This window comes from Myotis lucifugus, unplaced genomic scaffold (assembly GCF_000147115.1).
Source record: "Myotis lucifugus unplaced genomic scaffold, Myoluc2.0 scaffold_255, whole genome shotgun sequence".
Classification (NCBI taxonomy): Eukaryota; Metazoa; Chordata; class Mammalia; order Chiroptera; family Vespertilionidae; genus Myotis; species Myotis lucifugus.
This window is the reverse complement of record NW_005871303.1, coordinates 1,343,586-1,450,020: the sequence shown is the minus strand read 5'-3', so window position 1 is coordinate 1,450,020 and position 106,435 is coordinate 1,343,586. Positions and strand designations below refer to the sequence as shown.

The window sequence follows — 106,435 nt, the reverse complement described above, 5'->3', positions numbered from 1 at the left end:
TCCCCTGAGTCCTGACCCACCTCACCTGGAGTCCCCTGAGTCCTGACCATCTCACCTGGGGGTCCCCTGAGTCCTGACCCACCTCACCTGGAGTCCCCTGAGTCCTGGCCCATCTTACCTGGAGGCCCCCTGAGTCCTGACCCATCTCACCTGGGGGTCCCCTGAGTCCTGACCCACCTCACCTGGAGTCCCCTGAGTCCTGACCCATCTCACCTGGGGGTCCCCTGAGTCCTGACCCACCTCACCTGGAGTCCCCTGAGTCCTGACCCATCTCACCTGGATGTCCCCCTGAGTCCTGACCCACCTCACCTGGAGGCCCCCTGAGTCCTGACCCACCTCACCTGGGGGTCCTGTGAGTCCTGACCCACCTCACCTGGCCTCACCTGGAGTTGCCCTGAGTCCTGGCCCACCTGACCTGGAGGTCCCCTGGGTCCTGGCCCATCTCACCTGGAGGTCCCCTGAGTCCTGGCCCATCTCACCTCTAACTGGTGTTCTCTCAGGAGGAATCTGACCCCGACATCTGTGAGGCAGGAATTTACCTGGGCTTGGACACTGGGAGGAAGCCTGCCTCTGGGAACATGTAACTGCTCTCAATGATGGCCTGGTGGGTTCTCTCCTGGGCCCATTCCCACCCTCCTGACTAGCCCCTCTGGACGGGCCTCTCCTTCTTGGCCTGGTCAGAGCCGCCGAGCTCCTGGTCACACCAGCAACACCTGGTCTGGGGCTGGTTTTGACTCTCACTGCTGACCCTGTCCTGCTCTAGATTGCCAACCCCTCTTCTCGGACCACTGAGTTCAGGGGCCTCTGCGTCAGGACGCAGGTCACCATTCTCTCCATTCGAGCTGAGGCTGAGACATCACTCCTGACCAGTGACTCCCAATGTGACATCTGGGTGAGACCCTGTGGACACTCACAGGGAGCAGCATCGAGAGAGAGAGAGAGAGAGAGAAAGAGAAACCCCTGGGCCGGGCTGAGGAGGCCTCCTGGGGATGAATCCTCTTGCCGGAAGCGGAGTGGCCTGGTCCCAGGGTCTCGGAAACATTTGCTCTGGGAGAGCTGACCTCACAGCTCTTGGTCGAGTGGCCCTTGGGAGGGGTGGCCTATCCCTCTGTCCCGCTGTCCTGGGGACTGTCAAGTCACATGTTCTTGGTGACAGGAACTCGGTGTGAGTCATCTGCTTAGCGGTGATGGATGCCACCAAAACAAACATCTGGATTTCACTATAAGTGGTTTCCATGGCGATGCATTCATCTCAGCAGGCAGCCTCCCTTTGCTGAGAGGGCTGGGCCTCCTTGAGAGACTGGTGGTGGGGAGGGGGTCTCTGCTTGGGTCTGAAGGGCAGAGTGAATGGAGGAACTGATTGTTCTCCAAAATCGCTCCGAGGGCCAGCACTGTCCTCATGATGTGAGCCGAGCTCATCCCGCACCTTCTGGGACATGCAGAGTCCCGCTGGGGGTGCAGGCCAGGTGGGGAGGCCCTGCTCATGGGGAGGGCATGGCCCTGGGAAAAGAGACAGTAAGATGAGTGTGGTTAAGGCATGGTGGGACAGGAGCAAGACTGGGCAAAGGGCCATCCGTTCTGAAGGGGAGGAGCAGGCAGGCAGGGCTCCCTGGAGGAGGCACCTTGAAGGATAAGTAGGATCCACAGAGTAGGGAGAGTCTGTGAGGTGGCCAGACAGGGAGCAGATGGGGCTGGTGTTTGCAGAGGGACTCAGGTGTGAGCGATGACATGGCAGAGAGGCTCAGGCCAGCCCGCTGCACACCTCAAAGGCCAGTGGGAGGGAATTTCCTCAGGTGCAACGGGCAGCTGCCCACGGTCTCAGGCAGAGGAGCGGCTGGAGGGAGCGAGGCCTCAGGGACACAGGACAGGCTGGGTGAGGGTGGTGTGGGGCTCGGCCTGAGCAGGCCCGGCTTCGGCCCCTGGGGTGTCGGGCCAACAGGGAGCCTCTGAGATTCCGTCAGTCCCTGCCCCTCCCCGGAAGGAACCAGACTCCAGGCCTCTGCAGCCAGACCACCACCAGCAGCTCTCCGGCCCCCGCGGTCCTGCTGTTGGCTGACCCAAGCCCAGACGGCCCCCACCTGGCCACAGACACCCAGAGAGGTAGGTCCTCTGCTGTTTGGGCAGGCGCCGTGCAGATGGAGCCGTGTGTCCCACGAAGCCGGAAGTGTGACTGTTGGTCCTTTCCAGGTGTGTGCCCTGGCGGGATCCGTCACCCTTCCCTGCTCACTGGGCTCCGGAGCAGGCGCTGAGCGGGCTCTGCCGGAGGCCAGGACCCCAGGCCCAGGACAGGGCGTGACTTGCCCCAGGCTGCACGCCAGTGAGGGTGGGAGGGTCTAGAACTAGGGTTTCTGCCTCTGCTCCAGGACCGCACCCACAGCTGCTGGTCCTTTAACTCGTGGTCCCAAACCGACCGGGGCCGATTATCTCACTGCTGTGGGTGGTTTAAATGTCCTTTGGAAATGCAACTTACTAGTAATCAAATAAGTTCCTCACTATTCCTGGGTCAGCAAGCGTCTGTTGAGGGCACATGTGGTGGGTGGTGGGCTAGTCATGGCTCAGTGTGAATGCACCAGAGTCCCTGCTCAGACCTCCCGGGACAGGCCCCTGGCTGGCCTCCTGGCCCCCGTTCCCGGCTGCGGGCCCCAGGGGCCGAGGGACCGACCGACCGAGTGCAGCTGGCAGGAGCTGGAGCGGGTCCTAGGCCTGAGGGGTGCGGTCACGCCTTCTCCGCACAAGAACTGGCATCACCACCAATAAACAAATGCGTTTACTGGGTTTGGTTTGAAGCGGATGAGAAGGCACCAAAGGTTCTGCAGTCATTAAAAACCAGCCGTGTGGCCGCAGCTCCATCGGCGAGAAATTCCTGTTTCCGGATGCAGCCCCACCTGGCTCCAGAGGGAAGGTTGCTGCCGTAAGTTAATTAGGAGAATAAATCGCCTGGAAACCCGGAGCCTCTGAAAACAGGTAGATGGGCCCAGGCTCAGGCCCGCACGGACAGCGCCACGCGGAGGGGCCTCGCAGAGGAGCCACAAGGACAGCCACCTTGACGTCTCTCCCAGGACGGATGGGCACAAACTACAGGCACAGTCCTGCCGTGATGGAGACGGTCCGAATGACTGGGAATATCCTGCTATGCCATGGATAGGCTGGCAGTATCTCAAGGGGAAAACGATTTGGTTCCCATCCAAAGCCTGCATCTCAGGGAAGGTGTCACTCAGTTGGCCCTCAGTGCTGGAGGCAGCAACCCGAGGCCACGATTGAGTGGGAGCTGTGTCTGACCTGGTCCCGTGTCTGTGCCTCCAGGGCTCACAAGCAGAATGGATGCATCTTTCCCAGTGACATGCGAGAGAACGCGATGTCCTGTGTACCCAGAACGAGTGAGCCTGCTCCCCACCAGGGCCACGGAGCCATGGCACCCACGCCAGGGGCATTTCAGTGGAGTCTGTGGGGCCACCCTGCCCTCCCGCCACCTTCCAGGGTCGTCGGAGGACCAGCCTTTCATGGTGGGGGTCCTTGAGGGACCGGGCAGCCCTCCTCCATCCCCGCCCGACACTCTGGCCCCACCCCACAGCGACCGTCCCTACACACCCCAGTTCATCAAATCTGTTCTTCAGGGACGAAGACCAGGCTTAGACCGTCTTCCTTGTCCACCCATAAGCCACAGCCGCCTGGCGGAGACTCTCGGTCAGTAGAGATGGTGCTTTCTGAGTGGATCCTGTGCGCTGATGGGCACTGAGTGTCCAAGACGGAGGCCGTGAGCTGGGACCGCTCACTGGGCCACGCTCGCCTACCACTGGGGCCATTAGAGAGAGGCCATTCACAGCACACAGTGGGTCTCGGTCAGGAGCCTGTCCTGTCCTCCCTGCCTGGCGGAGGCTGACAAGAGGGTTTCTGCCAAGGCTCTCAGACTGCAGGAATGCACCGCTGAGTGGAGATTCTGAGACCTGAATGCTCCAGGCCAGGTGGAACCCGGGGAACTATCTCCTGGGTGGGGGACACCTGAGGGACACCCGAGGACACACAGGGGACACCTGGAGGGCGGTACCTGGAGGGGATACCTGGGGGAACACCTGGAGGGCCACCTGGAGAGGACCTGGGGGGACACATGGAGGAGATCTGGAGGGACACTCCTGGGGTGGCCTGCTGCTCCCCAAGAATTGCCCAATTCTGCCAGCAGGCTCTGGCCAGACCCTTCTGAATTGATGCCCAAAGGAGAAACCACCTCTGTGCGTTTGACACATAACATCATTGGATCTCCATGGAAACGTGTCTCCTTGGCTCAACCGCTTGGCTTCTGAGGCTGGTCTCAGGCGAACTGGGCTGGCGTTACCCATCCGTGGGCTCAGATCCTTGGTCTTGACTGCGTTGCTGCAACCCCATTAGTCTGGGTATTGAACACCAATACACAGTGAAGTTTTAAAAAAATTAGTTTCAAGTTTCCTTCCTTGATTTGGACTTAATTTGCTATAACCATTTTCATTTGATGATGCTGTTTCTTCATAAAAAAAAAAAAGAAAAAGGCAAATTTTGACATGACACATTTGTGAAGAGGCCAGTGCATCCCAGTGGTGGGAGGCAGGGCCGCTGGGGGATGCGGGCTGGCAGTGGCACCGTGCCTGCTGGGGAGACTGTCGCTCATTCGCTGTTGTGGGAGGTCTCGGCACAGTCCTGTGTGTGCATCAATGGCAAATTTAATTAGCGCACATTTAAGTAGCATTTAACTGCTCGCACGCTTCTGAAGCCGGCTCCCTGCTGGGCGATCAGCATCAGATGAAGTCAGCTCCCTCCAGGGGGTCTAGGACCACCGGGCAGAGGGCCAGGCGGTGCCAGGAACAGAGGGTCGTGGTGTTTCCCAGACGCATCCGTGAGCTCCGGGCAAACCCGTCCATCACCCTCATGAGTACATGGATGCGGTGGTGACTCAGCTTGCTGGGCACCTCTTGCCTGGATGGCAGACTGTGTCCCTGGGGAGACCACGTGTGCTGACAGGCTCAGCCTTGAGGCAGCCCTGCTTGGGGATGGGGACGCTGCCCCCTGCTCCTGCAGTTTTCCCATAAAACACGGGGCTTTTCCCCGCCTCGCCAGTGGTGGAGCCAGGGCTCTGTGATCCCAGGGAGCCAAGCCCTCCAGGCACATTCTCTGCAACACCTTCTCCCTGGATGGAGGAGAGACCCTCTGCTTGAGGGAGGGCGGCCCCTCATCACTCCCCCGCCTGCTCAGTCTGTCTCAAAGGTCCACGTCCCCTTCCCTTTGTAAGGACACTGTCATTGGGTGCAGGGCCCACCTGGACAACCCAGGTGACCCCATCTGAAGACGTTTAACATGCACCTGTCAGAGACCCTTGTCCGAAGTCCAGACTCGCAGGTTTTGGGTTAAGACATGGACATGTTGTCTTGGGGCCATGACAGTCTTCGGTCCTGGGGACCCACCACTCAGACTGTCGCAGGAGGGAGGCGGAGGCAGGGTGGGGCGAGGGAGCAGGTGATGTGAGGCAGCAGTGGGGCAGGACCACAGCCCCTAGTCCTTCGCCTGTCCAACCCGCAGGACCAGGGCCAGGCTGGGGGAAGTGACGGCATTTCTCTCCAAGTCTCTCTGGGGCCACAGCCCGGGGGACTCCGAGGAAGTGAGCGAGGTCAAGGCTGAGAGAGAGAGGCCCAGTGAGCGTGAGCTTCGCCGTCAGCGACGTGCAGGCCGTGGGCCTCCAGGAGGCAGCGGCCAGCTGTGTCCAGGGCTGACCTCCCAGGGTTTCCCGAGAGTCGCAGCTGCGGTTAAGTGAGAGGATGCTTGTTCTCCTTTCTCTGACATCCTGCTGCAGATTTTCTTTCAGGTCAATGTCATGCTATAATTAACATGGATGCTGAAAATTTAATTAAGATCCATGTTTCATGGATACAAGCAGCCTTTTCACACTCTGGGGCAGCTGATGTGCAGGGATGGCTCAGAGGAGGTTTGAGACACGGTCCGCCGGGCAGGGAAGTCCACTGAGCTTCTAAGGAAGGTCCAGACTTTCCGGGTGACCCAGATGAGGCTCAGCTCCATCTCCCGCCCTCTTGTGCCCCTGCCCAGGGCAGCTGTCACTATTGTCCCCAAGGAAGCCAGGAAGGCTGCCTGGGGTGCCGGCCTTGCCTGCCTGGCTGCTGCTGAGCTTCCCTGGGGAACCCACCCCCCCTCCCGGCACATCCGAGGCTCCAAATCCAGGGGCCAATCAGTGGCTTGGGACACCTCGCCATCACCCACCATGTCATGGGCATTTACTTCTCTCCACCCCTGAGGGGAGGAAAGCCTCTGCCAATCATGTGGCTCTGCCTTCCAGCCCCCCGGGTGGCTCTTGAACACCAGTGGCTGCAGGAAGACACTTCATCTAAATGTCGATGTGAAAACTGGGGTGACCGTGACATGGCAATGACACCCCAGCTGAGAGGGGCTCCACCTGGAACTCCAGGCACAGGGCTGCCAGACAGGGCCCCCCAGTATCATCGACGTGGTGATGTGCAGTCCTGTGGTGGGACCTGTAGCACCCCCTCTTGGTGCTCATGGCTGAGCCTGTCTGTGGGGACGGGGGGACCCACATTCCTGGTCACTGAGACAGGCAGGGAACAGGCATGGGTCCCAGCGTGGGGAACACGCAGTGTGCCTGGAACCCCAGGGCCCCGCCCCACCTCTGGAATGGCTGCGTTCAATATTTCTGGCATAATTCACTTGGTCACGTCTTCACTATTTATTTGGAATTTAACTTGAACCTGGCGATTTGAGATTTTTCTTGGGAAAAGAAAATGCTCCTTCTTAGTTCAAGTTACTTTAGGGTTTTTCTGCCGACTTTCCCAATTTTGGAGTGGGCTGTACAGATTAAAGCCTGTGACGGAACATCTTTTAACACTAAATATAACCGCAAATGGAAGGTTTATTATAAAAGGTTTTCCTAAAATACTCCGAAACTGCATTTACTTGAGACTAAATTGATTAAAAATTTATTAGCTTTTATTTGAAACTCATTTTAAATCTCTCTTAGATTGGGAGAAAGATTCTCCTTCCTCATCTACATATGTTTTAAACATTAATGTGTTTCCTCAAATAGTAAGTTTACTCTAGAAAACAAGACTGTTTAGTCTTTTAAAAAATTTATATCTTAGGTACCTTTGAAAACCTCCTTCTTGGACATTGGTTCTTCCTGCCAACCTCAGGGTTTGTTGAGTTAACATATTCTCTTTCTGCCCATTGAATGGCTGCCACTGAGCCGCCATGAATGTCTGGCCTGTGAATCTCTTACAAACGTCATCATCTCATTTGAGCTGGAAAAAACAACCCCTGGGAAGGGGCAGGCAGAGGGCAGATGTTCTCAATGGCCTCCCCGTAGGAGGGGAAAGGCGCTAGGACTGCCCAGGGCCACATCCTCTCCACCCAGGGCACCCAGACCCATGAGTGCGCCTGCAGCCCAGGACTAACTGTGGGCCGTTCTCTCGGCTTTTAGTTGGTTGTCTCATTCCATGGTATTTTTTTTTAAACAGTAAAGGCTTAATTGTTTTTTGTAAAACATGATACATGCTCCTTATTAAGAAAATTTCAAGCTATACCACCAAGAAAGTAAAAATCTTATCCAAAATCTAACCGCTCAGTGTGTGTACCTCTTTGCACATATTTATAGCTAGAAATAAATAAATCATTTTTGAGAATTGGGGTAATATAGACATAGTATTTTAATAAAATGTCCATAATTAATTTTACTTGAAATCAACTTAAGAAGAGTTGGTTGAAATGAACCTGATGGAACAGACCATCAAGTAAACGTTCCTTTCTGTGAGAGGTGTTTGCCAGGTCCCCGACCGCCGGCACCTGGGCTCCCCATGGAACCTGGGAGTGACCCCAGGGCCGCCGAGACCTGACATCAGCGGCTGCAGGTGCAGTTGGCATTGGAGGTGCTGAAAGCTCCCCAGGCTGCAGCCGGCCTGGCAGGATTCCTCTGGGGACACACTCGGGAGGAGACAGATGCTGGGAGCAGAGCACCACGTGGTGGGCACAGCTGACCGGGTCTGCTGTCATGCCCATCCGTGGGGAGGTGGCTGGGTGACCAGCTCCTGGGGCTGCATCTCTGGGCAAACCTGGGTCCAGCCTGCCTGTCCCTATCCTTGGGCCCTGGGGCTGTCGGAGGTGAGGGGAGGCAAACAGTAAAAGTGCCGAGTGGGGGTGGAGTATGAGGCTCCAGGCCACCACTGGTCAGGTTGATGGTCAGGAGGTGCTGTAACCACAGGCCTCCTGCTCTCTGCACTCCCACAGGCGTTGCTGTGGTTCTCAGGTGGACATGGCCCTTTCCTTCCCTGGCCCATGAGCGCCAGGCCCGGCCAGGGCCCATGGTAACCCCAGATCTTCTCCCACCAGAGCTGCCAGAGGCCAGACTGGCTCCTCCCCCAGCAATGACGAAGGGAAGGGTGAATGAATGAGGGCAAAGAGGAATGAGGCTGGGTAGGAAGGCCGAGGTCTGAGAGTGGACAGTCAACCGCAGGGGCTGGGCCACCGGGAGAGAGGGGGAGGCTGCTGTGCTTCCTGGGGAGCCTCTCACTGGGGAGCACCCCTCCAAGTCTTCTGCAGCCTGGGAGGCCCTCCATTCCCAGCAAACATGTGAGGAAGAAAACTCCCCTTCGTCCCTAGCCAGCCTCACCGGGCATGGTAGAGAGCAGGACGCAGGCTCCGCGGGATGAATAACGCGGCCTTTACACCAGCAGCACGTGTACACCCCGCCGGCGTCCTCACGGGAAGACTGCGTTTACCCTCCTGCACCCTCAGCAAGCAGATGCCAGGCACAGGGACAGCGTGCTCAGCCAGTGCTCAGGGGCACAGCTTGAAGGCGGGCGAGGCCAGAGGAACAAGCCTGGAGCCAGGTGACCCCACGTGGGGACACAGGCTGTTAATCTCACCCAGCTCTTCCCAACAGGCTGTAGCTGGGCCGGCCTCCCGCCTCCCTTGCACAGCCAGCGGCTGCTCTCTCTACCCACCTATGGCCATGAGATCAGGCCTCCAAGGCCCCCTACAGCAGACCGGCCTGCAGGCGGGTCCTCACAGGTGAGCCCCAGGGCTGGCTTCCCGGGAGATATCTCCGTAACTCTGAACGCCTTCAAATGCTGGAAGAACCAGTGGGCTTTGATATATGTTTCAAAAATAAGACAGCGTGGACTCTGTGAGGCATGATCAATAAAGAGCAGGCACCCTCCGGTCCTTTGCTTGTCGCACAATGACAGGACGCCCTTGGCTTCTGTTAGAAAGTGCAGGGATTTTTAACAAGCCTTGTGTTAGAGAAGCGAAACGGGTTTACCGGCCGGGCCCCAGGGCTCCTGGAGCTTCTGAGCGAGAGCGTCATGTTGCCCTGACGCCTGCTCAGCCACTGTGCTTTTAGAGTTTTATTTTTAACCGGCACATCCGGCCTATGATTGGGGCCAGGACAAGGGAGACATCTTGGTGTTGAAATGACGGGTTTCAAAGTCTGGCTGTCAGCTGCCCTCTCGAGCGTTGCCAGGACCTGCCCAGCGCTGAGAGGCGTGTCTTGTGGGCCGAGGGGCATGGCTCTCCAAGCCCAGCTTTTACAGACACGAGGGCCTGGGGTGGGGCAGTGGTGATCGGCCTCACGCTGGGCTGACCGGTGCATTGGAGGATGCTTGCCTTGAGGGCAGTGAGGCCAGGGTGACCACAACTGCCTCTTTACGTGGCTCTTCCCAAAGGTGGGATCGCTGAGAGCTGCCTGGTTCCAGGACTCGCACCCTTGGGCCAACCAGATCACGCTGGGCTGCAAGGGTCCCAGGCAAGGCTTCCAGGAGTCAGAGGGTTAGCCTAGAACCATAGAAAACCTCCCTGTCTTGTCTATCACTACCCTAAATTCTGCAGAAACGAGGAGCTGGATGTGTGAGTCCCTGTGGTCCAAGCAGGCGGGACTGTGATGGTGAAGCCCTTGTCACCCCAGAGTCCCGTGCTGGAGCCTATACCCAGCAGCCCTGATGCAGGGTGGACGGCACCAGTGGCCGAGGTCCCCCCTCCAAGTGTCGCTCTGGAATTCCTTAGACTGGGCCTCACAGCAAGAGTTCAGGTAAAAATACTGCAGACAGATAGACTGACGTCCCTATGCCCCCAATTAGGGCAGCGAGCTCTACTGGGCTGGCTTCCTTTTGGGGTCTCCCAGCTGGTTTCATCATCAAATGGAAAACACGTGAGCTACACTATTGCCAAGAACACTCTGTGGAGGCAGGAGGGAGTGGCCGACAGAAGAGACCAGGAGGGATGGGACCCTGAGCCCTGCCAGCAGCGGGTGGGGGGCCGGGCAGGTGCTGGGTGGCGTGAAGGATAAGAAGGGCGCGTCTAAGCAGAGTGGCAGCTTCCCTGTCTATTTTTAGCTCTTTCCTGCTATCTCAATGGAGTGCCTTGATTGCAGAGAATCCGGTACGATCGGCAGCCGGGCTCCTTGACCTCTCGATGATGAGATTACCATGCAAGTCAGTCGCAGGCATCTTGTCAGCAGCAAGTTGCCGGGACACGTGGCTTCTCCTGCCCAGGGCTCCTCCGGGGACCCGGCTTCTGCATGAGGCCCAGTGTCCAGTCATGGGTGGGAATGTGTTTGCTTTCAGAACCTCTCAAACCAGCCGTTCTAGAGTGTTCCCTCCAACCAGACTATGCGGCTCTGAGTCCTGGCCACTGGCCACTGCCCAGGACCCCAGGTTATCGTGGGAACCTTTGCACAACCAATTTTTAGTCTCTCATATTCTGCATGCTCTGAGAAACACTCGTGTGGACTGTGGGTACCTTCCTCCCCACCTGGGAGCCCCAGGAGCCCCTTGGTCACCTGCCCACTGTGTCCATTCCTGCCTTGGTGTGTGCAGGGGGTCACCTGCCTATATAAACTTGCACAGCCCTGCTAGTAAGATGCACTGTTTTAATTAACTAGAAAAAAGTCCTGCTTGGGTTTTCGGTAAATATTTTATTAGTGATAATATTGATAGCCCTTCGTGCCGAGGTCTCCCTTCCCCAGGGAGCATTAGTGAAGTGCCTCCATGGAGCTCGCTCATCCGGAGACAACGTCTGCACAGCTGTTACATCTGGTCTGAGGGACCTTAGGAAAAACTACATCAGCGGGAAGAAAATCTGCCAAGGACCTGCTTGCAGCCGGTCACCCTCAGTCCTTACAGACACGGAGGTGAGGTCTTGGCCACAACAGACACACCCAGACCTCCATTAGGCCCAGCTGCAGGGCATGACTTCCTCGTGCACTGAGGACCCGGGCCACGTGGGCCCCGGCCATGCAGATGCCATGAGCAGCGTCCTCACAGCAGGCGGGGCCTGGGTACGCTGTGGAGCCTGTTACTGGCTCTCCCCATCCCTGTGGGACCTGGAGGGCCAACTCAAAGAGTACGGGCTCCACTGTAGGCTCTGTCCCACTTGCCTGGACCTCTGGGTCCACCCACTACCCCCTTGCCCATTGGGGGCTGCTGCCGAGCCCCTTCAGAGGGTCAGCTCGCAGTTCTGTCCTGCTGACCCTCTACCCCAGTGACTCAGGACCAGCCAGGCCAGCTGGTGCCGCTTGAGCTCCCAGCCTCCCCTTTGGCATCCTTGTGGCCTCATACCTGGCAAACCTCGCTCCCCCCTGGACAGGCCGCCTGGCACTGTGGCCATCAGACCTCAGAGTGATGGCCTGATGATGGCCAGGAGACGGTGGCCAGGAGGGACTGGCATCCTCTGGGGTGGATGGCGGGGATCTGGCGTGTGTCCCAACGTTCACAGGCCCCCAGGTTACCTCTGCCTGCTGGGCCTCCCAGTAACAGCGATGTGGGTGGGCCTGGGGCAAATCCCGCTCACCACTGGAGGGTGCTGTGGGGCCCGGCCGGGCCCTGCCCAAGCGCACCAACCGGCTTCCCAGAGGCAGCCTGGCTCACGTCCACGCGGTGCCTGCCGTGGCCGCTTCCTCCCATTTTCCTGAACTTCCTGCACCTCTGCACTGTTTGTCCCTCCAGGAACAGAGGACGGGCGAGGTCACGACCCTTTCAGACGTCCCTGCCGCGACACTGCGCTCCCGGCACGGAGGTCAGCACCAGACCTCCCCGGGGCCCCTCTGGCCTCCGTCACCCTGGGACCCTGGCGTCGTGGGGCCCTTGAGGAGGATGCACGGAGAACCTTCTGGGCTTCCCCAAGAACCCTGGTCGGAAAAGCACCCCGGGGACGGCTCTGCCAACAGCAGCATTAAATACACGGTGTATAACCACGGCAGACGAGCTCTACAAGGTCACGTTTATGTCGCTGTCAATGCCGGCCTGGAACTTACGGCGTCTGAACCCGCTGCGGGAGCGCCTGCTTCACAGGAACCCGAGCAGCGGTGCTTGCTCCGGCCTCTCACCGGGTCCCGGGGCTGTGACGGGCCACACACTGGGACCGGGCGGCAGGTGGCCTCCTCCGCCAGGAGGACCCCTTCCCGGCCTCCTTCATACCTTTGCACTCAGTTTACACAGCATCCCCCGCACCTTCCCAGCATCCTCTGAACCTTCCCAGCACCCTCCCGACCTTCTGAGCATCTTCCGTACCCTCCCAGCATCCCCCGCACCTTCCCAGCATCCTCTGAACCTTCCCAGCACCCTCCCGACCTTCTGAGCATCTTCCGTACCCTCCCAGCATCCCCCGCACCTTCCCAGCATCCTCTGAACCTTCCCAGCATCCTCCCGACCTTCTCAGCATCTTCCGTACCCTCCCAGCATCCTCCGCACCTTCCCAGCATCCTCCCGACCTTCCCAGCATCTTCCGTACCTTCCCAGCATGCCCCGCACCTTCCCAGCATCCTCTGAACCTTCCCAGCATCCTCTCCACGTTCCCAGCATCCTCCCCACCTTCCCGGCATCCACCGCACGTCCCTAAGCTGCTGGTACCGGATTCTCTGAGAATACAACAGCTCGGTCTCACCGATGTCACGTCACCGGATACTCCGCACGTGCCGCGCCGCGGAGGAAGGTGTGGACAGCGGTGAGCACCCCGCCCCCCCCCCCCCCCCCCTTTTGGGGGTCCCCTTCCCGCCCCGAGGGAGCTGAAACCTGCCCCTGGCCGCTCCGCGTCCTTCTCTCGTTGTGCTTTCCCTGTGCACAAGGACGCGTCCTCCCCAACTCTTCTCTCGGGTCTGTGTGACCACGGTGACTGGAGTCCGGCTGGTCCGACCTCAGCGTCCATGGCTCTCGGGGAGCTCATCAGGTGGCGAGTTAGTGCTGAGGGTGCCCCGTGGGCGAGAAGCCCGTGCAGCTGGGGAGTGATGGATGTGGCCGCAGGCCAGCTGTTCCGACCCCCCCGCCCCCACCTGCCACATGCACACGCAGACATGAGGACGCAGTGATTTGCTGCCTGATCTTGGGGCCTGTGGTCTGCGCCCGGGGGGCGGGGGAGGGGAGACATGCGGGGAATGTGAGGGTGAGGTCTTCGTGTCCCAGCCATCAGAGCTCTGTGAGCGGACAGAGGTCCTCTCCACCTGGCCACAGTGTTAACCGGCCTCTGCAGGACTCTGCCCTGAGGTTCCAGAACACCAAACCCTGAGGTGACCATGGCACCTGCTGCCTTAGGTCTGTGGTTCATGGAGGTGACACCAAAGTCACGAGCGGACAGTGACAGCCACTATGTCAGCAATGGAGGGAAGACATGGGCCTTCGGAATGGAAAGTGATGGATTCTTTTCAGGAGTCTTTACACAACGTTTCCAAATCAGAGATGGCTGGGTGTTCTCTTCAAATTGTTGTAGGCAGCCCTGGCATGGGGCTGCTGGTTCCCTTTGCCTTTCAGCCCTCAGCCTGAGGGCCCAGAAAGTGAGGACCCCACCCCAGACCCACCACAGAAAGCGTGACTGGAGGAGCAGGGGTGTCATTTGGACTAAAGCCTTGAGTCCAAGCACTGGTGTCCGGGAGGCAGGCTCCCCGGACCCACATGGACATCCTAGTGTGGAGCTCACAGCAGGAGCTGCTGGTCTCAAGTGAACTTGGCCTTTGGTTAACCCACATGCTCTAAGGTCTGGTGAGTTCTGCAGGGGCCAGAGGGTGGGACGGCCACCACTCAATTTGAAACGTACAGTCATAATCGGGACACTTTATTTCTTCAAATCCGCAGGCACGCGGACCAGAGCTCCCATAGAGAATGGCACGCTGGACTGGCCAGCCTCCTCCTAAACCGTGCTCCCTGTTCACAGACGCGCAGGACGGCCGCACCCGCCTGCTGGGCTTGTTTCTTGTTTTGGAGGCAGGCGGGGGATCTGTCTCAGAGCTTTCCGAACGAAGCTCGTCTCGGCGTGTTTACACCGGAATCCCTCTAACAAAGAACCTAGAGAGGATTTCATGGGGATTTTCACTGTAACACTCCATCCTGGATGCGTGCCAGGCTGCGGTTCTCAGACGTGTGCCTTCCCGGTGTCTCTTCACGCACAGCCCAGGCACCTGTGGGGCTCCGGGTGGGCGAGGACGAGGCCCAGCTGGCTTCATCAGACGGCAGGTCCTGGGCACGGCATGCGTATGTGTGAGTGTGTACAGGCGTGTGTGTGCATGTGGGTGAGTGTGCTGTGCGGGGTGGACGCAGCTGCCTGCAAAGGTGCTGGATCAACAGACACAAGTGACATGTGAAGCCCCTTTTACTCTGTGAAGCAAAAGGCCAGGGTGTTGGGAGACATGTTTCCTGATCTCCAATTAGGTACATAAAGTCCAGGTGAGATTCATTGTTTAGGGAAGAAACGGCTAACATCGTGCCCCGGTCACTCCACACGGCCAGGACGGTGAGCATCCTGCTGGCATCAGCTCCACTGCCCGGGACAAACTCTGTCTTGGACTCAGGCTCGAGGCAGAGACATTGGACTTGTCCTAAAACCAAAGCTGCCGGCTAGTTTTGGCCCTGGTCTGGACGGAGGCAAAATGGAGGGACTTTAAGAGCTTCTGTATTTTATTTTGAGGCTGTTTGGCAAATTGAAACACTGTGTTATACAAGTCAGGGTTGCTCAGCTGTTCTTCGTGAGGACCACCCCACCGGCACTCACCCAGGGCATCTGATTATCTAGCCCTTGCTAGAGATGTCAGACACCCAGGGACCAAGCCCGGAGGCCACAGGCCACCGTGAGGCTAAAATTGTGGGCATCATAGCTGTGGACCCTGAGACCAGAGGCAGGGGTTCTGGGTGGGGGATCTGCAAGAGAACCTGGGAAGAACACGAGAGGACCTGCAGAACTAACCAGCGAGTCCCGCTGTATGGCCATGCAAAGAGCTTGAGCAACACTGAGGTCGGAGGACGACCTGATTTTGGAGCTTCCCACAAAGTGGCATCAGGACACTGGTTCTGGCAAAGGACAGATGCAAATGTCAATGGAGCAGAATTGAGAGTCCAGAAATAAACCCTCACATGGTCAACTGGTTCTCAGCAAAGGATGGTCATCTCAACACACGACGCTGGGACAATGGGACATCCATGTGCATGAAGAGGAATTTATTTATAGTTATTATTACTTTTAAACCCTCACCCAAGGCTATTGTTAGAGAGAGTGGAAGAGAGACGGAAAGACAGTGAGAAATACTGATGTGAGAGAAACACATCGATTGGTTGCCTCCTGCACGCGCCCCAACCAGGGCCCTGGCCGGGGAGGAGGCTGCAACTGAGATACATGCCCTTGACTGGAATCAAACCTGGGACCCTGTGGTCCACAGGCCAGCACTCTGTCACTGAGCCAAACCAGCTAGGGCGTATATAAAAAGATGAATTCAATGAAAATGGATCAGAGACCTAAATGAAAGAACTAAAATGATGCATAAAGATCCTTTCTCCTCCAGGCTCATTCTCTTCAAAGTAATTAACACCAAATTTAGCCCGCACATTATCATGCTTCTCCGCTTCTTCTCAAAGTGTGCTGAAGCATCAGTTCATGTTCTGCCTAAGAAACCGAGATGTACAAGCGGGACACCCGTCTGCAGAGCGCCGGGTGGTGCATCCCCACCTGATGTGTGCACCTTGGCACTGGGAGGGGAGTCATGAATGTGCCACGGGTTTGGACACGTGACGTCCACATGGGATCATGTCCCGTGTCCCACAAGGAGGGATCCAGCTGCCCCTGGCTGGTCCTCAGAGCTGTGGTCTGGGAGGGTCTGCCTGGTGGGATACTCCCTATCCCAGCAGCTCCAGCTGGGATCCTACAGGGAGGGAGCATTCCAGAATGCAGAGGGTGCCAGTTAGGGTCCCCTCTCGTGCACGCTGGGCAGGCAGCCCCATCAGGTTGAGGATTGGCCCCGACGGGCTCACAGGGAGCAGGCGGCAGCCACTGGTCCGGGGTCCTCACATCTCTCCCAGGGGGCTGAGCAGGGAGGAGCCACCTGCTGCTGTCCTGTGTGAGGCTCAGGCCAGCTGTGTCCACTAGGGTTGCTGCTCCAGGGCCTTGCTTTGGAGCAAAGGGGGTGACTTACCACTTGCTCCCCCAGAATCTGGGCCCCCAACCTGGTCTGAGGCTGAGCCTGCTGCTCTGTGATGGAGTCACTGCCTGCTCGCTTAGATGGGCTCCTCCCAGCCCTTCGCTGGGGCCCTGCGGCCCTTTCTCCTCTGAGTCACTGTGGAAGGTTCTCTCCAGAGAGAGGGAGGCATCCAGATGGTTGGCGTCCTGTGAGCTGTCCAAATGCCTCGTAGACGGTGGCCCTGACACTCAGAACAGGGTCTGGGGTTGGTGTGGCGCCGCCGTCCAGGCTGGTGGATCCTCCACACACGGTCCTGAGGATGGAGTCTTGTCAGCCTGTGGCTCCTCTAATCTGCAGCGTCTGAGGACAGACCGTGGAGTCACATGCACGAGAGAAGGCTCTCGGGTGAGAAGAGTCATGAAGCCAGAACACCTCCGAGGAAGCAGCAGAACACGTCACCGTGCGTTCAGGCCAAAAGACTTCCTTTCTAAGCCTGCTGGGTTTCCCACACTTTCCTTCTTTTTTTTTTTTTTTTCGATGACGAGTTCTAAGTTGCCATCTCTCCACAAGTCCTTATTTTGGGAAACTTAGCTACAGCTTCCCATGATTATGAATGATTCTCTATCCTGAATACAATCTGCCCAGGCTTGTTTCCTGTGAGCTCCTCACCACGCACTGACAGCGGCCAGGTGCAGCCTGCCGCTCTGCCCACCTTCTGGCTGTCGGGTCCCCCTCCTGCTCTTCTGAGAAGTAGGCCCACTGGGAAAGAAGGAGATGTCCACCCCTCGTCCCTTTTCTGAGTTCAACTCTGAGGTCACCAGGGCCCGTTGGGATCCTCCCACCTGTGCCCTGGGTCCCTGCCCTGCAGGCACTGGAGGCCCCTCTGTACTGGTTCCAGTGCCTCTAGTCTGGCCTTGATGGCAGCCCTGGGCAGCTGCCTGGACAGGCTGCCTTGGCCATGCTCACCCCTGGCCCCACCAAGGGAGAAGACCATCACCACTGCCAAGTTGGTGTTGGTGATGTCACCTAACTCGGCTGACTGTGGGCCAGGTGTGAGCAGGGGAAGGAGAGGCTCTGGTGATGTGACCTTCCCGTCTGATCAGATGCCCGGACGTGGCCCCGGTTGGGATGGAGAATCTCCTTGTGTCCTCCCCCGTAACCTGCCTGGACCCCAGACGCACAGCCCTCCAACCTACCCTACAGTTTGCTTCTTTGTCCTGTTTGCTTCTGTCTGACTCTATACCCACACACCCCCATGGCTCCAGCTCAGAACCACAAGGGCCCAGGTCTGTCTGTTCACAGGTGTATAGAACGGGCCTGGCCCTCAGGAGCTCAGCACATACCTGCTGGGGAGGAGTAAAGACTGTGCAGCTGAACAGAGACGTGCCCAGAGGAAGAGGGTCCTTTTGCAACGTTAATGAGTCTTCTTTGCAAACTGGGAAGGCAAATACATATAACCTCAAATAAAACCACACCTGTTTGCTAGCTGTTAGACTGTAAAACCTCAGTTGCTGTCAGGATAACAAAGGCTCATTAAAAATCTCGTTACAACCTTTGCTGCATGTAGTGGTCCCGCTCCTGACAGGCCATGTGGACGGAGTCACTATCATTTAACGGAGGGTTCTTTGTGCCCCCTCAGCACAGTCATTCTAACGTCTTCACACCAGTGTTTGAAGGTGGGACCTGGCCATCCCCGAACGTGTCAGAAATGCACGTCCTCAGGTGCCTACGCAGACTGACCCAGAATCTTTGGTGTGGGGCCTGGCACTCTGCTTTGACAAGGCCCCCGGAGGTTCCAGGGCTTGGTTGAGTTTGAGAACCTTGCTGCACAGTCTCCGCAGTTTAAATCATCACACTAGTTGGGATTCACAAATGAGACAGACACCCTTGGACGTGCCCAGGTTTTATGTGTGAAAATCACTAGAAATCAATCACTTAATCTTCTTTTCTTAACATGGCAGTCGCAGGATTATTTTGCAAATCCAGGAGCATTTACTGAAACTACACCAAAAAGGGTTACTTACGATGACTGCTAATGGGAAAAGGCAAGACTTCCCATTCACCTGTCTTACTCAATTATCTCTGATTGTTCCTGAACCCCAACTAAAAGGACCAAAGTGAATTAAAGGGCAAAAGTGCATAAACCCTCAGGAACCAAGAGAATGGGATGGGCGACACCCACAAAATGTAGTTAGGAAGTGAGGGGGCACTGAAGAGACAAAAGAGCGGTGACCAAGACCCACTGCGGGGGGAAGCCTGACACAGAAACATGGGAGGGGCAACCCGGAAGCCCCAGGCATGGTTCCCAGGGACAGGCCTCAGTCCTGCTGCCCAATCCCTGCCTTGTCCTTACTGTGGCAAGAGGAACAGCGCCATTGATGGCTGATACTGGCTGAGGACACAGGTCATTGTCACAGGCTCAGAGTTCCTGTGACTTACCAGGGCCGCGTGGTTACTGAATGGAGGGAGCCCAGAGGCTGACTTGCTGTGAGTTAAACTGACTCTGGAGCAAAACTGCAGACCTGCCTGTGGTCAACCAAAGAGATGCTCAGAGCATTACCAAGCAGATGTGGGGGCGCCACAAATGCTGATAACACAGCAGGGCAGACAAGAGTTCTCATTAAGTATTAGCTGTGCCCATCACCACCACCATGATCACTATGATCACCACCACCACTATCACCACTACCATCATCTTTATTACCATGATCACCACCACCATCATGACTCCCCATCACCATCACTACCACTATCACCATCATCACCGTCATTACCACCATCACCATTACCTTCATCACCACATCACCACCATCATCATCAATAGCTGGTGGCTTCCTAGATTATATAACCTGAAGGATACCTCTGTGACCTGGAAAATGCTGAGGTTAAGACTTGGCTAGAACAGGTGATTTATTTTGTGAAGGAGGAATGGAGAGACATCCTTTCAGCTCAGCGTTTGGCATCAGGTGACTTCTCCGACCATTCTAGAGCGCCCAGCATTGTGTTTAAAAGGGAGATCAGCACATGGGTGCTGAAGGGAGGCGGGTCCCCCCTGATCTTCCTGAAGCTCAGATAGCAAAGTGCACTTTGAACCAGTGGTTTTCACATTTCTCTTCTCTCTCTCTTTCTCTCTCTCTCTTTTACTCTTTTCAGTGGAAGAACCTTGATTTTCCCCAACAAAATCTCACAGGAGCCCAGATGGACAACTTCACATCAGAGCCTCCCAACTGACCAAGGTCCAAGGCTCAGAGGCCCCTGAGCAGCCGGCCCTCCTCCATCCTGAGGTCTCTTCATCCTTGTCCATCAGGGGACAAGCCTTCAGGTACTTCAGTGGTGCCACACCAGAGGGAACTTGAACCCATGGGCTGCTAGGAGGGCTTTCTGATGCTCACAGCCATTTCCTGTGCAGGGAAAATTCAAAAGAGAACCCAAAGTTAGCCTATGACCTGCAGTTTCTGAGGCATTATTCGTCATGGTGCACTATCTGTGGCTGAGACACCATGGCAGCAACAGCGTCTATACTGACTTTCACCCCCAGGGCCTCGTCCCCAAGGCACACTATCCTTTCAGCTACTGGAAAAGCTGCACTGCCCAGGGAGCGCCCCCTCCAGGCAGATGCCCAAGGACAAGGGACACGTGGAGTGTCCTGCATGTACCAGCACTTCCCATGGGATCCCAAGGGCTGATGGGATCCCACGTGAATCTCGAAACTGGATGGGGCTGCTCCTGGTAATGAAATGCATTTCATGCATCTGTGCTTCTCTCAAACTCTTGCAAAATGAAAACAAGTTTTGACAGTAAAAATTATATTTATTCCTTTTATTTCTACTGTGTTTCCAACATCAACACCATCAGTCTCTTTTCCAGAGGCACTTGCACTGTTTACCGTCGGGGAGGAGGAGCCAGGCGGTGCAGCTCAAGCCTCCTCTCTGGACACCCAGACCTGCCCAGCAGCCCACCCAGCTCTGTCTCTGGTGAAGTCGTCTGGACTCGGATATGGCTCTGTCCACGGGGTGAAGAGTCCTCTGCGACTGCCAGAGGTCTCAGCAGTGAGAGGGGCCACACCCGTCCTTTCCCTCCCCAGTCCACCCAAAGCTCTGCCCCTCCCGGAGTCAGGAGAGAGCCAGCCAGTGTGTGTAGAGTTCCCAGATCAGCCTAAAGCGGCCCTGCTCCCCGTTCATCCCCAGCAGCTCTGTGGTGCTGTGTTTCGTTGCACACAGGCTGTCTGTTCCCACCTAGCTGTCAGCACCTGGGGAATGGAGGTCTGCTAGGAGCGAGTGCCAAAGGCCTTCTTAACAGGAGGGGGAGAGCTGCTGGGTCACACAGGGGATTTCCTTCTTGTTCCCCCCACCCCTACCCCCTGAGTGGGGATGAGGGTCCTGATGACCCCAGCAGTGTCTGCAGGGAGCAGGGGACGCCCAAGAAGATGACCCAAGAGAGTCGTGCAGACCTGTGTCCCCAGGAGCAGCCCTGCATCTGCTCCGGCAGGAGGAAGAATCATGATGGTTTTACCTGGTGTTGGCCCCACCTGGACCAGACATCCCTTGCAGCTCATGGGTATAACAGCGAGGTAGCCACTCCTGCCCAGCCAGCACGCTGTGGGTGAGTCCAGGCCATCCTCAGAGCTTGGCCTCTGTGTCTTGGATCAGCCAGTCCCCAGGGATGTAGAGCTTTCATACCTCCTCTGCTCACACAGCTTCGAAATGCTGACGCGGCTGCACCGGGTGGCTCCCCAGAGAGCAGAAACGCCTGGCTCAACCCTGGGCTAACGCCCCTCAGAGGACACGCAGTGTTGTTTCTTCCCATGATCATCAGAAGACAGGCCCCAGCATGAAGTGGAGCAGGCTCAAGCCTATGACAAACGCAGGTCACGCCAAGAACAGGTGTCCTTTGTGACTGAACTGAAAACAGACCAGCACTAGCCCTGGCCTGAGGAGTCCTCGTGAGATGGCGCAGTTGACCCGCGGGCCTCTGAGAACCAGGCAGGCGTCCCGGGTCTCACGGTGGCCGGTTCTGAATTGGGAGGAAACCCCTTCCCTTGGAGAGGATGCCGGCCTCCCTCCTGCCTGCCTCTCCCACAGCGTCAGGGCCTTACCTGGGGACCCTCTGAGAGCGAGCCCAGCCCCCAGGCCCCAGCAGGGAGGAACCAGATGTCCAGGCGCCTCCTTCACAACCTGCACTCGAGAGAGGGAAATGCATGTTGAGATTTCTAGGTCACCGAGAGGGGCGCGGGGACTATTTTTAACTGAATCGCCTGGACTTTTTATAGGAGGACAGAGGTGGCTTCTTCTCATCTGGCTCCACAGCTTCTGCCACTGATGGTCAAATCTGTCTTCAGAAATCTAAGAAAAAGGCTCAATAAAACCCCGTCATAAATCAGGTATCTATACCTTTCTGAGTCGGAGTTCTTTTCAGAACTGGCCGTTGGGTTTTCACTGATCTGTACGATAACTTTTCCTAAGACGTCTTCATCATAGGAAGGGCCAGGACTGTCATGTTCCTGACACACACACAGACTGGCCTGGACACCTGCCCAGCGCCCCACCTCTCCCTATCCCCTAGGAAACGTATCCCGAGGGGCTGGGACCCACCAGGGACCCTTCACAACAGGGAAGGGCAGGAGGAAGGGGCAGCTGGAGTCATGTGTGCACAGCACAGGGGTGCACGCCTCAGTTGCAGGGTGAGATGGGGTGTGTATCTAAAGCCCCACAGGTGAGCCCACAGGTGTTCTTGACGAACAATAATGACTCACATGGGGATTGTTTCATGGATCACATCCTCTGGACCCCAACCCCCCAACATCTTATCCCCGCAGACCTCCCAGCCCCAGTGTCCTGCCAGCCCAGAGGAAATGGGGAGGAAGAAGGTGCAGGGGATTCTCAGGGGATGTGAGAATGCGGGACAGAGCCTGAAGCCAGGGTTCCTGCTTCAGTGTGAGGGTGACCCTCTGAGCACACCAGCCCAGCTGCAGGGAGGAGGGTGCCCTCCGGTGGCCACCTGCACCACCTGCACCCGGAGCCCTGGGAACAGCAGGGCAGTGCTGAAGGGCCTTGGCCGCCTCCTGCAGTTAGCTGAAAGCCTCACAGCAGCGACTTTTTAATATGTCTAATGTTTCTCTTTGTGGTATTGCAATTTAGAATAAAAATAGATGTATCTGGCCTCAAAAAGAAGGTCCACATCCCAGCCCCTGGGCCCTGTGAATGGGACTTTATCTGGAAATAAGGTCTCTACCGATGTGAATAAGAGTCTCAAAATGAGGCGGTCCTGGGTTTAGGATGGGCCCTAACTCCAGTCACTGGTGTCCTTATGGGACAAAGAAGAGGGAGGTTTGAGACAGAGACACAGGGGACAGATGGAGGCAGAGATTGGGTGATGAGGCCACACGCCAAGGACCTGGAAGAGGCAGGAGGGAGCCTCCCCTGGAGCCCCCGGAGAGATCTGAACGGGAGTTTGGACTTCTGCCTCCAGAAATGACTGAGGGGGTCGTTTCTGTTGTTTGAGCCGCTCAGTTTGGCTTATTTGTGCAGCAGCCTTAGGAAACCAACGCCAGGGGGTCACCAGCCCCATCACCTCTCCCTTCTCCTGACATGTGGCTTTGGATGCTCTCGGGAGAAGTCTGGGGGGAGCGAGCCCGCAGAGCAGGAAAGGAGCCTTGAGGCCATGCCCACCAGGGGGGTTCCTGGCTCCCCTGGAAGTCACACCCCAGCTTCTTGCACCTTCGTATGGGGGGCTGGCACAGGCTGCCCCTTCCTGAGGACTGTGGACGCCCCACTGACACGGGGAAGGTGCGAGGGAAGGTTGGACGGATAGAGAGAGGAGGGATGGTCCCTTGAGCCAGCCAGGGTGCTGCTGTGAAGTGGAGAGGAAACCTCAAGGGATTGGGGCTCAGAGGCAACTTGGGAGAGTTATTTGAACAAAGTTAATGTTCATAAAACAAATGGGGAAGCGCTCACGGTTTTCATTTTCAATCAACGTGCATTTATGAACATCTTTATTCAGTTTTCATTTGGGGTGGGAAGTTATTTAAATTTTAATTTCAATAACTCAAAATAGGGTTGTTATTCTCGCCCACGTTTTTTTCCCCCCTTGAGAAAGATCGGAAGCTCCTTGCCAAAAGAAAAATAAGTCACCAACTTAATAAATAATGAAACACAGGCAAACTGCTAATGCTTAATTTTTCATAGTTTTATGAATATTTCAGCAAATAATTGGAGGCTCCGTAGGTTGCAATAACAAGGCCACCAGGGTGCCAGTGGGGAAGGGTGGCGTCTTCGTCCCTTGACCTCTTGAAGTTATTTGTTTAAGATTGAAGAAGGAGTTAGTTTCATTTTTCAATTCAAGATGATGTAACAGTGGGGAATTGTAACCCACACCACCATTCTTTTGACATTGTTTCTGTAAGTGCAATGGAGCGGGAATTGACCCACGGGCCTCTCTGAACCAGACAGGCGTCCCGGGTCTCACATGTGGGGCTTTAGATACACACACACCCCCATCTCACCCTGGTTGGGCTGGTTCTGACTAATATGTGGTTTGCAGATGACATATTTGTATAAGAACCCTAGGAACTAATTTCAGAAGATATGAACTCCAACCTTTAGTCATCCAAGTTCCAGGAGATTTGCTAACTTTCCAATGTAGAGCCAGGATGATGAAGAACCAGGATGATGAAGACCAGGATGATGCATATCAGACCATCACTTGACCAGTTGCGAGGTCCTTATCGGAATGGACTGTGCTGGCCTGCAAGTAGAGAACTTTTCTTTGTTTTGCTTTCCCTCTCCCTCCTTATAGGAACCTCTGAGATTTGGAGATGAACTTTGAAAGAAGAGGCCTTCATCTTCTCACGTTACTAGTACTTGAATAAACCTCTTTCCTTTTTCACCAGCATTTGTCTCACCAGTTTGGTTTTTGCGGCAACAGGCAGCTGAACCTTGGCTCTGGTTACAATGACACCTCCCAGAACATGGTGTCAGGGTTCTGCTCCCAGAAGACACTCATCAGTTCAGCTGGATTCAGTTCTGACTGGTGTCCTATGGGGGAGGGGAGGGTCACCTGGTGAGGAGGGCAAGCAGGGCAGGGCTTGCCTGCCTGCTGGGGAACTCATCTCTCTCTCTCTCTCTCTCTCTCTCTCTCTCACACACACACACACACACACACACACACACACACATGCTCAGGCTCACACACACGCATGCTCACACTCACACAGGGTCCACTGTTGTCAGGGTGATGGAGAAAGGCCTCCCATGCCAACACAGGCTGCCTTCTCCCAGGGGCTCCAGGACACAGGCTTGAGGCCCGTGGTTTGCATTTGCACAGAAATGCTGACATTTCCTCTTGCCTTCTGCAACCTCCGCCCTTGTTCTGACTCCAGCCTTTAGGAGTGTAATTAAAGCCAACCTCAGTCAAAACACTTCCCGACTCCAGGCTAGCTGCTGGCATCATTGACTGGTGACAGCTCCCTTCCAGCCTCTCACAGCTTCAGCGAACCTGCCTCCCGAGGCAGGAGCAGGGGTGCTGGAAGGCCCCTTGCCCCTGCGCCCCTGGTTGGGCTTAGTTTGGTAACATGTGGATGCAGACAGAGTCCCAGGCCCACCGTGGCCCACATACCCCGAGCCTGAGCGGGACAGTCAGGCATGCTCTTCTCACAAAAGGGAAGTCTGTGGTGTCTCATAGCCGAGACTGGGGCCTTGGGGCTGTCGCATGGCACTGGCTTCAGGCTCTGTTGCAGGAGAACTGCTTGCCCGGGAGCATATTCTCTCTAAAGGAATCGGGGAGCGAAGTCTGGGGACCAGGCTGAGGTGTGAACGGCCAAATCCCCAGAGGCACTGCTATCTCCCAACCCCACGTTCTGTCCACGCCCCTGTTCACCTGCTCAGTGGCCTCTGCAGGTGGGCAGGATATGTGGTCATCTCCGCCAGTCAGACATGGATATTGGTGCTGAAGCCACTGGACAATGAGCTGGCTCAGCCCCAAGGCCAGCGCCCATCTGCAGGAGGGAGTTTGGTTTTGTTGTGGGTCTGTCTCAGTCTGCGGGTCTGAGTGTGAGCTTACTGGGAGGGTGTCTCAGGGAGCACCGTGGGGCATGGAGATGGGAGGTGGCGTGAGGACGGCAGGACAGGACTGGAGCGTTAAAGCGAGTCCCGCGAGGGCCTGGAGCTCAGTCCTGCTGGGACCCAGGCCACGTGGAGAGCCTCGGGTTCCACTGCGCCCAGTGAGAACAGAGCTCTCAGCCCTGACTCCCAGCAGCCTCATCACCAGGCGGGTGGGGCAGCCTTAGCGGCCTGATGAGGAGGGAGGGGTTGGAGTGCCTGGAAGGTTCTGGGGGAGCCCACGTGCCTGCAACATTCCAGCTCCTGAGCACAACAGAGGCGGCCCCCAGGCCCCCAGGAGCAGGGGAGGCCAAACCTTAAGAAGAGACACAAATCCAAAATGCTCCCTCTGCCGTGGAGGGCGCAGTTCTCTCTGTCCCCACAGTGGGGCTCACCCAGAGGACCCAGACCCTGCAGGGGCCCCATGGTATCCACCAAAAGGCTGCCCAGTGCAGGACCTCAGGGAACAGCAAGGACGGTGCCAGGTGCCCCTGGGGAATGCAGGCACTTGGAGGGCAGGGTCCGCGGCTCAGCACAGCTGTCACCATCTGTGTGCGAGGGTGGCGGGGTCAGAGCTGCCATCCCAATTCAGTCGCCAACTTGGATGGGTAGATGGTGAAATTTTCTATTTCTATCACATCACTGTGCAGCCCATCAGAGCCGACGGATCTTGCATTTGAACAGCTAGCTGCCTGCTGTGTGTGGTGCTGGGAGAATAATAGGAAGTGCGTTCATAGCGTTCATACCCAGGCCATTAGCAGGAGGGAGGGAGGGCCCCCTGAATAGGTGGCTAAAAATACCAGCCAGCGCCTCAGGGAGCAGAGCTGCAGGGCCAGGAGGTGGAGGCTCTTTCTTCCCCAAACGCAGGAAAGGACCGTCTCCACAGACCAGTGTGCCCTCCGCAGTCAGTAGCCTCCTTGCAGAGCCCAGGAGGTAAACTCGGAGGTTCGGGCAGTGAAATATCCTAAAGGCTCCCCGGGTACCATTCCCCAAGCACCACCACGCACCAGCCCCGTGCCCCCCACTCAGCACCGTCTCTCTGGCTCAGCCCCAGACTCAGGCGGGTCCCTGACTTACCAACATAGCCTGCAGCTGCTCAGCAAGGAATTAACATTAACGGAATGGGGCCTGGACCTCTGGGTTTGTTCCAGAGCCTGAGTCCCCACCCTGCAGCGACCCTCGACCCTCGGGAGCCCAGAGCCCCGAGGCAGGATTCCGCCTGTGCCCGGCCTCCTGGGATTGTAGGAAGTGACCAGGCACTCAGACCCACCCCAGCCTTCCTTCCCCGCTGGCGTCCTTTCCACTCTGTACCTCTCTGGCCTGCAGGCCCAGCCCGGCTCCAGCCCTGCTATCTGTCCTGGCTTTCCTTCCTCTGTCCCTTTGTTCCCCCAGTGCTTCTTGCATCTCATTACACACTTCTCTTTACATGTCTGCTCTGAGCCACAGGGGAGGGGGAGTCAGCACTGGCCACAGCCTTACAAAATAGCCTGTTCTTTCTTGAGTAGAGTAGAGCATCACTCTGAAAGGTAAGTCTCCTCTCGTGCCCCTTCCCCACAGTTACTGAATTCCAGTGACACCCTGACATCCTTATTTGACCATGGCCTCCAAGGAGCTGCTGCCTGGAGCCTTCCAAGAGCTGCCTGGGGTCCCCAAACGGGGCAGGTGGCAGGTCGCAGGTCGCAGGTCAGAGAGAAGCAGGGAGTTGGGGCTCACTCTGAGTCATGCATAGAGGTTGGGGGAGTGGAAATCTGGGGCAAAGGAAGTGTGCATTGGGAATTTCCACAGATATTCCCAAGTTGCCCTCCTTAGAGGTGGTACCAGTTTATTCTCCCATAATGTTGCAGAGACCGGAAGAAATCGAGCAATGCTCAGAGAGTTTGGAGTCACACTATTCACCGGTGGGCCCAGAGAAAAATGCCTTTCAAATTCTGGGCAAAGCTACAAGCAGAACTTCCCTTTTTATTAAAAAGCCAGCCCTATGTGTGCTTAGTGGTTATGTCGCTGGTGGCCTTGACAACAACACAGTTCTATCCAATTAAAAAATACACCTGGCATGGCATGAGAGTATGGGCGTATCTAGTCTCTGGCCTACAAGGTCAGACAGCTAAGTTTATCTTCCTCATTATTCAAGCAGGCTAAAGCAGACTGGAAAGCAAAGTTATTTTTTTTAGAATAAGAAGCCGCCTAAAAAAATAGAGAATTCCAAAGAGTAGTTTTACAAAATAGGGGTTAGCCTTCTCAACATGACCTTCCGTTCTCCCACATTCTCCCCAAACCAGTGTCTTGTCAAACGCTTTTCTCTTTCCCAACCCATAGGTGAAGGATGCTACCTTGTTCTTCGGATTCGTATTTCTCTTTATTATGAGACTAGAGGCCCAGTGCACAAAAATTTGTGCACTGGGGGGGGGGGGGTCCCTCAGCCCGGCCTGTGCCCTCTCGCAGTCTGGGACCCCTCGGGGATGACCACCTGCTGGCTTAGGCCCGCTCCCCGGGGGATTGGGCCTAAGCTGGCAGTCAGACATCCCTCTGGCAGCCTGGGAGCCCTTGGAGGATGTCCACTTGCCAGCGGGGAGCAGGCCTAAGCTGCAGTCGGACATCCTTAGTGCTGTTGAGGAGGTGGGAGAGGCTCCCACCACCACCGCTATACTGGCAGCCATCAGCCTGGCTTGTGGCTGAGCAGAGCTCCCCCATGTGGGAGCGCACTGACCACCAGAGGGCAGCTCCTGCATTGAGCGTCTGCCCCGTGGTGTTCAGTGTGTGTCATAGTGACCAGTCATTCCCAGTCTTTCTGCTGTTAGGGTCAGTTTGCATATTACCCTTTTATTATATAGGATTATTATGTTTAAATGCTGCTGATGTCTTCTCCCCTGGTTGGTCTGTTGAACTGGGTGGTTTCCTACAGATTTGTAGGGTTTTTTTTTTTAATTTTTTTAAAAAAATATATTTTATTGATTTTTTACAGAGAGGAAGGGAGAGAGATAGAGAGTCAGAAACATCGATGAGAGAGAAACATCGATCAGCTGCCTCCTGCACATCCCCCACTGGGGATGTGCCCGCAACCCAGGTACATGCCCTTGACCGGAATCGAACCCGGGACCCTTCAGTCCGCAGGCCGATGCTCTATCCACTGAGCCAAACCGGTTTCCTACAGATTTGTAGGGTTTTAAGGAAATCAGCCCTCCCTCCGTCTGGATGCTGTGTTGCCAATGTTTCCCTAGTTACTGAAAGAGGTTTTTTTTTTTTTTATCACTTAGAAGTTTTTATGGGGTCATCACTCTTTCTTTTATAGTCTCTGGGTTTTGTATCCTACTTATTCCCAGACCAAGAATTTTTATAATTATTTGCTTTATTTGGGAAATTTTTGGTCTCATTTTATTTTTTATTTAACTTCTTGATACCTCTAGAGCAGTGGTTCTCAACCTTCCTAATGCTGCGACCCTTTAATACAGTTCCTCATGTTGTGGTGACCCCCAATTTCATTGTTACAAATTGAACATAATTAAAGCATAGTGATTAATCACAAAACAATATGTAATTATATATGTGTTTTCCGATGGTCTTAGGCGACCCCCAAAGGGGTCGCGACCCACAGGTTGAGAACCGCTGCTCTAGAGCTATGTTTGGTGTAAGAGTGAGGTAGGGCTCTACAGCCGCCTAGCTGTCACGTGCCCCGGTCTGTCACTGTCTGATAAGCCGGGCCACCTTTTCATAAGCTGTGTTTCTGGGTGGTTTTCAGCTCTGCTCTGCTCCCCCGAGGCCCTCGCTTTCGGGGGCTGGGGAGCCCGCATAAGGTGGGCTCGGGGGAGTTCGCTTACGGACAAGTGTGGCCCCGCTGCCGACCTGTAGGACCGGTCCGCGTCCCCCTGTCGCTAGGCAACCGCCAGCGGCTGCAAGGGATTGAGGAAGACGCCGGGGCAGAGGCGCCATGGACCTGGTCATTACTCAGGAGCTGGCCCGCGCTGAGAGCCACCAGGGTGGGCGGGGACCCGGACTCCGAGAGCCTTCCGGACCCTGGGGACCCCCTCCCCCCACCCCCGGGAGCGGGTACCGGGAGGCTGTGATTCTGAACCTGAGGCCCCCGCGCCGTGCCGCTGGGGGCGGGGCCGTGCCGAGAGGATCCTGTCCCTCTCGGCGGCCACCCAGGGGCGCGGCCCGGGCTGCCAGCCTGACCCAGGCCCCTCTTGGACCCTCCTGACTGCCCCTCGCTGCTCAGTGCTCACCAGCCTCCCTCAACGCTTGTCCTGACAGATGCCACCTCCCTGAAGAGAGCGTACGAGTTGATTAAGTCCGCCGACCTGGGGAAATCCGAGTTTGACCCCACCGAGAGCTTCAGCCCCGACCTGTTGGTTCTGTGCGCCGAGCAGGCCCTGAAGGTCATTGTCCGAGGGGTTTCTGCTGGAAGCTGAAGGACGGGGAGGGCACAGCGCCGGGTGGGTGCCCAGGGAGAGACCGCTGGGCCCCTCCCTCCTCTGGGCGACCTGGAGCTCCGCCTTGTGTTTTGGGGAAGGAGGCGGCGACCGGGCGGTGTTCTCTTGCAGATGGGGCAGCCGGAGGTGAGCGAGGACTGCATCCAGATGTACTTCAAGGCGAAGGGGCCGGTCACCCATTTTCTGGGCCGAGCGCACCTGTGCAGGGCCCAGCTGTGTGCCCCCAAGTCCACCGAAAATCTGGTGAGAGCCGGTTCCCGGAGCTTATTTAAATATTTTTATTGATTTCAGAGAGGAAGGGAGAGGGATAGAGAGATAGAAACATTAATGGTGAGAGAGAATCATAGATTGGCTGCCTCCTGCACGCCCCCTACTGGGGGGGGGGGGTCGAGCCCCGCCCCCCTCTCCCCCCACTATGCGCCCTTGGCCTGAATCGATCTGGGCCCCCTTAGTCCGCAGGCCAATGTTCTATCCACTGAGCCAAACCAGCCAGGGCGCCCTGCGTTGTCTTTTAGTTCCTGTGGACCAGGAGGCTTGACATGGACCCTCTCAAGATGGTCAGTGAGATGAGGTGTCTGCCCTACTCTACTTCCCCCAGGAGGTTGCCTCGGTTCTCCTCAAAATTCCACATCTTGAATCACAACAGTTAATATTTAATACCCCCTTCCAAAATTATGTCAGGCTACACAAACCTTAAAGTATTTAAAATATATCTTTTTATTGAGGAAGGGAGAAGGGGATAGAAACATCAATGATGAGGGAGAATTGCTTATCGGTTGCCTCCTGCTCGCCCCCTACCGGGGAATCCAGCCCACAACCTGGGAATACTAGTATGCCCTTGACCGGATTCGAACCCGGGACCCTTCAGTCCACTGAGCCCAACCGGCTAGGGCTAATTGTGCAATTCTTTATGTTTTAGGAGGAGTTTGAAAATTGCGTGACTCAGTACATGAAAGCGATCAACTTTGCGAAAGGAGAACCTAGGTAGGCCATGGTTCTGTCGCTCCCGACTGGGACTGTGTGAAAGGTTTAGACCAGGATCTACCGAGTGGTTCTCTCTGTTCCTTGCTCTGTGTGTTTAGTGCACTAATCGTGTCACCCAGGTCTCTAAGGTAGAGCTGGGCTGAGGGCACAGTCCCCGTAGCTGCATCCTCTGCTCTGGTCCGTGGTTTCCGGGACCTGGGGGTGATCTGTACCAGCTTCCTCGACGGGCCTCTCTTCACCAGTTCCCGGACTGCTCGGGGGCTCAGCATCCCTCCCTGCGCTGCCCCCACTGGCCTGTGTTCCCCCAGCCACCACCTGGGCCCAGGCCTCGTGTCTGTGGAGGTGATTTGGCTGAGACTCCAACACAGTTTTCTTCTTAATTAATACTTGCTTCATCAAAAATACTATGTAAGCTTGCACGCAACCTTTTTAGATAGGACACAACATTTTAAGGAGATTTCAGCTTAAATCCTGGGTTCGCTCATTCACTGTCCCGCTGCTGCCATCGATGGCCTTCTCTGGCTGGCCCCTGTAATAGGTGCTGGAGATACGGGGCCCAGCCCCCAGACTCCCTCAGTGGGGACCTGCAGACAGGGAAGCCCGGTGGCCTCAAGCCAGAGGCTCTAAAGACAGTGGGTGTTTCAAGGGGACCATGCCCTGGGGCCAGGAAACCAGAGCGGTGGGCACTGTCAGGGAGGGGCCTGGTCGCTGCTGCATGCCAGGGGTTTTGGGGCTCTGAGTAAACCCACAAAGGAACCAGCAGCCTTGTCTTACTGCCAGCGCCCTGAGTCCTTCTCCTTCCTGGGTAATAGTGTTAATTAGCATCACGTATGCATCTAAGGGCCAGTGGAGAAGACCGGCAGACACCTGGGGTCCTACAAGGCAGAGCCCTGCCCCCAACCCCCCAAGAGAGGCCTGTAGAAAAAGGGGCGAATCAGCCCGTGATTCTGAACTCAGTCCCTCAGGTGGCTCCCTGCAGCCCTCAGGAAGAAGCCCAGCTTCCCAGGGGTGTCCTGACCCCCCACACTTTGCATTTCCTGTGTATATACAGAGCCTGCTCCCGGAAGGCTCCCCCCCCCACCCCCCCCCCGCCCCCGGCACTGCTCTCCTGGCTGATTCCTGGTCACCTTTTGGGTCTCAGCAGGATGTCACCTCCAGGAAGCCTTCCTTGATTCTCCCTGCTCTTGCCTGTTCTTGTCTATTCCTTGGGAGTCAAAGGAGGCCTTGCTCAGTGGTATATTTTCATGGGAAGCTGGGTACTTTGTGGAGTGACTGAATGAGAGAGGTGTTCTCCAGTCTGGCATCGGGAGCCTGTGGCCGGGTGATGGTGGCCGGGGCTGAGCTGGTGTCTGAGCAGGGCACCAGGCTGCCCCTGGGAGGGCTGTGCGTGTTTGTTCATGCAGTGTGGGCCATAGGTCTCAGAGGGGACTGCTGCCACCTGCTGGGGACAGAGGAACTCAGCTTTCTTCCCAGAAGAGGGCTGGGGACGGGCTCTGCATCTCAGACTTCCTCCTCTTGTGCCGTAGGTATTACTTCTTGGTCTATAACGCCTCGGTCCTGTACTGGCAAATGGTGAGGCCCTTTCTCAAGCCTGGGTATTATCAGTATGTGATCCCCAGCCTCTCCCAGATCGTGAGCGTGTTAAACCAGACGGAGGAGGAGGACAAGGACTGGCAGGCGGAGCTGATGCTGTGAGTGGAGGCGCCCGCCCTGCGCGCCCCCCGTGGGCGGTCACCCCCGCTGCAGGCGTAGGTCGCTGCTCCGGCTCTGTAGCGAGGGCCCTGCGTTGTGTGCCTTGTCTGAGGATGTTTCTGACTGTAGGTGACACCCCCTGGGTGTGACAACAGGACGTGTGCTTTGACTCAAAACACAGAAAGTGTGAGCCTGTCCCATAGTCCAGTCCCCTTCCCGCTCCTCCTCCCTGCCAAGCCAGACGCTGGCTCGGGGTAAGGAGCTGGCCCGCCCCGTGTCTTCCGAAGTCTGTGCAACATGAAAATAATACCAGCGCCATAGGCTGCTTATTAGACATTTGCAACAGAAAATGGTTTCACCAGCGTTTTCTCTCCGCCACGTTGGTGTTCTCCAGGGAGCTGCTGGAGTGCTACCTACAGGCTGGAAGGAAGGAGGAGGCCGCGAAGCTCTGTCCCACAGCAGCGCCGTTCATAAAAGAGCACGCGCCGCACAGATACCAGCAGATGTTTTCTGTGATGGTGAGTCGGCAGGTCCAACGTGGAGACAGAAGTGGTTTTGCTCAGTGTCTTCAGTCAGAAACCTGTATGAAACCAGCCTGCAGGTCCAGCCACCGAGGGACACAAAACATGCAGACACAGACACAACACAACACAACAGCTGTTCTTCACTGCGACTCTGAGTATTTCCTCTGTAACAAACAGCACTGACTTTTAAAAACAGTGGAAAACTTGGAAAGTAATGACCATAACAACGTGTATGAAGAGCATTCATAATCTATTAAGTCTTGAGTTGGAAATCAAGTGATATATGAAAAACTAAGTACTAAACATAATTCATGAAAAGATATGTGTTCTAAATGTTAACGTCAAAGAAGGAATATTCGCCAACGAATAGCTAAACGCGACATCCGATCTCTACCTGGTTCCTCATTGAAACCTGAATTGATATCTTGTTCCGTTTCATAACAGGTACGTCATGAATTGATGGACGAGCATCAGTTACAGGAAGAAAAGAAACGTTCCATTAACCTGGCCATCACTTTCCACATTAACTTTCTAAAACAGTAAGTGTTTAGGGAGGGAGAACAGGCGTGAGATTTCCCAGTGCCCTCTCTCTGCTGTGCCCGTGGGGGCGGAGCTGCGGGACAGCCGTGGAGGGGGCTTCTACCCCAGGGGAAGGTTGGAGGCTGGCCAGGACATTCAGCAAAACTAGAGGAGTGGGCGAGACCCTGCCGGAAGCAGCTGGAGTGCCCAGGGAGAGGAATTGTACCCCGGCACAGACCTGCTGCCGTGGAGAGGGGGGGGGGTGGGCGAGATGCCAGCGTAGGGGAGAGGCCAGGGCAGGGAGGAGGCCTGGGTCTGGGGCAGCCAGTGCGACGGGCTTGGCATCCCGCAAGGTGGGCTCTGTGTGTGCGGCTGGCCCGGTGGAGGGGCTGGTGCACAGTGTCCGGGGTGTGTTCATTTTCAGTGACGTAGGAAGAGAGCCGGATCCGGGGGTGGGGGCGGGTGAGGCGCCTGAGGTGTCGACCAGGAGCCGAGGAGAGAAAGGAGGTAGATTCATTTTAGGCCTCTGTTTGGTGGGAGAAACAGGTTCATGGACTCAGAATATTTTTTTTTAGGATGATTTGAATAAACCCAACAGGAGCTGTGTTATTTATGTTTGAATTAATTCTAGAAAATTGGATAAGAATGATTTACCTGAAGATGCCAACAAAATTCTGAAGAGCACCTATAAACAGTTAGATCTCTATAATCACCAGAGCCCGCCTCCGACGGAAGAGGAAAAGTAAGTGTTTATGCGCTACAGGTGCACAGCTGCACGTGGCGGTACGAGATCTGGTAAGGACGGGAGAAAGGGATGGAGACAGGGAGCACCCGGCGACCCCCACGCGCCCGCCACGCGTACTTCCTCGGGCTGCAGTGCACTTCCTCTAGCTCCTGTGGTCCTGAGGCCTGTGCTGTGCGGGCCGAGCTGGGGATCTGTAACTTCACATCCTACTTTTGAAAGTCAAATAGACTCTTGCAGAAGTGCTTTTCAAGGTCACCTTCCCAAGGGGCTGCCCACCATTTCCAGGTGGAAGACAAGCGTTCCAGTCACCTCCCTCCACCCCGCCGCCCATCTCCCCCCCCCCTGTTGCCCCCAACACAAGCCATGCTAACTTCTCAGTTAGGGTAGTGACAGGGGTGTGGGAAAGGGCAGGAGGGTGTGGGCTTGTCCCGGGGGCACTTGCTGTGTCTGGAGACACTCTGTTGCCACTGTCTGGGGACTCAGCATCCTGCCAGCACAGGACAGGCCCCCACCCAGCACGGATGACCCGGTCCCGGCGTCAAAGCTGAGAAACCTGCCTGTCTTACACCAGGGCCAGGTCCTGGAGTCGCCAGCTCTGTAGTGTCCTACCGTCAGGCAGGACTGGCTGTGTCCTCTGACTGGGTCCTTTCTCAAAGCTGCTCAGGCCATCATAGGTCCTTGGCATTGTCAGTAAATGCTATTATAAAGATTGTTTTAAAAAGTTGTTATTTATTGGTGAGAGAGAGAAGAGAGAAGAGAGAAGAGAGAAGAGAGAAGAGAGAAGGGAGAAAGAAACATCATTGGTTTCCCGCTTACCTGCACATTCATTGGCTGGTTCTTGTATGTACCACGGCCAGGGATCAAACCCCCAACCCTGGCGTGTCAGGATGACGCTCTCACCAGCCGAGCTGCCGGCCAGGGCTCTGTGTTCTCTTCTCACTTCCTGCCTCGGTGCCTGACAACTGGACGCCTGTGCTGCCGGGGGCATCTTCCCGGCACCTGGTGATGCCTTGCTGCTCTGCTTTTGTTTCCAGATTCTTCCTGCTTTTTGAATTAGCTCATCTTTCTCTGACCTTGAAATGTGAGGATGTCGCCGTCAGCTGCCTCTCAGACCTGAAGGACATTGACAGCAAAGTAAGTGGCCAGTGACTGTGGGTGGGCACCTGCCCGCTGTGATCATACGGAAAGGGAAGGGGAGGGATGGAGAGGGAAGGGAAGGGGAGAGGAGGGAAGGGAAGGGGAGGGAAGGGGAGGGGAAGGAAGGGAAGGGGAGGGGAGGGAAGGGAAGGGGAGGGGAGGGAAGGGAAGGGGAGGGAAGGGGAGGGGAGGGAAGGGAAGGGGGAGGGACGGGGATGCAATGGGATGGGAGGGAAGGGGAGGGGAGGGAAGGGAAGGGGAGAGAACGGAAAGGCTTGGAGCCCAGGAGGCACGTTTCCCTCCGTCTTCGTTGTGTGCAGCTCAGGTGGTAAATTTTTTTTTAGCTTTTTCACTTAAATCTTTGTATCTTTTATAAACATTTAAAATTTTTAAATATATTCTTGTGTTGTGATTTTTATTTGCTGAATTTCTACCTAGTGCATTGACTTATTTAAAATTGTCGTTGAAGTTAATGGCTGTGTGTGATTGCCTTCGTGCCAAGTCTCCCTATCTGCGTTGTGCAGGACCCTGGGAAGCTGATCGAGATTGAGTGCTTGGAGTACGAATTAGAAGCTCTAAGACTCGAAAGTAAAATTAAAATCTACATTCGAGTGGCTGTGGAGGTAAGCCCTGCGCAGGAGCCGCGGGTGCCCGGCCGTGTGCGGGTTTCCCGTGCGTTGGCGCTGTGGGAGCTGAGTTGGCGCCATATCTGAGGGTGCTGGGACGTGGCAGAGGCCTCACCCTGACCCCCAGACCTCCCAGGGGCCCGCCCAGGGGCCACCCGGAGCAGGTGACTCGCACCCGTCTTCCCAGCTCCCACGCTGGTCATTGTCTCTTGTGCAGACTCAGCTGAACATCATACAGAGACTGGAGGTCGTGCTGCAGCGAGCCGTCCGCCTGGGCGACCCCCAGGCCATCCACGTGGTGTGCACCACGCAGTGGAACCTGTGTCTCCCGCTGCTGCAGCACAACCTGCGGCACCACCTGCGCAAGCCGCTGACCAACATCGCGGAGATCCTGGAGAAGATGGACAGGTAGCGCGTGCGTCGGCGCCCCGGGCTGCCCGCTCCGAGAGGGGTGACACGTGGGCGGGAGAGAGCGAGGCCAGAATTCTCCCACCCCAGGAATAAGGATGAAATCCAGCTCATTCTCCCCGATGTGCCGCACGCCGGGGAAGGCACCCACCCTTAAAGGGGGCTGGAGACGCTAGGTCTCGTGTGGAAGGAGGAGGCCCTGAGGAACTCCCTTTTCCTGCTGAGATGTGGCCTCCGGCCCCGCCCGGCTGCCTGTGGCTCCCGCACAGGGGCAGCAGGAACAAGTGCCCGGCGGGGATGGGCCCTGGGGCAGGTGCCGTGTGAGTGGGTGTGTGTGCCTCAGCCCAGGAGACCAGGGGGCAGAGGCAGGGCTGCTGTCGAGTGGGGAGCACTGAGTTGGCAGCACTGAGCGCCGTGCGGGGTGATGACGGGGAGACAGCACCGGTGGATGGAGGCGGCGAGCCCCAGCGTCACATGTCCCTCACTCACAGCAGCTCCTGCTAGCAGGACCCTGGTTTGCTGAGCTGCTGCTGCTCAGTCCTGGAGGCCAGGTCCCGGCTGTTGTCGCCTGCTGGGCTCGGGCCTCCCGTGGTCGGCAGGGACCTCCTCTCTGTGCGAGTCCTCAAGGCGAGGCAGGTGGCACCTGCAGGGTGTGGAGGCCCACTGCACGGTGCGCCCGAGGTGCTCGTGGGCGGCCAGCGTGCCCCGCACCCCATGATGCTGTGCTTGCTCTCCAGCCTCATGGTCCTGCTTCGGTGCCAAGTGCACATGGAGATGGCGCGCATCGAGGAGGACGAGGACCGCCTGGAGCCCGCCATGGAGCACCTGCAGAAGGCCATGCGCCTGGACGGCCAGGGCCTGTACCAGGAGAAGCTCAAGATGGCCTTCAACCGGCTGCGCCTCTGCTCCATGCTGTACCAGTCCCCCGAGCGTGCCGAGGACAAGGCCATCATGGCCATCGAGCAGGTGCGGCACGGGGCCCCACGGCGCCTCTTCAGAGCCCGAGAGCGCTCGGGAAAGACCGGAACCATCTCTCCCTCGCGCAGGCAAAGAAAGCCATGCCCAAAGACAGCGTCCGGAAGAAGCGGGCCCTCCTGGTGAACGCGGGCCTGGCCCTGGCCCCCGACACCTTCCAGATCGTGCTCGACAGCGAGAACGAGACCAAAGGTAGGTGCCGCCTCCCTCCCGGGGCACCAGCCTCCAGCTGCGAGGCAGAGCCCGCGCCCCCCCACCCCCACCCGCTGCGCCCTGCCCCGGGTGGGGGCCGGGAGGTCGGAGCCTGGCCACCTTGCCCTCTGCCTACCAGGCCCTGACATTGAGCTCTCAGAGCTCGTGCTTATGTGCCAGGAGGGGCAGCCTCCAACACCAAACTGCTCAAACACCTGGCGCTGGGCATGGGGATGGCAGGCGCTGGGCAGGCACCGGCATGAGGGAGAGCCAACTAGGGCCTGGGTGGCGCTGCCACGGGACCGAGCAGGGCAGGGTGACCAGACCCAGCCTGCAGCACGGTGTGCCCAGTGGCCTGGCAGCTTCCCCCTCGCACACAGGCACAGTGAGCACGACCTAACTCCCATCAAAAGACTAAACATGCCCCGGGGAGGGGTCGCTCTACGCTCCGAGCCCAGAGCCCTGGGGTTGCTGTGACGGTGGCTGCACAGATCATCCCTGGAACGGAGGTGCAGTCCCTCCATGTCACGTGACCTCTTGCATGACGTCAGCCTCGTTTGCCTTTCGTTTCTGTCCTCAGTTTCCATCGGGAGAAACAGGGGCCGGTTCACCGCCCTCTACGCCAAAGCGCGGCACCACATCCTCAGCGTGGAGAAAGCCGCCGGGCACTTGCGGCGCTTGGGGAATGAGAATGAAAAGGAGAGGTGAGTGGCGACCCGGAGAAGGACAGGTCACACACAGCCAAGCCCCCGAGCCATCGCGGCTGTCCCTCGAGAGCGGCCGTCTGCAATGGCCGAGCTGACTGCGGCCCTGGCCCCACGCGTGGTCCTGGAGGCCGGCAGGAGGCGGCGCACGGCTGGGGGGCCTGGCAGGGGAACCACCCCATTGCCCCTGAGACCAAGCATGTTAACTAAACGACGGGGGTGTGGCTGCCATGACACTGGGCTCGGGCACCCCCTACCCTCTCACCCCGTCCCCCGGGGCCAGCTCCCCCCTGCCAGGCCGCCCTGTTGCCTCTAGCCCCTGGCTGTGAGCATTGATTGTCTCATGGTCGCTTTTTTGCAACCTTGAAACTGTAGACCCACCAGTGCCTTCTGCTCAGGAGCAGTCGTTCTAGTGGTTTCTGCTTCTACCAGCCACAGCCAAGTTCACATTTTCCTTCGTTTGGGTCTTTGGTGAGCAGAGTACAGATTTGGGCAGAGCTGGCCAAGGTTGCCCGGAAGCAAGGTGTGTGGGATGTTTGCCGGACGGCCAGCCGCTTCTGCCTCCTGTACGACAGCGTCAAGGTGAAGAAGATGGCGCGGGCGAAGAAAGGTGGGCGCAGCCCCCGTCAGCGCCCGGCTCACTGCCAGGCGGCGGGCCCAGCAGGGGCCGCCTGGTCCTGGGAAGGGTCAGTGTGCCAGGACTTGAGTCCAGTGGGTCTTCAAGTGCAAACGGAATTTTATAGATGTTTGCAGCTGGCTGCAGACACTGTTCGTGACGGGGAGACAGTGATGTGAGGGTCATCCCGGGAGAGAGAGTGATCATATGTTCGCTCCCTGAGAATGTGACGGTGAATGTGACGGTGATCACAGGGTCACCCCGAGAGTGGGACGGTGAGAGTGACGGTGATGACAGGGTCACCCCGAGAGGGGGACGGTGAGAGTGATGGCTATCACAGGGCCATGATTGCTGACAAGGGTCCTCCTTTGTGCATCTGGTTTCCTATTCCATCATCTTGTTTGACTCTCACAGTCACTGTGGGGTTGTTAGGGGGTGAGAAAAGGGAAGGGACCTGTTGTGGGCCGAGTGCCGGGGCCGGAGCTGACGGCGTGGGTGAGGGGTGAGTGTGGAGCCGCCTCCGTGCAGGCGCTGGGTCCGAGATGCATCCAGGTGCAGTCCCTGGAGGAGCTCTGGTCTAGTGGGCAGTGAAGACAGGGCCTGTGAGAGGTGAGAGGCGGCCTGGGGGCGGGGGTGGCAGGCTCGGCGGGCAGAACCGCAGGAGCAAACCAAGAACGTGTAGTCTGTAGCGTCAGGTAGAGATGGGGACACCTTTGTCACCCCCCTGGGGGCCCACACACCTGGGGAAGTTTCCTCCACCCCCTCCTGGGCACAGTGCCCACCCCTCAGAGGCCCCGCCCACCCCGGAGCTGGGAGGGGCAGCCGTCCTGCCTGGTGACCTGGGGCCTTGTCTGAAGCGCTGCTGTTCCCCCAGGAAAGAAGAAGCGGGGCACGGACGGCTCGATTGATGCCAAGGCCCATTCGCAGGTCCTGCTGCAGCGGCCGGGGTCCCCCAGCCTGCTGCGGAAGTTCGCAGAGGTGGGGTTCATCAGCGCCGAGGTACGTCCCGTGCACAGGTTGGCCGGCGGGCCCGGGTCCCCTCCGGCATCCTCTCAGTCCTCCGTGGTGGCCGCGTGGGCATCCGGGGGCGCTGACCCCACCGCCTGGTGGAGTGACAGTGGTGCCACTTGTCCCCACCTCTGCTCCCTAAACGAGACTGTGTACAGGGAGTTTCCTGGGCTCTGGGGGTTTTTCTGGGAGATACATAGAAATCAAAATGTGACGTGTTTGCTATACATTTTCCCTAGAAATAGTGTCTGAGTTGTGCCTGGCGGGGGCATGGCTCCGTGACCTCTCCCTCTGCGCTGTTCCTATACAGGCCACTGTCCACTTGCTCCAGTCAGAGGGTGTGGAGCTCAATGACCATCCCAAACCCACCGAGAACCTGAGCCAGCACCCGACAGGCTATGTGCTCGAGTCCCCCGAGGAAAACTCAGAGTGGAACACGTACAAGTAGGGGCCGCGTGACTGGCGGGGTCCCCGTGTCCTCTGCCCCTGTGGCACCGTCTGTCCCTGAAGCGCGGGCTTTGTGGCCGCTGGGGGAGGTGTGGAGTGGAGGGCAGGGCTGTGTCCAACCAGGAGCGTGAGAACAGCCACAAGACTGGGGCCCAGGGTTTCCGACTCGTGTTCATTCCGACCTTCCCGTTGTTAGTAAAAGTGAGATGTTAGGGGAGTAGGGCAGGGGCAGCTCTTTAATTGGCCCAGAGGAGAAGGTGTGCGGGGTCACGCCTCGATGGCTCCCCGTGTGAATGACAGCATTTCCCTCGGAACGTCCAGGAGACTCGCCCACGTGAGATGCCTCGAGCCGGACACCTGGGCAGCGGGGGCTGTGTTAATAACGACAGTCCGAGTTGTTTTTAAATCGAATAGTACTTTTTAAAGTCAATGACTGAATGGACCGTCACGTCCCAGGAGCTGCGCCCTACGTGACTGTTCTCACCCTCGAGGGGGAGAAAGGCCTGCTCCCCTCTTCCCGTTACGCAGGCAGCGGCTCTCCCAGCCACCCGCCCTGGAGCGCGAGGAGCGCGCTGGCCGGTCTGTGCACCGGGCACCCCAACGGCCGGCTCCAGGAAGGCAGCAGGCGCCACTTTGTGCGGATAGTTTGACTTGATGGAAGGTCCCCTGTCCCTGTGGCCTTCAGAGCTGCACCAGGCGAGGCTGCCAGGCCTGTCTGGGCCCAGGCCCAGGAGTTTCCATTTGCAGGAAGGTCAGCAGACCAGGGCTCAGGCCACATCTGACCCAGGGCCTGGTTGTGTACAGCCCAGGAGCTCAGTGGTTTTGACATTTTAAAAATCTGTGAACTAACATAGAGGAAGATATACAAGAGGGAGGACCTGGAGCTGCAAAGCCTAGATACCGCCCGGCCCTTTACAGAAAGGGTTTCCCTGCCCAGTCCCGGGTGGACAGTCGTCACTCACCCACAGTGCCGAGTGGACCTGGTCACCCTGAGGAGAGGGGCCGGTGTGTGAGGGGCGGCCACGGAGGTGGGCAGGCAGCCGGGTGGCCCTGGGGCAGGATCTTGCCCTCAGACGGGGAGGCTGGGAGTTTGTAGACCAGGTACCAAGCGAGAGTGCCCGAGGGATGTCCCGGGTGGAGAAGGGGGACTGGGCAGGCCCAGGGTCCTTTAGGAGAGCGTGGCAGGCACCCCCAGCAGGGGCACCTCTCTGACCCCGCTCCACAGCCGGGGCAGGGCCCTGGGCAGACGTCACGCTGGGTCTGTGCTGCCCGTGGGGGAAGGTCTTGCTTCAGAGACGAGCGTGGCGTGTGCGTCCTGCAGGAGCTGGATCGAGAGCCTGTCGCAGTACGCCATGAACAGCTGGCTGCGGTCCGCGGAGATCGGACAGGAGATCCAGGAGCCCTGGATCGTGCAGAACGCGATGGTGTACGTCCTGAACCACAACCACCATCTCATCATGGCCGGGCGGCAGAAGGAGCTGGTGGACGCCTTGTACCACCTCCTGACCATCGTCAAGGCCGTCGGCCACAACGGGTGCGTCCTGGCCCTGGAGCGTTGGGGTCAGGCGGGTGTCCCCCTTCTTTAGCGCTGCCCCGGGGAGGGCTGCTCCAGCAATCCCAGGGTCCCCATTTACTCGCCGTGCACCCCTGAGCCAAACACTCACCCTCTCTGAGCTGCGGGGCAGTGTGTGGGGATCCAGGGGGCTCCCAGGAGCCCGCCCGCCTGCCCAGGGCCTGGCCTGGGAGCCCAGCCTGTCTCTGATGCTAAAGTAGAAATTCAAGAATTAATGAGTCAGAATGCGGCAACATACAAGCTGATGTTTTTTTTAAAGTGATGAATAATAAAGAAAATGGGCCATGAAATGAGGAGGCGCCCAGCGGCCTCCCTTCGCCTGTGGGTGTGAGGCCGGCTCGGCCTCTGACATCGCGCCTGTGGGGCTGGGGGCTGCGGGGCCTCGAGCCTGGGCCGCCGCGTGGCCGCCGTGCTGCGCGTTTCTGTTGGAGACGAGGATTTGAGTCCCCAGTTCTTAGCACACGGAGATCACCGGTGACCATTTTATTTTTATTTTTTTTTTAAATATATTTTATTGATTTTTCACAGAGAGGAAGGGAGAGAGATAGAGAGTTAGAAACATTGATGAGAGAGAAACATCGATCAGCTGCCTCCTGCACATCTCCCACTGGGGATATGCCCGCAGCCAAGGTACATGCCCTTGACCGGAATCGAACCTGGGACCTTTCAGTCCGCAGGCCGACGCTCTATCCACTGAGCCAAACCGGTTTCGGCCGGTGACCATTTTAAACGCTTTAGTGCCACCTCGTTTCTGGTGAGAAACACGGAGGTTCGGTACAAGCCCATTTGCCCTGGTGACGGATGGAAATTCTCTGACCGCTACCCGGGGCCTTTCTGTCCAGCCCACGTGGCCAGGGTCGCCTTCCACTGTGAAGGTACCTGTGTCAGGGGACAGCGCGTCCCCAGAGCAGGCTGCCACCGCCAGCTGCCCCCCTCGAGGCCCGAGAATGGCTCCTGGAGCGGGTGGCGCCTGGTGGGGGGCCACCTTTCCGCTTAATCCCAGGAGACAGGGACCCGGTGAGCACGGCTGTTGTGGACTCCGGGGACTCGCGCCTTGAGTCTGAGCTTCACCCGCTGACCCCTTGCGTTCCAGCGACTCCCTCACGTTGGCGATGCTCTGCAACGCTTTGGCTCGAGGCCTAATTATCAGCTGGATCCCAACCCAGGTGCCAGAAAAATCTAGAAAAGTCATCCGACCAAACACGTCACACACACCACTGGACTCGGGAGCCATCTCTGAGATCAGAACGGCGGTGGAGGTACAGAGGCCGGGTGCGCGGGGTGGCCCCTCGCCGCAGTCCCGGTCCCGGGGTGAAACTGTCAGCCTGTCCATCTGCCGGAAAAGGGGTGCTGAGCAAGGACAGGAACGGGCTTTTCCCTAAAAACAGGGAGCGACGTCCCTCAGGCCCAGGTCGTGCCTGTGCTGGCTTCTCAGGCGCAGAGGACAAGAGGGGTGCGAAGCCAGGAGAGTGCAGAGCAGCCGGGGCCACATCCAGAGGCTGCGAGCAAGTGGGAGCGCTGGTCCCATGGAAGTCGCCTCCCGATCAATGTGCACTTGAGGAGGAACATGGTGGTCGTGCTGGATGTGCAAAAGCACTGGCAAATCCGTCACCCGTTTCTAGTCCAGAAGGATCTTAGCCAACAGGGAGGGAAGCAAGTTCCTTAGTGAGTTTCAGGGAAGCGCAGGACCTGCAGCTGCCCCGAGTGGTGAGGAGGTGGGCGCTGGGCAGGTGCCCTCAGAGAGAAAGGCACGAGGAGCCACCGTGCCCCGTGCCAGAGGGGTGAGGGCGTGGGAGGGCGAGCCGCATGCCGAGAGAGGGCGAGCTGCACGCCGAGACCTCAGCTCCCGGCTTGGCAGGTGTTCAAGCCTTGGTAGCGGTCTGCACCAAGAGCCAGGGCCACGTATGGTTCATGATTTGGGTCTCGGCTCAGATCTCTCTCTTTAGAGTCCTGGTTGTGTGAACAAGGACACCTCCATTTCAGGTCTGCGAGTTTGCCCTGACCCTGACCAACGGGACGGTGCCCGAGGAGGTCGTGCCCATCGAAGCCCGGCAGCAGCTCATCGCCACCTGGGTGAAGGCCAAGCAGCTGCTGCAGCAGCAGATCGGGACGAGGCTGGGCACGGAGGAGCAGGTGGGCCGCGGGCGCTGCCTCCCCCCCGTCTCCCTCCCCTTGGGCCTCGCCAGCCTGGAGGGCAGCGCACAGCGGGCCGTGCCCTTCTGTACACGGTGCTCCCCTCCACAGAGGGCTGTTCCCACTGAAGTCACTGCCCCGGCCCCTCCACCTGCCCAGGCCACGGTGTTTCCCCTTCCTCCAGCCCTCTGGTCACTCTTCCAAATGTCCACCGAGCCACTGGGCCTCTGGGGGTGCTCCCCACCCTCAGTGGTGCTCACTGTGGCCTTATTTGGAGGTGTATTCAGGCCAGCGGGGGCCTGCTTTGGCAGGATATCAGGACCCTAAGCTGTGAACACAAGGCTGTGGGTGTGGGGGCTGGGGGAGCAAGTGGGGACCCGGAGAGGAGATGGGTGTGTGGCCGTAGAGGGAGCCTCCCAGGGGCACTGGCTGGAGCCAGAAGGCACTGGGACAGGTTGAAAGGGAGACCGGAGAGGCAGTGAGTGTGGGCATCTGAGCGGGTCAGGATCGAGGGCCGATTGGAGGGGGACGGAAGGAAGGCCATTCCCGCTCTGCTGGTGGCCTGCCCTCCACCTGCAGCTGGTCAGCCCCGTCGTCTGACCACTCTGCGTCACTTCCTGCCTCCTGATGGTGTGGGAAGGTCACTGGGAGAGAAACTTTTTTCTTTCTTTTTAAAAATATATTTTAATGATTTTTTACAAGAGGAAGGGAGAGGGATAGAGAGTTAGAAACATCGATGAGAGAGAAACATCGATCAGCTGCCTCCTGCACATGTCCCACTGGGGATGTGCCCGCAACCCAGGTACATGCCCTTGACCGAAATCGAACCTGGGACCCTTCAGTCCGCAGGCTGACGTTCTATCCACTGAGCCAAACCGGTGCTGGCGGGAGAGAAACTTTTATGCAAATGGCTCCGATTACTGCCACGGAGCTGGTCTTTCACAGGGTTGAAGTCCCAAGTGTGCCAGACCCTCCCTGGGTCCCCTGGGCTCACGGACACTCTGTGCGTCCTTCCCCAGGGCACCAACGAGGACATCAACGCCGTGACCAGAGTCCTTGTCGCCCTGGAGATGTATTCCTGCAACGGGCTGGGCCTCATGGACTTCACCGTGCCCTCCTTGGCTAACGTAGGCGTCACCTCCTTCCTCAGGCATCACCTTCCCCAGGTGTCACCCCCTCCCCCCAGGGGTGACTGTGCCCCCCGAGGCCCAGGCAGTCACCACCAGATGCCCTGTTGGCACGCCAGACAGAATCCCCCCACCCGAGGCCACTTGTTCAAATCCTGCTGCTCAGAGGCAGAGCCGGGGTCAGAGGGCCTTGCCGAGTGTGGCCAGCGTCGGAACCTGGCCTGCCTGAGTGACCGCGTTCTCACCAGCAACTGTTGTCCCCTCAGGGCGCCTGAGTTTAGTTTCATTCGGCTGCTTCCCTCTGTTTCCTCTGTGGCTCCATGTAGAGCAGGGTGTTCCTGGGGATACTGAGGCAGCGTGGACACCGGGGCCTCTGCCCCCCAACAGGCGACCCTGAGCCCGAGCTGGGCCTAAGTTTGCGACTAGCGCTGCGGTAACTCAGCCTCGGTGTGTGTGCCGTGGGATGGCCCTGTACCCACCAGGTCTCTCTGGAATAACATCGCTCCCTGATCCACAGCGAGGTGCAAAGTTTCAGCAAATGAAGTGGCCCCCAGCTGACAGCACCCACCACGGTGGGCGGAGGGGTCGCCCCGCACTGAACGCCCTCCCCCGCCCTCCACGCAGCTTCAGAAGATGGTCTCCGAGTGCAACTGGACGGACCCCCTGGTCCAGCTGCAGACCCTGGCCCGCCTGAGCCACTTCGCCTACGCAGCCCACGACCACGAGGTCACCATGGTGTGCTCGCAGAAGGCCATCCAGATGGGCATCAAGTACCTGAAGATGTTAAATCCGTGAGTAGCCTCCCTGGCGCCCGACTCCTGGGGACCCCATGGTGTGGCGTCTCCCTGCCCGCCCGCCCCCACCCCCCGCATCAGGAGGAACACGAAGAAGGCTCGTAACCACACCTCGGTGTGTGGGGGCGCTTGTGGGGACCAGGGATGACTTGTGTAGAGGCTATGGAGAGGTACCCCCACTCGCCAGACCCCACCCACCTCTGGGCATCCCCAGCAGCCCGGCCAGGTGCCCGTCCGGCCCCCGTCCTGGTCCCACTTGGCCAGGACAGCACCGCCCCTGGGCCCCAGGAGAGCTGTGCTCGGAAGGGCTCTGAGGCCACTCCAGCCTCACCAGCTGCCAGCGTGGCAGGCACAGAGGTGGGAAGGGGCTCACAGATGCCCCTGCCCTTCCCAACAGACACGGGCTTGGTTTACCAGGATTTTGAGTCGGCAGCAAGGCACCCTAAGTGCGTTAGAAAGTAAGTGCGTTAGAAAGTAATGAAAGGGCAATTTCAGTGAAAGGGAAATGCCCTCTCCCCGCCCCCCTCAGCCCAGGGCAGCCAGCTGCTCGCTCCCCAGAGGCCGCCGCTGCCCAGGTCCTGGGATGGCCCAGGCGGCCACAGCCGCTTCATCTTTCTGACAGTTTGCTCCCGGCTCACAGGGCCATTCAGCTGATCAGTAGATTAAGGTTGTACTGAATCTTTCCTCTATTTCCAAAGGTGAGGCTTTTAAAAATCTTTGTTGCTAATATAAATATTTCTCCAGTAAACATGGTTTTCCTTGAGGTTCTTCTCTTCAGGTCACTTCCTAAATCTGTTTCCTGAAAGTCGAAATCACTGACCCATGTGGCCAGTGCCTCGGGCATGCTGAGGGCACAAACAGGGACCCCACAAGGGCTCTGCATGCGTCACCTCATTTATTCCTCGAAGCGGCTGTTCCCACACTGCAGATAGGGATACTGAGGCAGAGGCAAAGTCACCCTGCTGGTGAGTGGCAGAGCCAGGATGGGAGCTGATCCGTACCAGGAGAAAAACAGTCATTTGAATAGAAAAAACAATCAGACCCCGACACAACACAATGCACTTAAAACAGCTACTCTAAATAAAAGAAAGGATGCTTAAGGGGCAAATTCATGTACAGGTGGAGAATTTCAACAAAGAAATGAAAACTATAATAAAGAACTAAGTGGAAATTCTAGAACTGAAAAATACAATACTCATCATGGAAATCACACTGGAGAAGCGATAGGTCACTTTGAATGAGGGTCAGCAGGCTATTGAAATTGAACCCTAAAGAACAAAACCGAAGCTCCGGGGGCAGAGGCAGGAGAGGGAGGCAGAGATGCATCCGCTTGGAAATGTGGCAGCCGAGCCCTGGCCGGGTGGCTCAGGTGGTGAGAGCATCCTCCCGGTACGCCAAGGTTGCGGGGACCCCGTCAGGGCACAGACAAGAAGCAGCCAGTGAAGGCATCGATAAGTGGGACAACACATGTCTCTCTCTCTCTCTCTCTCTCAAAATCAGTCAATCAATAAATCAATCAAGGAAATGTAGCAGCAGAAATGTTTTGAAATTGAATCCAGAGATCCAGCATTTCCGATGAGCTGCAAGTAGGATGAACACCAAGAAAACCACACCTGCTTTCATTGTGGTCAAATTGCCGAGGCCCGAAGGTGGGAGGGAAGCCTGGGAGCGAAGCTGGAAGGGGAAAAGACACACTTAATACAGGGAAACAAGGTCAGGCCTGCTGACTTCTCAACAGGAACAACCAGGACCCTGTCAATCTGGAATTCTCTACCCACCAAAAAGAGCAGCAGCTCCCCCTTGGGCTCCTGCAGGCAGCTCCCTGGCTTCAGAGCCCCAGGCCCAGGCAGGGAGTGTCCCCCGGGGCCAGTGTATGTCTCTCAGAGTCAAGTCGGTACCTCCTGGGCTGAGTTGCAGGCATGTGATCAGTCCAGCCTGGACAGGGGATGATGTCTTAGTGTGTGCGGTGTCCTGTGGGCCCAGCCTGGCTGGCTGGGCCAGTAAACATCGAGGAAGCGGGATTCCATGTTCTCCATAGCTCGCTGAGTGGGAGCTGCCCAGAACTGAGCCCCCGTGTGCACCGGGGCTCCCCGAGGGGCTTGTTCTGCTCACCGGCTGCTGTGCACAGCACCCCACACCTTAGTCACTTAAGACATCAGTTGATGCCGGCCTGTTCTTCCTCCCGGGGCACCTTTCCCTCCCCCCCTTCCCCCAAGGCGTGAGTCTCCTAAACTCAAAGGTCCCCATGAGACTTGCAATTAGGGGATCAATGGGTAGTGGCAGCTCATTCCAGGCCAAACCCCTGGCCTTGTTCCGAGGCCCCTTTTCTCTGACTTCTCAGTGAGTCAGAGATGCCCTGCCCAGCTGCTGCTTCTATGCGAAGGCCGTCCTTGTCTCACTGTCCCCAGCTTTAATAAGCGTCCACTCAAAATTGAAGAAATATTTTAAACAAGACGCCAGCTGATGCTGTCTGGTGGTTCTCTGGGTAGCCTGCACTCAGCCAGTTACTTCTGGTTTGGGGACTTTGGGGAGGCTGCTCCAGGCACCCCAGGCTCACTCACCTTTCTGCACACCCCCCCCCCCCTACAGCGCTCCTGTGTGCTAAAGCGTCTCTGTCTGCAGGGTCCAGGCTCAGCTGGTGGCAGAAATGCTGAGCGCCAGCGCCTGCATCCAGGGCAGGAGCATCATGGAGAACCTGAAGGGGCGGAAGCAGCTGCGCCTGTCAGCCAGCATGGCCTTCTTCGAGAGCGTGAGGTGCGCCATGCTGCTCTACGGCTGCTCGGATTGCGTGTGTGGTGGGTCTGGGTGCGTGTTGTGTATGGGTAAGGCCAGCTGCAGCGAGTGCCCTGAAATGAAGAGCATGACACGCAGTCGGGACTGTCACGGAGGCCGGCCCTCCCTCACAGACCCCGTGGCAAGGGTGTGTGTGTGTGTGGGGGGTCAAGGCAGGGTATTCACAGCTGGGACCCCCAGGGGTATGTCCTGCAGACATGGGCACAGGCTCCAGGCCAGACACCCGGCCTCACCCTGCCCTCAGGACCCAGGAGCTGTCGGTGGGTGCCTGCGTGTCTGCAGCTCACACAGCTCGCTAGGTCAGGCCTCCCTTTCAGGTTTGGGGGCATGGCGCAGAGCAACGCCCTGGTGATGCTGGCCGCACGGCACTACTGGAACACCCAGCTCCCACTCCTGTCCTCCGCGGCCAACAGGAAGAAAGCCAGGCACATCATCCAGAGGATCGTCAACATCATCAACAAGACGGAGACCAAAACCCAGGTGCCGCAGGGCCGGCTGCCGGGGTCCCGCGGCTGCCTCTCAGGCTCTTCCTCCAGAGCAGGCGGGCGGGGCTCCCAAGCAAAGGCAGACCCCTGGGAGCTGCTCAAGTGGCGGTGGCCCCTGGCTGAGCTCAAGGCTTAGTCCTGACCTCCCTTCCCCACTGCCCTTCTCCACCCTCCCTCCCTCCGAGAGACCCTGACCCTTCCCTGGAAAGCTCCGTAGGAGAGGAGAGGGGGTAGGGGGCAGGACCCTAGGATCAGCTGAGGAAAGCACAGAGGCTGCTGGGCAGGATGCACACCAGGGCTGGGCAGGTCTCGGCCTGACTGACATTCCCCCACCTGCACCCTATCACTAGCACCTTGATGGAGGGAACTTCCCTAGCCCTCACCCTAACCCTCCTCTCAGTGAGCATGGTGTGCCCAGGTTCAGCACGTTGGAGCCTTGTTGTGGCTGGACAGTGTTCCATGGTGCGCAGACCTCGTGTCGTTTATCTGCTCCTCTGCGGATGGACGTGGGTTGTTTCCGTCTCCTGACAGTGTGAACAGTGCTGCTGTGAACGCAGGTGCACAGATACAGTTCCTTGTCGGCTCCTTGGGGTCTATACCCAGGGATGGAACTGCTGGGGTCTGTGGTAGTTCCGTGTTTAGCCTTGGAGGAACTGTCGGGCTGTTTTCCACAGCGGCTGCACCGTCTTCCATTCCCACCAACAATGTTCACGGGTTCCAGTGCCTCCACATCGTAGTCAACACTTGTTATTTTCCATTCTAAAAAAATGTAGCCATTCTAGTAGGTGTGAGGTGGCATCTCATTGTGGTTTTGATTTTAATTTCTTTAAGGACTAATGCTATTGAGCATCTTCCGTGTGCTTATTTGTTTTTCTTGTCCAATCGCTCCGGCTAGCATTTCCAGTACAATGTAGAATAGCCGCAGTGTGAGCACAGGCGTCCTTGTCTTGTTCTTGACCTCAGAGGGGACGTTTCGGTCTTTCACCACAGAGGACGGTGCCTTCTGTGGGTTTGTTTTCAATGCCTTTCATGGTGTTGAGGGGGTTTCCCACTACTCCTCGTTCCCTGAGAGATTTTGAGATTTTGTAATGAAAGATTGGCTTTTGTCGAATGCCTTTTCTTCATCAATTGAGATGATCATGTGTTTTTCTCCTTCCTTCTGTTACTGTGATGTATCACATTGATTGTTCTCCTTATGTTGAAGTGCCTTGTGCTCCTGGGATAAATCCCACTTGGTTGTGGTGCATAATATTTTTTTTTATGCCCTTGGATTTGATTTGCTAATACCTTGTTGAGGATTTTTGCATTTATATCTGTAAGAGTATTGGTCTGTAATTTTCTTGCGATTCCTTTATCTCGATTTGCTCTCAAAATAATCCTAGTCTCATAGAATGAATGAGTTAGTAAGTGTTTCTTCCTTTTTAATTTTTTCGAGTGGAGGAGGATTGACGTCAAGTATTTAAATGTTTGGTGGAATTCACCTCTGAAGCCTTTTGTTCCGGGACTTTTCTTTATTGGGAGGTTTCTGATTGCTGATTCAATCCCTACTTGTTAGAAGTTTGTTGAGATTTTCTATTCCTTTTTGAGTTAGCGTAGGTGACTTACGTACTTTTCAGGATTCTTCCATTTCTTCTAGGCTGTCTAATTTGTTGGCGTACAATTGGCCATAGGACTCTCTGTTACAATCTGTTTTGTCTCTCCGGGCTTGATAGGAATGTCCCCACTTGCATTTCTGATTTTAAGTGTTTGTGTCTTTTCTTTTTTTTCCATGTCGGTCTAGCTAAAAGTTTGTCAATTTTATCAACCTTTCAAAGAGCCAACTTTTGGTTTCATTTATTTTCTTTTGTCTTTCTATTCTGCATTTTCTTGATCTCTGCTATAATCTTTATTATTTCCTTCTTGCTGCTATTTTGGGTTTAGTTTGCTCTTTTTCTAGTTCTTTAGGGTCTAAGGGACTAGTGTAGACATTTGGAGCTTTTGCTGCGCCTCATTGTTTTTCCCTAATGTGCTTTGATCCCACTGATTTAAAGGGACAGGAGTGACTTGGATGCCCTGTCACTGAGGAAGCTGTAGACCGGGGAGGCCTGCGTGTCCCCTACGCAGCTGACCTTGCCCTGGACAGCCTTTCTCATGGGTGAAGGGCGACTTAGTGTCTTAGAAATTTAGCTGCAGTTTCCGTCACTCGATGCGGAGGCAGACGAAGCACAAAGTGGTGAAGGCATAAGTGATAGCTTTCAAGTGCATGTCTCGTCGGTTCTGCTTCAGGAGAAAGGGGACGTGCAGCTCCTGCACCAGTGGCCGACCGCGGACCTGCAGAGCGGAGGCACCTCCGAGGGCTCCTTCCTCCCAGGTGTGCAGCCGCCGCCGTCGCACGCGGGGCCGGAGGACGCTGTGCCTCAGTCCCCGGCCCTTCTGTAAAGCCAGCGTGACCGTGGCGGGAACCGCAGGTGGCGTCTGCCGGCCGTCGGGCTGTGACAGGCACTGCCAGTGCTTTTCATGAACGGCCTCGCGTGGTCCCCGTTGTGCACAGGGCACCGAGGCCTGATGGTCCCCTTGTCCGGGGCCACACGGCCCATCCAGGCCGCCCAGGCTGCCTTGGCATCTAGCCGCTGGGTTATTCTGATGGATGAATCATATTCAAGTTCCATAAACATGTGGAGCCATTTCCTAAAAAAAATACCGATCTTAGAACAATGAAAACCATATTTTAGAATCCACGTTTAAAGAAAGAAATGACGAGTATCTGCTAATTCGCCGCCCCTGTTAGTGTCAGAGTCCTCGTGTGTGCTCAGGATGTGAGGCTGCGGTTCGAGCCGAGGTCCCTCCCGATTCAGAGACACAAACTTGACTTAAAATCGACAGAACGTGACCACGTGTAGTTAAGCACTAAGTTAGTCTAAACCCCAGCAGTTACCTGGCTGGCGGTGCTGCAGAGAGAGATGCAGGTGGCAGCCCTCGGGGGCGGCGGGCAGCGTCACGCAGGAGCCCTGGTGGAGAGCCAGCCTGCGTGGCCCGTGAAAAAGCATGACACGGGTTAAATGGAGTCGCAGTTTTAAAATTCAAATTCTAGGAAAAAACAGAAAGTGGAATGGAGCAAAGCAAGAGATTTTTGTGGAAAGATTATTTCCTAAACGTTAAAGGGGTCAAAGAGGCACAATTTCAAATACATGAACATTTAAATAATGAGAATAAAGAACATGCATAAGATGAAAAAGTCAGCACTGGGGAAATGTGCCCGGTTGGCAGCTGAGCGAGGAGCTCCCGTAACCCATCCAGAGACGCGGTGGTGGTGGTGGTGTGTGTAACCCATCCAGAGACGCGGTGGTGGTGGTGGTGTGTGTGGGGGGGGGGTCTGCTGGGGAGGCTCCATCCGCCCCCGTGGCCTCCAGGGAGGCAGTGTGTGTGTGAGTGTGTGTGTGTGTGTGTGTGTGTGTGTGTGTAGACCTGTCCCAGCCCAGGCCCCTGCAGCCCTGAGCCCTGTCCCTGCAGAGGCCGATGATGACCTGTCCCTGCGGGCCGCGCTCTACGGGCTGCTGTTCCACTGCCACGCCGACCATGAGGACTGGGAGGGCGGCCTGAAGGTGCTGGACGAGGCCGTGCAGATACTGCCTCGGACCGCGCACCGCCTGTGAGTGCGCCCCACCCTCCCACCCCGACCTGGACTCCCTGCCAGGAGCCCCTCCTGAAGCCCCAGTGCCTTCGCAGCTCCCCCCCATCAGGGATCCCCTCACTCTCCCTTTTCTGATGAATTTTTTCCATGAAGAACCCATCATGAGAAGGGTAGGGATTTACAACACGATGTCCACACAAAAATAATAAGTTTTAAAAACCGACCACAACACAAAAGCCCAAGTAACTCAGGTTCCGTTTAGTTTTATTTTTGTAAGTAAGGAAACGGACCACTACGTCCGTGTTGGGTGAATTATATACATAGTTACATTTTTGTCCTTCGATTCCAGAATGAATTCCTCTTTCACTTTCCTTTAGCTTGATTTTCAAGCATATGGTCCTCGTGAAGGCCAAGCTTGGCCAGAATTTTACAATGGAAATACAGAAGTTTAAAGACGAGAGCGAAGATTACTTGGCCCACATGTGGCACCGCCTGGCCTTGAACTCAAAGAACGTCTACGGAGAGCTGACCTGCTATCAGAACGCCATCCAGGCCTTGCAGGTGTGGCCCGAGCGGTCCTGGAGGTGATGGGGGGGGTGGGGTGAGGGGTGACGGCGGTTCTTTACGCACAGGTCAAGGGCAGCAGACGGTCCCCGTCTCTCCTCGCCCTCTCCAGGGTGGAGGGACAAGTTGCTGGCGTAGGAGCCTGTGTGCCTGTCACTGCCTGGGGGCATCTGGCTGCCCTCCCCACTGAGGACTTCCTCCCCTTGGCTGCCACGCCCCTCCCTCCCCAGGGCCCCGCCTCCTGCTCCTGTGTTTGGGGCCTCCTTTCTGCCCCCCACTTCCCCCCACACACACATCCTCTCCCTACCCAGGGTCCCCACTCCCGCTGGCCTCAATCAGTGCCTCTATGCTGGTTCTGCTCATCGACTTCCCTCCACTCTGGCCTCGAATGTCCCGCTGCCCCCTCCACTCTTCCTTCCATCTCATCTGCATGAGCCCAGCATCCCCAAACCCCTGCGGCTCCACACCCTCCCCTGTGCCTTCCCGACCTTCAGAACCCACAGAACCCACGGCAGCCCCGCCCTCCACCCTTGAGCTGTGGGATGAAGAGTGTGGGGGTGAGGGCGAGCCAGGTAAGTGGGAGGCCGGGGCGCCACCTGCTGGCTGGCGCCTTCATTCGTTGTGCAGCCAGTACTGGCCATTTGTGCACGGGCAGGCCTTGGACTGGACCCTGCACGCTGGACAGGGCACCTTCTCTGCCCTCCAAAGCCCAGTTCACCACAGAACCACCCGGATTAAGCTTCACACGCACATTCCCGCCCGTGCCGGAGGAGACCGGCCGAGGAGAGGGATGCCAGGGGCCAGTGGAGGCCGGCGTGCCAGCAACCTGGTCTGGGCAGGCGGGACACACAGGGTCTGGGGGCACTGGGCTGGGCTGCGGGTGTCTTCAGGGAGCGGAGGCCTGCGGAGGCCTTGCCAAGCTCTAGTCTCACTACTTGCTGCACATGAACACGGACCCCTGGCCCAGGGCTGAGGTCGTGATGAGCCTGGACGGCCAGGTGAGTCCCAGTGGAGGAGTCTCGCTGGGATGACTACAGGGTGAGAACGAACCATTTGCTTCTAGAAAGTGAAGCAACAAAACTGCCGGTGCCCGAGACTGTGGCTCAGTGCGTGTCAGGGTGCCGAGTGGGGGGTGCAGCGTCGCCACCCCTTTTCTGTTTAATCCCAAAGAAGCCGGAGAGCGCCTGGCATAAAGTCGACTACATCATGGAGTTCAGCGAGTGGCTGTATTACCAGCAGTTCCCCATCGAGGACGTGACCTTCCACCTGAACTGGGCCATCGACATCCTTCTGGGGATGAAACCTTCCAGGGACACACCTGAGCCAGCAGGTGAGGCGCTGCGGCCAGGGACGGCTCCTGGGCACGCTGTCCCTCCAGCTGTCCCCTCTGGCTCAGAGAGCGGGCCCTCCGGTGATAACGGTCATGATCTGGAGCCAGCCCCAGGCCACCCCCAAGGCTGCTCGGCCACGACAGTGTGTGGAGGCCGCAGAGGGGTTTGGCTTGGGGTCAGAGGTGGGGTTTGCTGAGCAGGGTGCTGGTGGGTGGGAAGCCTGGACAGCCTCACTGTGGCCACAGTCTTGGGGGAGGGGCTTACAAACTGCGGGTGCTCCACGTGGCAGATCTGGGGGAGGCCGGGGACTGCGGAACTCCCTGAAATGCCGACAGGCCTGCCCCGGGGACCCGTCCTGGAGGGAGCAGCGCTTTGGAGGAAACCAGTCCCCCTTCCTGTGGGAGAGTGGCCTCTCCTGGGCTGTGTGGGGGACTGAGGTGACCGCAAGCACCAGAGCCTGCTCTGTGGGGAGCATGACGTGTGCCAGGAGCCCGTCGGGCTGGAGAGAGGAGATGGGGCTCTGACAGCTCAGCAGGGCCGCCTGCAGGCACCACGTTTCCAAAGGCGCTGGCAGGTCGGGCTTCCTTCCCCACTTCCCCCCGTTTCCCCCGCACCCCCCAGCCCTTCTTCCCCCGCCTAGGCTGGTCCTGAGCCCCTGCTGTCAGCAAGGCTGAGGGCCTTCTTAGGACCAGGGCCTGGGGCAGGTGAGCAGTGGATACCCGGGGCCACCACAGGCAACCTGCAAAAGGGACAGTGGCCACGCCCAGCAGACGGAGGGGAAAGCGTGGCTGCTGGGCTCCTGTTCTGGGTCCTGCCCCCCTCGCCGGGGGCGTTCTCACACCAAAAAGGGGAATGCCCCCCCCCACAGCCCCCCCCAGGCAGGCCGCATGATGCTGGTCCAGGCTGGGCTGCAGCACTGAGACAGCCTCCATCCTGGCCTGCAGATTCGGGGGCCCTGGAAAAGGGCGACCCCCTGTCTGCACTAGAAGCACATGGACTCGTCCACTCGACGCCGAGCCCCCGTCAGGGCAAGCTCAGACCAACTAGGGTGACCTGCGGAGGGGAAGGTCCATCGCTCCCAACCCCCGACCCTGGGCCTGGGACCGGTGTCTCCTTGCAGCCTGGCCATGGCCACGGCACCCCAGATGTCAGGCCTGCTGTCTCCCTTCAGGGGAGAAGCCCTGGGCCCTGCATGGTGGGCGCACCTTCTATTTTTTGTTTGTTTGTTTGTTTGTATTCTCACCTGAGGATATTTTCCCATTGATTTTTTTTTTTTTGGTTTGATCACGTGGCTTCTCCTTTATTGACATTTTCTTCCGGCAAACAAATTCACAAAACTTTCCTGCTACAAAAATCTTGTTGAAAAGTAAGGCTTTCTGAGAATGGAAATCTGTGTGTGGTCAGAACAAGCCCTGTGGCCGGGAGGCCGTGCGAGCCGTGGGCCCTGAGCCCGGCCACCGCCACTGATTTTTTAGAGAGAGTGGAAGAGAGAGGAAAGACAGAGAAACATCGATGTGAGAGAAACCCATCCATCGGTTGCCTCCTGCACGAGCCCCAATCCGGGCCTGGGCCAGGGAGGAGCCTGCAGCCTGACCAGAATGGAACCCAGGACCCTTCGGTCCACAGGCCGACACTCTATCCTCGGAGCCCAACCGGCGAGGGCTGGGCGCCCCTTCTGGAAGAGGACTCAGCACCCTGACCCCGGGGGCCTGGGAGAAGGGCGGAGAGGAAGAGGCCACGGCTGCGGACACCAAGTCGGGGCGCCCTCTCTTCCAGGAGAGCCCTCGTTCGTGCAGGAGGCCCCGGAGAGCCTGGGGTCTGAGCACTTGGGGACAGTCTTCTTGGAGAAGCTGCGGAACGTGAGGCAGCTGGAGGCGCTGGCCCGCGCCCACATCCTGCTGGCCCTGGTGGGCACCCCGAGCGCCGCCGGCTACCAGGACTACTGCCTCATGGCCTACACCTTCCTCCGGCACATCTGGCAGGTGGGCCGCTCCTGCAGGGGCCAGGCTGGGGCTCAGTTTTGCTGCTTCCAAAGATTCTCTAAAGCCCAGGATGTGCCTTAGCTGGTGTGGCTCAGTGGATAGAGCGTCAGGGTCCCGGGTTCGGTTCCAGTCAGGGGCACATGCCCAGGTTTCGGGCTCAATCCCCACTGGGGGGTGTGCAGGAGGCAGCCGATCAATGATTCTCTCTCATCATTGATGTTTTTATCTCTCTCACCCTCTCCCTTCCTCTCCTCAAATCAATAAAGTTATATATATATATATTTTTTAAAAAGACCAAGACGTGCGCAGCGTGTCTCCCTGAAGCCCTGTCCCTGTCCACTTCACTTGTCAGTGCTGCGTCCTCCAGTTGGCCCCTCCTCTCTGAACCCCGCCCCCCCCCTCCCCCCGGCCAGGGTCACCCACGCTGCTGTGGGTAGTGGGCAGTCTCGCTGAAGCCTGTGTCGTTCAGACCATCAGCAACCCCTGTTGCTGGGCTTCCAGAATCTTCTCCCCACCCGCGCACCCCTTCCCCCGCACCTCTGTACAGCCCCCTTCCCGGCAGCTCTGGGCGGCCTTGTGTTCTTGGGGACCTCCTGCGGCAGTGCCGCCAGCAGGGCAGCTCTGTCCAGACAGGCCTTGCTTCTGAGGGCAGGTTTGCCCCAGGCCCCGTCCTGCCCCTCGGCAGCAGGAAGAACGGGAAGGACTCCCCGCCCCGCCCAGGATTCTGTGGGACCCTTTGGGGGACCCTGGTGTGGTTCATGGACAGGAGGCTCACGCACTGTAACGCCTCCTCGAGGATCGCCCTCACCCCGTGTCCCCGCTGCCCCCGAATGTCCCTCCTGGGGACGCTGTGGCCACCCCTGCACCCGGCTCACCGGCCGGGCCCGCAGGCTGACCGCCCCTCGGATCTGAGTGTCAGGGAGGAAGGTGGGAACGGGTGTCTGATCCTAATGTTGCCAATTTTTATTTCATTTCCCCAGGTTTCTTTATTAACAGCAGGAAAGTCATTCTCAGAAAGTAAAATCCTAGCAGCAGTTAGTTCCAATTTGTTGCTTAAAAAAGAGAAGGAGAAGGTCAAGGACAGGGACAAAGAGAAGAGCAAAGACCCGAAGCAGGTAACGGTTTCTCAGAGGTGCAGGCAGCACAGCCGAGGGCCGGGCCCCCGCGGACACTGCTCAGCGCCCCAGGCTGTGGGCCCGATGAGTGTGTCTGTGCCTCAGTTTCCTCTTCTGCAAAATGGAGGCACTGATCTCTCTGTCTCACACAGACACCCGGGGGAGCGAGGACCGTAATGGGGAGATGGGGTGTGTGGGGTGTGTGTCTGGCTTCTCCCTGGCGTTTATCCCACACCAGAGCAGTCTCAGGTCCAAGGCCCTGCAAGGGGACCCCCCGGCACCTCTGGGACCTGGTTGTGGGTGGGAGGGGCAGTGACTTTCCCATCGCGGGGGGCTGTCCCACACCCCCCGACCTTTCACCTGAGCGTCTGCCTGTCCACATTGCCGTGCTCCTGCCACCCGCCTGCCACTGTCCGGGCTGCTCTGCCCCACAGAGCTGGGCTCTTGCCTGTGCTCGGGCACCAGCGTTTACGGACGAGGGTGTGTGATGGCGCCGGTCACAGTGCACGGGGCAGAGAGCCTAAGCCGTGCTCCCCCGGGAGGGACGGACGTCCCGTCGAGTTTTGGGTGTCTGCCCACACTCCCACTGGACTTTCCACTCCACTTGGTAAAGCAAACCCTGTGTGCCCGCTTCACAGATTCAAACCCCGCTTTCCGGCAAAGAGGTGGAAGAGCCCCCCGCGAGCGTGGAGGCGTGGGCTTCCTACTTCTGCCACGAAGAGGTGATAGCCTTCTTCAGGCAGGACAGGAGCAACTTTACCGTGAACATATCCAGCATCCAGAGGCCGGTGAGTAAACCAAGGAGCCGTCCTGGCCTGGGGGGCACGCTGCCGCCTGCACTCCTGCCATCACGGCTGCTGACTCAGCGCGGCCGGGGTTTCGGCGTGAACCGTGCCCGGGGGGAGAAGCACGTGGAGGGGCTGGTCTCGGGGAGTGTTGCCTCCGCCTCCACTTGTGAGGACCCGTGTGACTGCATCGGATGATCTCCCTCCTCGGGACCTGTGTCTGATCAGACCCGCACAGCCCTTTTGCCACGTGAAGTCACACGCACAGGTCCCGGGGGCGGAGGTGGCGGGGGGAGACACACCTGGAGACTTTGGGGGCCGTGTTCAGCCCACGTGATTCTGCGTGTTTCTTGTGCTTTAAAAAGTGGAGTCACCCCGTGTGTGATCTTGGGGGTCCCGTGGGGGCAGGCCTGGGGGCTGGCTCCCTTGTGGCCCTGGTTGGTTGGCTGCTTGGAGCACTCCATGGCCCGCCTGGGCCACAATCCCCGTGTCCTTCCCGCTGTGGACGGACATCTGGGTGGTTTCAGGGGTGGGAGTCGGTGCCCACGGGTCTGGAGGGCACGCCCACCAGCAGGGTTTGCGGGTCGCGGGGCATGTGTGCCTCCAACCTCGATGGGCATCGCCAAGTGCCTCCCACAGTGGCTGTGTCCGTGACACCCCTGAGGGAGCGAGCTCCTGCTGCCACATCCTCACCCGACTGGCTCCCCTTCTCAGCTGTGGCCCTCGGGTGGACGTGTGGCGGCTGCGCAGGTGGCTCCAGCGAGGCCTTCACCTCGCAATGCCTGTGGCCACGGTGTCCTCTGTGTGGCCCCCTGTCCAGTCCGTTGCCCACATTTTATTTATTTATTTTTTAAATATATTTGTGTTGGTTTCAGAGAGGAAGGGAGAGGGAGAGAGAGATAGAAACATCAATGATGAGAGAGACTCATTGATTGGCTCCCTCCTGCACGCTCCCTACTGGGGATTGAGCCTGCAACCCGGGCATGTGCCCTGACCGGGAATCGCACCGTGACCTTCTGGTGGTTCATAGGTCAATGCCTAACCACTGAGCTACATCGGCTGGGCCTGCAATCCACTTGAAGTTGGTGTGTATGGGCCTGGGGAAGAGCCGTTTCCCCTTCTTGAGGTGCCTCATTTGTCAGGAGGCGAATGACCGGCCACACATGCCGCTGTCGCAGGGTCTGGATGCTGAGCTCACACCCTGTGTGTGCCGGTGGAGAGCGTGGCCCTTGGTCGTGCGTCTCCTGGCCGGCTCCCGAGTCGGCTGCTCCGATTCCACGGAAACCCCGTGAGATCTGGCTGTGACGCGTGGAGGCTCAGGTGGAGGGCAGCACGGGCATCTCTGCCGCGCTCTCACCCCACAAGCTCTCGCCCCACGGGCTCTTGCCCCACTGGTTTGGATGGACTTCTGGGTAGGCCTTCTGGGCCCGGAGCTTCTATTTGGGAAGATTTAAAATGATGGATCCAATTCACTCAATAGTTAAGAAGTCCTCAGAGTTCTATTCTTGTAATGATTTTTGTGGGTTGCGTTTTTCTTGGATGTTTCCATTTAATATTAAAAAAATTTAATTTTGGCTTCGTATTGTTCTTAACGCCCTTTTATGATCTCTCGGTGTGTGGGGAGTCTGCGAGACATCCGCGTCTCTCCCACCCCTCGTTCTCGACCGGCCTCCCTGGGCGTCATCAACTATCAGTCTCTCCGGGCCACCCAAGGCCACTGGGCTGGGGTGGCGCCCCCAGAGGGCTGCACTCCTCCACACCCCTAGCTGTGCGGTGCAGCCCTGCGGGGACCCAACCTGGGCACTGAGCTTTCGGGGGCCCTCAACCCCCCAAACAAAGTCAGAGACACCATTCAGCCTCTTGGCCGCCTCTTCCAGCCGCAGACAGCCCATGGCAAGTGCACCCCAACATGTCAGGGTCCCCGAATACCTGCCTTCTTCCAGGTCCTGGCCCAGTAAGTTTTCTCAGTGATGTTCACTCTTTCAGTGCCTTTAAGTAGGTTTTTAAAATAGTTCATCCAACTTTTCTAATTTTCCACTGAAGATGAATTATTTTTATCAAATCTAGTGCAACATTATAAGAAGTATTAGTTGTGTGTGTCCATAAAGAAATTCTTTTAAGAAAAACAAATTTTGCTTTTAATGGATTGGTAGTTTTTAGTGAAAAAATAAATGAAACAAAAACATTAATTTGAATACATTCATAAATGGATTGTTTCTTGTGAGAATCTTTAACTGTACTTGCGTGTGGTAAGTATAGGTCATTGCACGCGACAAGATGGGAGCTATTCATGAAGGAGGGAAGGAGGGAGGAGGTCATTCATTCATTGAACAAGCACTTGTGGGACGGCCGCTGTGGGCCAGGCACGGTGCGTGGCACCGAGGAGGACAGAGTTCTCCGGAGAAAGACCCCGTGGGCGAGCGGGCCAACCTGCCTTCCCCCTTGACCGTCCATGTTGGTTGTGTGTTTGTGCAGACATACACTTTGTATTTTCTGGACCATCTGGTCAAGGCCCTGCAGAAGATGTCCCTCCATGAGCTCACAATCCCGGTCCTGCAGTTGGGCGTCCTGATTTCAGCTTGCGTGGTGGACAGCAAGAGCCTCAAAGATCTCTACCACCTCCGGTCGGTATCCCCGCTTCCCTTCCAGGGAGATCTTTTTTGTTGTTGTTGTTAAAATCTCTGCGGGCTTCAAATCCTTTCAAAATAAACAGTAACTGCCCTGGCTGGTGTGCTCCGTGGTTAGAGCATCAGTCCTCCCACCGAGGGGTTTTGGGTTCGATTCCTGGTCAGGGACACGTACATGGGTTGCAGGTTCAATCCCAGGCGCTGGTCAGGCCGTGTGTGGGAGGCAACCAAACGATGTCTCTCTCACATCAATGTTTCTCTCTCTCTCTCTCTCTCTCTCTCTCTCTCTCTCTCTCTCTCTCTCTCTCTCCTCCTTCTCTCCCCCTCCTCCCTCTCTTCTACTCTCTAGAAATCAGTGGAAAAAATATCCTCAGGTGAGGATTGGCAAAAATAAGAATAAACAGCCACTTTGCATAGTGACAGATGGTTGGTTGTGACTTAGGGAGGGGATCACATCGTAAGGAACATCAGTGTCAAACCACCATGTCGTCCCTGAAACTGATGTAATATTGCAGGTCAGCTGTACTTCCATGACAGTGTCTTCAGTTTTTCATAAGAACCAAAGCAGCGCATGGCGGTGATGGGTGGTCAGGGTGCCGCCCAGCATGCCTTGTCTGCACCTCGGACAAGGTGGCCCCGAGATTGGGAACCTGCATTTAGTCAAAGAAGTGAACGAAGGTGTCAGTTTTTCTCTAACTGGAATTGGATAGAGTCGCCTCTTCCTTTTCCCTGGTAATGCTGTTTAGCTTGAAAAATTATTGAAAATACCATCCCATTGTGCGTTTCTTTCTCGAGCGCAGGGAGCGCAGTGCAGCCCGACAGGCCTGCCGTGTCCCGCGTGACAGCTCCTGCCGTCCCCTCCCCAGGCTCGCCCTGGTCTGCTCCGACCTGAAGCTGAGAGAAGCAGCGGCCCTGCACGAGGACGCGGCGGCCCTGCACGAGGACGCGGTGGGGCAGGTCTACATCGGGGAATCGGAGCAGTCCAGGTGCGTCCTGCTGCCGAGCTCAGCGTGGCCCGGCCCCCACTGCCTAGTACGCTGGACAGTGGGTGTTGGGAGGACCCGGGGTACAGAGCTCAGGGGATCAGGGTCTGGGGCGCTCTGCTGGGTGCAGCTTCTTACTTACTGACCCTCCTGTGCACGGGCATCTCGCAGGCTGCGACGGCGCGAGGGGAGGGGAGACAAGGGACCCAGAACGTTCATGGGTCTGGGTGCAGCGGCAAAGGCGAAGGCGAGGGCAGCGGGCATGCGGAGGGCACGCGGGGGAGGCGGGCCCGACAGGAGCCTGGCCCGTCTCGGCGGGTGGAGCTCTGTCTGGACGTCCAGGGCAGGAGGGCAGATGCACCGCTGGATGCATGAGCCTGGAGTGGGAGAGACAATGGGCGAGAAGCGTGGGTCTGGAGTCCTGTGCGGTGCTGCCCGATCGTGGGGATTTTAAAAATCTTTGGATGCTGGTGAAACAACCTTCTTCAGCATGTTGCCCGTTTCACTCCCGTTAGCTGCAGAAAGGAGATTGCCCTGAGGAAGGAGAAGACCAGGGAGCCGTTGCTGGAAGAAAGCCTGCCGACGCTGACCGAGCCCCCGCCTGCCGTGCCGCCAGGGGAGATACGGCCCCTCGTGGCGAAGGACCAGGTAGCCGGGCTCTGCCCTGCCCAGCGAGGGGGCCCTCGGGGTGACAGGGCTGCAGCTGACCCGGTGCCTGTCTCCACTGCGCTGCGCCCAAAGCCCTGTGCGGCGGTGTCCTGGGAACTCCCGGGACGGATGGCGTGTGTCCCCTCCGTGGCCCTGCTGGTCCCCGGGGAAGACGAGGCTACAGACCAACCTAGAAAGGGCCCACTAGGGCCCGAGCAGCGATTCAGAGAAGACAGCCTGGGTGGCACTGAGGAGTGCAGCCTGAGGGGTGCAGAGCACGGGGCTGGGAAGGGGCAGGGCCCTCGCAGCCAGAGGGCGTCTGTGGGTCTGACCACTTCCCATGCTCCCTCTACTCCGTGGGCTCCCCTCCCGTGGGCTGGCCCATTAGGGAAAGCACTCACAGCCACCACAGTGGAGACTTGGTGGGAAGACGCCAGACAGGACCTGGGGTGTGCAGGCTCCTGCCGGGGGCGGGCTGTGTGGGACCTGCACCAGGGGCGGAGGGCCCCTGTGGTCGTGCTGAATTGCTGGAGCTCAGCGACCTGCCCCACGCTGGTCAGGGTGCTGCCTGGGCCAGGAGAGGGGCCCCAGAGCGCGGAGCACGGGAGGGAGGAGGGCCGGCCCAGGACCCGGCTCAGGCAGCTGGGTGGCTTGGTTGGGTGAGAAGAGACAGGTGCCCAGGAGGAAAGCTGGGCTTCGGGCGTCGGGCACAGACCTGGACATCAGAGGCAGAGCCGGCCTCGGTGTGTTACAGATTCTGAAGATGAACGGAGAGACGGGGCGAGGCCTGGAAGGCACGTCCTTTCCCCTCCTGTGGACCCTCAAAGCGGAAGTTCTGCTTGACATGGATTTGTACCAGCCCGCGCGGCTGCTCCTGTCCGAGGCGCAGCAGGCCTTCCAGGTAGGGCCGCCTGCACTTGCGCCACCCGCACCCACCGCTGGGGCAGCGCCTTGGCTGTCCGGAGCGAGTTTGGTGTCTTCTGGGTCTAGAACACGCGTGTGGTTCTCTGTGGAAAGTGCCTTTCATGCCCTTGTCTACTTTCCTGGTCGCCCCGCACCCATGGCCCAGTTTCCTGCGGGGCCTGCTCCCACGCTGCCCTGGGTCCTTTCTTGCGTTGCAGGGTCCCGTTCTGTCCTTTTGGGCATCTCAGTGGTACGTGTGGGGTGAGGGTGAGGACCTGGAGGGTCCCATTCTGTCCTTCCTCCAGGGCAGATGGGCCAGCCACCCCCCCCCCCCCACCGCCGCCATGAACTCGTTCTCACTCATTGGAGGTCAGCCCGAGACCTGCACACACCTGTCCCAATGGGGGTGTCTGTGGCCTCTCTGGGGTCTCGTTCTCCAGCTGGGCCCTTGCTTTCCTCCTGGGCTGTGTCTCCCACGAGGGGATGCCCTGGGGGGAAACCCAGGACGGAGTGGAGGCCCAGGTGTGCGTCCCTCCTGCCAGCGTCAGGTGCTCTCCCTGCTGCAGACAGAAGTGTATTCCCTGGGAGGGTCACTTGTGAAGAACTCCAGAGAGAGGAGAGTCCCTAATAAACGTGGAAAGGCTCCGTGGCACCAGCAAAGCCTCAGGACATTCCATTCTCAGTTTCAGGCACTGGGACAGGTGTGTGCAGGCCTCAGGCACGGGGACAGGTGTGTGCAGGCCTCAGGCACGGGGACAGGTGTGTGCAGGTCTCAGGCATGGGGACAGGTGTGTGCAGGTCTCAGGCATGGGGACAGGTGTGTGCAGGTCTCAGGCATTGGGGACAGGTGTGTGCAGGTCTCAGGCATTGGGGACAGGTGTGTGCAGGCTTCAGGCATGGGGACAGGTGTGGGCAGGTATCTCTCGGCTGCTCTGTCTCAGCCTCTTCCCCAGCACCCTGTCAACCAGCCACTCATTCTGAGAGTCTGGGGCTCTGCCCTCCTCTGGCTCTTCCCTGGGTGTCTGCAGGGACTGGGCCCTGTCCCCATGCTCTCCTGGGGAAGGCTGCGCCTGCTCCCACTGTGTCCTCACAGCAGCCCAGCTGTCACCAGTCCCTCCAGCTGTACCCACCAGCTTCCGGCGCTGTCCCTGCTTTCTGAGCAGGTGCCCAGCCTCCACACCCACCTCCTCTCTGTGCCCACCTCCGCTCTCCCCACTCCAGCCCCTGTCCCACCACAGTTGCATCCGAGCCTGCGCTGGCCCCTCGGGGGCTGTGGCTCTTGGGATGAGAGGTTTGAGCCCATCACGCCTCCTGTGTCAGCCGCTGAGCTGCCTGCTGGCGGCTCTCTCCAGGCCCAGCCTCCCGGGCTTCTCCCTGCCTCAAAGCCTGGGCTCAGTCCAGAGGCCAGCGAGGCCCCGTCCCACCCTCCCGCCCCACACCCCCTGACATGCGTGGTGCACGGAAGACAGAGGCAGCCCTGGGCCAGCATCAGGATAGAGACTCCAGCCTGGGGGCCAGGCCTCAGGGGAGCCCTTCAGCTGCGCCCCAGGATGGCTGGAGGGTGCTGGAGCCGCTGCCGAAGGGGGCTTCCCAGGGCTCTGACCATGGTCCAGAGGCCTGCAGGTGGGTTTTAGCACAACAGGCTCAGGCCCACCCGGTGCCGGGGCAAGTGTACAGGTGCCTTAGGGCTGGAGCGGCGCCCAGTGCGGGACGCAGGTGTGGCAAGGCCTGCTGCCCGGAGCCGCTGCCCTCCTGTCTGTCCCCCTTTCTGTCGCTCCACCTCTGTCTCTCTGTCTGTCTCTGTCTCTTCATCTCTTTTCTCTGGCTCTCTATCTCTGTCTCTATCTCAGTCTCTCTCTTGCTCACTCCCCATCCTGTCTCCATATATGTTTGTCTTGTGTTAGGAGCTTAAGGATCCTTGTGCAGAAGCCAGATGCCTGCAGCTGCTGGCCCAGTTGGCCAACAAGGAGAAAAACTACGGCCAAGCCAGGAAGATGATTGAGCTTGCGCAGCGCCTGGGCGGCGGCGAGGAGTTCTGGTACCGGTCCACGCTGACTCTGGCAGACACGCTCTTGTCCATGGGGAAGGAAGGAAAAGAAGTGATGGTGAGGAGAGGCCAGCGCCTGTGCTCAGCAGGGAGGGCCATGGGCTGGAGCCCTGCTGACGCCCGTGTGCGCCCCGCCTCCCCCCGCCCCGCCCCCCCAGGCCTGCCAGCTGTTCCAGAGGCTCATCGAGGTCTTCGGGGTGCTCAAGAAACAACGACCCAACCGCACGCCCGTCCTGGAATTCATGACCACAGACCTGGAGGCCAGGTAGCTCCTGTGGGAAGCGTGCTCACGGCCAGGCGGAGGTCAGGGACTCGCACCGGGGGCCACGCGGTCACCCCGCCCCCCCAGCAGCTATGCACCCCTCACACCTCCGAGGAACCATGCGTCTTCCTTCACGGCCACTCGGGCTGTGGGCCCCTCGGAGCAGCGTGTACTTCCTTCCAAAGACGCAGGTGGCCTCGTCAGGTTCCTGACTTCTCGGGGAACGGCCCTCCTTGCCCCCGAGCACGCGTGGGCTTCCTGGGGCCTCTCATGGGTGGAGGGACGGGCACCACCAGCTGGGCGCTGGGGGTGGAGGTGGGGGTGCTCCTCCATCCATGGCAGGGCTGTGCTGGGTTGGGGCGCAGCCGCCTCCCCTCCTCTGCTCTGGCTGGTGTTCAGAGCCCCCTGTCCGTCCCCGGAGACACACCAGGCTTTCTCCACCCGCCTGGGCTTTGCTTTGGGGACAGAACTTTGAACAGCAGCGCTCTTTCCCCCCTCACTGTTCGTCTCTCAGACTCTCGGCTGGTGTTTGAGCCCTTATCCTGGTGGTCTGGTGGCAGAGATGCTCACAGCCTCTCTTATAGCTTCTACCCAGGCCGCCCCTGGGGTCTGTCCGTCTCCTCCTCGACCTCAGAATCGCAGAATCCCGTGCATCTGACTGTTTCAAAGAAGGCGCTTTTGCGCCACTGGCCAAAGCAACAGGGATTTTGTCTCATGTTGGATTCCTCTATTTTCTGCCTCTTCTTTGTCCAGTTCTCGTTCTGTGTTGGCGAGAGGCTGCTGGGGCGCCCCTCGTTCCCACCCCGAGTCCACCACTTAGTCCACACGCCTCCTGCCTCCTGTCTGGGCACACGCCCCGCACGCCAGCGTGGCTCTGATTTTCCCGACGGACACCTGGGGGCGGGGGCTCTCTAGCTGCACTGTCTTGTGACTGAAGAATGCGGCTGATGCGACTTCTGCTCCTTCCGGCATTGGGGGTGAAAGGTGGAGGCCCTGGTGGCTCCACGGGGACGGCCGCTGCGTCCCAGACCCGTTGGCCGTGTCCCCTCGGCCGGTGTCACGTCGCCACATGTTAGCGGAACCGAAAGTGGAGTGTCCGTCCCGCCCCCACAGGAGCTTGAACCTCCGGATCCGAGTCGCCCAGGAGTCGCTGGGCAGCGAATCGTCTGAATTCCCGTTTTTGCTGAGCGAGCTGTATGATCAATTGTTGGAAATTGAGGAAAAGTTTGTCAACTGTGGCTACAAAGAGAACTGTGTGGACATAAAGCTGGAGCGGGGGAAGATAAAGAGGTGAGCGCTGGCCGCCGGTCCCACCGGTGGGGGGAGCTGTCCCTGGAGGCTCCTGCAGGCCCGTGCCGGGCGCTGGTGCCAGGTGCCCCGTGCCGGCCGCCGGCCCGGCTGAGTCCCTGCACAGGCCCTTCTCCGTCCTCGGGTCCTCGCGCTGCCGCTCATCCCCCTCTCCCCCCCGCACCCCACAAGCTTTCCTCCCTGTCACCAGCCCCCGTTGGCCCCATAGGGCTTCCTCCTGGCCCTGCCCTGTGGCCCCCTGCATCGCCCGTGGGGACGCCCTCATTGGGGGTGTGCAGCCACTTGGGGTGCCCCTCAAGGAAAGCTCGTCACGGGTGTCCTCGCTCCTGTCCTGCCCCCGGGTGTCCCACCTGCTCAGTCTCTGCAAACACACAGACACGCCTCACGGCCCATCACCCCGACCCCAGACACAGCCCTTCCCACCACCCACACCACACGCATGTCAGGTGTTCAAACAGCTTTGAGGAGGGAAAGGACCTGGACGTGTACGGAATGTCAGTCACCTCACGGGGACAGATGTAGATGGTCGTCGTGGGAATTCAGACATGCAGACGCAGCCTGGGGACAGCAGGGGACAGGCAGCCGACGCTGCGGGGCCCCCTGGGCCTGGTGGGAGGCGCCGGTGCCCGTGCCCCTCTAGGAAGGTGATTGCACTGTCGTGCTCAGATATGTTGATAATATCTGTGCATGTATAACGTCGCCTCATTGCATGTGAAGCACTAATACACGCAGAGTACAGTCACACTGCACATTGGGTCTCTGCCGCCTGCCCTTTGTCCTGGGAAGGCTGTGCGCCCAAATGGAGCCGGACGAGGACCGGAGGGCCGCGTACTACCTGGAGGCCTACGACGTGGCGCAGAGCGCCGTGGCCGAGGAGGAGGAGCTGGTGCACAGTGTCCAGAGCCTCCTGGCCCTTCAAGACGTAAGTGTGTGTCCTGGACCCGGGGCCGCAACTGGTCTTCCCCTGTGGTCACCCGGAGAAGAGGCGGCCTGCACTGCCCACGCTCCCTGTGGCCACCGGGGGGAGCTGACCCAGGGGAGGCTGCCTGGGGCCCCGGGGATGCAGCTGGGGTTCAGGGAGAGTGGGGTGGCGGGAGGGAGGGAATGTGGGGTGTGAGGGGGACGTCCCCTTTCTTCATTGTGGTGATGGCTCTTTGGGTGTCTTCGTCCGTGAAAACATAGCAACACGTCAGTGATGCCTCATCAAAGCAGCAAACGGACGCTGAGCCTCGCCAGAGGCTCCGGGGTCTGACCTGTCCCCAAACGCGTCAGTTACAGAACGTCAACACGCCCCTGGCGAGGAAGCTGGCGCACCTCAAGCTGAACCTGGTGGACGTGTACCTGGACATGTTTCAGCTGGTCTGGGAGGAGCCCCTGGAGCGCGAGCTGCGGCAGGACTCCATGGAGAAGCTGCTGGCCGACTACCTGCAGAGCGTGAGCGACTTGACCACCAGCGGCCTGGTAATGACCCGCGGCCGCCTGGGCCCGTCCGCGTGGGCCGTCGTGCTGTGATGGGGGCTCTGCCACTCTGAGCAGAGGACTAACCAGCGGGAATCAGGCCCGGAGCTCACAATGCACACCCCTCAGATCTCTGCCCTGCAGCCCCCCGTGGCCCCCAGCTGCCCCCACAGCTTGGGGAAGGGCCTCATCTGGTCATCGGAGGGAACCTCATTGGCTAATGAAACCGGGTCACGTGGGGGATGTTTCCCGAGCGCACGAGCTTCCTCCCGAGTTCTGAGTTTGCTCTGACAATTCTGCCGGCGCATGAAAAAGTCCATAAGATGAATCACATTTTGTTAAAAAAAAAAAAAAAAAGTTTAATTGGCAAATTATTTGTTTCAAAGGAATCGTTCTGCCATTTTAGACATTTTCTTAGATTTCATGCATTCCGAATCGAATAAATTTGATATAACTATAGATGGATGAAAGATAGTCCTACAATTGAACTGGATACAAACTCGTGCTTGTCACTGAGCCCTAAATTGAGGTTCGATATGCAAACCTTAGCGACCCTCCCATTACCTAAGCCCTGGGGACCCTCCCCACCGGCAGGAGGGGTGTTTCTCAGACGGCTCCTGTGTCCCCACTCCCGGGGCGTTCAGGGTGGCCCCGGGGGCGTTGGAGGGGGGCCTATTGCATTTTCTGGGGTGTGTGTGTGGGGTCACTAACGTGGTTTGTGTTGAAGGGATGGTTCACGCTGAAGCGGATTCTGGCCCACGTCGCCCTGGCGCAGCTGGGGAGCCTGCAGCTGCTGAGCGTCAGCTGTGTGGAGATCCGCGCACGGCTCCTGGGCCTGGTGGGCCGGGCCTTGCGCCTGCTGGCCATGCAGGCGGACCCCGTGCGCCCCACATTCTACTGGGAGGAGAGCCTCCTGGTACGTGCTCCCGCTTCTAGCTTGGCGCCAACCCACTGTCTGTGCTCCAACAACACAAACTAAGCATTTCAAACTCCCCTGCTCGCAGCACCAGGATGTGAAATAGGCCTCAGATTGTCCTCAGGTAGGAAGGGTGGTGTGGCCGGAGGCGGGGAGAAGCAGTCTCGCCAGTGGGACCCCTGGGGCAGGAGAGAAAAGCGGACCTCTGAGAGCAGACAATGGACGAGAGCCGCCTGTCCCTTTATAAAGTGGAGGTGGTAGAGAGGGGTGCACGTGGGGGGTCCCCGCCCCAAACATGATCTCGGCTCATGGTACCTCCCCGACCTCAGCAGCTCTCCGCCCCGCAGTCTGGAGTTGCCTGGGTGCAGGTGCTAGGCACACGGTCCAGGGAAGCCCAAGCGAGCTCTGAGCCCCGCCCGCCGGCCACGTGGTCATGCAGGCCCCCCTTCTCTACCCCCTGGCGAGGCTGCCCAGCAGCTCAGCGCCCATGGGTGCACACGACCCCTTAGTAGGAACTGGGGACAGCGCTGCCACGCGGGTCACTGTCCTAAATGCCTCTGCAGACGCCCTTCCTCCACCCCTGGGGCAACCAGGCTGGGCCCCACACCCGGTCCCTTAGGAGGAGCCCTCTGGCCCCAGGCAGATGGCTCCGCACCCTGTGTGATTTGGACCTGGTGCCCCTGCCTCCCCGTTCAGCCTGGTCCACGGGCCCCGTCAGCCCCTGTGGGCTCTCTGTCCCTAGGACCTAGGATAGGACTCACATTTGGGTGAACTGAGGGGTCTGGCCCCTTGTTCAACAGGCATTTGTTGAGCACCTGCACAGGTGGCCTAAGTCAGGTGGAGGTAGACCAACGCCCCTTGTCCACACTGGGGCCTTGGCCATGAAATGGCGCTCACAGCCCCCTGGGAGGGCTGTCAGGGAAACGTGCACTCACTCCCAGATGGCCAGGCAGGGCTTTCAAGAAACCCACCCACCCCGATCCAGCTCCTTCCCAGCCCAGGTTCCTCTGGCCCTGCCTGCCATGACCCCACAAACTCAGGGCTCCCCTCAACCCAAGTCCTCTTGGGCCCACTGCATCCCAAAGAACCCCATCAGGTGGCTTGTTCTACAGACAGGCTGGCACAAGTCTCATGGTCCCCTGCTCCCTGGGGCAGGCGGGTCACAGCTGCACAGGGCTGCTGGGCACTGCGGCCCAGGGAGCCTGGGTTTCCAGGACTGAAGGGAAGTGGGTATGGCATGCGACCGATCGAGGCCTCTGCCGCCCGGGCTTGCTTCTCCAGAGCTGCTCCCCGTCGGCTGCACCTGCCAGCTGGGCCCTCTCGGGGGATCCTGCAGAGTCGCCTGACCCACAGGCACTTCTGGGGCTGGGCGGTGTCTCGACAAATGCCAGCTGACTGGAGGCATGTCCCCTAGATGGGAACAGAGCACAGCAGCCTCAAGTATCTGGTGATAACCCCGGACGAGGGGGACAGCGACGAGCATGGCAGCAGCCAGCCAGCCTCCAGGACGGTCCCTGAGGAGCGGAGCAGGAAAAGCTCAGAGCTGAAGGTACAGCTGCTCCTGCCCGCCCGCCCGCCCGCCCGCCACGCCTGCCCCACCCGAAGAGCCTGCCTGGGCCTGAGCCTGTGCCTGCACCCGCAGAGGAGGAAGGTGCTGGCCCAGCAGTACCTGGCCCAGGCGACTGAGGTGTTGCTGCAGTGCCTGCAGGTGGCCCTGGGAAACAGCCTCCTGGAGGTTGCAAGGGCCGCCAGCCTGGAGATGGTGGAGTGCATTGGCACCCTGGACCCCACGGCCACCTGCCAGTTCCTGATGCTGTCTCAGGTGTGGCTCTGCTCTGGGCACCCTCCGGGCCACCTTGGGAAGGGAGGGAGGCCCCAGCACCCTGTGCCTCTCCTGCTGGTGGCTCCGCCAGCACCAGCTGGGCTGTGGCTGGGGCCTGTGTGAAGGACGGTGCTCACTTAGAGGAGAGGCCGTCCTCCTGAGGTTCCCCTGAGCCCAGGCCCCTCCTCCCCATGTCCTGTGGGCCCACGAGCCTGGCCGGGCCTGGCCCTCGCACTCCCTCGGTCTGTTCCAGAGCTGCTCAGTGTCAGAGATGATGCGGGGCGTCCTGCTCTCAGCCACGGCCAACACCAGCAGCTCGCAGCTGGCGGCCCTGCTGCACCTCGAGGACAGGCTGAAGCGCCAGGAGCGGACCTCCACCAGCCAGTTTGCCAGTGTGGAGCAGAGGCTGGCTGCCATTTCCAAGGTGACTGAGCTGGGGACGCCCTCGAACCCTGGTCAGCTTTTGCACACTTGAAGCTCATTTCATCAGAAAGCAGAAGTGAGTGGTCAGCTCAGCGGGGAGGGGGTGGCGTGCAGGAGAGCAGGCAGCTGGAGCCTTCTGGCCTTTGTCAGACCTGTCAGTGCATGGGCCCCAGGGGAAGGAGGGACACAGGGCTGACAGGCAGGGAGAGGGGACGGGGTGGCCTGTGCACACGAAACCGTGTGCATCTGTGCCCTTGACTGTGCACATGCGCGTGCATGGCTGCGTGTGTGGTGTGCTGGCGGGAGGAGGCTCAGGGAAGAGACTGCACTATTTTGGTCTGCGTGCACGTGTGCTTTGGGTCATGCAGATCAGGTTTCTGACATTAGTGAAGAGCCAGGTAATTCTGTGTGCATCTGCTGCCCCCTTGTGGTGGCCATGAGCTATGCAGAGCTCCTGCCTCAGCCCCAGCCCAGGCAGAACCCCGGCTGCCACCCTGCTCACCCCCCTGCACCCCATTCCCTGCTGGTCTGTAACCTCAACAGAGATGATGATGAATCCAGCAACCCACCCCACACTGCACAGGGGTTCGCTGATCTCTGTTTGTCATACAGGCGTGGCAGAACCTCTCGGTCACTGAACAACATTTTAACCACTTAAATGAGATTCCTCCCACTTTTCGGATCCTCTCTCTGCACCACTCCCCTGACAGGTAGGCCGATTCCTATTCTTATGCCTGCCCCCCCACCCACAGCAGGGTCCTGGAGGCCACGGTGCCACCTCCTGACCGTAGTGGGGCCCTGTGTGTCGAGGGTCACCACTCGGGTGGGGCAGAACCAGTTCGCTTGTCTGGAGAGAAGGTGGCTGGCCCAGCCCCCGGCTGAGGCCACCGATGGCTCACAGCTGTGTCCACATGGGCCTGTTTTAGTTCTGCATCTTGACTTCGCCAGGCACTGGTGGGAGGGTGCTCCTGTTGGGGGTGCACGTGGCTCACAGAAGCTGCGTCTTGGGGGGCTGCTCTGGGACCCTACGAGCTGGACTTTGACCCTACCCTGCACCATCCCTCCTGCTCACAGGACCCATCTGTATGGTGCTGTCTATGAGAAACCCAAGTTCATCCCCACAGCCAAAGGGAAGTTGGTCCAAGTCGGGGGTGAGTTCCTGGAGCAGGTATTGACCCAGCGCTGGCCACACCTGCGACCTCCAGACACATGTCCCTCCTGTGGGCGTGGTGACCCCCACACTCCATTCCTCTCACCCCCCGGGGGTTGGGCAGGTTCAGCACAGTCTGGTGGGAGGCATCTCAGAGTGGAGAGCCCCAGCCACCAGCGGGGTGACACCCGCACCGTCTCTGAAGCTCATCCTGAGTGACCAGGACTCTGTCCACAGCCAGGACCAGGCCCTTGGGGAAACCCCTGGGGCCAGAGCACTAGCCCAGCTGCCCGAGCTAACCCCGTGGGGGGTCTGCCGCCTCAGCCCATGTCAAATGCCTCGTTTCTGTTTTCCCTTCTTCCCTCAACCTTTCGGGCCCCTGCCCTCCCAGCCCATCCTCCTGCCTGAGGGGGTCAGTCCCTCACCCCAGTGCTGGCCGGGCGGGCGCGAGGGTCCGCCCCCAGGCGGGCGAGCCTTGTGGAGAAGCCCTGTGCCCACAGCTTGCTCAGGACCAAGGGCTGGTCTGCGAGGCCGGGTGAGGGGCAGCCGCAGTGTCTGTCTCCACAGACGCCTGCAAGGTGGCGCGGGTGGCTGTGAGCCCGGCCGCCTTGTCTGGCCTGGTGGCCAGCGCCCAGCAGTTCCGGGAGCAGAGCCAGGCTGAGGTGTGCAGCAGGGACAGAGCCCTGATCTTCGGCCTGGTGAGGCCCCAGCCCAAGCCCAGCTGTCAGGGCTGCCACACTGTCAGGGGACCGGGACCCCCGCCTGGCCGCAGTAAGGGGGGGGAGCTGGGCAGGGACCCCCTCAGCGGGTATGGGGCACCGACCAGGCACTGCGGGATACCCAGGCCGGCCTCCCTGCTGGGCAGGGGCCAACTTTTCTTTGAATTCCTGAGCCCAGTCTGGTGCAGACCCCTCCGTGCTGTGAGCAGAGGATCCCCGTGGGGCTGGGGGTGCCCAAGAGGGGTGCTCTCAGAGGGGTGGCGGGAGAAACGGACCATCACTGAGCGTGGTCTGTGGGGCCCAAGGACTGGTGCTGAGGCAGGTGGTGGTTCCAAGGCGCTTCATGTGCTGCTGAGCTGGGCCCTGGCCACCAGGCTGCCTCCGGAGTGGCCTGTCCCTGCGGGTCCCCACACAGCGGGGTTGCGCCCCTCTGCTCTAACCAGATGCATCCCATGTGGTCCCCTGGCACCTTCTGATCATGGGCTGTCTGGCTTTGGACAGAAATCAGAAGGCGCGAACCCTGAAAGGCAGAGGTACCCTCTCCTGAGACTCAGCGACATCCTGAAGGCCACGGAGGACTACCTGCGCCCGCTGCTCTCGCTGCTCCGCAGCCCCGAGCCCAGGTCCCGCGCCGGGTGCTCTCTGGGCGTCAGGGCCTGAGCTCTGCACACCCAGTGGGGCTGAGCCACACCCCTCTTCCTCTGCTCCCGCTCCACGGGACACCGCACCCCCAGAATGCCCGCACCCCCAGAATGCCCGGCTCTGTCCCACCTGCCGTCTTCCATTGGGAAGAAGTCCCGCTCCTCTCACACCGTCTGCTGGGGTGTGGGCGGGACAGCAGGGTGAGGGGCTGGCCGTGGATGTATTTCTGGCAGGAAAGCAGGTAGCGGGGTTGGGCCTGGGACCCCCGGGGCTGGGCAGCAGTCAGCGAGGGCCCTCAGCCTGTTCGCTGGTGCCTGCGCGCAGCTCCCCGGCCCCCATTTGTGGGGCACTTGCTGCGTTAACGAGAAATGGTCCAAAGCGATGCGCTTGACGTTCCTGCTGCGTGTGGTTTTCGAGTATTTTTCACACCTGAACGTGTACCTTTGACTTTCAGAATCCACATCTCGTCGACCATTGGGGATTTGGGGAAAGCAAAGCCCAAAGACAAGGATCGGAAGCAGTCCGTCGTCCCAGGTGAGCGGCAGCGGCAGGGAGGCGCCAGGGCCGTGAGTCGTGGGACCTCAGGAGCCTCCGTGGCTGTTGGTGAAGAAGAAGCCGGGTTGGGACTCGCCCCCCGCCGTGAGAGCCGAGGGGGCGGGCAGCTGCCGGGCGGGCCCGCGGGCCTCCCTCTGAGCGTCTCCCCGGGTGCTGGCCACCACTGGTGGCTGGGACGGTCTCAGAGGCTGTGTGCCCCGCCACCTCTGTCACAACTTGGCCGCGGGGTCAGCTCCAGGGCAGCCTGTGCCCGTGGCTCATGGCCCTGGGCACTTTGCAGGCAGAGCCCTTGCCCTCACAGCTGGGGAGGCCCGCTAGGGGTGCGCCAGGGCCTCATCTCTCACCTGGTGCCTAATTTCACAAGTCGCTCTTTTTAATTTTTATTGTTTAATCTATGCCTGGGAATATTTTTCCATTGATTTTTAGAGAGAGTGCAAGGGGGTGGGGAGGAAGGGGAGAGTGAGAGAGAAACATTGATGTGAGAGAGACATCGATTGGTTGCCGCCTGCACATGCCCCGACCTGGGCTAGGAATCGGTCCTGCACGTGCTCTTGACGGGGCATCAAACCCGAGACCGTTGGTCCACAGGCCGACACTCTGACCACTGAGCCAAACTGGCCGGGGCCGTAAATTGCTCTTTTAAAAAGGCACTTCATTCATCTACTTTTCTTCCCCACAAAGACTTGCTGAGCAGAGGGAAATGGGCAGTTACTTTGTCAAAAGTGCTTTGACCTCCTCGGGGTGCTGATGCCCACAGCACGAGGTGCAGACCCTCAGAGATGAGGCCCCGAGCGCCACCAGGGGTCCGTCCACCCGACTGAGGATGGAGGGTCCGAAGACAAGTCCCGTCCATGCGCCAGCGCTGAGGCCAGGGCTTGACCTCCCGAGGCCACTTTTGTGGCTGAGATTCTGCCCTCAAGTCCCTGCATCCGAGGAGCCCAGCCGCGCTCGGGGCCAGGGCACTGTCTTCACTCTGTAAGGCGGAGGGTCATGGGCCTTGCCGCACGCCGCCACGCGTGTCGGAGAGGGCGGGCTTTCTCTACCAGGAGACAGGACCGTGGCTCCTCCGTGGGCTCCGTGGGCCCCTGGACAAGCCTTTCTCCGAAGGGCCCTCTACGCGGCTGCCCCGGAGGTCACGACCCCTCTCTGGCCTCCTGAGGGAGGAGGGGGCTGTTCAAATGTCGGTCCTTTGGAAGGGGGCTCCCTGGTTGGGAGGAGCCACGTCATCCCAGGACCTGCCTCAGGGAGTGGCCGCCCACGCCGGTCCGGTCCTCAGAGCCACGGGAGACCCAACACTCCTGTGACCCGCCCGGCTGCACCATCAGACCAGTGTGTCTCCCCCAGAGGGGCCACATGCCTGGGGCCCTGCTCCCTGCCAGGGGGGCCACCGCGGCCAGGCAGTGGCTTCAGCAGTGACTTTTGCCACAGGGTTGGCCACGCCGGCAGCCAGCTTCCTCCCACCTCCAGTGGAGCCCGAGACCGTGGACACCGTGGTCCTCATTGTGGACAGGCCGCTCCTGGAGCTGCCACTGGAAGGCCTGCTGGTGCTCCGCGAGGGGGCCATCTCCTCCGTGTCCCGGGAGTTCTCCCTGCAGATGTTCTACAACCACCTCCACCAGGAGGAGGCAGGTGAGTGCGGCCCGGGCCGGCCGGGGTTCGTTTTGAATGGAGCTGCTTGCCTTTATCATGCGAGGTCGCTAACTCCTGTCATAGTCACCAGAAAGATCTTTATAGCGCACCTGCTGTGTGCCAGTGACTGTCAAGATTGCTCTTGGCCGCACAAACTTGTCTCCTGTGGGGGGTGGGGTGGGGGGAAGAGGCTCCGCTGCGGTGCCGGGTGCGCAGACGGGTGGTGCGTGGGAATCCTCCTCGCTGGGCACGCTGCAGATTTCCGCAGGAACAAGCCCGTCAATCAACGTGAAATCTGATGGAAAATAAGTAGATTGGATTTTTGCCGCCGTCCAAGATGAAATCCCAAGGACCAAATTTGCCCTTCGACCTGAAACAAGGAAAACCCCCGACGAGAGGCACGAAGCAATAATTTTCAGACATTGGAGACCTGAGGGGGGCTAGGCCACCACTGAGCAGTCACCGCGAATACGCGGGGAAGGGAGGAGAGCTGCAAACAGCGCTCAGTCCAACAAAGGCAGGAAAGAGGGGAGTGGAGCCCAGAGGAGCAGGACAGAGGGAGCCCCTGTGACCACCTGTGCAGGCGAGGCCGCTGTGGGGGTGACGTGCCAGTCCCCAGTAGGGTGCCTTAAAGAAAACTGTTTAAACCAAAGGGGAGAAATGGGGGGGAAAATCAATGATAGAAAACATACAAAAGCCACAGGGGACCCTCGGTGCTGCCTCCGCGTGCAAGTTCCCAGGGAAGGGGCCCCCGTCCCCCCGGAAGGGCCTCTCGGCTTTGAACGTTTATATTAGAAAATGACACGGTGTGACGCGCATGAGTAAGTAGCTAAGTTAGGAAGCGAGAGCGAGAACGCAGGAAATCCAAAGGAAGCAGAGGACGGGCGACAGCAAGCACGTGAGCCATCAACAGAAGAGAAAATGGAGCCACAGATTGGTTGTTTGGAAAAAAAAAAAAAAAAGGACAAGGCGGAGAACCCCACATCCACGCTTCCCACACAGGCGGGGACTGTCCCTGTTCCCGAACCCACAGCCTCTGCACAGTGAGCAGCCGCCAGGGGACGGCTGTGCGGAGGGAGGCGCCAGGGGGGCCGGCACCCTGGGGGGTGCCCAGTGGGGTGTGTGCATGGTCAGTGGGCGGGCCTGGCCCAGGCCTTTCCCCGCCCCCTGAGTCTTTACATTTGAGGTGCCGCTGCCATTTCACATTTAGAAAACGTAAGAGGAGCAGTTCTCCCTGCACCTGGCTTTGGTGTTGAGGTGAAGCTCACGCCACATCCAACCGGCCATTTCAAAGCGAGCAGAGTGGCGTCCGGCGGGTCGCGGTGTCCTGCACCCGCCTCCGGCCCGTCCCCCGGCACCACCACTTCCTTCCGTGTCTCCAACAGAACGGACCACGAAAAAGGGCAGCAAAGGCAAAGAGTTGAAGAGGAGAGGCCCAGGGAAGAAGAGCCGGAAGGTAGGTGGGCGAGGCCCGCTGGCCGCGGGCTGAGGGCCTGGGTGCCGCTGGAGCCAGGCCCCACGACCCCGCCTGTCGTCACAGGGCAGCGCGCCCCGAGTCATCCCTCCCGACGCCATCTTGGTCGACGCGGACAACTTCAAGTGTATCCTTTGCCGGGCCCACCGCCCAACACCAGCCTGCGGTCCCGGTTCTCCTTAACCGAAGCCCAGATGTCGTGGACCCCTTCGAGGAGGCCCAGGGCCCAGGTGAGCACTTGCACGGCCCCTCCCCTCTCTGCATGCACACGCACACGCACACGCACACGCACACGCACACGCCACACCCCGCCCTCGGCATCAGGCGTGGCCTGGGCCCCCACGGGGCAGCTCCGGGCGCTTGGGCCTTTCCTTCCTCCCAGGCCTCCTGCCCCCAGGCTCTCGGTATTTAATTCTGAGATTTAAAAAAATTTTTACTAGAGGCCAGTGCACAAAATTTGTCCACCAATAGGGGTCCCTAGCGGCTGCTGGCTGCCGGCCCGGTCCTCCCTCCTTCCCCTGGCCGGCCCCACCCCCTGGTCGAACTCCGGGTCGAGGGGACAATTTGCGTACTACGCTTTTATTATATAGGATTTTTTGGGGTGAAACTGGTTTTGCAAATCTCTCCTCGAGGGAGGGAAGGAGACCAGCGTCTCCACTAGCAGTGAGTGTGGCACCGCCACGGCCGGTGCCCCGTGAGGCCGAGCCCAGGCCCCGCCCCGCAGCCCCGCACGCTCCACGCCGGTGACGACGCTTCTGTGTTTTGCCTCCATTCCATTCTCATTGCAGGAACGTGGCTGCCTGTCTCCGTAACCCGGGAAATTTTGGATAAATACAAAGAGTCGTTCACCGCGCGATGGGTGGGACATCTGGGAAAAAAGCTCTTTCCGAGGTTCGGTCTAGGTTCCCGGGACGTTGTCCTGCGGGGCTCCCTGCGCCAGGGGGTGCTCTTCCCGTGGGGCCGCTGTCCTCAGTCTCCACCTGGGCCCCTTCCCTCCCCGTCTCCCCTGTCTCTCCCTCAGGCCCCTCCTGCCTGAGCCCCCATTCTGTCCTGTGACCCCCCCGACTTTCCTTCATCTCACTCTGGGCTCCTTGGCCTTCGTGGTGCCTGGATCAGGGCGTGGTTGTCCTTACCCCGTTTCACAGCTGAGGACCTGGCCCCCAGGGCTGCCCCGTACAGGGTCCTACAGCCAGTCCAGCGGGGCATGTCCTGTGGGTGCCCTCGGGGACTGGGCGTGCTTGGGGTCAGGGAAGTGTCCCTCTAGCACTTCCCAGAGCCATGCCCAGGGAGATGGGGTCCCCTCCAGGGACCCAGGGCCCACCCTTCTCCCCGAGATTCGCTGGCACCAGCTCCCGGGGACCCTGGAGTCAGAGCCAGGAGAGGCCCCGCGGGAGGGCGAGTGCAGGAGGCTCTGTGCGTCTCAGCCGCCGAGTGGGGTGGAGGGAAGATGGGGCGGGATGTCTTTGCTTTAAAATCTCATCCCCGGAGGGTGTCCCCTGGGGCTTCCGCACGTGCCTGTCCCTGGCCGGCAGCCCGCCCACCGAGCCCCTCCCCTGCAGCCAGGCCGAGTGGGAGCAGCTGCTGGGCCGCTGCGAGGGCTTCTTCTTCTACGGGATGGAGAACTTCCTGTCGCACTTGTCGGTGGAAAGGTTGGCTGCCATGAACTTGGAAGGTGAGCGGGTCCTCTCCTCCGGGACCGCGGGCGCCAGAGGACTAGGCGCAGGACAGAGCCGCCTCGGCAGGGATGTCGCCTCTCAGGGCCCCCATTTAGCTTCCAGGCCTGGCAGCCCACAGGGCAGGTGGGGGTCACCCTCCCCGTTCGGGCCTGCGGGGGACGGGGAGGCTGGGGCGTGTCTGCCACACGCGGTCACCCGCCCTGCCCACCAGCCCCTCTGTCTGACCTTCCGGCCCCACCCCAGGACACTGCACAGGGGCTGGCGGCATTTTCAGGGACCCCTCACGGAGGCCCCTCCCCTCCGGGTGCGTGTCCCCATGGATGGCAGCCTGGGGACGCTTGTCCCGGTCTCCTTTCCCGTCCCCCACTCACGCCGCGGGGCCACGCAGGACAGGACCCCACTCCACCCCGTGAGCATGTCACCTGGGAGGTAGAAACAGGGCCTCTTTGAAACTGACCCGAGCCTTCCCAGACGGGATGGCCAGGGAGCCCAGAAATGTGAAGGTCACAGGCCTCGTGGGCCACGGCACCGCCAGGCCCACTGCTCCCCACAGGCCTGTGTGTAAAAGCCGGAGGGTCTGCCTGCCCCCGGGGCCGCCCGAGGCCCAGCCCAGCCAGGCCGCCCTGGGAGCGGGGTGGGCCTCTGCATCTGTGGGGCCGCCTGAAGCCCGGCCCAGCCAGGCCGCCCTGGGAGCGGGGTGGTCTTCTGCATCTGTGGGGCCGCCTGAAGCCCGGCCCAGCCAGGCCGCCCTGGGAGCGGGTGGGCCTCTGCATCTGTGGGGCCGCTGCACGCCCGCCCTGGTGCATCTCGGACACTGGCCCCTGTCTCAGAGGGCATGGGGGCCAGGGCGACCAACTCCTCGCCCTGTGCCCGGTCCAAGCCAGATGCCTGGTCGGGGTGGCGTGCTGGGAGCCGAGACCCCCTCGCAGGGGGGGGCCTGCTGGGGGCCCCGGGGCACAAGGAGGCTGAGACGGGTGTGGGCTCCTGAAGCAGATAATGTCCTGAGCGCCCGTGTGGCCCGTGACCCAGAAAAGGGCCTGCAGTTCACACCCAGGCCTCGGGCAGCTGGGGCTGTTTCTGTGGTCACTGCACCGGAGACGCCAGCCTGCACCCCCCTCCCCCCGCCTTTGTCCTGCAGACTGCCGGCTGATGGTCCTGCTGGACCTGAGCCGGTCCTACGAGAGCATGCGGCGGACGCTGGAGTCCTCGGAGCACAAGAGGTGCGGGTGGCCCTGCTGGCAGCCCGGCTTGTGGAGGCTGCTGGGGGGCGTGGGGGGCATATGAATGATGGGCGCATCCCATGGGGAGTGTGGGGGGGAAGTGCCCCTGCAAGCTGTGGGCAGAGCCCCAAGAGGGAGCCAGGCCTCCATGACGGGCTCCCACACCCTCCCTGCGAAGTCTCGGGGGCCCCAGCAGCTGACCACCGGCCACCGGAGCCTCGAGGCTGCTGGGGTTGGGCCAGGAGCCAGAGGGCCGGCAGTCGGGAGGGTGCCCCCAGCACGCGCACCCCAGGGACCTGGACTTCCTCTCACAGGGGGTGCCCTGCAGAGGGATCTGAATGCCCTTTTTTTGTGGCATTTAAGTTTGGGGGTGGGAAGTTTGAAGAGCTGTCAGTCCAGATAGGCGTTCCGGCCCTTGGTGCTGTTTGGGGTGAGGACGGAGCGGGCTCTGTCCCACGGGAGCTCGGTCCCCTGCAGCGTCCCCCAGCTGGCCCTGGAGGAGCCCATCGAGACGGCCATCCTGCTGAGCCTGGTGGGGGTCAAGAGCATCCTGGCGAACCAGTGGCCGTCGACCCTGCAGGACAACGCGCTGAGGGCCAACGTCCTGTGGGAAAGTGCGTGGTGCCGGCCTGTCCCACACCCCGAGCCTCCATGGAAGCCCGCGGTGGGGGTATGGGGGGTGGGGGGGGAGGGTCCACGTCTCTGAGGTGGGATTTCTTCCCCAGATCTGCTGGCATTTGGCAAGACAACCGGGAAAGTGGCCCGTCTCCTTCAGAGGATGGAAGCCGGTGAAATGGTCAGCCACGGTAACTGGACTGTCCGCCTCACGCCCCCACCCTCCTGCACCTGCAGGGTCAGAGCCCCCACTTCCACACCCGCACGGCCTCCTGCAAACAGGCCCACAGCCGGGCCGGGCCTCTGCGCTCCTCAGGGGAAGCTCCGGCCATTAGATCTGCGGATTTGTCTTTAAAACGGTTCAAGTGGCACCAAGTCTGAAAGCCCGGGGGTGTGTTCACAGCAGCGTCCAGGCCTGGGGGCCGTGTGGCAGGCAGAGCCAGGAGCACCCCCTCCCCGCCCACCCAGGCGCCTGGCCCTGGGCTGGGGCCCCGGACTTCCTGCTCCCGGTGAGCCTCCTGTCCCCTCTCCCCTCAGACGAGTCTCCACAGACCCCCAAGAACAGGCTGATGCTCCGACCACAGCTGCACGGCTCTGAGTGGCCCTCCACCAGCCTCAACCTGGTCCTGTACGGGCTGCCGAACCAGGCCATCGTGTGATCCTCCCGTCCCACTCGCTGCGCCCCTGCAGGCCCGCCCCCGGGCCCTCCTGCAGCGCCCTCCTGCTGGTCTGAGTGCCTCCCCTTCGCCCCCGTGCCACCTGCCTCCTCCACCATCATCCAGGGCCCTCCCAGGGTCTGCCTGCACCTCTGTACCCGGACCCTCATGGAATGGGACCCAGGAGGGGCCCGGCAGGCAGGTGGGGTGAGGGCTGCACTGGGGGCCACCCCAGGCTGCCTGGACCCCTGAACTCACCCTGCCCTGTCGAGGGGGCGCATCTCTCCCCGGGGACCCGGAGGAGGGGTGGTCTCCACCCCCACGAGCCGTCAGCAGCAGGGGTGCCCTCGGGAGACCGTTTCTGGCCGATGTCCCTGGGGACGAGGCTCGTGGTCCTGGGGGGACATGCTGGTTCCGAGACAAGGAACACTGTTGGGCCCTTTTGTTGTCCATGTAAGAGCTTTAGTAAAGGACGGAACCCAGCTCCTGCGAGTGCTGTCTGTGGCCGAGACGCTGGGTGGTGGCGGGGCCGGGCCCGGCCTAGGGTCTGGGAGTCACGTCACCAGCACCTTGTCCCATCCGGCCGTGTAAAATGAGCCCCCAGCCCCCCCAGGGGCCCCCACTCGGGTGGGCTCCCACCCCGGCAGAGGCAGGGACAGGTCCTCACGTGGCGCTGGGCCCTGAGGGCTGCGTGGCCCTGTCCTCGCAGCCAGGAGCTCCCAGCCCAGGTCACCTGCCACCTCCGGATCAAGGTGGGCTGTGTCTTCAGCGGGACCCGGACGGTGGAGCCAAGTGGAGCAGAGCCACCAGGTGTGGCATGAGCAGGTGCCAGGGACCGGCTCTGTGGCTCTGCTCTGTCCATGCATTTCCTCACCAGGGGAGAGGCGGTGGGGAGACGACGGCATAAAGCAAGGCCAGGTCGGTGCCCCCCCGCCAGCCCCTTGCTGGCCCTCTGACCTTGGCACGTGTGTGCCCCACGCTGGGCCAGCAGATTGGATGGGGATGCCCACTCCCTCCAAACCTCTTGGCTGATTGGCCGGCACTGGACTTGCCAGCCCTACGCCCTACGCCCTACGCCCCAGCCCCGTGGCAGGTCCTGGGGGCTGAAGGGAGCCGTGCAGGGGGAGCAGTGGGGGTGGGTGGCACACAAGGCAGGGAGAGCCAGCAAGCAGAATGGGGGCACACACACACACACATGTATACACGTGTGCATGTACAGGCTCTCACATGCGTCCATGTGCACACAGGTACATGCACCCACACACGCAAGCCTGTGGAAACAGCACAGTGTGCGGTCGGGTTCCCGTTCGCCACCGTCTGCACTATTTATGCCGCTTTCCATGAATCTGTAGTTAATTCAATATAAAGTGTTTTGAAAGCTCATCTTTGATAATATTGAAAGGTGGAGATTCCTCCTTTTTTGTTTGATTTTTTCCAAATATATACACATAGTTGCTCCAGGTTTTTTTTTAAAGCTAACTAATGACCAGGGAATAAATTTGGATCAGAGCAGCGTTGGAAATATGAGCTTTCTTGTGGCGTGGTGTTGGCACGCGCCCAGACAACAGGAGTAAAAGCTTCTGGAGATATTTCATTGCAGGCTCACTGCTCACCTCCCCTGTGTCTCCTCACGTGAGTGCGATTTCATGCATCAAAGGCGCTAAAATAACTTTCTGAATTATGTCCCAGCAACATAACAAATCACATTATCAATTAACTTCTACAATAGAAGTGGCTTTCTGTAATAGATCCAAGCGTGAAAAAATTACGTGGGTGAAATTTATGTAACCCTAAAAACTGTAAGGAGAAGAAAGATCACTTTGAATTTATTGGTGATAATAGGGGACTGGAGGTAATTCGCATGGTGGACAGCCCTGTGAGACAGGGTGACCAGTCTGCACGCTCTGGACAAGTCCCACAAAGGACACGGGCGGGTGACAGGGCTGGGCAGCAGGATGACCACACTGCCAGCCAGCTGACCCCGCCAGCGGGTTGGGGTGGGAGCCGAGGGCAGGCGGCTCTGGTCCAGGCTGAGCTCTGGATGGGCTCCGTGACCTTGAGCCGGTTACTCAGGAGGGTCAGACTCCCTGACCCAGGACTGCCCATCCCTGGGGCCTGACCCCACCCAGCTCCTAGACCCACTGTCCCAGGTCCCCATTGGTCCAGCCCCTCTGTGTCCCGGTCCCTCCCTCCCAGGCCAGCAGGAAGTGTCTTGCCCGCCATTCACCTTTTTAAAAGTTCTACTTTTTTTCTTAATTGTCTTGAAAATAGTGATTTCCATATTTTAAAGGTAAGGAGTGTTTTTATTGTAGGAAATTTGGAAAATAAAGTCCTCTCAGCAGACAGCAAAGGTCACCGTTTGATGGATATCTTTTCTCTGCCCGCTTCCTGCCCGTCGAGCTCCCATGGGGTCTGCACCAGCCCCTGCAGTTTCGCTGAAGGACCGTCCATTCCAAGGTGGTTTTTAAAAATCAGAATCCTCGTTTAAAACATCTCTACCCTCAGCAGGCCACCTGCACACCCCAGGGTCCCCTGTGCCCGGAGGGGGGCCTGTTCCAATGGGGCTGCTCCTCGTGGGGAAGTGGGGGCTGGGGTGAGGGCGCTGAGGACCCGGGCACACCAGGTGTCCTGTCACTGGGCCCAGGTGGTGTGGGCTCGGTGTCCACACCTCACGTTCCTCCCTCACTTTATCCCCTGGACCGAGGCCCATGCTCCTGAGGTGGCCACCTAGCGCCCTGCCCTTTGCCAGCCCCTGGCAGCCTCCACTCGTCCTGGCACCACGTCCTCACTTCCTGGCACGGGCTCTCGAGCCCCTGGTCCCTGCCTGGGACTCCCAGCGATGTCCCTGCTCACCCGGGAGGCCACCCCGCCCCACCCCGTCCACCTGGGGCCTGGGCACCTGGGCCTCCCTCCTCTCCCGTCTTAGTTCACAGGCACAGCTAAAACAGGCTTCCGGATTGATTTGGATTAAGATGTTAGGTGGGTTAATAAACTAAAGGGCCCACAGACCCTTGTATATAAATTTCTATTAAGTTCCCGCATCCAACACTGGTCTCTAATAGTTTAATTTCTGTATTAAATAATTAAAACTCTATTGTCAATTGCTGTGAACAATTGTTTTTCTTAATGATCTTTCCAGAGGAGCCAGTAATTTTATATCTTGTAAAAATGATTAACTGGCATCATTATCCCATATTCCTGAAATATAACCTGGCGACTTCACGAAAGGCCATCTGTATTCAATTAATGCTCCTGCGTTAGACGCAGCATCCCTCCGCGCCACGGCTGTCCTCTCATTTTATTATGGCGATGATGAAGATGGAAACAACCAGTTTAATTATCCCATTTCCAGCGGTGAAATCAATTTGCGACACGTCTTCACGCTTAAAAAAGAAGATGAAGAAGGCGGCAGCCTGGGCCCTGGGAAGGGCAGGCCGGGCGGAGCGGCCAGCAAACGCCTCCCAGGCTGGGCTGGCGGCGGAGCAGGGAGGGGCCAGCACCTTCTGGGCTCTAGTTCCCCGGGGGTTCCCTGCTCTGCCCCCCAGCATCACTCAGCCCCTCAGTCCCCCGCAGCGGGTCCCTGAGGCCGGCCCTGCTCACTGGACCCACAGGGACATGGGCTGCTCCCCAGACCTGGTCTGACTGTAAAAGTGGGGGGTCGGGAGGGGGACTTCACGTGGCGTGCGGCCCCCTGTCTGTCAGGGTGATTCCAGGGACGCCCCTGCCCTGCCGCTCCATCGCTGTCGGCCACATAATCTAATTGTTTGACGTTTTTATCACAACTCCTTGGGAGGAGGCTAGATTAATACTCTGTGCGGTTGGCCGACAGCCGGGACGGCGCTGATGGGCTGAATTACAGGGGACTCTTAAATTTCCTTATTATAGATTTTAATTCTTTATGACAAGAGGCGAGAGGGGGCGTTAAGACAATGAGGTGGAGGCGGCCCTGTACCTGGGGATCAGGGTGCCCCCCACGTCCTCCCCCTTTTTCTGGCACCTCCTGCCACCAGGCTCTGTTCTGGGGCATCGGGGGATGGGGGTGCTCAGACCGTAGGACGGGACAAGGACCATCCTGCCTACAACCCGTCCCCCAGGAAACATTGTCTTTGAGATGAAACTCTTGGGCTCAGAACTGCCCCCCAAAGATGAGGCTGCTGAGCCCCACGCCCCCATGAAGCGGGTGCCATTCTGGTGGCATTTCTGAGGGTTGAGAGTTGGGGTCTGGTCATGAGCCCAGTGGCCACTTGCATCTCCTGCCTGTGGGGTTCTTATTTGCAATCTGTCCATTTCTTCCCCTTTTGCTATTAATTCTAGTTCTCTGTGTAATAGGAACCCTCACTTTTCTCTGTCACAGGCACTGAAACCTTCCTCCCAGTTTCCCATTTACTGCCAGATCTTCTTATTCATGACGGGCTTCGTCACCCTGAAAATATTTCATGCACTTTTCTGGCCACAATGTGACTGTTTCACGCCCCGTGATGGATACGGATGGCGGGCCTCCGGGCGTTACCCGACCCGGTCACCCAGGGGCCCCCTGCCCTGCCCTGCTCGGAGCCCGTGCTCACCCTCGGGGTTAACCACACATTCTACTGCGGACCTTTCTCACTTGCAGTTACGCTGAGACCCAAGACCCGAGACCCTGCAGAAGCCCTCTGTGCACGGCGTCAGGTGGAAGACGGGCGTGTGGACGGGGCAGGTGTCCCTGAGGACCTAGCTGGCCTGGGTGCCCCTGGGAGGGGCAGCTGTGGCTGGACGGGCCCAGGCTCTGCAGGAAGAGCTTGGGGACAGTGGGCGCTGGGGGCTAGGCAGTGGGCATGAAGCAGGCAGAGGGAGGGTCTGGGAGGCCTCAGAGCCAGGCTTTGGGGTGCTGAGTGGACGGCACTGGGTCACAGAGGCAGGGAGTCGGGTCCCATTTCCCAGGGACATGCTTTGGATTCCTGGAGCCAGAGACCTGCTGCCCCCACAAGCAGGCTGCGCGAGGCGGTGGCCGGGGCGGTGGCCAGGTTGAGGCATTGTCTCTAAGCACCTGTGTCCTTGGCCCCTAAATGGCCAAGCCTGTGGGCGGAGGGAAGTGACCTGTGTCAGGACCCTCTGTGGTGGGGCAGGTCTGGACTCCCCATAGGGAGAAGCTGCTGGGCCCTTGGGCTGTGTAGTCACCCCCAGCTCCTCTCGGACCTCCTCTCCTCTGTGGTGATGCAGTGTCCAGGCCCCGTGGCGGGAGGGACAGCGATTCCACTCCGAGTGGCGTGGCCGCAGCCCTGGACCGGCCTCAGGACCGAGTGCCACCTGACAAGGAGCAGCGGGACCGGCGGGGTCTCTGGTCCCGGCACCTGCCCCTCCTCCCCCTCCAGGAACAGGTTCACCTGTGGTTTGCTGATGAGCCACTGGCTTGGGGTGGGAAGCCGTGGTCTGGATGAGGCCTCTTTCTGCAGGACCCCCGGCCTCTGGGTGTGAGCCAGCACCCTCCTGCCATCCTGGGCGTCTGCCTTCCTCGCCACCACCATCCAGGCCCAGGTACTGTCTACAGTTCGGGGCTCTGGGTGGGGGGGCCTGGGTGAGGCTGAAGAGGGCGAGACCTGCCCCACCCCCACCCACTGAGCAGGAGCTGGTCCGCAGGCTCCCCAGCAGCCCAAGCTGCTCCCGGGAGTGGAGCCGGCGCCCCTCCTTCCTTCTCCTTCAGGAGCCCCTTTCCGGCTCCCGGCTGTACCCCTGGAGCCCCCATCCTGCGGCCCTGCGTGCTCAGGGTGCACCTGAGGCCCAGACCCAGTGGGGCTGTGGGGGGGTAGGGGCTGCAGAGGACAATCCCAGCAACCACCCAGGCAGGATCGGGCCGGCCTGTTCCACCTCCTTCAGGAGGAACCGGGCCTGGCATCAACTCCTCTTCTCACGCCCTCGGGATGGGCCGGGGGGGGGGGGGGGGCGGGGCCTGAAACCCGGGTGCAAGCGCAGGAGCCTTCTGCTCCAGGGCGCGTGTGCGGGAGAGCTCAGCCCCTCAGACGTCCTGATCCAGGACGGGCCGGCCTCCAGGGTGCCTGCCGTGACCGAAGCTGCCGCCTGCCCCACGGCTGTGGCCGTGGGCTTCTGTTTGCCTTACTCTGGGGCCTTAACTGTTTTCTGGGACCCTCCTGGGGAAGGCAGCACCCTCTCTAGGGCATGTGGGGCCCAGAGTGGAAGACAACCTGGAGGTGCCAAGTGAGGTGGGGGCCTGCGACCCCAGGGGGCACCTGGCTTTCTCCTGGGCCCAGAGGACCAGGCAATTGGCCTCATGGGTGGGTTCAAGCCGCCCCAGCTCTCCCCCAGCCTTTGGTCTTCTGGACGCGGGCCCCTCCCTGTCGCCCCTCACAGTGCTGTGTAAGTAACTACAGACACAGTTGTCAGACTCAGTCATCAGTTTTCATGCTGTGGGCTCCTGCTCCCCTCCGCGCCCCCCACCCCCCGCACCCCTGCCAACCCCACAGGGAAGCTCCCTCCGAGCTCTGGGACAGGCATTTCAGAGAGACCTGGGACAGGTGTCAGAGAGGTTCAAGCCAGAGAGCTCAGGCCAGGCGTCCACGGGGCAGCCCCCCACGCACCACGGACAGCTGAGGCTGCTGGACGCCCAGATGTTGTCAGGAAGGGGCACCCAGGGGCAGGGGAGGCCACCCACCCCGGGAGGCGCTGGCCATGGCAAAGCCCCACCCTCTGAGGGGGAAGCCTCCCCAGGGGACAGAGACCGGCCTGGATGGCAGCCAGGAGCCCTTCCTTCCGGAAGCGCCCACGTGGGCAGTGCTGCTCCCGTGCATCTGCAGAAGCGCGGAGCGGGCGCCCTGACACAAATCTTTTACTGGGCGCTCAATTAGCGCGTTTGGCAGGTGGTCAGATGCCCCCCGGAGAGCAGCCCCGGGAGAGAGCTCATTACCCGAGATTCCACACCTGGTGCCCGCAAGGCCCCTGGGGAATTAGCTCTGAGCCGTGATTTATGCCCCCTCCCTTTGTCCTTTCCTGAAGGAGACAAAGTTCTCTGGGCCTGTGTGACGGCCGCCCTGAGGGCCTGGGCCTCTGCAGTCACCACAGCTGGCTGCCTCCTCCTGGGAGCCCCTCCAGATTTAGGTAACTGCTGTGTGCCCCTGGCCAGGCTCCTGTCTGCACAGGGGCATGGAGTGGGGTGGGGTGATTTCAGCAGGGACCTCTTCAGGTGGGGGGTACTGGCCCTGCTTGCTGGGTGTGTAGGTCTGGCCCAGCGTGCGCCCAGTGTGGGTGTGGCTGCAGGCAACAGGTGGCCACAGGTCTCCTCTCAGGAAAGGCTCCCCAAAGCGGGAGGGCAGGCAGGCCTGGGGTAGGGAGGGGGCTCAGTCTTTAGTTCAACCAGACTCACTAGGACGTTTCCTCCTGGAGCGCCAAGCTGCCTCTGTTGGGAAGTCGTTCACTCAAGCATTCATTCATTCATTCATTCATTCATTCATTCAATCATTACAGCTCTTCACAGCCTGGGCCCCTGGCGCGTGGGTGCCTGTCCTGACCAGGGACCCTGCAGGATGCTGGGAAAGGAAGGAGGCACCTATGGGCCATTCCCATGGAGAGCGCGAGGTTGAGGTCTGGGCTGCACACCTGGGTGGTCCTGAGGGAGGGTCTGGAAGGAGAGGAGGAAGTCCAGGTGGGGGCTGCCAGGTGAGCTAAGGAGGGCGGAGGCGCCACCCTGAGCAGCGAATGAAGGTAATGGAGGTGTGTGTGTCGGCAGAAGGGGGACATGTGCACATGTGGCACCTCGAAGCAGCCACATCTGCCCTGTGCACATCTGTCCCAAAAGCAGAGGGTGGCCCCGTGTCATGCCAGTTGTCCGGGAAGCCACATGGGACCCACGTGATTCTGGGAGCCAATGAAAGGACTCCCTTCAGAAACTTCTGTCAGATCTGGGTGGTTCCCTTAGGACAGTGGTTCTCAACCTTCTGGCTCTTTAAATACACAGTTCCTCATGTTGTGACCCAACCATAAAATTATTTTTGTTGCTACTTCATAACTGTAATGTTGCTACTGTTATGAATCAATATGCAGGATGGTCTTAGGCGACCCCTGGGAAAGGGTCGTTGGACCGCCAAAGGGGTCGGGACCCACAGGTTGAGAACCGCTGCCTTAGGAGCAGAAAGGTGAGGCCAGCAAAGGGACAGAGGGAACTCAGGTTTGGGCGACAAAAACGTGTGGTGTAATTCTGTCCACTTTTCTGTGGAGGCACCGGTTATGACAATAAACACCCGTTAAAGAAATAAAGGAGCTGCAGTGTGGAGAGGTTCTGCCAGGGGGAGGTGCTGGCCCATCCAGGGAAGGGGCTGGAAGAGGGGTCCACCAGACAGCCTCTCCCTGCCATCTAGGTCCCACCCCCTGGGCCCTGACTGCTGTCCAGGCTGCTGCCTGCCACGAAGGAGTGGGCAGCTGGGGCTCCATAGTGTCCCTGGCCACTCCACCCTCTTTCTTAGCACCTGCTGGGGCCCCAGTCTCTTAGGGCCTGGCCTGACTCTTCCTGGGGAAGATGCTTGGCTTACAAAGTCCCCTTGGGAAACCACACACCCTTGGCTCAGGGTGCCTAGAGGCCCCTCGGCAGAGCCTGCGCCCTGGGGGTGCACATCCCCTGGGGTGCACATCCCCTGCGCCAACACTGGGAAGCCCGCTGGTGTTCGTGTCTTCATTCAGCAGCATTTATTCAGCCCCCGAGAACGTGAGGTGCCTGCACCTGGAATACTTGCGGGTTTTGGTTATACAACTGCTACATGTCCGGTCAGCACATGCATTCAGCAGGTGCCCTTGCAGAGGGGAGGGGAGGCTGAGTGCGGGGGCCCAGCTGTGACCAGAATGGAGGAGGCGTGAGCCATGATGAAATGCCTGGAGAGTGGTCCAGGGCAGAAGGCCAGCACAGTGAGAGGGTGAGCGGGGAGGTCAGGGGTGGTGAGGCCCCAGGCCTTGGCTGGATGCACACTGGTCGTTATATGGCGATTAGGCCGAGTTGGAGCATGGAAGCTGCACCTGGCAATAATGCAGGTGAGAGAAGGGCAGGGGTTGGACCAGCTGGGCCTCCTCTGCCTACCCATTTGTGCCCCTCCCACCCCAGCCTATCCCCCTCCCCAGCCTCCCCTGCTCACTGCCTTTCACAGACCCCCTTGCTCCTTCACGCTGGGCCTGCCTGTCAGGCTCCTAGGGCAGGGGTCCTGGTCTTTTCTGTCCCGAAGACTTGCCCCAGGTCCCTTGGAGTAGGAGGGGCTGCGATTTGCTCCAGCCCGCCACCTTCAGCCATCCCAGAACCAGCTCATCCTCTGCATCCCTAACCCTGCCCCCTCCCCCACGCGCCCTATGGGTCCATGGTCCCGGTCCAGTCCAGCAAGGCGCTAACGCGAGTCCCATTGTTTCCTGTTTGTTACCAGCCCTCCCGCACGGTGAGCTAGGCAGCCGCAGTTGGCCAGTTCACGTGGTTCCCCCAGGGCACAGCTGGCCCCTAGCAGGTGCCCAGTAAAGAAATGTTGAACGAGTGAGGTCTCTGCCATATGGCGCGCGCTCCATTTCCCCACGACACTGCTGGCCTTCCTCGTTCGCAGGACGTTTTCTCTGAGACCAGGAGGTGGCACCGGCGAGCCTCTCCCTGCGGAGGTCCGCCCAGGCAGCGCGCCCCAGCCGGAGGCGCTCCTTCCCGATGGCAGCCACCCGACCTTCCCGGGAGGAGGAGTGTTCCTTGGATCCTACCGAGGGGGCGGCGCGTGGGGCGCAGGAAGAGGGGGTGCGGTGGGAGCCCCGGTAGTGGGTGGAGGGGGCGCAGGCAGCGAAGCGCCCAGAGAGCGGGCAGGGAAGACGAAGCTAACAGGCCTTTATAAGGGGATCAGGGCGGGAAGCGGGCGGCATCCAGGAGTGTGCGGCGGCGGTCGGGGCACGGACTCGGGACCCCAGCGCGCAGGGCAGGACTGGGCCCTGGGGAGCCCATCGAGAGGCCTAGGACCAGAAGAGCGTGGAAAAGAGGCCGCCCTCACCCCGCACTCCTGGCGCCCCCAACTCACCCGGTTCCTGCAAAACCGCAGCCGGCCCCCCATCCCGCACTCCCGGCCTGGGTTCCCTGGAGAGCCGTGCACGCTTCGGCCGGTGGAGACGACAGTCCCACTCGCGACCCCAAGTCAGCCAGGGAGCGCCTGGATAGTAGACGGGCCTGGGGTGGTTGGAGAGCAGGGCAGCGCGTCGGGGTCTCTTTCCTCAGCGGAAACAGGGCTGGGAGCCCCCCGCACGGTGTTCAAGGAGCCAAAGCGCGGCACTCAGAGTTGGGCGTCCCTCCTGCCTTGAGCCAGGGTTGCGGGGACCCTTCCGGAGGGTAACAGCCTCCATCGTCCCGCCCCGGCGCGCCCCTCCTGGCCTGCCCCTAAGCACCTTGAGGACGCTGCGGCCCGGGGTGGGCTCCGAAACGCAGCGGAGGGGTCCGCTGGCCCCCTCGGCCCGCCTCCTCTGGCCCCGCCTCTGAGCCCGCAGCTCCCGAGCTCATGGAGCTTCGCTGCTCGCCGCTGCCTCCAGGGAGCCCAGAGCAGCCCAAACCCTGCGAGGTGGGGTAGAGGGGGCGTTCCCTGTACCGGCTCTGGGAGCGCACACAGGCTGTAGTTTCCTCCAAGAAAGTGGGGCGCGAGCTTGGCCGGGGCGGACCCCGAGCTGCGGGAATCCCAAGAACAGCGATCTGGGTGTCTGGGCCCTGGCTCTCGGGACAGCCACGCCCAGATCCCCGAGAGCGGCCTGGGCGGAGGGAGCTGGGAGAGAGACTCCCATGCGCGGGGCTGCACCGCACGCGAACCCGGGGCAGCCTGGGGCGCGCACGCGAGGTGGTAGATCATCCCACGCCCACCAGCGCGCGGCAGCGGCTTTCCAAGCTGCCATCTGGCGTAGGGACTCGAGCTCCGCCACTAACTGCACAAAACGAAAATGGACCCCCGAGGGCCGCGGTGCGAGCGGACGCTGGGCCCCTGCACAGAGCCGGGAGGGTGGCCTTCGTTCCTGCCACCGAAACCCTGGGGGCCGGGGCGAAACGGCAAAGTCGTTGAGGACGGACCGCACCGCGCGAGGCTGGCCTGGCGCACCGACCCCCTGAACGGCTGTCCGTGTTCGCACGTTCGTGCCGCAGCTCCAAATGGGCAGCGGACGATATTCACGTCTGCCACTTGCTAACATGTAACGCCGCCAAAAAGGACAAAGGCACCTCCGCCAGCATTTACTCGGCGCCCCTCTCGGCCGGCGCTCGGCTCCACCGCAGTCTTATTGGAGCCCACATCAGTTCCTGGGGATGGGGCTTTTTGTACCCAGAGGACACCATGGGGGGGTCCCACCTGCCTGTCTAAAGGCCGCACTTTGGCCCGCGAACCCGTGTGGAGGCCATGGACGCGGCCCCGCTCCCTGGGCTTCAGGGCCCTGAACCTGCGGGGGGCGGGGGGGTGGGGGGGGACCCATTCCCAGGCTCGGGCTGCGCTCACGGGGGGAAAAGCTGCTGGGCTCGGTCGGTCGCAACTCGGGGCTCAGGTTGCCTCCCCAGTTGAGCTGCGGCTTATACCCTGTACCCAAGACGCCCGACCGGCAGGCCAAGGCCGTCCGGGTGTTCCAACCTGCAGAGGACAGTCCTTCGGGCTGGGAGGGACAGGGAGCCACCCGGCCGCGTGCGAGAGTCAGCGGTCTCGCGTGTGGCCCCGGGACAGGCCTCGTCACCACACCAGGGGTTAGTCAGTAAAAGTAGAGCAGATTCGCGAGGGCCAAGTCTGACCACTGGGCCCCCGGACTCTGAGCTCCTTCCCTCCGCCGCGGGTTTGCACCCCTGAGTTCCGGGAAGTGTTTGCGGTCCTGCCTCAACCTGAGAGCGGGCGGCCGGAGATCCGCGGGGCGGGGCGCTGGCCGCCTCCCCAGACAGCGCCCTCCCGCGTGGGGCGCTTCGTTGAATGGGGAGCACGACGGAGCTGCGTAGTGGATCCTCAAATCTGCATTCTTTCGGGCGATAAAATATGCTCTCGTATTTTTTCCTGATTTCCCATTAAAACCTTTGCCTAACTAAACTCCCATCCAACGGGATTTATTTCGTCCCGGGGGAGATAAATCGGGCAAATTTACAGCCCGGAAGGCACCTGCCTCGCTAATGGGCCCTTCATGGAGTGCGCGGCGGCGGGGGCGCGCGGCGGGAGGGGCGCTGGCCACATGGATCGGACCGCGGGCGCCCGCAGCCAATCGCGCGCGCCGCGCCGGGGCCCCGCGGTTTATCAACGCGCCCCGGTCCGCGCGGCACCGCTCCGACCGGCCCCGGGAAGCCACCGGCCCGCGGCCCGTCGCCCGACGCCCCGCCGCCCGCCGCCGCCCGGCCCGAGCCCCGGCGCCTGCCCTTCCGGGGCCGTCAGGGCCCATCCGGGCCCAAGCGCCCCGCAACCCCCCGTGAAGCGGTCGGCCCGACCAGGCCGCGCCGAAAAACTTTCCCGGGCCGGAAGGGCACATGAGACGTCGCTGTTCCGTACGCGCTGCAGGCCCGCCGGCTTCAAGGCACCGCGCTGGGCGGGCTAGGCGAGCAGCTGCCGCTAGGCACCCGCACGGCATCAGCGACATCCTGGGGCAGGCCCGTGGGCGCGGCCGGCGGCGGCCTCCTGGGCGGCTTGCCCCGTCTCAACGGGCTCGCCTCGTCGGCCGGCGTCTACTTCGGGCCCGCGGCCGCCGTGGCGCGCGGCTACCTCAAGCCGCTGGCCGAGCTGCCCGGACGCCCGCCCATCTTCTGGCCCGGCGTGGTTCAGGGCTCTCCCTGGAGGGACCCGCGCTTGGCCGGCCCGGGTGAGTGGCGCGCGCAGGAGTGGGCTGGGGGCGCGGGGCTGGGGGCGGCGGCCGCGCTCATCCGCTCTCCTGTGCAGCCCAGGCCGGCGGGATCCTGGACAAGGACGGCAAGAAGAAGCACTCGCGGCCGACCTTCTCGGGCCAGCAGATCTTCGCGCTGGAGAAGACCTTCGAGCAGACCAAGTACCTGGCGGGCCCGGAGCGTGCGCGCCTCGCCTACTCCTTGGGCATGACCGAGAGCCAAGTCAAGGTGAGGCGGCGGCCGGGCCGGGCGGCCTCTCGCGGGTCCCGCGGCACCAGGCAGACCCTCGCGCCCGCATCCTGCGAACGGCCCCTAAGCGGCCGCCCGCCTCGGCCCGGCCCTTGAGGCGCAGCTGCCCTGCTGCAGGGGTGGGGGCCAATGTGCTGGCCGCGGGCTGCAGGTCGGGCATTTTGGGAGGCGCAGCCTGATGTCCCCCTGCACCCCCAGGTGTGGTTCCAGAACCGCCGAACCAAGTGGCGCAAGCGGCACGCGGCGGAGATGGCGTCGGCCAAGAAGAAGCAGGACTCGGATGCCGAGAAGCTGAAGGTGGGCGGCTCTGACGTGGAGGACGACGACGAGTACAACCGGCCCCTGGACCCCAACTCGGACGACGAGAAGATCACGCGGCTGCTCAAGAAGCACAAACCCTCGAACTTAGCGCTGGTCAGCCCGTGCGGCGGCGCGGGGGACGCCTTGTGAGGTCTTGCGAGGCAGGAGGGCCAGGGTGGGGCGCAGCCGGCCCTCCCCGCCTCCAGCCGGCGTTGTATATATATTTTTACAGAATAAGTTATAAAGCTGCCGGCTCGGGCTCGGCGGAATCACTTTGTATCATCAATAAATTATTTAACACGGCCCCGTCGGAGCCGCGGCTCCGGCTGCACCGCGTGTTTCTTCCCGTCCTGTCTCGGCGCCTGGGTCGTGCGCGGCGAAACCAGCCAGGTGCCCGCGCCCTAGAGCGGAGGTTGAGGGCTGCTCGGGCTTCTCCGGGGACAGCGAAGGCCCGGCGCGCAGGAGGGCGGCCCGGCCCTGCGAACCCTAGGCGGGAAGGAGCCGCTGGGTGCGGCGCTGGAGGAGCTGCAAGGAGCCAGACGGAGCGGGGCGCGGCGCCGGCAGGTGAGACGCGGGGCGGCAGGTACAGCCTCTCCTCCCCGGGGCTGCGGCCTGCGGCCTGCCAGCTGGGATGAGGTTTGGGGCGGATTGAAACACATTTGGGGGCCCGTCCTGCTCCCTCCCGGCCCATGGTTCCTGGATTTGCTGGATTGTGTGTTAAAACAGGCTTAGCCCCAGTAGCTGAATATTTTCAAGTATTCCCTGGCACTCGTGTGGAGTGAAATCAGTGGGGTTTTCAATTCCTCAGCATCATGGCCTTTCAACTCCCATTACAGATCTTTCCTCAGTAGAAAGCGCTATTTAATTTAAACTACTCTGCGGATGTTGGGGGAGCGCGGGGAGAGCGCAGTCCCGTCAGCCGGGAGGGCGAGCATCTCCTGCTAGGGGAGTGGGGTCTGCAGCTCCGCCCTCCCGCCCACTCGCTTGCTCTGGGAATCAGCGGGACTCCCCCCTCCTCCTCTTCCGGTCCTCCTGCCTTCTGAGGGCAGGTCCAGGGCTGGTCCAGGTACCATCACCACCACCCTGATTCTCGGTTATCGAAGACCGTGGCCCAGGCTCTGCATGTTGCATCTTAATGGCCATAAGGATTGGGTACTAATTTTAAAAATTAAATGTGATTGTTACTGTATGACTTCTCTTGGAGGTTTTGAAAATGCTAAAGAGGAATGCAAATGCCTGAAGTTTTTTTGTTTTGTGGGTGTTTTTTGTTTTTGCCACATGGCTGTACCATCTAAAAAATCAGACATTTCTAAGGAACCACTGGCTGTTTTTTCGTTCTTTTTAAGAGAGACAATTTATTTTATTTCTTCAAGTGAACTATTGTCTCAGCTCAAGTTAAGAGCAAAGGAATTTCCAGTTTCAGGTTGAGGAAAGCGTGCATTTACATAATCCTGTGTAAAAATGCCGAGGGGTGAATCCCATTAGTTATCACCGCAGTAAGAGAGCCAACAGATTACTTTTCTGCTCTTAATTCTCAGCTTAGTTTGTGTGACGGTAAATGATGGAATGAAATTCCAGGATTTCTAATGAGCTTAGTCCTCAACAGGCTAAGGAGGGCACAGTCCTGTCACTTAGCATTTCAAAGAGGACAAACCCGGGAAGGAAGAAGACAAAGCCAGGCAGAACTGCGTTCACCATGATCAATTTTATTGCTTAGGAACCGGAGCGGTCATTTCTAAAGGCCTCCACAGTGACCAACAGCTGAAACCCCGTTGAACAGAATCACCGCTTGGAAGTGGACAGCACAGTGACCGCCCTGACCCAGACCCCCCCGTATTGTCAAGAACACAGATTCGGCAAGCGGACCCCGCATCACTTGCACTGGTAGTGACTGACCTAAACAGCGTCTGCCTGCGGCCTCCAGCCCAGGACTTCTTAGTGTTCTAGAGCAGACGAATAAACGCAAGGCTTCTCCCCCGCAGGCTCCCGTCAGCTCTGCGCTAACTCAGTGCTGGGAGAGTGTGGGCAGCACGGATCTGCGTGGGGCGTTTGCAGCTGAGCCCAGGACGTTTACAGTTCTGTTCCTCTTAATGTTTTTATGTACAGCCCATGTTAAAAGCAATTTCTATTGGAAGCGAACTAGGCTATTTTTACTTCTCCCATGATATTATTGTTTTATATATAATACTTGGCACCATAGAACAGTAACAAAAGACAGACAAAACGGTTTACAAAATTCTTAAAAGGTACAACCAAGTCGGCTATAACCTTCACATTCAGGTCTAATATTACACAGGAGAAGGCAGAGGAGCGACGGCTGCTAGGGTAGCCAGGTGTACTGGCGCTGATCACCCACGATGCACTGCCAGGCACGTCACCTGTTCTGCAGGTATGTGTGTGACGTTCACATAACTAAACTCCTAGACTCCAATTCTACCTGCTGATATGACACTCTTGAGCATTCATACTGGAAAGCATATTTAGCGTAAGTTTTGGTAAGATTTATAAATTATTTTAAAAAGTATATATTTATATATATTTATATATAAAACGGGGAAGCAGCTGCAGTGTGATTCAGACACCATGTACATGGCAGTGGAAGGAACAACACAGGAGGGGCCATCGGCTGGAGCCAGGGCCCTCGCTGTCCTCACAGTGGCCACGCTGCCCGAGTCAGCACAGAGCCCGCTCCCGCCCGGGCACACCTCCAGCTGGCAGAGGGGACATTTGACACCCGTGGGGTTCCCACGCTGACAATTATTACAAACTGAAAACCGTGAAGTCTAAAATACAGAATCTCTGCTGTCTATTAGAGTTTTGGCAACAGGACTGTGACTTATTAAAAAACCCAATATTTCTACTTAATGTCACATGAACAGACAAGACAGTGAGGTATGTGAGGCTCCCCCGGGAGGGCCGGAGGCTGAAGCGAAGTGTGGGCCGGCCGGCTAGCGGGTGGCGCTCGGGCGGGTTAATCGATGCAGCTGTTGAGTGTGGATTTCCATGGACGCGACTTCCATCTGCTCCTCACGCTATAGGCAGGGCTCACGAAGGGTCCTCTCGTGTCGCTGGCATCGCCTCCCTGCAGTGGAACCAGTGGTTTGTTAAAGGGACAGACACACCGGGAAAAGCTCAGAAAAGGTGAACTCAAGGGAAGGAGCCATATTTACCACACGTCACTGCACGACACAACACTTGTGCACGTGTGCGTGAGCTTTACCTGCCCCGGGCGCCACGCGGAAGGCCAGGAACACGGGCTGCAGCGGGAGAAGAGGAGGGCGTCAGAACTCAGGCAGCCCGCGCCGCACCCCACCCTCACCCTCACCCTCGCCCTCTGCTCTGGGCTGCCTGAACCGAGGAGCTGGTGACCTTGGGGCCAAGGACGGTTACCCGGTTGCGCATGGAACCCAATTGATATGGAAGGAAGCCAGGCTGGACGGCCAGGGGCTCAGGCAAAGTGCCTTCACGTTTTGTAAAGAGGTATCATTTCCAGATAAAATCCAAGGTAAAAACTGACTTAAAGACCGCAGACTATGCCCCACGTAATGGGGGTGGGGCAGAGTTCCTGTCCTCGCCTGGGTCCACCCCGTCGGGTGCCAGTGTGGGGGCTGCGTCTCAGGATGATGCCCAGTGGTCTCCAAAACGGGAAAGCGTGGAGGCCTCTAGTCTCCCTAGGGAGGGGCCACACCTGTCGCCAGCACAACCCTCAGCGAGGATGCTGGGCTCAGGTGCAGGGAGTCTCGTGCACGAAGTTAGTCCCTGGAGAGCTGACTGTGACACTCACCACCGCCTGCTGAGACTGGCTCGGCATAAGGACAATAAAACACCTCAAATGCACACGTGAGAAATGGCCTAAGAAATAATCCACGGAGACAGTATATATATATATATATGTGTATATATATTTTTTTTACAAATAGTTAAATTGTGTATTTTACTCTGTTGTGACTGGTCATTTCTGCCCTCTTATCTACCCACCTACCTATCTACTCACACAGCTGCCTACCACCGGTATTTTATTAAAGTTAAGTGAAAACAGACACTGCGGCCTGTCCTGTGCAGCCAGACCGCGGAGGCAGGGAAGCACCCCGCAGGCCCGGCCCTGGGCCGGGGCCCTCACATCACCTTGTGGTCTCCCATGCAGACGTTGGGCCCGATGTGGTCGTAGGTGACAACCTTCTCCTCGCTCTCCGACTGGGAAAAGCAAACAGAGGTTACGGCGTGGGAGGCAGGAATGGCCAGCAGTCCCCTGGCCCCGTGAGGGAGTGGCCAGCGGAGGGTGGAAGCTCTGGCAGCCGTGGCAGCACCTTGGCACCCCACGACCACTGCAGTTGGTGGGACCCTCACAGGCATGACCGCCGTGCCCACCACCTCCCGTGCCTGGCAGACACCTTATTTTGGGTTCGAGGGTGAAGAGCTTGGTCCTGGCAGTCAGTCGGCCCTGACTGGGCCGGGACTTTATCCACAGCTGAAGCACCTGGGACTCTACAGTTAAAGCTGAATTCTCTTCAATGCAGCAGGAAGCTTAAGGCCAGATTTACTTTGCTGCGTGCTCACCTGCCAGGAAGTGAGCACTCCCATCCCTCACCATCGCAACGCTGCCCCACGCAAGTGGGGACATTCATCAAAGGCGGCGTGGTAATTTACAAAGGCAGCATAAAATTGTAGGTTTCCAACTGCATAATCCTGAGACAGATAAACAAATGACGGGGGCGCGGCACACCTCGCTGAGCATCCATCACCGGCTTCCAGGCAGCCCCGCTGCGCCCGCCACCTTCAGCGTTGTCGGGCGGGGAGGCAGACGGGACATGACGACGAGGAAACCGAGCGTGGCATGATGGATGAGGCCGAGGAAGCAGCTTGGCACAGCTGTGGCCTGTAACGCCCGCCGCCCAGCATCCCCCAGGGCATCCAATTCGTCCCCCAAAACTGGAGAAGATGTGAATGTAAAATAGTCTAGAACAGGGCCTTCCGCTGAACTGCCTTGAGCCCTGAACACAAGCGTGGCCTCCTGCCAGCCCTCTCTTCATTGGTGTAAGCACTCGAGCTGTCTTAGTGCAAAATGCACTTTTCTAGTTTTCAACTGTTTTTCCAGGTAGGTGACACCTGTCTCATTCCTGAAGGGGCCTGTTCTGGCCGGCAGCCTGTGCTCAGCTTGCCTATCAGGTGTGAGCCCTGCCTACAGTCAGGGGGCTCCCAAGGCTCCTGGCCCCGCCCTCAGAGTAAGCGCCAGCCTCTGGGCCAGGCTTCCTCCCCAGGGTGCTCCAGGCTCAGGGGGGAGCATCCGGGCCCAACCCTCACCAAAAAGGCGATCAGGGCCTCTTAGTAGGGACTGCAGGGTCCAGCTGAGCAGGTGGTGAGGTGTTTGGGTGGGGGGTGTGGAACTTGAGGCAGCACATGAGCACTCTGCCCTCCTGCCTGCAGCCCCTGTTGCCCAGTGGGTGAAGCCCAGGGTCTGGCACAGGAGCACAGACAGGACCAGCTGGTGCAGCCCAGGGGTGTGGTGGTGGGTCGCCGTGCCCCTGCCCTCTCCTACCCACTGCCTATATCACACGGGCTGCGTGAAACAATGCTGGCCATTCTTATAATTTTTCATGATTATATTGATGGGGTTGACAAAAGCAATTCAGATACTGATTCTTTTGAAACATTCCTTTTGTGTTAAAATGTGGGCATTGAAAAACCCTGGAAAGTCAAGAGGCTACAGGAAACCTGAAAATTTCCCAGTATCAGATCTCACAGGCCCAGACCCCGGGCTCTGCCCACAAGCCCCCCCCCCCCCCAGCCCGAGCACTGGCCCTGAGGAGACTGTGGGCCCATCGCAGGATGAGGTCGGGGCTTGCCCACCACTTACCCTCAGAATCAGCTCCTTGGCCGACGGGGACATGAGGACGCGGTCGCACCAGGCGGGGCACCGGGTGTTCATGTACTGCCTGCCCTGGCTGCAGTCCTCACTGTATGGGTAGCTGGAGAGACAGGACACAGCAGGTCAGAGCTGCCGGCTCCACCCCTCCCGGGCCTCTGCTCCGCGTGCCACGTGGGGCTGTTCGGATTCTCTCTTGAAGGCCCTTGGGATGGCCAATGTTACCCAGGGAAAGAACACCCCTACAGAAGTTTCAAACTCACAATTCCTTTAAACAAATTAGATCATCTATTAACTTTGCTTTTGTTTTTGGACATGTTCTAAAGTACAATAAAATGCATGGGAAAAAACGGCATCAGGACCTCACGTGCCCTAGTAACGTGATGTGCCCTGCCCCCACCTGCACCCCAGTGACTTGGCAGGTGACTTTGCTGTGAGACTTTGGCCCAGAGGGACCCTGTGGACACTGGGGCCCAGCCTGGCTATATGCCCTCTTCTCCACAACCTGCTCCCACCTCAGTTTTCATCTCAGGTAACGTCCAGGTGCCCAGGCCTCGGCCTTGCGGTCATCATTGTGGTGGAGACTGTCCCTGCCCTGGCCTTACAGGCCTCACTTCACTGACTGCTGAGCCACTGGGAGAGGCCTAGGGGCCCCCTCAGGAATGGAGCCACCACAGCCAACCAACGGACCAGCAAGTGATGCAAATGTGGTGAGAACCAAGTGGGGTGCCCCAAAGTTGGGCCTGTGGCCACCAGCTGTGCACAGTGCTATGTCCTCAGACACTGGCTACCTGTTCAGTGTCCTGCAGCTGCCTATCCAGGCCCCTCATGTCCCTCTGCCTGTGGGCAGCTCCCTCCCGTTTCTGGAACTCACTGGAACAGTCTGCCTTGGGGCTGTGTTGGCCAACAGGCCTTCTCCGGTGCATGTGAAACTGCTAGCCCCGCCCGTGTGGACACTGGTGGGCACTGCAGTGCAGTTATAATGAAGGACTGAACGCCTGGGCCTTGTGGAGGGAGAGCCCTGGTTGTTCAGTGCACCTTGCACGGCCTTCGCTAGGGATGAACATTTCTCCTGTAAAAGTCCAATGTGTTTGTGTAGGTTAATTCCAAAATACTCTACGGGTATTTGCTGTGAACGGCACCTTATTCTCTATTAAATTTTCCTGTTTCAGGAAAAAGAGAAGAATGTGATTAGCTGTCTGGGCTGCTTCTGTCGTGGGCACCTGGCCACCTCCTGGTCTCTCTGCTCTGGGCCTTGAGCCCTGCGTCGTCCCTGTGCCTCAAGCACTGGACAGGCGGTTGGGGTTCGCACCCGTACCTGGTATTTCTGCCGAGTTCACTGTTTAGCCCCACAGGCTCTCACCACAGATCTGTGACCCGGCCCGTGCTGGAAACCCCTGCTTTCCTTCACCATAGACCCAGCGCAGCCAGTGTGGTTAAACAGCTGCATGGTTCCCACGTCCAACAGCACAGCACAGCACGGCTGCCCCACAAACTTCTTCGCAGGACAAGTGGCAGCACGTGCCGGCCTGTCTCCACATTACAGGCGCCTTGCTCAGGGTTTCTCAGTTTAATCCAACTGGGACCTGCCATGCCTGGGGCAGGCCATCCAATCAGATGCCTGCAGTGGGGCCCACACAGGCCTTCCCCTTTCCAAAGGGACAACCTGCTAAGACACTAAGCACCCCCCCCCACTGGGGGCAAAGGTCAGGGAGAGGTCAGAGTTCCTGCAGGCTTGGAGCCCACCACCAGCTGGTCTTTGCAGGTTGGGAGGGAGTTGGGAGGGTCTCTGCCAAGAAGTGGCTGCAAACAAGTTTACCCAGAGGGGAGTCTGTGGCCCTGGGACGTCCTGACGGCCCCCGACTCTGCCACCCTGGGCCTGCTTTTTCCCCGTGGCCTGAGCCGGATGTGGTGAGTCAGGTGCTTCCTGCTGCCCCCAGAGCATTCCATCGCTGCCCTGTGGTGCCGTGAGGGGTGTCCAGCCATGTAGCTCCCTGGCCCCAGCCCCTGTTTGGGGCTTCAGACAAGGGGCAGGTATGTGGCCACATGCGCTCCCAGGAGTCGAAGGAGCCAGGCTGCAAAGGGCCACTCGGGGATGCAGTCTCGACAGAGACAGGGCTGACGTCCATGTGCCCAGAACCACTGTTTTCTCCTCAGCTGTAGTGCGATGCCCTCCCTACAACAGAAATTCCCCTCCCAGAAAGCACCTGCGTTCAGTTGGTCGGTTCCTGCCTGAGCCTGCACCACGAAGCCTGACGCCCCCAAGGGAACGCACCCCAGGACCAAGGTCCCGTGCAAATCCAGCAGGGCCTGGTGTGAACAGACCACCAAAGGTGATTTTTAGTAGTTCTGTGAGTGACGGTTCCGTGCACCCCGGGGGGCCGAGAGAGAGCGCTGGTTCTGCCGCCTCTCTGTTCCCGGGGGGGGGGGGGGGGTCTTAGAGCCCAGATGATGGCCAATCCCTCACCCCCATAGACTGGGGCTCCCCAGCCACTCCCAGGACCAGGCCAGGAGCCAAGAGGGTGCTGCTCATCTGGATGGGTCTGGGGAAGCCAGCGTGGCCCAGAGGAGGGGAGCCTGGCAGTGCCACGTCCTTCCTCTCCCTGGCCAGGCGCGGGGGTGCGGGTGGTAGAAGGGACGCTGCCTAGCAGGCCCAGCAGCAGAGCGCTGGGGCCTGCTCCCTGGGGAGCTGACATTGATTAATATGGTGCTTGCTGTGCACTCAGACTTATCTGAAAGCAAACCCACGCAGGGTGGGGACGCGGACGGCGGGGGAGAAATCGCCATAATGAATGGCATGGTGATAAAGCTAACAATCGCCCACCTGTCCTCGGGGCCTCGCCCTCCCCCTCCCTGCACCCCAGGATGTGGGCAGTGGCCCCTTTGCTGGGAGACCAGCCCTACCCATAAAGCTCAGGTCTCCATGTGAGCAGGCTGGGCAGGCTGGGGCGTCACCAAGGCCTGAGGCTGACAACACAAAGCCCCGCTGTGCTGGCTGAATCTGCAGGAATCTCCTGGGCCGCCCAGTCTCAGCAGGAAGAGGGGCGCTTCCTGAGCCAGCCCCACCAGGGGCAGGAAAGGGGGGTGCTGCCGTGCTCCTCAGGGAGCTGAGGACAGGGCCCTCGAAATCTCCTGGCAAGAAAGCGACTATCCCCATATTACAGCCCTGCACAGAGGCGGCGTGGTTACAGAGAAATGGTGGGGAGGTGTCACTAGCTATTCCCACGTTCACAACCCGGGCCTCAAATACATGGTTTCAGAAAACACCAGGTGTTACTGAAATTCCTAGAAAAGAAAAGCAACAAACTAGACTCAAAGAAAAAGACTGAAGGAGGATGTGGCCCCATGGAAACTACTAAGCGCGGCCAGAGTCCGAGGTGAGGGAAGCTGGCGGCACGGGGCGCGGGCCCTCCCCGGGCAGAGCTGCACCAGGGCACTGGGGGTCGCCTGCTTTTCCTACCACTGGTTCTCTGGCCCATCACCCCTCAGTGCTTGGTCCTGAGCATCTGCATGGGCAGCATCCAAACAGCGCTCAGGGACCAGCTGGACAGACGGACACCTCCTGAGCACCAGGCCTGGCAAACAGCAGTGAGCTCATCCTTCTTGCACGGATTTGACAATGTTACTTGTGTTGTTATAGACAAGAACCCATAGATGGTCAAGCTTTAAGTCACGGCTCACAAAACGTTTGAAAGAGCCTCCTAATTCTTAACTGAAAAACAAATGTACCTGTTGAAGGGAGACAGCCTCATGCAGACAGATTGGTGTGGTGCGGTTTATCCCGTTTTTACAAGCTAGAACCTGGGCTTGTCCTGTGAACATGTGTTCCCACCGTGCGAGGCCTCTGCCTCCCGGCGGCGCAGCTGTGATCCTGTCTGACCTGCCCCTCTGCAGGGCCTGGGCACAGGGCAAGGAAGCTTTCTCCACCAACGTTAACTTCAAACAACTCATGTCACTTCGCCAGCTCAAAGCGGTGTTTCAGAGAGCAGGTGCCCACCTCCCGACTCCATCGCCGCTCTAAGCCCACAGGGCTGTTTACTGCGGAGCCCATGGGACCCCGTGGGGCATCGGAGGCCTTCTTTGGCCTGTTCGTAGCGGGGCTGCCAGCGACTTGGTGGAGGCACAGGCGGGGCAGCTCTGGGCCTCTGCAGTGACCTTCCTGCTACTGCGAGTCTAGCCCGGGCCTGCGGCAACTTTGCCTCTTGACTGCCATGCAGCCACCTGTAGCTGGTCCCTAACGAAGGTGCTATACACATGCTGGGCCTGGAGCTGGGAAGAACATGTGCTGAAGGCTCTATAAATGTCTGAAATATCAGCACCTTTTCTAGCACAATGACAGGCAGCATTAAGTTATAACCCATTAGGAGTGGCGTCCTACTAGTCCATGGAGAACAGTAACAGATGGCTTTGCTGCGAGAACCCCCACTCTCATTATGAGACCCATGGCTAATGAAATGTCTTGGGGGACTCTCACGGGTGTGCGACTAACTGGTGCCTGCAGCCAGGGGAGCTCAGGGGGAGGAGCGCTCCCACCCTCTGCACCTCCGGCAGCGACATGACCACACTCGGGGACAATGTCTCCCTCGCGACTCTGTGGGAGGCCCTTGGTGAGCTCACCTCCACCAGGACAGGGACCAAGATGGCTCCGCCAGGTTGCAATGCGTTCACCCCTTGAATGAC

General features: G+C 59.2%; 3 protein-coding genes and 1 long non-coding RNA gene across 4 annotated transcripts in view; 3 read left to right on the top strand and 1 right to left on the bottom strand.

Moving 5' to 3' along the window:
* The first annotated feature begins 29,421 nt into the window (after positions 1–29,421).
* On the top strand, positions 29,422–81,328 carry CFAP46 (cilia and flagella associated protein 46). The gene is made up of 56 exons (XM_023762663.1): positions 29,422–29,480; positions 29,755–29,879; positions 30,045–30,176; positions 30,853–30,917; positions 32,444–32,608; positions 33,004–33,127; positions 33,578–33,672; positions 34,284–34,394; positions 35,432–35,531; positions 36,059–36,157; positions 36,378–36,568; positions 37,306–37,534; positions 37,615–37,735; positions 38,316–38,439; positions 38,919–39,049; positions 39,930–40,054; positions 40,374–40,507; positions 41,832–42,044; positions 43,177–43,342; positions 44,067–44,216; positions 45,236–45,343; positions 45,968–46,134; positions 48,760–48,891; positions 49,248–49,410; positions 51,681–51,767; positions 52,907–53,043; positions 53,403–53,586; positions 54,760–54,919; positions 56,676–56,902; positions 57,883–58,092; positions 58,656–58,805; positions 61,278–61,426; positions 62,296–62,415; positions 62,928–63,060; positions 63,815–63,961; positions 65,868–66,068; positions 66,169–66,275; positions 67,386–67,562; positions 68,367–68,502; positions 68,793–69,041; positions 69,766–69,954; positions 71,369–71,503; positions 71,597–71,776; positions 72,030–72,200; positions 72,812–72,909; positions 73,274–73,350; positions 73,917–74,047; positions 74,570–74,691; positions 75,165–75,244; positions 76,694–76,894; positions 78,280–78,350; positions 78,435–78,495; positions 78,563–78,598; positions 79,157–79,259; positions 79,928–80,040; positions 81,183–81,328. Exons 1-56 carry the CDS (start codon positions 29,432–29,434, stop codon positions 81,326–81,328), a joined length of 7,707 nt encoding a protein of 2,568 aa, XP_023618431.1. The 5' UTR covers positions 29,422–29,431.
* Positions 81,329–81,815: 487 nt separating this feature from the next.
* LOC111827955 lies at positions 81,816–82,551 on the top strand. The gene is made up of 3 exons (XR_002831701.1): positions 81,816–81,878; positions 81,990–82,070; positions 82,417–82,551. It is a non-coding gene; the product is annotated as an uncharacterized LOC111827955 (long non-coding RNA).
* A 12,152-nt stretch (positions 82,552–94,703) lies between these two features.
* Positions 94,704–96,042, top strand: NKX6-2 (NK6 homeobox 2). The gene is given in 4 exon segments (XM_014464520.2): positions 94,704–95,043; positions 95,046–95,321; positions 95,399–95,571; positions 95,791–96,042. Coding segments are annotated over 4 exon segments (1,041 nt in total).
* A 1,536-nt stretch (positions 96,043–97,578) lies between these two features.
* The window catches only part of INPP5A (inositol polyphosphate-5-phosphatase A), an 86,707-nt gene continuing 77,850 nt past the window's right edge, over positions 97,579–106,435 (bottom strand). Inside the window, exons 11-14 of the mRNA XM_014464547.2 lie at positions 101,747–101,858; positions 100,018–100,086; positions 99,063–99,149; positions 97,579–98,974 (exon numbers count right to left, since the gene is read on the bottom strand). Coding sequence (XP_014320033.2) covers positions 99,069–99,149; positions 100,018–100,086; positions 101,747–101,858 — 262 coding nt within the window. The 3' untranslated portion in view covers positions 97,579–98,974; positions 99,063–99,068. The remainder of the gene's footprint in view (positions 98,975–99,062; positions 99,150–100,017; positions 100,087–101,746; positions 101,859–106,435) is intronic.

Bases quoted from the DNA above. Each gene is read 5' to 3' on its own strand.
- CFAP46 (XM_023762663.1), top strand. From the start codon at position 29,432: ATGGACCTGGTCATTACTCAGGAGCTGGCCCGCGCTGAGAGCCACCAG. The intron at 62,416-62,927 runs GTGCGTCCTGCT...CACTCCCGTTAG, and splicing joins GGGGAATCGGAGCAGTCCAG to CTGCAGAAAGGAGATTGCCC. The intron at 75,245-76,693 runs GTGAGCGGCAGC...CTTTTGCCACAG, and splicing joins GAAGCAGTCCGTCGTCCCAG to GGTTGGCCACGCCGGCAGCC.